This window comes from Carcharhinus amblyrhynchos, chromosome 8, assembly GCF_965287045.1.
Source record: "Carcharhinus amblyrhynchos chromosome 8, sCarAmb.v2.hapA, whole genome shotgun sequence".
Classification (NCBI taxonomy): Eukaryota; Metazoa; Chordata; class Chondrichthyes; order Carcharhiniformes; family Carcharhinidae; genus Carcharhinus; species Carcharhinus amblyrhynchos.
This window is the reverse complement of record NC_137331.1, coordinates 21,675,350-21,819,528: the sequence shown is the minus strand read 5'-3', so window position 1 is coordinate 21,819,528 and position 144,179 is coordinate 21,675,350. Positions and strand designations below refer to the sequence as shown.

The 144,179-nt window shown below is 41.8% G+C and overlaps 2 protein-coding genes across 2 annotated transcripts; one reads left to right on the top strand and one right to left on the bottom strand.

The window, feature by feature from the left end:
- Positions 1-60,014: 60,014 nt before the first annotated feature.
- Positions 60,015-90,450, bottom strand: fbxo15 (F-box protein 15). Its single transcript, XM_080193773.1, has 9 exons — positions 90,348-90,450; positions 84,196-84,300; positions 80,236-80,478; positions 77,131-77,334; positions 69,488-69,617; positions 67,028-67,110; positions 64,533-64,678; positions 62,498-62,622; positions 60,015-60,870 (listed from the first exon to the last, which is right to left on the bottom strand). The coding sequence occupies exons 1-9, from the start codon at positions 90,422-90,424 to the stop codon at positions 60,601-60,603; spliced, it is 1,383 nt and encodes a 460-aa protein (XP_080049899.1). The 5' UTR covers positions 90,425-90,450; the 3' UTR covers positions 60,015-60,600.
- A 14,595-nt stretch (positions 90,451-105,045) lies between these two features.
- On the top strand, positions 105,046-135,341 carry timm21 (translocase of inner mitochondrial membrane 21). Its single transcript, XM_080194836.1, has 6 exons — positions 105,046-105,430; positions 115,946-116,008; positions 124,391-124,488; positions 130,994-131,067; positions 133,264-133,366; positions 134,255-135,341. The coding sequence occupies exons 1-6, from the start codon at positions 105,124-105,126 to the stop codon at positions 134,345-134,347; spliced, it is 738 nt and encodes a 245-aa protein (XP_080050962.1). The 5' UTR covers positions 105,046-105,123; the 3' UTR covers positions 134,348-135,341.
- Positions 135,342-144,179: the final 8,838 nt, after the last annotated feature.

Below are 144,179 nucleotides of genomic sequence, written 5' to 3'. Positions count from 1 at the left end.
GTGCATGTACAGCAGCTAGGCAGCTGGGTCCTGAAATGGCCAGGTTCCTGAACAGCTCAGAGGCTGGCCTGCAGTACTGACCACAGAGAGACAGAAATGGTGGGGAGTTGGTGGTGGGGTCAGTGGTGGAAGAAGCAAAAATAACTAAAGCTTGCTGCATATTTTACAATTCCTCTAAGGAATGCATGTTCTCCTCGGTCAACAATTCTGAAAAATGAATGTGTTATTCTAATGCTAGAAATACGGGGATTTAAAAAAGTGTAAATACTGGAATGGCATACACTCCTCACTTTCATTGTGTACTGATCACATTTCCTGAGGATCCTATTGATGATATTGCCTTTGTTGCATATAGATTTTCATGTTTCAATAAACAACATGGGAAATTTAGGCAAAACGATGCCAATATGTTGGCAAAAGTAGGATCAGAAATATTCAGGGCTTATTACAGCCTCACCCTACACATTTCAACAAGATGAGCCAAAGCTTATTCAAAATCCTGTATCGTGAGCAGAACAAATCCAAGTGACATCTACTCACAATAGCAAGAGAATGAAAGAGAGCAAGTTCAACTGCTGTGGTTTACATCTGGAGTATATCTAGGTATTGCATGTAATATTAACAATAGAGGAATTCTTGCATTGTAGCATCACTTCTACAACTTTCCCCTCACCCTCCAAAATTTGCATAATTTCGACTTTGATCCACACACCTGTCATTCTTCAGGAAGCAAATTAATAGTTATTGGTGATTCCACGTGCTGGTAAAATTTGCAGCCCACTTTATGCTGTATAAAAAATTTATTGTTGCCTTTCACACAATGTATATCTTCAAAAGTGAAAACTAGGGAAAAATTAGCAAGCATTGAAGAAATGGCAATGGTGCACACCAGATAACAACAATGATGGCAAATCATGTTGCAGGGCTCTTTTGAAGGCGTGATCCGTTATCTCCGGAACAGAGAAATGAAGCTGAAATGGTGAGGGAAGCTACCTCTGGCAGTCTCAGGTTGGTCAAGGTCATCTGACTCAAAAATGCCATTGATCTGAGGTGCTTTAACGACACCAACCCAAATAGTGAGAGCTCTTGCACAAACCACAGGATCGAAAGTTTAATCAAGGATTTGCATTCCTTATTTGTGTGAAAAGTACATTAATTCTGATAAAGAGCAGCTTTACTATATATTATCAGAAGTGGAAATAGGCAGTTATTTTAATTCAATCAATTAAAATTACAATTTACTTATTTAACATTGATTTCGTTGAACAGTAATTTTAATTTTTAGTTTAATATTTAAATTGTTACTGGCTGAGAATCTACTGAATGTATTCTTATCACTCATTTGTTGTTTTGTCTCTGAAAAGTTAACATAGCAGTTTGTCAGATGTGTATTTGCATACCCTTGTTAACTACAAAGCTTTACAGTTCCTTTTCTAAAACGCTTGGTTTCAGCAAAGGTAAAGGCAGATTGCTCAGATGCCAAGATGATTTAGTGACTGATGTCTTCTGAGTTTTGAAGCCAATGAGTGCCCTGTCCATTTGCTTTAATCCCTGACTTGTTGGGCAGGCCAACATTTTCTGTGTGTGTTTTTCAGTGCATTCACACTGCTTTGCTTTTGTAAAAATGTTCCTACATGTTGACATGTTCAGATTGGCAACATTGCATAGATCATTAAACAAAAGAAATCCCTCCTTTGCTCCAGGTCAGGGCCATACATCACTCTGTCACCTCCATCCATTCAAGCCCGAGGCTTGCTCTCAAAATAGCCATCTTTGGTTGGAAGGTTTTCTTAAGCAGGGTCACCCGGTTGAATAGGGCCATTCTGTCCTCAGCCAGTTTTCTGCCAACATTCAATTGTACGTTAAGAGCAGCTGACAATGAAAATCCAACACCCTCCCAGCACATCACATCTCCATCTCATGCAGAGTCTGATACCCCTGAGTTGGGACTCCAGAAACAAGCCCAAAAGGTAACTCCAATAGGCAAGCAAATATGAAGGAGTAAAGACACTAATCACAGGGGAGAGGTGGGGGGGATACTTTACATGGTACAGAGGCAGAAAATACAATCAGAAACAATGTCTCCCTTATTTTGTATAACATATCTAGATAATGGCGCACTCCAAAAGATAATGTTACAAGAGATTAGCTTTAGTTTGTGAAGAAACTTGAGCAGGATAAGATGTGGGAAAGTAAATGAAGAAAGTAAGAGAGAGAAAAACAAGTGCAGTTAAATTTAGTGGGATTAACCAGAGTTCAATTAGATCATTGGCACCTAGGCATCAACGATTGATGATACAATGTCAGTCATCAGCATTGGTTAAGGTATCACAGAGGCTACAAGTGTTCTGCATGTAAAATTCCAAAATAATTAAGGTTTCCTTTTAAAATATATAATGCACCTTTTTTTATTCATTCATGGCACATGGGTGTCACTGAATGGCTGGCATTTGTTGCCCATCCCCAGTTGCCCTTGGGAGGACAGTTGGGGATCAACCACATTGCTGTGACACTGGAATCACATATAGGCCAGACCAAGTAATGATGGCAGATTTCCTTCCCTAAAGATCATTGTGACCCAGATGGGTTTTTCCAACAATCAACAATGATTTTGTGGCCATCAGTAGATTCTTAATTCCAGATTTTTTTATTGAATTCAAATTCCAGCATCTGCCATAGTGGGATTTGAACGCGGGCTGTGAGAACATTAGCTGAGTTTTTGAATTAACAGTCCAGCAGTAATACCACTAGGCCATCACCTCTCCATAAAGCTCACCTAGAAGTGCTGACCTTTGTTGAAAATGATTAATTTTAGGAAGCCAGCTAAAAGATTGCCTCACTGAGGCACAACAAGCATTTTCAGCAGAACACAGCATTAACAGCATTTTAGAGGGCACATCATTACAGGTGATACACTGGATATTTTTCACTTTCAAATAAACTAAGGGATTATAATGATGTCCTTGGGGCCAAAAAATGGCCATAAAGTTTAAACAAAATGATGTCAATGCTATTGCCATCAATCTGGGCGACATTCTCCAGTTCGCCCAGCAAGTTTATAATTATATTAAAGAATGTGATGGATACCTGAGAGCGTTGTTTAGATCATCCCATAATTTACTCGCTACTTAACTGAGTTTGGGATATAACTGGCTCTGTAAAGTTGGCATGCACATCAACCAATCTATTCTCCCTTCAGTCCTGCACCCCTGAATCTTAGCACAAGGTGCAAGGGTGATTTTAACTGCTGGAAATCAAGTCAAAATTCTTCACATTTCTAACCCAGTAAGAAACTGCTGACACTGATTTTTTTGCTTGGGTTCCTTCCTTAAGACAGAGGGTCTTTCGATAAATATGCAGATAAGCCAAATAAAGTGGACCCCAAATTGAGATTTTAACTCAAGCCTCAGTCAGAAAAATTCACTTTCAGGCTGCAGCAAGTTACAACCCATCAGGAAGAGGTAAGCTATTCACTTTCCTTTGTGTACGTGGGGTGGGAGGTAGTATGAATTATTCTTTAAGGCCCCCATGGAATGTTGTAGCCTCCCCTGCACACTGGATTTCACCTCTTGCCACATCATCATGCTGCCCACCGCCCCCCCCCCCCCCCATCGTCCCCCACCCCCTACTTCCCCTGAGACTCTAGCAGAAGTTTCTTCCCCACATGCAGCTTTAAATCAAGTCACCCAACTTTCCAGAGCCTAGGAATTCCTTTCCCCCATTTCAACACACACTAGGCAGAGGTAGACCAGAAGCACTTACTGAAGCCTGGAAGATAAAACAGTCTGGACCTGAAATTTTCTCCAGCAAACACTTGGTTCGTGCCACTGCTAAAATATTTCCTGACCATTTACAACGGGATTCCAATGCAGGCCAAGAAGGTATCTATATTTTTCTGCAGCAGAAGACAGTCCTGTTTGTACTGACAAACTGAGTGCAAGGGAGGTGATGGATTAGTGGTATTACCACGAGACCAATAATCCAGAAACTCAGCTAATGGTCCCCAAGTTTCAATCCCACCATGCAGATGGTGGAATTTGAATTCAAAGAAAATATGTGGAATTAAGAATCTACTGAAGACCATGAAACCATTGTCGATTGTCGGAAAAATCCATCCGGCTCACTAATGTCCTTTAGGGAAGGAAATCTGCAGATCTTATCTGGTTTTGCCTGCATGTGACTTCCGAGCCACAGCAATGTGGTTGACTCTCAACTGCCCTCTGAAATGGCCAAGTGAGACATTCAGTTCAAGGACAACACATGCTGACCAGCCAGTGAGCCCATTACCATGAATGAATAAAAAAAACTTTGTCCTCCTGCCTTTTTCAACCTGTACCAGGTGGCAGAAATTCATGGACTTCCTTATCTCCAAAACTGTGACTATCTGCTTGACAGCTTCAGCCTCTCGCTGTGCCACTATTCATGTTCTCTAGTACCCCACCTTCTTCACATCCTCCACAGCATCTCTGAAACCAGAATACTTATTGTCCACCTTATCGTCTCACAAAACCACATAAATCATGAAATAAATACAGTAATTCAAAACCACAGATCAAATGAAATTGAACGTCTCTAAATGTGTCTGTATATAAGTTCCAAATCTGGACAATCTTGGGATTCTGTTCCAATGATGGAATACTGACAGAGTCCAAAATCAAAGGCAAATTCCAGGGCCCAGCCACGGCTGATTGACACCAGTAAAGTGCAGCAGCAGAAACCATTCTGATTGGAGCTGATCCATCTTTGAGGATGTGTGGTGTTGGATGCAAATGGTTCAACAATTTCTATTTTATAATCTGTCTCGCTCTGGTGCCACTCCAGGGAGAGAATTTAATGAATCCACTCTGCATTTGGAATCCTGAGAAATCTTCCAAAGCATTCATCTCAATTCTCAACTGGACTGAGTCCTGATTTGCAAGGACATAGAGAATTTCTCAGAAACCTGGGATCTGCACCAACTCCCCTCCTGGACTGGGAACGGGACAAGCAGTTGTTCCACCCTTGACCCCTCAACCATAACTTTAAAATAATTTAAGAAATTTAATAATTTTAGGTTTTTGGGAGATTAACAGGGTAAATATGCAGGGTTACAGGAATAGGCCCTGGGTGGGCTTGTGGTTGGTGCAGACTCAATGGGCCGAATGGCCTCCTTTGGCACTGAAGGGATTTTATGACCCCAATCAAATGGAACAGAATCTCAGCAATATAGGATACAATTCACGTTCTTGCTATCAAGCCCAACATAAATGCTCAAGAATTTCAGACAACCATGTGAGTTTAGGTGCCAAAGTGACACACATCACTAGTCAGCTTGGCAGCACAGTGGCACTGTGGTTAGGACTGCTACTTCACAGCGCCAGGGACCAGGACTCAATTCCCACATTGGGCCACTGTCTGTGTAGAATCCACACATTCTCCCCATGTCTGTGTGTGTTTCCTCTGGGTACTCTGGTTTCCTCCCACAGTCCAAAAGATGTGCCAGTTAGGAGCACTGGGCATGCTAAATTCTCCCTCAGCGTACCCAAACAGGCAGCAGAGTGTGGCGACAGGGGATTTTCACAATAACTTCGTTGCAGTGTTAACATAAGCCTACTCGTGACACGAATAAAATAAACTTTCATCTCGCTGATTAGACCAACTTGCAGAATACATTGCAAACATCAGCTTACTTGGAGGTTAAAACTGAAATAGTGCCTCACAGCAGCAATGTTTCCATACAGCAAAGATCCAAGGACATTCAGAATAGCCAGAACTTCTCACAAAGCCTGGAGCATCTGTGTGAAACAGTACAAATCGGATTAAAACCTAAACTAAAGCAACAAGCAAAGAGTGAAAGAGTCAAAAGAAAGAAAACCAGGAAGTAATCAGTAGATTTTATTGTTACTTGTTTAATCTTACATGAAGTATCAGGTATACCCATGGTACTAAAATAGAAGATACAATGACATACACTTTAAAAAATAATGGTCCGTAACTTCCTCAGATTGTCACTCTCTCGGGTTGCAAAGCCCATCTCGCCTGACCTTCCTTGGTCAGGCTGGGTGAGACAGGAGCAGCGCAAGGCACCTCCAGCTCTATCAGTGTGGAAAAATGAAGTGCAACACCAGCTGCCATAGGAATGGTTTCAAAAGGCAATTTAAAGGGAGAAAGTAAGTCTGGACTGGGGGGGTTGTGGGAGGTTCAGAGGGAGAAGACCTGGAAGGGGGGTACGGGTAGAGTCAGACAGGGGTGGTGGTGGCTTATGTGGGCATTCAGTCCGAGTTTTTAAATAGTTATATCAGTGCTAAGAAGCGTTTTTATTCCTTGTAACTCTTTCACAGTTAACTCTTCACATTATAAAGGAAGAATCAGTCAAAGTTAATGATTTAAGTTGCTTTGTTGGAAGGCTTGCTGCCTAGTGTAATTGTCCAGGTGAAGTTAGCCCTTTTTGGACAACTGTTGGGTAAACCCTTACATGTTGACTCCTAGAGATGTCCCCCAAATGAGACACTGGGGAACCAGGAACTTATGGCACATTAGTCTTAATTGTTTTAAGAATCCATGAATTTTTAATCATGAGTCGAAAAGCATAACTTCCCACAATGATATTTTTTCCAGGCCAGAGAGGTTGCTCATAAGTAACTGACTATAGTAAAATGCCAAAAACCCAGATACACCTCAGTCAACGTGGTGTAATTTTTTCAAGCGTTTTTACAGCAAAAATAAGAGTGTAAAAAGTGGGAGTTCACGTCAACTGAGTGGTTTCTAATTAGGGTTAAAGGGATCAAGGAATTATGGGGGGGGAGGGGGGATCAGGATATTGTATTCGAGGATCAGCCATGATTAAAATGAAGGCATTAAAGGGCCAAGTGGCCTACTTCTGCTTCTATTTTCTGTGTTGCTATGATTTTCATCTGTGAGAACTTCATTATTTCACCCTGTAGAGGAAAGGGGAATTGCTTACAGCAACCTCTGATTTAACTGCGCAAGCCAGAAGTTACTGGTAGTATCACAAAGTGATGAGAGTGAACACTAACAATTTCATCATCATTGCAACCACAAAATCCAGGCCAACATGACAATAACTTCAAATAAAGCGTACATACATTCAACCTACTTTGGCCCAATTTTAAATGCATTATTGGTATAAACATGTTTTGATGTTTAACATGTGCCAATTAGCAAACTCAGTTAGTGAAAATATTGTTGTGCCTTATTTATCAAAAACCTGAGAATCATTAAAGCTTCCAGGAACAGGCCATCTGTTCCATCATTTCTGTGCTGGTGCCTATGCTGAGAAATGTGAAATTAAACCAACTGTTCAGCTTCTTTCCATAGCCCTTTATCTTCTTCCGCTTCAAATGTTTATTCATTTTTTGCTTAGAAGTGCAATGATCCTCACATCAACTACTCCCCGTGGCAAAGCATTCCATGCTCTAACAATCCTTTGCATAGAGAAATTCCTCCCAACCTCCTTCTGCACTCTCTTAGTGACAATATAACTTGATGGCGCCTCATTACTGACTGTTCAACCAGAGGAATTAGTCCATCCCTGTTCATCTTTTGGAAGTACAGCCATTTTCACATCTGACGTTGTTTGACATGGGCAGAAGCACTTGCATACTTCGATAATGAAATGTGATGCACCACACAGACGAGGTGGCACCATAAAATGTACAATAGGGCTAGTTCGGAAGGGTAAATCAGCAATTTTATCACTGTCCTATCATTATGCTGTAACCAGGTTTTATTTAGTCTAAACTGCTTGAAATTATGTTTGGCTGAGATTTAGAGCAAGTTATTTTAAATCCTAACCAGGTTGCAAAATGGGATCTTTAAGATTATAAATTTTTAAATGGGCCAAGATGGTGGAGCTCAGTAGAGGATGCTGAAGCAGACAAAATGGCAGAGAATTGGGTGGGAGGACTCCAATTCCAGGTAGTGGGAGAACCATTTACTGTGAGGTGGGATGGGGCTTCCATGAACAAAGCAAATTTGCATGGAGCTCATGGGATTCAATGGTGGCTCTCAAATTTTGCATGGGTTCCCTGTGCCCCCAGAAAATTTTCACATGATTTGTATGAGTTTTCCATGGGTATTTCTCAGATACCCTGAGAAATCTGATCAGTGAAACTTCACCATTATCAAAGCATTTGCTGAGTCACAATGAAGTTGGGTCTGAGTTCCCGGAGAGTGAGTTCCAGGGCAGAGGTGAGATCTCTGCTAAAGCCTTTTGAGCAGAATCTTATACTGGCAGCACACATCTGAAGAGCTGAGGGCATCAGACATCTATCTGCCTGTAACCAGAATGGGAATCAACTACCAGTTATGCTGCAGCACTAACTCTGCAAGGGCTGCTCTACGAGGCAGATACCGTGCTGTGGATCTCCCTCCACCCCACCAGCTGCAGACCCACCTCCCTCCTGACCAGCAGTAGCAATAGGAGACAGCACAAGACCAGGCAGCAGGAAAAGTCAGACAGAAGTTCCTAGCTCATCCCAAAGTCTATCAGACAAGGATGAATTGCCTCAGTCGTCAAAGAGGGGATATAGTGGCCACCTGATGCTAGCAACACTTAAAAGTCACCGTAACTCTGAATTTCTGCACCTCAGGACTATTCCAGTGTTCATCCAGTGGCATGAAGCATCTCCCAGACAACCATTCACCACTGCATAAAGGAGGTCACCAGCCCACTCTTTGGGCAGGTAAATGGACAAAGAGACACAGGCTGAGGGGGCCATCGGATTTGCTTCCATGGTTGGGATTCTGCCAGTGCTGGGTGTTAATGACCGCACCCATGTGGCCTCAAAGCACCAACAGACCTGCTGACATCATTCATAAATAGGAAGAACTTTTATTCACTCAGCCTGCAGGTTGTGATCGTAGGAAGCACATTATGCAGGTGAGAGAGCAATTTCCAGGCAGCACAACTCCTACGTCCTTTGTAGCTCACAGGTCTCACACTTACTCATCCCGGGTGGATCTGTAGTGACAGGGAATAAGATGATGTTAAATAGCAGTGGTCAAATCCTCACGAGAGGAGTTTCAACAAATGAAATGAAGGAACAAGAGCCCGTATTCCATCTTCATCAGAGCTGGGGAAATCAGAAAAGATCAGCAAATGACACCAGCAATATCACTACAACCAGCAAGGCAACAAATACAACAGCATTAACAAGCTGTGCAACATCAACACTGTCTGCAGCAAGTGACGCCACTTTGCCAACATCAGGCACAACTCCTACAACGCCAGGAGCATCTCACAAAGCATTGTCTGTTCAGCGTGCCAACTGATTAGTGACAGCGACACATACCAAAGATACAGCATCCTCCTGCCTAAGTAATACTATGAATAGTGATTGAGGAAAGAAAACAAGCTATAATGGACTCCTCAGTTTAATCACAACAGTTGAGTATTAATGCTGTTTAGTTTAAAACAGGTGAATCATTGGAACAGTTACTGATACAGGGACATTATAATTTTTTAAAAAAGAGGGACATTTCCATTGTGATTGCTTCCATTTACTTTTATGAATACAATAGTTATGTGGATATAGATCCAGGGTGCCACATTCACGGTCGTACTGCAGTCATATGCCAAGCAACAATGTAACTGTCCACTAGCCACATGGAGACCTGCAGGAAATGGTCAGTGAAGCTCCAGTATTCTGAAACATAGTCACGCTTTTCAACTGGAAACTGGAAGGCATCAGTAATACTCTTCCGCCAGCTAGGTCTAGACTTTGTTTTTAGTGCATTCTTTGGGATTTAGTACAGATATAGGAGAATTCAGTGATGATGTCACTGTTTTTAGTTATGTACTATCTGGATGGTGGGCTGGTCAAAGAGCTGCAGTAATTCTCTGAATCAATAAGTAAACTGCAAGTAAAAGTCTGTGAAAGACTTGGAATAAAGTTAAGGCAATCCCAAATGTTCTTTCAGCAAACCTCCTGCAAAAATGGCTATTATTAAATGTGGAACATTAGCTTTACAGATCATTTTGAGTATTTTCAAGTTTGGACAATAATGTGAAAGCACTGATATTGGATCAGCTACCTGATGTGCATTTCTCCTAATTTACACCAAATCCAAGCTCAAAAATGCCAACACCCCCCACTGTTTCAGAGTCTACAGCAAGATGTCATGTAATTATATAAAATTACATAGAATCTACAGCATAGAAATCAGTTCAACTATTGTTTACCTTCTCTCACCCCGCTTTACCAAATCCTACCTAACAACTGTAAAGTTGTATTTATATGGTGCCTTCAGTGTAATAGAACCTCTGAAATAGCTAGGCAGGAGCCTTATAAAGAAAAATTTGTCACTGAGCCGCATAAGGCAGTCTGAATGTTTGGTTTAAGAAGTAGGTTTGAAGGAGCATCCTGAATTGTCCACCCTCCCACATTACTACTTTATTTCCCTTGGTATCCAAAAATCCCTGCCTTGTATATATTTCAATAATTGGAACACAAGACCATAAGATATAGGAGCAGAATTAGGCCATTTGGCCCATCGAGTCTGCTCTACCATTCAATCATGGCTGACAAATTTCACCATTCTCCTGCTTTTCCCCTTTGATCCCTTTACCAATCAAGAATCTATCTATCTCAATGACCTGGCCCCCATAGCCTTCTGTGGCAATGAATTTCATAGATTCACAACACTCTGGTTGAAGAAATTCCTTCACAGTTCTAAATGGTTGGCCCTTCATTCTGAGGCTGTGCCCTCAGATCCTAGTCTCGCCTACTTATGGAAATATCTTCCCCACATCCAATCTGTCCAGGCCTTTCAATATTCTGTTAGTTTCAGTGAGATCCCTTCTCATTCTTCTAAACTTTAACGAGTACAGACCCAGAGTCCTCAGGCGCTCCTCATACATCAAGCTTTTCATTCCCAGGATCATTTTTGTAAACCTCCTCTGGACCCTCTCCGAGGCCAGCACATCCTTCCTTAGATATGGGGCCCAAAATCGCTCGCAATATTCCAAATGTGGTCTCACCAGAGCCTTTTAAAGGCTTAGCAGTACACCCCAGTTTTTAAATTCTAGTCCTCTTATCCACCCTCTTTGATTAAAAAAATTCTCCTCAAATCATCCTAAATACTCGACTCCTAGTCTCTGAGACTGTAACCCCCTAGTTCTAAACTCCTTAGCCAGAGGAAGCAGCCACCCAACATCTGCCCTGTATAGCTCTTTAAGAATTTCAATGAGCTCATCTCTCATTCATCTAAGCTCTTGGGAACATAGGCCTAATCTACTCAATCTTAAGTTTTCTTCAAGGCAAAGTGAGACCAAAGACGGACCCAGTACTCTGGGAATGTTTTCACCAAGGCCGATACAAGGCTTCTTCACTTGTTTGGTGTCCTCGTGTACCAGTCGCTGAAAGTAAGCATGCAGGTACAGCAGATGGTAAAGAAAGCAAATGGTACGTTGGCCTTCATAGCAATAGGATTTGAGTATAGGGATAGGGATAGGTATAGGGATAGGGATGTTTTGCTGCAACTTTTTAGGGCATTGGTGAGACCACACACCTGGAGTATTGTGTGCTTATCTGATGCCCTTATCTGAGGAAAGATGTCCTTGCTATAGAGGGACTATAGTGAAGGATTACCAAGCTGATTCCTGGGATGGCAAGTCTGTTGAATGAGGAGAGAGTAAATTGGTTAAGATTATATTCAATGGAATTTAGAAGAGTGAGAGGAGATTGCATAGGAAGTTATACAATTTTAAACAGGGTTAGACAGGATAGATTCAAAAAGAATGGGAGCAATTCTTCCAAAAATGCTGAATTGGTGGGAAAACTGTTCTAGATTAGTGCAGCTTTCGACCTGAATCTCCGCACTCTGTGTACTGCAGAGGTCACAATTGTGATTATCATTAAAAACCAAGGGGGGATGGGGCCTATTTGCACAGAGTCTGACACCTCTGGAGCACTGCGCATGTGCAATGGCTCCGATCTGTCAGTCTCCTCGATCGCTAGCCAACCCAGACCTCCACACTGCTGCCCCTCCAGCCCCCTCCAATGACCTGACTGTGGCCCCCACAACTATTCCCCGGTCAGCCCTGCCCCCCCCACCCCTGCCCCAGAGCGCCCCAATATCTAGCCCACCCCTCCCAAGCAGTGGCGATCCCCCCATTCCCCTCACCCTGGCAGACACCCCCCCTGACCTCTCCCCCCAGGAGGCAGACTATTCCCCCGCCGACAAACCACCCTGCCACCATCCCCAGCCCACCCAATCACTGGCCTCCCTCCAGCCCAGACCGATCCCAATGCAGAGTGGCAGCAGGACCTCTCACCCACACCGACTGTCCCTAGGCCCACCCACAATAGGCTCCACTCCCTTGGCACTGCCCGATGCCGGTAGGGGGTGCCAAGGTATGGGCATGGGCACTTTGCCCCTGGGCCAGTGCCAGAGGGCACAGGCTGGCACTACCGGGGACACAGGCTGGCACTGCCAGAGTGCTCATGCCCAGGTGCACCATCCTGGGGGGTGGGCCTCCATTATCCCCCCCTTCATTCCAGCAGGATCTCCCGTTCATTCCCTGAAGATGGGGAGCTCCTCTAAACCCTGCCAGACTGAAGTACTCCTCGCAGGGTGGGAGATGTTATTGGGCCCAGCAAGGTCCATGCCTGGTTGATAATCGCATGCAAAATATATTCAAACTACTTTTAAAAAAAGATTCAAATGACTTACCTCTCTTCTCGCCAGTTTCTGGCAATGGTCTAGACTCCGCACAGACAGTGACCCAAGCCCGGAATCGGACCCAGGTCCCCGGAGCTGTGAAGCAGCAGTGCTAACCACTGTGCTACCGTGACGCACATTGCCGCAATTTGACATTGCTGTTTTTGTGGCATCATCCATGTCAGATTTTACCCCAAAAGTGCACTAAATGAAAGAAGTTACATAGTGTAGAGAATCAGCACATTTAATAAACAAATCTTCAAAAGTGGAAGTTGATAAATCTGTGAAAAAAAGAAAGCGTGTGAGCACTGAGATTGTGTGGATTGGGGATTCATGTAGAACTAAGATAAATCATCAATGAGTTAAGGGGGACAGTGGCCGGAATTTTATCATCCCACCCACCACGGGAATTAGAGCAGTGAGGGGTGGACAATGGGAAAGTCCGTTGACCTCAGGTGGGATTTTATGATTTTAGGACTAGCAAGGCTGTAAAATCCCATAAAATCACAGTAACTTCAGTGTTAATGTAAGACTACTTGTAACATGAATAATTAAACTTTAAAACGTTAATGTTGTCAAGGTAATTGATTCTACGAAATGGATAGATCAAATTTGGCTGCAAGATAGTGGAAAAGTCAGGACTAACTGTTAGTGCAGGGGAGTGCAGGTTCCGAAATGTGATATGAACGGAGGACTCAGACATAGGAGTCGGCCTGAAGGCCCTTCAAGCCTATTTCACCATTCAATAAGATCATGGTGGTCTAGTTGTGGTCTCAACTCCAATTTCCTGTCTTGCCACCCTACTCCCCCTCCTTGTTTAACAAAAAAATCTGTTGAACTCTGCCTTCAATGATCCATTGAAAAAAAAAACTCCCCATCTCAGTCTTAAAAGGGGGACCTCCTATTCTTAAAACTGTGTCCCCCAGTTCTAATTTCCCCTACAAATGAGAATGTCCTCTCGGTACCTACCCCATCAAGTCTTCTTAGAATCCTCAGTAATGACTCCTTAAAGGGCAGTGTTAATTTATGTAAGTAAGTGTAAGCGCTTTGATTTAACCGATGATGGAATAAAAGGTGATATTTTGAGATGTGGGAGGGCATGTAGCACAAGGGACCAATAAAGAAATCCTGATGAAGCAGTATATTCACATAAGTTCCAAATTATTCTTCGCTGATGAGCCTCTCTGTTGCAGAATGATAAATGGTATGAGGACTTATTACCAAGCTGGAGCCATTATTCTTCTTACAATTTCTACCTTTTCAGCAAATCTTAGTTATCCTGTCTCCCTGCTATCTCATTAAAATGAGAACGATCAAATTATTAACCTTCATTATTACGATTCTCTGATTCACTAGCACAAGGACCAATTTCAACAATGCAGTTTATTCTTGGGACGCTAAAATCTGGTCAATAATTTTGTACACCCTTATGAAAAATGTTTAAGATCCAACAATTTTAAGTCAAACTGGTTTCAATAAGATCAGTTTAATTCTGATACTTGCATCGCAGCAGAGCAGTGAAGGTTAATTGATATCTTCATTTAGCAGAATTGGAATAATATATTATGCTAGCTCTGCATCTGAAATGCATTATTCTTATTCCATACCCATGTAGTTAATCATTAAGTCCCTGAAGGATAAGATGCATAAGAGACAGTAGTTTACACATTGTCAACAGGGATTTGAATGAATGCAATTCAAGCATGGTGACCTTCACACCAGCTGTCACTAACTAACAGGACATGATAGGAGTGCACAAGTTAGTCTTTTTTCATAGTGGGTATTGTAAAACTCACACCCAGGAGGTGCTGATCATTATATTTTCATGCTCTGAAGCCATTTCATTATGCTTGCAATAAAAATAAAGTAAAGGCAACCCAAGCAACAGCATTTTAGCATTGGAGAAGGTGCAAAATTTATAAAGCTTCAACAGACATGTAGCAAATGATGAGAGCCCTCAAACAGACTGCAAATAGAGTGAATTTTCTGTCTGAAGAATCTAAATTGCAGTAATAAAAGAAACTTTGTTGACCTGTTATTTAAGGTTAAAAAAAAGTGTTAGTGCTGGAAATCGAAAATCAAAAAAAACAAGACAGGAAATGCACATTGCTTAACTCAGCATGCTGCTAAAGAATATGGTAACGATTTGCTGCATCGGAAGTCAAGTATGATCAAGGATCACGGCTTTTCCATTGCAGATTTTTTTTTAACTTGACAGATGGGATGTGAGCATTGTTAGTGATCCAGCATCTGTGAGCATTGTTAGTGACTCTAGCATCTGTGAGCATTGTTAGCAAGTCCAGCATCTGTGAGCATTGTTAGCAAGTCCAGCATCTGTGAGCATTGTTAGCAAGTCCAGCATCTGTGAGCATTGTTAGTGATCCAGCATCTGTGAGCATTGTTAGTGATCCAGCATCTGTGAGCATTGTTAGTGATCCAGCATCTGTGAGCATTGTTAGTGATCCAGCATCTGTGAGCATTGTTAGTGATCCAGCATCTGTGAGCATTGTTAGTGATCCAGCATCTGTGAGCATTGTTAGTGATCCAGCATCTGTGAGCATTGTTAGTGACTCCAGCATCTGTGAGCATTGCTAGTGATCCAGCATCTGTGAGCGTTGTTAGCAAGTCCAGCATCTGTGAGCATTGTTAGTGCTCCAGCATCTGTAAGCATTGTTAGCAAGTCCAGCATGTGTGAGCATTGTTAGCAACTCCAGTATCAGTGATCATTGTTAAGAAGTCCAGCATCTCTGAGCATTGTTAGCGAGTCCAGCATCTCTGAGCATTGCGAGCGTGTCCAGCATCTGTGAGCATTGTTAGCAAGTCCAGCATCTGTGAGCATTGTTAGTGACTCCAGCATCTGTGAGCATTGTGACTCCAGCATCTGTGAGCATTGTGACTCCAGCATCTGTGAGCATTGTTAGCGAGTCCAGTATCTGTGAGCATTGTTAGCGAGTCCAGCATCTGTGAGCATTGTTGGCGAGTCCAGCATCTCTGAGCATTGTTAGTGAGTCCAGCATCTCTGAGCATTGCGAGCGTGTCCAGCATCTGTGAGCGTTGTTAGCAAGTCCAGCATCTGTGAGCATTGTTAGTGAGTCCAGCATCTGTGAGCATTGTTAGTGACTCCAGCATCTGTGAGCATTGTGACTCCAGCATCTGTGAGCATTGTTAGCGAGTCCAGTATCTGTGAGCATTGTTAGCAAGTCCAGCATCTGTGAGCATTGTTAGCGAGTCCAGTATCTGTGAGCATTGTTAGCAAGTCCAGCATCTGTGAGCATTGTTAGCGAGTCCAGCATCTGTGAGCATTGTTAGCGAGTCCAGCATCTGTGAGCATTGTTAGCGAGTCCAGTATCTGTGAGCATTGTTAGCAAGTCCAGCATCTGTGAGCATTGTTAGCGAGTCCAGTATCTGTGAGCATTGTTAGCGAGTCCAGCATCTCTGAGCATTGTTAGCGAGTCCAGCATCTCTGAGCATTGTTAGCGAGTCCAGTATCTGTGAGCATTGTTAGCAAGTCCAGCATCTCTGAGCATTGTTAGCGAGTCCAGCATCTCTGAGCATTGTTAGCGAGTCCAGCATCTGTGAGCATTGTTAGCGAGTCCAGCATCTCTGAGCATTGTTAGCGAGTCCAGCATCTGTGAGCATTGTTGGCGAGTCCAGCATCTCTAAGCATTGTTAGCGAGTCCAGCATCTCTGAACAATCTGAGTGAGTCCAGCATCTCTGAGCATTGTTAGCGACTCCAGCATCTGTGAGCATTGTTGGCGAGTCCAGCATCTCTAAGCATTGTTAGCGAGTCCAGCATCTCTGAACAATCTGAGTGAGTCCAGCATCTCTGAGCATTGTTAGCGACTCCAGCATCTGTGAGCATTGTTGGCGAGTCCAGCATCTCTAAGCATTGTTAGCGAGTCCAGCATCTCTGAACAATCTGAGTGAGTCCAGCATCTCTGAGCATTGTTAGCGACTCCAGCATCTGTGAGCATTGTTGGCGAGTCCAGCATCTCTAAGCATTGTTAGCGAGTCCAGCATCTCTGAACAATCTGAGTGAGTCCAGCATCTCTGAGCATTGTTAGCGACTCCAGCATCTGTGAGCATTGTTGGCGAGTCCAGCATCTCTAAGCATTGTTAGCGAGTCCAGCATCTCTGAACAATCTGAGTGAGTCCAGCATCTCTGAGCATTGTTAGTGAGTCCAACATCTCTGAGCGTTGTTAGCGAGTCCAACATCTGTGAGCATTGTTAGCGAGTCCAGCATCTGTGAGCATTTTTAGCAACTGCGGCATCTGTGATCATTGTTAACAAGTCCAGCATCTCTGAGCATTGTGAGCGAGTCCAGCATCCCTGAGCATTGTTAGTGACTCCAGCATCTCTGAACAGTGTGAGCTAGTACAGCATCTGTGAGCATTGTTAGCGAGTCCAACATCTGTGAGCATTGTGACTGAGTCCAGCACCTCTGAACAATGTGAGCTAGTCCAGCATCTCTGAGCATTGTTAGCGAGTCCAACATCTGTGAGCATTGTGAGCAAATCCAGCATCTGTGAGCATTGTTAGTGGCTCTGGCATTTGTGAGCATTATTCACAAGTCCCCCCACCAGAGATCCATCTGCCCCTCCCCACCACAGAGATCCATCTGCCCCCCCCACACCCCAAACCACGCCCCCCCCAACCCGCACCTGAGATACATATTATCAGTCTCCCTCCTCCTGCCACCTCTGGTAATGATCTGGTCTCACTCATCCCCCCCAGAGAATGGTCTGGCCTCACACTCCCCACCCCCAGACAACGATCTGGCCTCACTCATCCCTCCCCAGGGAATGGTCTGGCCTCACTCACCGCCACCACCAACCCCCCCCCCCCCCCCCCCCCCCCCCCAACACCCCCCCCCCCCCCCCCCCCACCCGCCCCAGACAATGATCTGGCCTCACTCATCCCCCCTGCCCAAGAATGGTCTGGCCTCACTCACAACTCCCCTCCCCACGCAACAATCTAGTCTCACTCATCCCCCCCTCCCCAGAGAATGGTCTGGCCTCACTCACCACCCACGCCAGACAACGACCTGGCCTCACTCACCCCCCACCCCCCGAGAGAAACATCTTACCCTTCCCCTCCTCCCTGCCCACCAGACAATGATCTGGCCTCACTACCCTCTCCCCCCTCTCCCCCCACCAGAGAATAATAGGACCTGCCTCCTTCCTCCCCTGCCCCCCTCCCCCTCCACTGATCTGAGTCAGGGAGCCGTGGGAAACACTGAACGCGCTCTTCGGCAGCTGGAGAAGCCGATTCAGACCTTTATTTAGCAGGTCCATTACGGCGCGGTTTTGGATCCATGAACGCGGTGGTAAAGGGGGAAATGTTGATAAAGTTGGGTGGGCAGTTCACTAATTCGATTTAAATGCATGCAGATGCATTTAAATCGCCCTTGCGCCCATTTTGGGTGCAAATTCCACCGCTGCCATTTCTGGGTTTCACTAAAATGGCCATCTGTGCTCACGTGGATCGTGTTAATGGCCTCACATCCAACTTTACCATGTTTTCGTGCCCAAAAATGGACGCGTGTGAATGGTTAAAATAGAGCCCACAGTGCTGTTAGGGAGGGAGCTCCAGGATTTTGACCTGATGACAGGGGAAAGAACGACAATATATTTCCAAGTCGGGACGATGTGTGCTTTGGAAGAGAATTTGCACATGGTGGTAGGCATCCGCTGCTGGGGGAGATTTTGTGACAAATTATTCTACTCTGCCTTTGAGCCAGCAGCTCTGGTTTCAAGGCCTATCCAGGACTTGATCACCAAGTAATGTGCACTGATAATGTGTGTTTCAGTCAGAACAGGAGTGGATGAGTTGCTCCACCTCCTCATTTGACCACAACAGTATTTTTTTTTGCTGAAATGTAGATACATGCCAACTAAACTAATGCTTATCTGTTTACAGGTTTTCTTGAGGTTTAACAAAGGAAAAAGGAAGTATTTATTGTGCTTAACCAGGTCTAAGTAAATAATAAAGTGTACTCTGACTTTTGCATTCACATACATACAAAGTTTGCCAAGTGTGGGGTAGCATAGATCTAGTAAATCTAAAGGGGTATATAGTTTGTGGAGATTGTTGACCTGGCTTTAGTTGATCGTCCTGCTGCTTTCACTCAGTGGTTCTGATGCTGAGGCAATTTAAAGATGCAGATGGATGGTTTACCTGTTCTCCTGGAGACAGTAGTGCTGGGTTGACTTCTTTCAAAATCTCTGTCTGCCGTACTCAGGGAGGTCACAATCAGCTGATAAAGTTGAGAAACTTACAAGTTGAGCAAAGAGAGGAAGGTGCCCACTCTGGTTCTTGTTCCTTCAGCCTCTCACTTGCTTGGCCTGCTCTGCAAAGAAAGCAAGTGTTTAAAACATAACATTCTCCATCAACTGCCCAGAGACCCGGATAAGGTCACAGTCAGTGTATTCCCATTGTAGCTTGGTTAGATCTTGCCTGGACTTCTCCAGGCTGTTTACCTTCCCTTGCACTCAGCCAAATCTCCATTCGCTGCAGTGGGAATGAAGAAATGCAGCTGCAGGTGAGGTTGGAGAATCCAGCCCTATGTCTGGGATTCTTTACCATAGCCAAGTTCCAATTGCCCAAGTGGTTATGTTTAACGTTTTGTCTCCACCCACTTGAGCATCCAGGTGAAATTCTTCCAACACATGCCAATAGCAGATGGTAAAAGCAGGAAAGATTCTTGCTCAGTCATATGATGAAGGAACATTGGAGCCTCAACCGTCACTCACCACAGCTTCGATTACAACCTTCATGTAAAAGTGCATGTTGCTACAGCAACTCAGATTCACCGAGTGATCTGTAGCAGACCACCACACAGTACTAGTCAAAGGGAAATACAAGAGCAGTCCTCGGGATAACCGAGTGCTGCAAAAACATAAAGAGTGGATGAGCTGGAACTTTTAGCTGAACTGTCAGAGAAATCAGAAGAATGGCTGGAAGCAAGGTTGCTGGAGATGTCACCAGTGTTGCAGATGAGCAATATAAAGAAAGAAGCAACAGGTAATGATTTAAGGTGGCTGAGTCTTCGGTCGTCAACTTCCACAGTGGCACTGCTGCCTCACAGCACCAGGGACCTGGGTTCAATTCCATCCAGCCTCGGGTAACTGTCCATGTGGAGTTTGCACATTCTCCTCATGTCTGCGTGGGTTCCCTCCAGGTGTTCAGGTCTCCTCCCAGGTTCCAAAGATGTGCAGGTTAGGTGGATTGGCCATGCTAAATTGTCCCTTAGTGTCCCCAAGATGTGTAGGTTATGGGTCCTAGTGGAGTAAGTACATGGGGATTACAAGGATACAGCAAGGTAGGGGGTCCTGGGTAAGATACAAGAGAATAAGTGTAGACTCAGTGAGTCGAATGGCCTTCTTCTGCACTATAGTGATTTCATGATTTTATGATATTGTTAATAATGAGGGAGAAAAAGATGTGGAGAGGACGTTTCCTCTTGTGGGAGAATCGAGGACTAGTAGGTCACTGTTTAAAAATAAGGGGTCACCCATTTAACTTTGAGATGAGGCAATTTTTTTTCACTCCAGAGAGATATGAGTCATTAAAAAGACAGGGGAAGCACAGTTTTAAATATTTTTAAGGCAGTAAGAGATGGATTTAGTTCTCAGGATCAAGATGTAGAATCAGTTTAGGTAGAGATAAGAAATAGCAAAGGTAACAAGTCACTTGTGGGAGTAGTTTATAGCTCTATATTGTAAATCCCAGCATACAGGAAGCAACAATGGGGTAAGAAGGGTACTGTAATAATATTTATGATTTTAAGCTATATACAGCTTGGATAAACCAAGTTGGGAAAGTAGCCTGAAAGATTTCAGGACAATCTCTTAGAGCAGTATATTCTTGACCCAACCAGGAGCAGCCGGTTCTGGACTTGGTAATGTACAATGATTATTTAAAGACCCCACAGTGAAGGAACCTTTAGGCAGCAGTGACTGTAACGTGATTGAATTTCACATTAAGTATTAGGGTGAGAAATTTGGGTCTAAGACTAGTGTTTTAAACTTATATAAAGGCAATGTTACAGCTGGTGAGGACACACATCAGAACTTGCCTTTTTCTTCATATGCCTTGACTGACCATAATAGAGCGTTGAATGTCTTAATTAAGTATCTGTGTTTAATCACTTATGTGCTGATTGCAAAGAAACCAGCCTGACAGGCTTTCTTGAATTTAAGACCTAAAGGAGATGGTTTTATTGCTTAAAAACACACAGGTAAAGATATACGGGCATTTTTTAAAAAAAAAATCCATGTTCCAACATTCACAAAATATATACACACACTCACACACACACACACACACTATAAAGTGGGAGGTTACTTTTTGGACAAATTGATAAAAGGCAAAAAATAGAGAGTTCATTGCTTATGACTCCTTTGCTGGTATTCGTGGTTGATGCAGAACTTTTCCATGGTAGTCTTGACATTCCAGTGGAGTTGCAGTTGAAATCAACTTCAATTTCTGGAGAAAAGTCTCATTTTTAAATATGTAATCTGTAATTTCCAAAAATCAATGCTTTTTACACCTGATGTTCCTTTTGTTGGACCATTCTCTTTCTCAGTGACAGACTTCGAACTGTAACAGAGCTAGGGTTGTGAACTTGAGAGAGAAAAAGAGAGGTGGTATTAATGCTCCCTTGGCAGATTTCTTTGAGGAATTCTGCCTGTTTTTAGAGTTGTACTAAAAATGATTATTCTGACCACATGATCTCTATCTCTATAGTGATTTCAAAAGGTAATTGATTAGCTCACATCTGGACAGATGTTGGTTACTGTTATGACTTAGATGATTAGTTTCTTTAATGTGCCTCTATTAGCTCCTAGATTCACCTTACATCTTGACGAGATAGGAAGAACACCAAAACACCCATTGTCTTGATAGATTTTCTAAAACGCTGGAAAGGTAGCTTTATAGAAATTCAGAAGGTGAGGTCTAGTACAGTTTCGTTTTTTGACGTACCTCTTGACATCAGCAGGTGTGAAATTCCATAGGAGGTAGATTCAACATGTCTTAATTGTAATTTATGTTGGGAACATCTAGAAATTGGCCAGTTTGTAATACCAAGTAACTTGTCGCAGCCATCTTAAATCAATGTCTTTGCTCGTGTTTTAAAAATCCTACTAAAACAGTAACATGGACAGGATTTTCCACTCACACCAAGAGGGGACAATCTTGCCCGAGATCAACGGATTTTTGCATGGTCTTTCCCCGCCCAATACAATTCGCGGGAGGAGAAAATTCCACCCTATATCTTTAATCTTTAATTTCATTGGCAGATCAATATACTGATGCATATGAAGATAGAAATGACTAAAGTGAATTGGAAAGCTAGCTTAAAGGATAGGACGGTGAACATGCAGGGGCAAACACTAAGTAGATATTTCATAACTCTCAACAAAAATTCATTCAAGTGAAGAAGAATGACTTCATGAGTAGATCACACTATTTGTGGCAAAACAAGAAAGTGAAAGATAGTAACCAAAAAAGAAAATGCTGGAAAATCTCAGCAGGTCTGGCAGCATTTGTAAGGAGAGAAAAGAACTGACGTTTCAAATCCAGGAGACCCTTTGTCAAAACTTTGAGATTTTCCAGTCTTTTCTCTTTTGATTTCAGATTCCAGCTTCCACAGCAATTTGGTTTTATCCAAGTTGAAGATTGTATCAAAATTGAAAGAAAATAAATTTAATTCTGTGAATATTTCTGATAAGTCAGAAGATAAGACAGAATTTAAAAACCAGCAAAGAATGACCAAAAATTAATAAGCAGGGAGAAATTAGAGCATGAGGGAAAGGTAGCTATAAATATAAAAATACATAGTCAGAGTTTCCACATGCATTTAAAAAGAATAACTAAAGCGAGTGTTGGTCCTCTAGCAAGTAAGAAAGGGAGGTTAATGGGAAATAAGGGCATGGCCGAAGCGTTGAACAGATATTTTGTGCCTATCTTCACTGTAGAAGATACAAATAACATCCACAAAATACTTGGAAATCAAGAGGTAAAAGAGAGGGAGAAAATTAGACAATTACAATCACCAGGGAAAAGGTACTAAGAAAACTATTAGAACTAAAGGCCAGCAAGTCTCCAAGACCTTACATTCTATGGTCTTAAAAGAAGTGGCTACTGAGACAGAGGGCCTGATTTTACCATTAAGTTGCATTCATTTTTGGGCGTAAAAACTTGGTAAAGTTGGTCGTGAGGCGAGTAGTATGATCTGCGCCTGCTTTTGCACCCGTTCCTCCTTTACCAATCGTTGAAACTGGCTGCCGTCTGGACTGCACCCGAAATGCATACATTTAAATTAACTTAATGGGCTGGACGCCCAAACTTACTGGCACTTCCCCTTTTACCGTGGCGTTCACCCATCCAGATTCAGTGCAAAACAGACATAGTCTACAAAAGTCTGATTCAGGTGCTCCAGCTTCTGAGGAGGTAAGTTCAGAGCTTCCAGTGGCTCTGTAACTCCGATCGGTGGTGGGCGGTCAGATGCCTCTGGTTGGGAGGGGAAGGGGAGTGGTTCAGATGGCTTTTGGCGGGGGGGCGGGGAGGAAGGAGGGGCGGTCAGAAGACTATCTGGTAGCTGGGGTGGGGGGAGGCAGGTCAGACGGCTGTCTGGTGGGGGGAGGGGGGCGCATGGGAGGGTCGCTGCCACTCTACGTCTGATCAGTGGAGGGGGGGGGGCAACGGGGGCCCACTGCCACTCAGTGGGGGGGAAAGGGGGCAGTGGGCCATTATCAGTCTAGGTAGCAGGGGGCTGGGGTGAGAAGGGGGACAGCTATGTTGTGGGGGTGATTTTTCTGTCAAAATTACATGGGCACAGAGTATTAAAACTATTGCAAGTAAAAGACATCTCTGAGACCAGTTGTGAGTCAAAGTAAAGCAAGTTCATTCAAAAGCTTTTGGGAGATACACCCAGTGCTGAACAGCGGTTCCCCAGGCTTCTCTTTGAACGCAACTTAAGAGGCATCTGAACTGCTTTCCTCCCCCCTCCAACCAGAGAGCCATCTGACCGACCCCCATTCCCCCCCCCCCCGCCCCCATCCCCACCACCACCAACCTGTTGTGGGGGTGGGCAGTGTCTGTGGGAGGCACTAACTGGCTCTGGAACAATGTGGCAGGGAAGCGTTTTTCTAATTTTTTTACTGCGCATGTGCAGTTGAAGGCTGCGATTGGAGCAGCAGTGCTTCAAGCACGATATGCCCTGCCTATAGCACAATTCAGAATCGCTGATATTTTTTCAGGCAGAGTGCGTACTGGGGGCGCTGGAGAACAGGTCTAAAGGTCGGATCTGAAACGCTCCCAGATTCAAGTCTGCCCAACACTTAGAATCAAAATGGTAAAATAGGGTCCAGAGGATGCATTAGTTGTCGCTTTGCAAAGTTCCCTAGATTCTCCCACCAGATTGGAGAAAAGCAAATGTAACTCCTCCATTCAAGAAAAGAGGATGACAGAAAGCAAGAAACTACAAGGCCAGTTAACGTAACATCTGTCACCGGAAAAATGCTGGAACACATTGAAAAGGTTTTAACAGGGCTCTTAGAAAATCTTAATGCGATCAGGCAGAGTCAACGGGTGAAATTTTCCCGTTTTCCTCCCCCCGCCACGAGAATATAGCAGGCGGGACAGGGACCATGCAGCGGGGGACAGGGATCATGTCTGTTGACCTGGGGTGGAATTTTTCAACTTCAGGGCGAGTGCAGCCGGAGAACCCCTGCCCAATATGTTTTTTTAAGGGGAAATCGTATTTGACAAATTTGTTGAGTTCTTTGAAGAAGTAACAGGTAACATAGATAAAAGGGAACCTGTGGATCTGATCTAATTGGATTTCATAAAGGCATTTGATAAGGAGCCACATCAACGGTTGCTACACAGAATAAGAGCTCAGGGTATAGAGCTAAGCGCTTATGGTGTAGAATCTCTACAGTGCAGAAGGAGGACATTTGGCCCATCGAGCCTGCATCCACAACAATCCCACCCAGGCCCTATCCCCATAGCTGTACATATTTACCCTGTTAGTCTCCCTGACACTAAGGATCAATGTAGCATGGCCAAGCCACCTAACTCACATATCTTTGGACTGTGGGAGGAAACCAGAGCACCAGGGGAAAACCCACACAGACACAGGGAGAATGTGCAAACCCCACACGGTCACCTGGGGCCAGAATTGAACTCGGGTTCCTGGTGTTGTGGGGCTGCAGCGCGAACAACTGTGCCACTGTGCTGAGATGTAGTTCACGGAAAGCAGAGAGTTGGGAAATGGGTAATTTTGGTGTTGGAAACTCTTACTAGTGGAATGCCACAGCAATCAGTCTGGGGACTCAACTATGTACAATCTATATCAATATCTTGGAGGAAGGCACTGAATGTATGATGGATAAATTTGCTGATGGCTGAAAGTTAAGCAGGTGAGTAAGTTGTGAAGAACACATAAGGGACAAGATCTTCTGACTGTTTATGGCAGCGGGGGATCCTCCAAACCCACTGACTGTGCACCCCTGTAGCGGGTTTCCCAACAACATGGGATGGATTCATTGGAAATCCCATTGACGGTGGCGGGAGCTGAAGGGCCACCTCCCATTGCCGGGGTTTGGGGGGTGGGGGGGGCCACTCCTGCCCAAAGAGTCTACAAAGGGACTTAGATAGGGTTAAAAGAGTGAGCAAAAATTTGCCAGGTGGAGTATAATGTGGGAAAATGTGGAGTTGTCCACTTTGACAGGAAGGATCCAAAAGCATAGGAAGTGCATGCATGGAGAGATCTACTGGAGTGGTACCAGGGGTGTGGGACTTCAAATATGTCTGCCAGAAAACTGTGTTACTGCTACGGGGCTGTAGTTTGGGCAATTTATCCAACAATGCCATAGTTTCCCCAGGAGACGTATGTCATCTGCAACTGTGGTAGTCGTGCGGGTGCCCTCGGGACTATTCCCTGTTGAGCAGGAATCGCTGGGGTGTATTCAGTCTTTACAGGGGCTGCTGTGATCTGAGTCTCTGGGGCATGAGGTGGAGGGGCATCCCTCTCCCTCCCTAAACCTTTACTGAGCATCTCTACCTCCTCGCTATAGGATGGAGCGCTCAGGGTTTGTTCTGTGACTGCTAGCAACATTGTCCTGTCATAACTGACAGTTGCTGTTTTCTACTGTTAACATAACTTTTTCTGTCAGAATTACATGGGCACGGAGTATTAAAACTGTTGTAGGTAAAAGATACCTCTGAGACCAGTTGTGAGTCAAAGTTTAGCAAGTTCATTCAAAAGCTTTTGGGAGATAGACCCAATACCTAACAGTGGTTCCCCAGGCTTCTCTTTGAACACAAATTAAGACCACATATTTATACCACCCCACCCCCCCCACCCCCCACCCCCAGTTACGTACTCATCTTCTCATTCTCAGCAGGTTCCCAGGCCGTGGCTTAGCCTCCATCGTGGGAACATGACTGCCTCGACATTTCTTCATGGTTATCTCAAGGCCGCAATTGTTCCACATTGGTGGTGTGATTAGCCCTTAGCTAACAAACAGGCCGGCAAAACAAGTTAAAGTTAACGGGGCCGGTATAACAATTTCATAGGTTGTATAGCATATAATATGTTGGTCCATGACACGTAAGCAGTACATAATGAATATATATGAATATATGCTTATGGCATGCAAGCTTCACTATGTTCGCGGGAGAGACTCTCAGAAAAATCACTCAATGCTCAGGGTTAGTCCACGCATTAAATGGTTTATTTTCATCGACTTCTATTAAACTCAGAACAAAAGAAAAACATCCATTCTTATACATTTCTCAAACATCTACACAGCCCATCATGGCTGGACCTTGTCCAGCAATCTATGTTTACAGATGACATACAGTAGTCACATATCCAATAAAAAAGACATTGCGTAAGGTGGGCTTGTGCATGATCAGCTCGTCGTCTCAGAGTCACGTCTCATGGTACCCTCTGTCAATATTATTTTTCTTTCTCCCATCTGGAGTCCTTGAGCGTACAATACTCTTTGTCCAGCGGGCCTCCTTATCATCTCCCATGACTGTCCTCCCTAAACCTCCTGTCTGGTTTTCATCCGTGACCTCAGATCATAGACTGGTACCAGTCACCAGAATCTGTGGTCTATTGTGCATAAGCTTGTGCTTAAGCCAGCTAGTGGTGTTCAGAAATGTGGCTAAAAGCTAACATCCATCTTGTGTTGTTTCACTATCCTGAGCTCCTGTTAACATGGTGGAGTTTTCATGTATGCCATTTCTGATCGTATAACAGTAAATTCATACATATTTATTATATACTATTATTCCCTACTAATATAAATTGCTATACCTTTGAATATAAATTATTTTGCAGGCACCTAGACCAAAGATATTGTTTCCTCTAAACCTATTCTTTTAATCTCCCCTCAATAAGCAGCCATGGGCACAGTGGGCCAAATGGCTTCCTTCTGCATGAAATGATTCCACGATATCTTGTGAGAGACAATCTATTCTTCTGGCGAGATATTTCAGCAGCAGCAGAAATGTGTAACAGAGAAAGATTATTCAGCCCACTGAATCATCTTTTTCTAATGGACTGTGTGGAATTTACATTCTCCTGACTTCTCATTGAGACATTTAATCTCCGGAGGGAAGCAAATAACCATAAGTAAATCTTTGCAGAAGAGTAAACTCTGAGCATTCTCTTTGACACCCACCTAAAGGCAATCAAGTAAAGTCTTCATGGTATCGACCAGATATTCTAATATGTATTAGTCAACACTGACATTTCCACAGTCTCAACAGGCCTGCAATCATAATGTTCCATGGAAAATTTCATCACCATATATATATCCCTGTAACCTTCTATCAGTTCCAGAAGCACACATTCAATCTGTGCATTTTGAAAGGCAAAGTAATTGAAACTGCTCTGCTGAGTTTGAATGAAGTGACCTGTCTAAAATAGTAACATGTCTTTCTCTTTCAAGTGGTCATTGATGTGGTCTGCAATTGCAGTATATCTCATTGTTGTTTTCAACTGTTCTGAAATTGATACAGATGCTCCTTTGGTCAGGTGAAGCCAACACTGAGTGTTGCTCATCACTCTATTCAAATTGGAGAGCTCGTGGTTAACAACACTGCTTCACAGCACCAGGGACCCGAGTTCAAATCTGGCCTCAGGTCACTATCAGTATTGAATCTGCACACTCTTCCCATGTCTGCGTAGGTTTCCTTTGGGTGCTCCGCTTTATTCCCACAGTCCAAAAATGCGCAGGTTAGGTTGATTGGTCCCGCTAAATTGCCCATTGGTGTCAGAGTAGGATAAATACATGAGGTTATGGGGATAGGGCCCGGATAAGAGTCAGTGCAGATTTGATGGGCCAAATGGCCTCCTTCTGCATTGTAGGGATTCTATGATTCTCATCAACTTATTCTAATTTCATTTGTAACAATGTCATAAACTGAAATAGTAAATGTTCAAGGACAAGCTACCTGGAATCCTCACCCCTCTCAAGTAAACAGGGAGGGCTAATCAGATCTCACAACTGCAGGTAGCAAAAGCTTGGCTTGTTCCTGATGGTGAAAGCCACTCTTTCCCCTCTCTCTCTCTCTCTCTCTGTCTCTGTCTCTGTCTCTCTCTCTCCCCAGTGCCCCCACTCCCCCCCACCACCAGTTACACTAGCATCCAAGGGTTGTTCTGCAGGTTCTCAATAGCCAGATGTGTGCAATCAATCTCCAACTTGCACTTTAGGCAATCCATTGGTGGCCCTAAAGCTCCTTACTCTCTTGGCCTGACTGTCCTCAGCAGTGATGAACTTGATGATGTTGTCCACTGTTTTGAGCAATGTATCAGTAACAAGCCCGATGCTATGTTGGGACAGCAGATTGTGATATGCTACACAGATCTCCTGCTGATCTTTGAAAGGATCCGAGGGTAGAAATTAGGTGCAGCCAGCATCTTCAGTGCCTCAGCCATCAGATAGCTATTCACATAATTGGAGCTTATTTTCCCTCCATGGAGATGTGACAGCCTCCCTGGTGGGACACGGCTGTCTAAGACATTGACACTCTGGCAGGTGGAGGTGATTTGATCACTGTTTGTGCAACCTTCCTCCGGCTAAGCTCCTCACCTTGTGCAGATCTGCCCACAGTTCTCTCCACATCATTCTGCAAAACCGTTCTCAGCAAGTGGCCCGCTAGCAGATTGCTAATGCTCCTGGCCAGCTGCTGTCATCTCCCTGCTTTTCCTTCTCACTTGAGGAGCCTTCATCAAAGAGACCCATTCTTGTGTCCAATATTCTCTATGATTCTTTTGTGTTCCCCTTTCCTATCAGGTTTCCTTCATGGCTGCAGCTCCTCTTCAAGTTTCTTCCCGTCCAGATGAAATCCTTCAGTGCCTCCCCTTCAAAACAAAGTGACCTGGGAACATTTCCCTTACCTCTCATGCAATCTCATTTAAAAAAATACTTTACAGGATGTGGGTGTTACTGGTCAGGCCCATGCTGAGTTGCCCTTCAGGTGGTGGTGTTGAGCTTTTTGAGGATTGCTGGAGCTGCATTCATCCAAGCAAGTGGAGAGTATTCTATCATGCTCCTAACTTGTGCATGGTGGATGTGAACAGGCTTTGGGGAATCAGGAAGCGAGTTATTCACCACATGATTCCTAGCCTTTGACCTGCCCTGGTAGCCATAGTATTTATATTGGCTAGTCCAGTTCAATTTCTGGTCAACGATAACTCCCAGGATGTTGATATTGGGAGAATTCAGTGATGGTAATGTAGTTGAATGCCAAGGGGCGATGGTTACATCGTCTATTGCTGGAGATGGTCATTGTCTATCACTTGTGTGGCATGAATGTTATTTGCCACTTGTCAGCCCAAGCCTGGATATTGTCCAGATCTTGCGGCATTTGAACATGGACTGCTTCAGTATATGAGGTGTCACGAATGGTTGAACATTATGCAATCATCAGCAAACATCCCCAGTTCTGACTTTTTATGGAAGTAAGGTGATTGATGAAGCAGCTGAAGATAGTTCGATCTTGGACACTACCCTGAGGAACTCCTGCAGTGGTGTCTTGGAGCTGAGATGATTGACTCCCAACAACCACAACGATTTTCCTTTGTGCCAGGTATACTTGAACCAGCAGAGGGTTTCCCCCATGATTTCCATTAGAACCATAGAACAATAAGCACAGAAACAGGCCTTTTGACCCTTCTTGGCTGTGCTGAACCATTTTTCTGCCTAGTCCCACTGACTGCACCTGGACCATATCCCTCCATACCCCTCTCAACCATGTACTTGTCCAAGTTTTTCTTAAATGTTAAAAGTAAGCCCGCATTTACCACTTCATCTGACAGCTCATTCCACACTCCCACCACTCTCTGTGTGAAGAAGCCTCCCCTAATATTCCCTTTAAATTTTCCCCCCTTCACCCTTAACCCATGTCTTCTAGTTTTTCTCTCCCCTAGCCTCAGTGGAAAAAGCCTGCTTGCATTCATTCTATCTATACCCACCATAATTTTATACACCTTGATCAAATCTCCCCTCATTCTCTATGCTCCAGGGAATAAAGTCCTAACCTATTCAACCTTTCTCTGTAACTCAGTTTCTCAAGTCCTGACAACATCCTTGCGAACCTTCTCTGCACTCTTTCAACCTTATTAATATCCTTCCTGTATTTGGTGACCAAAACTGCACACAACACTCTAAATTCAGCCTCACCAATATCTTATACAACCTCATCATAACATTCCAACTCTTATACTCAATATTTTAATTTATAAAGGCCACTGTACCAAAAGCAGTCTTTACTACCCTATCTACCTGTGATGCCGCTTTTAGGGATTTATGTATCTGTACTCCCAGATCCATCTGTTCTACTGCACTCTTCAGCGTCTCTTCATTTACCTTGTATGTTTTACCTTGGTTTGTTCTTCCAAAGTGCAGTACTTCACATTTATCTGCATTAAACTCCATCTGCTATTTTTCAGCCCATTTTTCTAGCTGGTCCAAATCCCTCTACAAGCTTTGAAAACCTTCCTCACTGTCCACTACATTGACTCCTGTTTTTCTAGTGCTTCTTGATGCCATACTTAGTCAACTACTGCCTTGATGTCAAGGGCAGTCTCCCTCACCTCACTTCTAATATTCAGTTCTTTTGTCCATCTTTGAACGAAGGCTATGATGAGGTTAGGGGCTCAGTGACCCTGACAGAATCCAAACTGAGTATCCATGGCCAGATTATTACTGAGTAAGTGCCACTTGATAGCACTATTGATTATCTCTTCCATCAGTTTGATGATGATCAAGAGTAGACTGATGGGGCAGTAATGGCCAGGTTGGATTTATCCTGTTTCTTGCATACAGGACATACCTTGGCAATTTTCCACATTGCCGGGTAGATGTCAGTGTTGTAGTTGTATTGGAACAGCTTTGCTAGGGGTGTGGCAGGTTCTGGAGTGCAAGCCTTCTGTACTGTTGCCGGAATATTGTGAGGGCACATATTATCTAGTCATCACATGGAGAGAATTGACTTGGCTGAACACTGACATCTGTGGCTCTAGGGACCTCCCAAGAAGGCCAAGATGGATCATCCACTTGAGACTTCTGCCTGAAGGTTGTTGCAAATCCTTTAGCCTTACCTTTTGCACAGGTGTGTTAAGCGTCCCCATTATTAAGGATTCGGGATATTTGTGGAGCCTCCTTCAATAAGTTGTTTAACTGTCCATCATCATTCATGTCTGGATTTGGCCAGACTGCAGAGCTTAGATCTGATCTGTTGGTTATGGGATCACTTAGCTCTGTCTATTACTTGCTGCATATGTTGTTTGGCACATAAGTAACCCAGTGTTGTAGCTTCACCAAGTTGACACCTCAATTTTAGATAGCCTGGAGGTGCTCCTGGCTTGCGCTCTTGCACCTTGCCTTGAACTGGGGCTGACCTCCTGGCTTGGTGGTAATGGTAGAGTGCGGGATATGCTGCCTTATGAGGTTGCAGGTTGAGCTGGAGTACAGTTCTGCTGCTGCTAATGGCCATGACGTGGAGATGCTCTGCTTTCTTGCATCTTTGTAGAAATTTGATGTCTGTGCCAATATGTGCAGTCTTCTTGGCGATCCTCTCCACTTGTAGCCAACAGTTTGCGGTGTCAATGGTAGCTATGAGTTGGAGGTACATGATAGCCCACAGAGCCTCATGGATACCAAGTCTTGAGTTGCTAGATCTGTTCAAAGTCTACCCCATTTAGCACAATATGATGGAGGTTATCTTCTATGTGAAGGCAGGACTTTGTCTCCACCAGGACTGTGTGGTGGTCATTCCTACCAATACTGTCATGTACAGATGCATCCATGGCAGGCAGATTGGTGAGGATGATGTTGTATGTTTTTCCCTCTTATTGGGTCCCTCACTACCTGCTGCAGTTCCAGTATAGCAGTTATGTCCTTTAGGACCTGCCCAGTTCTGTTTGTGATGGTACTATCGAGCCACTCATGGTGAACTCCCCTACCCAGAGTACATTGCCACCCTCAGTGCTTTCTCCAAATGGTGTTCAATATGGAGGAGTACTGATTCATCAGCTGAGGGAGATGGTAGTGATAATCAACAGGAGGTTTCCTTGTCCATGTTTGACCTGGTACTATAATGCTTCATGGAATGCAGAGTCAAAGTTGAAGCCTCCCAGGGCAACTCCCTCTCAACTGTATACCTTTGTGCCGGTGAGACAATAACATACATTAGAATGGTGATTGTGGTGTTTGGAACATTATCTGTAATGTATGACAGGCTGTTGTTTGATTAGTTTGTGAGTCGGCTCTTCCAGTTTTGGCACAAACCCTCAGGTGTTGCTAAGGAGGACTTTGCAGGGTGAGCATGGTTGGGTTTGCCATTTCTGATGCCTAGGTCCATCACTAACAGGTCTACATCAATATAGATATGACGAACTTGCATTAGGATTGCAATTTCTGATGTAATGAAAGGCATGAAACATGGATAAGGCTGAATCACTGACCGAATCCAACAACAAGAGAACGTTCTTGGTAGACGTTGAAACAATCCTGAAAAGCCCTGTCACTGGGCAGACTTTTTTTCTTTGTGCAACACTGAACCTGGAGAAACCGTGCCACCTTTTTTTAGAAAGCAGACACTTTTGTAACTTTTGCTGTTATCTTTATTGCCCATGAGGTTAGCAAACCGAAAACAAAAATGGATGAAGGTGGTCTAACTGGGGTGTGCTACTGAAGGAAGTGTGACACCCACAGCTTGATTAAACCTAATGACAGTCACTCTCTGCAACAAGAAGGGCAGACAGTATCACACACTGACTATCTGTCATTGCATGAATTTTAGATCAGTTATTAAGCATTCTGTACATTGTCATTAGCAAAAATAATAACATTGCTTTCGACAGCAATTAGCAAGTGACAGGGAACTGTGAAAGGCAGATGCTACCCAACTTATTTATTTGAGAAAAGAATATTTATTTGGTGACATCAAAAACAAGTTACATTCCATTCCTTTCTAGCATCCACCATCCTGCAACATTCAGAGAGAGATGAGAAATATTAGGAGGGAATTAATTTTGTGCTTGAAGACATTTTTAGCAGTTTTAAAGGGTGGGAAAGGGTATAAGGGAATAGTTTGCCAGAACATGGTAAGAGATGATGTGGAAATATCAGCTTTGGACTGGGGTGGGAACAGTAAGAAGTCTCTCAATACCCGGTTAAATTCCAACAGGTTTATTTGGAATCATGAGCTTTTGGAGCTCTTCTCCTTCATCAGGTTCACCTAATGAAGGTGAAGCGCTCCGAAAGCTCGTGATTCCAAATAAACCTGTTAGACTTTAACCTGGTGTTGTGAGACCTCTTACTATGATAGGCGAGACACAGCAAGGGGTGGAAACTTACGGTCTGTCAAAAACAGCTGGATCAAGCTATCCTGGGTTGGAATGTTGCAGAATGGTGGATGCTAGAAAGGAGTGGAATGTAACTTCTTCTTGATGTCACCAAATAAATATTCTTTTCTCAATAAATAAGTTGGGTAGCATCTTCCTTTCACAGTTCCCTGTCGGTTGTTAACTGCTATCAAAAGCAATGTTATTATTTTTGCTAATGACAATGTACAGAATGCTTAATAACTGATCTAAAATTCATGCAATGACAGATAGTCAGTGTGTGATACTGTCTGCCCTTCTTGTTGCAGAGAGTGACTGTCATTAGGTTTAATCAAGCTGTGGGTGTCACACTTCCTTCAGTAGCACACCCCAGTTAGACCACCTTCAACCATTTTTGTTTTCAGTTTGCTAACCTCACGGGCAATAACGATAACAGCAAATACAGTTAGAGGAGGTTTTAAAGGTAAAACAACATGAGAGAAATGTAATGTGAATTCAGTGTTTTTATAAACAGTGTGTTATTTTCCTAGGTCGCATAGTTATTTACAGTTCCAGGTGGACGTTGGCAAGCACACCAGTGAGCAAATTTTCATTCCGCATGGTTTCCAGTCTACTTAGAGACTGGGCCTCGCTGAAATAGGGCTGGCAGACTGCAGGCAGAAAAAGGGTGATCCGGGGTGAATGGCCACCATAATGACAGATGGTTTGATCAGCCTGTACATTTGGAAAAGATAGTTCTGGAACAGAAAGGCAGTCCATTCTCAGAAATCAGTCCCCGTGGGGAAGAGTTGTCTTTCTCAGGAACATGTTCTGGTGGGGAAGAGGACTGCATTCTGGCAATCCATTCTCAGAACCTATCTCAGAGGAAAAAGGTGACCCATTCTTGGAACCTTCTCTCTGGGGAATAAGTAGCCCATTCTCGGTTTTCAGTTCCAGAGTTGAAGGACAGTCCACTTTTGGGAGGTAGTTCTGGAGAGAAAAGTTTTTGATGTAGTTTTCAATGGTTGAATAGATCTCTGTTTCATAATGTTAGTCTATTCACTGATTTATGTTCACTGTGCTTGATTGTTTAAACCTGTGTGCAGCTTTGAGAGTTAAGTAAAATGACATCAAGCAGAAACTTGCAGGAAGAACTGAACTCTGCACTAAGGCCGAGTGTGTGCAGAAATGTTGTAACTGTAAAAATAATACAAAAGTACTGCAAATAAACAATTTATGGACTTAGAACCCCCCAAATCCCTCTATCCTTTCAAACTTTTTAGAAGTCTGCCATTAGGTCCATATTGTCTCTCTCATTCCTGTGCCAAAAGGACATCATGGATTGTTTCCAATGGTGAGAAGGATCATCACATTTTATTGATCACCATCCCCCCTCAAACTGAGAAGCCTCCAAGCAATAAGGTGCTGACTTGAAATTTCTTCATTTCTTTGAAATAAATCAAATTTATAAAATATATAGCAAACAGATGAATACCTAACACTCAGGATTGACTCAGTGGGCCGCTGTCCAGGGTGACTTTATGAAACCTAAAGGAACATTCCTCTTGCTCTCAGATCCATAAACATAAATTAATACATAACCTCTGAGCTCCCCTTCACACACAGTGCTGACTAAATTATAACATGTCAATCATAGTCCTCTGTACACCATATCCCCATCTTTGAAGGGCCAACCATTCCAGGTACAAGAGCAAAATATTGCCGATGCTGGAGGCTGCCTCGCTAAATATTTTTAAGACGCGGGTTGATGGGTTTTTGATAGGAGAGGGGATTAAGGGTTATGGGGAGAGGGCGGGAAAGTGGAACTGAGCAGTGACAGATCAGCCATGATCTTATTGAATGGCGGGGCAGGCTCGAGGGGCTGGATGGCCTACTCCTGCTCCTATTTCTTATGTTCTTATGTTCTTATGATGCTTATTATCAGAAATAAAAACACCGGAAGTACTCAAAATACTCAGGGGGTCAGATCGCATTTATAGAGAGAGAAATGGAGTTAATGTTCCAGGTCAAAGACCTTGCATCATCTGCTGTCAAGCTTGCCAAGTATTCTGTTGGCATTTTCTAACTTTATTCACTGAGGAGATGCTCTGACTTCCCATTTGTAGGCCCTGTAGAAGACCACAATGGCTATATTATCTACTGGAATAGAGTTAGTCATTCCCTAATACCTGCAGGATAATATTGCTTTATTTCTGCCAAATGGAGTCCATTTCCAACCCAGCTGTCAGCAGCAGCTTCCTTCCGATCTGTACTGCTCCCTTTTAAGAGAGAGAAACTGACTCTAGGAGCTTAAGCATAACTACAACACCTGTTAGCCTTGCACACTGCTGGGTAAGCTATCAGTCAGCAGCACTTGGCTGAATGCTACAATCAGGCAAATAGTGAAATAGCACAAAAGGGTTATACGCTGCCAGACTCAAAGGGACTGGATGCGAAGAGAGTTCCATATCTGAAAACAAATGCAGATGAATTTTTAGACCTCAACACAAAAACAAAAATAATGTTCTGAACTATTGTAATTGAGTTTCTTGATTAAATTATTCAATCAAGAATTTCTAGCTGAAAGTTAATCTTTAGGGCCTTGGATGTTATTTGAAGCTTTTGTTTTGTTCTTTTGTGGGATCTGAAAGTCACTGGCCAGGCCAACAATTGTTGCCCATCCTTCAGGTGCTGTCTTCTCACTTGTAGATACATCCACAGTGTTATGTGGGAGGGAGTTCCAGGATATTGACTCAGTCACAGTAAAGGAACGGCAATGTAACCACAAAGGGTCATGAACGAAATCTAGTCCATCACGCATACCAGCCTCTCAGCCATTGACTCTGTCTACAGTTCCTGCTGCCTCATAAAAACAGCCAGCATAATCAATGACCCCACACATCCCAGATATATTTTCTTCCACCTTCTTCTGTCGGGAAAAAGATACAAAAGTCTAAGGTCACATACCAACCAACTCAAGAACAGCTTCTTTCCTGCTGCCATCAGACTTTTGAATGGGCCTACCTCGACTAAGTTGATCTTTCTCTACCCCCTAGCTTTGTACATTCTGCATTCTCTCCTTACCTTCTCTATGAACAGTATGCTTTGTCTGTATAGTATAAAAGAAACAAGACTTTTCACTGTATACTAACTAATACATGTGACAATAATAAATCAAATGAAATATAGTTATACATCAAAATGGTATGTGACTTGAAGGGGAAAAGGTTTTGGTGTTCCAATGAGCATGCTACCCTCGTCCTCTTAGGTGGTAGAGATCATGGGTTTGGATGGTACAGTCGAAGGAGCCTTGACAAGTTGCTGAAATGCATCTTGTATATAGTACTGTTGTCACTATGCATTGGTGACAGAGGGAGTGAATATTTAAATTGGTGGATGGGGGTGTAGACTGATGAAGTAGACTGCATTATCCAAAATGGGGTTTGAGCTACTGAGCGTTGTCGCAGCCACACATATCCATGGAAGTGGAGAGTATTCCATCATGCTGCTGACTTGTAGATAATGGACATGCTTTGGAGAATCAGGAGGTGAATATCTCACCACAGAATTCCTGTTCTTATATGCATAATATTTATATAATTGCTTCGGTTAACTTTCTGGATAATGGGAAGCACAAGGACATTACTGATGTGGGATTCTTGATGGAGATGCCTTTGAATATCATGGGGACATGGTGCGGTTCTTTCTTGTTGGAGATAGTCATTGTTTGGCACTTGTGTATCCTGGATTTACTTGTCACTTGTCAGTTCAAGCCCGAATTCCATCCAGGTTTTGCTGCATACAAGCACAAACTACAAATGGTGATGGACATTGTGCAATCATCAGCAAATACCTTGACTTCGGACCTTATGATGGAGAGAAGGTCATTAATGAAGCAGCTGAAGATGCAATGACATCCTGAGCAGAGATGATTGCCTCCAACAATCATAACCAGTTTTCTTTGTGCTGGGTAGGACTTCAACTAATGCAGAGTTTCCCTCCTGATTCCCATTGATAGCTATTTTGGTAGGAGTCTTTGATTCCACAGTCAAATACTGCTTTAATGACAAGGGCACTTCTACCTCACCTCTTGAATTCTGCTCTTTAGTCCATATTTTGACCAAAACTATAATGAGGTCAGGAGCTAAGTGACCCTGAGGAAACCCAAACTGAATGACAGCAAGACAGTTATTGCCATGTAAATTATAATTGATAGTTCTGTTGTTTTGTTTACATATTGGCATCACAAGTAGGCTACATTAACACTGCAATGAAGTTACTGTGAAAACACCCTAGATGCCACACTCCGGTGCCTTTTCGGGTAAACTGAGGGAGAATTTATCATGGCCAATGTACCTAAACCGCGCATCTTTGGACTGTGGGAGGAAACCAAAGCACTCAGAGGGAACCCACACTGATGCGGGGAGAACGTGCAAACTCCACACAGACAAACAGCCAAGCCAGGAATTGAAACCCAGGTCCTTGACATTGTGAGGCAGCAGTGTTAACCACCGTGCCACCATTGTGTTGATAACACCTTCCACCACTTTGTAGAAGATCAAGAGTAGAATGATGGGAACTGGCGGGATTGAATTCGTCCAATTTTTTGAGGATAGGACATACCTGGGCAATTTTTCACACTACTGGGTAGATGCTAGTGTTGTAGCTGTACCTGAACTGGAGTACAGCAAGTTTAGCAACACCAGAACATTGTCAAGTCCTGTAGCCTTTGCAGTATTCAGTGCCTTCAGTTGTTTCTTCATTTCATGTGACATGAATGAAATCTGTGATGTTGGGGACCTCATAGGAGGAGGCTGAGATGGGTCATCTACTCTGTTTTTCCACTGAAGATAGCTGCAATTGTTTCAGCCTTATCTTTTGCATTGATGTGCTGGGCTGCTCACCGTTGGGTCTGAGGATAGTTCTGGAGCTTCCTCCTTTGGTTAGTTGTTTAATTATCCATGACCACTCATAATGAGATGTGGCAGGATTGCAGAACTTAGATCAGATCTGTGGTTGTGGGACTGCTCAACTCTGTCTATTTATGCTGCTTTGCTTTTTGGTGTGCAAGTAGTCCTGCGTTGCAGCTTCAACGGGTTCATCCTCATTTTTAACTATGCTTGGTACTGCTCCTGGCATGCCCTCCTGCACTCTTCATTGAATCAGAGTGGACCATGAGGTTGTTGTTGAGTAAACTTTTGCCACTGCTTGATGCCTCACAGCACATATGGATGTCCAGGTTAAGTTGCTAGCTCTGTTCTATTTAGCACAGTGGTAGTGCTACACAACACAATGGAGGGTATTCTCAATGTGAAGACTATGTAATGGTTGCTCCTGCCAAGCATCATAGACAGATGTATTTGCAACAGGTAGTTTGGGGAGGACGAGGTCTTTTCCCCTCATCTTGGTTCCATCACCACCTGTTGTAAACCCAGCCTGGCAGCTAAGCCATTTAGAACTTGGAGAGTTCGGTCAGCAGTGGTGCTACTGGGAAACACTTGGTGATGGACATTGAAATCCGCCAGTCAGAGTACATTCTGTGCTGTTGCAACACTCAGTGCTTCCTCCAAGTGGTATTCAACATGGAGCTAATTCATCAACTGAGGAAGGGTGGTCGGTTGTAATCAGCAAATTTCCTTGCCTTTGTTTAACATCTCCTGCCCAACAATGTACCGTAGTACTACCACTACCTCTGGAGGGTCTCTCTGCTGATAAGACAGGACATAGCCAGGAATATTGATGGATAAGCCTGGGACATTTGTTGTAAAGTATGATTTGTGGAGTAGCACTGTCAGGCTGTTGCTTAACTATTCTGTGGGACCCCACTCCCAATTTTGTCATAATACCTATAAGCTAGTGAGGAGAACTTTGCAGGGTCAACTGGGCAGGGTGTGTCTTTGTTGTTTCTGGTGCCTAGTCAGTGACAGGTATTCTGTCCAGTTGGTTTTCTTTTTATCTCCATCCATCCTTAAAATTACAAAGTCAATGCTCAGAGTGAACCGGGAAACCCAAATCCATACCTTGCTTGCTCCAAAAACCAAATTCAAATTCCAATGGATTCCAAATCATGATCCTCACAAGGCAGATAAACAAGATCCAAGCTGACAAGATAAGGCGATGTATCCCCATCTTGGGCTCGATCTGACACTTGACCTTAGCCTAAAGGCTGAGGGATCAGCTAATTTTATTTCTTTCTGACCTTCATGCAGTGGCTGTACATAACTGAATGGCTTGTTAGAGGGCAGTTAGGAGTCAACCACATTGCTGTGTGTTTGGAGACCAGGTAAGATTGGCAGAGTTGCTTCCATCAAGGATATAGTGAACCAGATGGGATTTTTAATAACTATCCAATAATTTAATTGTCCACATTATTGAGACTATATTTTAATTCTAATTACACATATTGAATTTAAATTCCACCAGCTGCTGTGATGGGATTTGAACTCATTCCGCTTGTGTATCAGAGACCAGTATCATTACAACACAGTCCCCTTGATACAAAGATGACAGTGCATTTGGACTTTCAAAATGGATTTAAATAATATTCACAGCTAATTAGAATATTACTGACATTGTTGCCGTTGTTATGATGTCTGTAGAGACCGTTAACTTTGAAAAAGAGATATGAATTTCCAGTGACTGATGGAAAATATTGCATAAGGCTTCAAGTTTTAAGATTTTTACTGTAATAAACAAGTTAAAGTCAACATCAACTAGATAACAGAGACACCTATATCAGACTTTTATTTATCGATTACAGCTCAGCCTTCAACACAATTATTCTGACGAAACTCATCTCCAAACTCCATGGCCTGAGGCTCGGCTCCTCCCTCTGTGACTGGATCCTGAAGTTCCTAACCCACAGACTAATCAATAAGGACAGATGACAGCACCACAATCATCCTCAACACCGGTGCCTCACAAGACTGTGTCTTTAGCCCCTTGCTATACTCCTTATACACCTATGACTGTGTGATCAAATTCCCCTCCAACTCAATTTTCAAGTTTGCTGACACACCAACGTAATGCTGCTCCTTCACAGTGCCACGGACCTGGATTCGATTCCTGGCTTGGGTCACTGTCTGTGTGGAGTTTGCATGTTCTCCTTGTGTCTGCGTGGGTTTCCTCAGGTGCTCTGGTTTCCTCTAACATTCTGAAAGACATGGTGGTTAAATATATTGACCAAAACAGGCGTCTGAATAACTGTGGTGACTAGGAGAATTTCCCAGTAACTTCATTGCTGTGTTAATGTAAGCCTTACTTGTGACCACTAAATAAATAAATAAACTTCTAGTGGTTTGGATCTCAAACAATGATGAGATGGAATACAAGAAAGAGTCAGAGAATCCAGTGAACGTGTCCAACGACAATAATCCCTCTCTCAATGTCAACAAAACAGAGGAGCGGCGCGGTAGCACAATGGTTAGCATTGCTGCTTCACAGCTCCAGGGACCTGGGTTCAATTCCTGGCTCGGATCACTGTCTGTGTGGAGTTTGCAGATTCTCCTCATGTCTGTGTGGGTTTCCTCCAAGTGCTCTGGTTTCCTCCCACAGTCCAAAGATGTGCGGATTAGGTTGATTGGCCCCTTAGTGTATTAGATGCTTGGATTAGCGGGGAAAATATATAGGGAAAAGGGATATGTAGGGCCTGGGTAGGACTGTGGTTGGTGCAGACTCAATGGGCCGAAGGGCTTCTTTCTGCACTGTAGGGTTCTATGGTTATGATTCTATGAGGAGATAGTCATCAACTTCAGGAAGCATAGTGGAGGACATGCCCCTGTTAACATCAATGGGGAAGAAGTAGAAATGGTTGAGAGCTTCAAACTTTTAGATGTCCAGATAAGATCCCTTGCATCTTAGGCTAGCTTTTCAACATAATCTTAATGAAAGTGAAGGCATGTTCAATATGAATATTTGCCTAGTTACACAGACTGACGGAACTTCAAGTTTGAAAAGCTAAGGCTAATGATGATCAAGGTATTTGCTGGTGTCCTAATGTCTCGAATGGAAGCTGCACAATATCAATGGGAAAAACGTAGTTCCGATTGAAGTGAAAACCAAAGCAACTAAATCAGTGATTTAAAACAAGAATGATGCATCAGGTTTTGGAGTCAATTATTTTTTTCTTTAAAAACAATTTTTTTAATTGCATTCGTGCAGAATGAAAAAAATGTATCAAATCTCACAGCATGTTATCGCGTAACATCTCATCACTGGAAGAGTATGGGAAGGCTCAGCATTGCAAAGATTGTCTACCCTTTCCCTATGCAATGTTAATGAAAATACCATGCGCTAGATAGCTGTGTGTCCGCCCATTAGTTGATAAGGAAATTGCAGGAGCTTGAGTGGGGTAGGATAGGGTGTGGGTGGAAGGAATCTGTATAGCATGCAAGAAACAATAGTTTCCACTGTATGCTAATACATATGACAATAATAAATCAAAGAGTGTTAGAGGACCAAGTGAAAGATGACACAATCAACAAAAATTACAGTTGAGAAACTGTAGGAGGATAAGTCTAAACAGCAGTAGAGGTCTTTCGGTTGGAGCAGCCCACAAGGCAAACACTCTTGGGTCAAAGCGAGGAAGGATGCTTTCTGAAAGATAAAATTAGCAATGTTCAATCAAAAGGGAGGTTCCTCTTTTATGCTCAAATGAGCTATCCATTTTGTTAGGAAAAGCACACTAGCCAACCAGCCATCTGAGAGAAAGTCTGTTAAATAATCGTTATAGAGATAAACAAGCTGATAATTTATACGAAGTGAAAAGTATGTCAACACAGAAAGAAATGATCATTCCTCCAAAATGTGTTATACTGTGGCAATCAACGATCTTTTCAAAAAAAAATGGGTAATACAACACAAGAAGCCAGGAAAATATAAATTATGCCAGTTCTTCCAAGACCTTTGCAAACAGGGATGAGAGTGTCCCTAATCATGCCTCTCAACTCATATTCCTGGGGCCATATTCAGTTCTTTGGGTCACACAGAAACCTTACCTTCAGGGCTTGTAAGAAAATGTGCAAATTGAGCCCTCTGAAGTTTACTGTCAATTTCAAAATCTTCAAAATCAAAACCTTATGCAAATTTCTTGGGATTAGGGAGCAGGACTGATGTAAGAGGAGAGATTGACTACGTTAGGATTGTTTTCATTGGAGTTCAAACGAATGACGGGGGGGGATCTCATAGAGACTTATAAAATTTTAACAGGACTAGACAGAATAGATGCAGGAGGATGTTCCCAATGATGCGGGAGTCCAGAACCAGGGGTCATATTTGAGGATTCAGGGTAGAATATTTAGTAAAAAGTCCCACAACACCAGGTTAAAGTCCAACCAATTTATTTGATAGTCTATTTATTTGATGACTATCAAATAAATTGGTTGGACTTTAACCTGGTGTTGTGAGACTTCTTACTGTGTTTACCCCAGTCCAATGCCGGCATCTCCACATCATAGAATATTTAGGACGGAGATGAGGAGACATTCCTTCACCCAAAGAGTGGTGAACCGATGAAATTCATTACCACAGGAAGTAATTGATACCAAAACATTGAATGTATTCAAGATGCAGCTAGACATAGCACTTCAGGCAAATGGGATCAAAGCTTATGGGGAAAAAGAAGGATTAAGCCTTAAGTTGGATGGTCAGCCATGATCGTGATGAATGGTGGAGCAGGCGCAAAGCACCAAATGGCCTCCTCCTGCTCCTATCTTCTATGTTTCAATGTTTCTATTTTTGACTAGATATTAAGCTGAATGCACATTTTTAAAAGTTCATTCAAAACGTGTGTTTTTGGATGAATTGATGAGACATTTTTGCTATCCAGCACTCCTTACTGTGACCACGAATCAGCCCTGACATTTTCATTTAACTCCCCACATTAGTTTCTTCCACAGAAGGCACTTTTCCTGGATATTAATATTGCTTGTTTAGCACTTTTTTGTACAGTATTAGTGCAAACTGCTGCATCAACAGCAATGCACAATACACTCCTCCTTCCAACCAATTATATTCACTCATGGCCTACCTCCAGATTAAATATAAACACTCAATGATGATATAGTAAACCTGTTCAGGTTAATGGGAAATCTTTTCAAATCAACTGTTTCTCATTTAAGAAAATGCTCCCTCAGAAATAGGCTATTGCAATAATAAGCATTTATTATTACAGTGAAGTCTGTGCGCTCCTTCCCCAATAGCTCTTATAAATAAATGCTCCACACTTGTTTTCTTTTTGTCTATATTTCAGTTTGAAATGCTTTCTCAAGTGAACACAAATACTTGGTTTTTAGTTAAAATTTTTTTTTTGAAAACCTATTGAACTTCATTGTCCAGTTTGTATTCAAATCATTTTGAAAAGCATACAAGTATTATCACAGATGACTACACAATTGACCTATCTCATAGGTTAAAACAAACACAAAAATAATAGCTGCCAGAGGAGGATAATATCCTTTTACTTTTGAAGTGGATCTTTGATTTTTTTTCTCTCTCTCTGACGCACAAACATTTTAACATTTAAAGTTTATTTGAGCAAATCTTTTAAAATGTCCTGTGTGCAGATTTTTCTCTGCAACAACCACATACGGTCAAAAGTAGAGAAATTCAGGGCGCCATGGTAGCTAAGTGGTAAGGACGGCATGGTAGCACAACGGTTAGCACCGCTGCCTCACAGCGCCAGTGACCCGGGTTTGATTCCTGGTTTGGGTCACTATTTGTGTGGAGTTTGCAGGTTCTCCCTATGTCAGCGTGGGTTTCCTCCAGGTACTCCTATTTCCTCCCACAGTCCGAAAGATGTGCTGGTTAGGTGCATTGCCCGTGCTAAGTTCTCCCTCAGTATACCCAAACGGCCACTGGAGTATGGCGACTAGGAGATTTTCACAGTAACTTCATTGCAGTGTTAATGTAAACCTATTTGTGACACTAATAAATAATCTTCAAAAAGATACAAAAGACTGAGATCACATACCAACCCCAGGTTTCTTCTCTACTGCCATCAGACTTTTGAATGGACTACTATATATTAAGCTGATCTTTCTCTACACTCTAGCTATGACTATAGCACTATATTCTGCATCTTCTTTCCTTCGCCCCTATGTACTCTATGAATGGCATGCTTTTTTCTTTATAGCGCACAAGAAACAAGACTTTTCACTATATCCCAATACACGTGACAATAATAAATCAAACCAAAAAAAGGAAACATTCAGAGGAAACATCCTCACACTCTGTACATACTCAAATTTCACACTCAGCCCAAGTCATGACTCAAAGCAAATATATTTTCAAAAAGACTGCAGTAAAAAAAATGAAGGTGCCTAAAGATACAAAACAAAACTTTTGTTTTAAATTTTGCAATGCATCTGTGAAAGGTGTACATTTGAAATGTTTTTATTGTGCTTAAAACCGTAAACACTGAGCTGACAAAATTGATGGATGACATTTTTTCCATTTGGATTTAGCTCATTCACCTTCCTCTTACATTTTATTAGTAGGTTCTCGACAGGTCATTCATCAATAACAACTTGCATTTATGGGGCAAGTTTCACATAGGAAAACATCCTGAGGACCTTCACACAGGCACTAAAAGACAAAAGTGCCAAACCGGGAGCGGGGCGGTTAGGAGGGTGACCAAAATCTTTGTCACAAAAGTGGGTTTTTGGAGGGTTTGAAAGGAGGAGAGCTGGGAAGATGGGGTGCAGTGACTGGAAAGTTATTCATGAGCAACTGTCCAAAGACCAAAAGTGGGGGCAGGGTGACTGCGACAAGTGTGGAGTGGCAAATCAGTGAGGGTACAGGGCCAGATAGGAAGATGGAGCAGCAAACAGAGAGGAAACACTGAAGGAATGGAGTAATTTGACAGAGTGGTGGAGAGGTGGGGGAAAGAGAGAGAGATCTGTGATAATGAAAGGGGCCTGAAAATCAGGCAGCAACAACAATGGCTGCAACATAATGAAATTAATCTTAGGGATTAAGAAATTAATATTTACTGAATTATTCAACGTACAAGCTCCACTGAAGCAATTAAGTGCCAAAACTGCTTTCCTGACTCAAAGATTTGCTCCATACCGCTACCCAGTGGTTGCAGCTTGCAACCACAGGAGATTGTTTTAAATTCTGTGATGGGAAAACATGACTTTAAATTTGGTTGGGTTGGCAGCAGCAGGTGTGGAGGTAGTTCACAAGGAAAACAGTCACAGCGGATAGTGATGTGGGACTTAAATGGAAAGATGACAGGAAATACTATTTTTAATAACATTTAAATTTAAGTGGTGACTCTTAAATTGGAGGTATTTCTTTCTCTAAGCATAAATGGAGGACTAAAGAGAGATAGGCTGAAAGAATAACTAGATTCTTCTGATCAAGAGTGAATAAAGATATAGGATTTTTCTCCCTCTCCACAGGCTGTTTCATGGCAGCGGGAGATGATGCCCCCCTCGCTGGCAGTGTGATCTCATGGTCCTGCCATTGTCAACAGTTTAAAGTTTATGTATTAGTGTTACAAGTAGGCATACATTAACACTGCAGTGAAATTATTGTAAAAATCCACTAGTCGCCACCCATTCGGGTACACTGAGGGAGAATTTGGCATGGCTAATACACTTAATCAGCCCATCTTTCGGACTGTAGGAGGAAACCGATGCACCCGGAGGAAACGCCACAGTCATAGGGAGAATGGTTTCCCCTTTAGACACAACCTTCGCAACAGGAAAACCTGTGGTGGGAGTGCACTGTCGGCGTGACTGTAAGATCCTGCCTGTGTGAATGGCAGCAAGCTTTTAGTGATAATCTTGGTTTCATAGAATCCCTACAGTGCAGAAGGAAGCCATTTGGCCTATTGAGCCTGCACCAACCAGAATTCCACCCAGGTCCCATCCCCATAACTCCACATATTTACACTCCTAACCCTCTGACACAAAGGGGCAATTTATCATGGCCAATCAATCTAACCTGCATATCTTCGGACTGTGACTGGAAACCAGGGCACCCGGAGGAAACCCATGCCAGCACGGGTAGAACGTGCAAACTCTACACATATAGTGACCCGAGGCCAGAATTGAACCCAGGTCCCTGGTGTTGTGAGGCAGCAGTGCTAACCACTGTGCCATCATGCCACCCTGGCCCAGAATTGTGAGGGAAGGGTGTTTAAATGCAGATTTGTATATTAAGACATCAACAGCAGCACTGGTCTACAAATTGGACCAAGCAATGCCAAACCCGGACAATATCATTCCACCATGAATATTATTGGCAGACTGTAGGCACTAGTTGCAATCCTAGAGACAGTTTGATCATTTGAGACAACAATTCTGTTGATCCAGAGCCTAAGTTGCTTCTGAGAGTGGCAAATTGAAAAAGGGGTTGTGAATGCTGACCAGGCAGTGTGTTGTGTCTGCAACTTGGAGCCTCAGCATCAATATTCAGTAAACATATGCCTACCTTTTGAGTGGCGGCCTCTCAATGTTTCCACAAGGGTTACTGATTTGTCTTCCGTTGAAAAACAACTGACCAAAGAATGGACCGTGTCTCCTCCTGCTATCAATTGCAAATTAATTTCAAGAAGGGGTTTGAATCAAGCATTAGTTGCAATAAGGCAATGTCATGCAAGCATCCTGAACGGCTACAGACCGCCATATCCAAACTTGTCAACTCAAAAGCAGGTGTTGCATGATCGAAATGTCGAGCGTAAATTAGATCAAAACATTTTCTTCAAACACCTGTCAGCAATTGGTCCTCATCTCAATTCCATTACATACGCCTGCATTCTTTTCATCGGGCTATTGTTAACATTTAATAGATCCTGACAGCTATTTTTGCATTCAAAAGTTCACCAGTTCAGCAATTACTTTTCTCAGTCAGAACGAACAACTCTTTAACAAATTCTATATTCCATACAAAAAAGTGGCACCACACTTAATTGCAAGGTTTGTGTCAGGTAGTCTAGAGAATTATTCTGTGAGGAAGGAAAGCTGTTTCAGCAGACAAATGCTTTAATGGAGTTTGTATGTTGTATGAATAGTTACATTTTCTTGTGCTTGCAGCCTACACTTAAAAACTCAGTGCATTTGAGTTGGGCCTAAGTATATCATGCAGTTATTTTAACCTGTGATGGTCAGGTTGCTACCAGATAGTGAAATTAGTTACAGTGTTGCTTCAAAATAGGATAATTGTTGAAGATGAACAGCATAACAGTTCTTCAGTGCTGACACTGTATGACCAGAGCCTCACAATAGGTTCCAATAGCTTGAATTCAGTGTTCCAAGGCAAGCTGATAGATGGACTTATGTACACAAGAAAGTCAGCTAACCCTACATTTACAGCAGTGGTTAGCACTGCAATCTCACATTGCCAGAAACCCAGGTTCAATTCCAGTCTTGAGCGACTGTCTTGTGTGGAATTTGCATATTCTTCCCGTGTCTGCATGGGTTTCTTTTGGGTGCTCTGGTGTCCTCTCGCAGTCAAAAGATGTACAGATTAGGTTGATTGGTCATGTTGAACTGTCCCTTAGTGTCCCAAGACATATCGATTGGGAGAATTAGAGGGCTAAATATGAGGGGTTGCAGGGATGGGACCTGGCTGGGAAATTTTGTCAGAGAATCAGTGTAGACTTGATGGGCCAAATGGCATCCTTCTGCACTGTAGGGATTCTATGATTTACCACCACAATATGATAAGCTTTCACAAAACTTTTTCATTGCTTACCGTGTACAACCATATTCCAGCAGAGCTCAAACTGAGCTGTAATAAGTCTCGGCAATACTGAACAGAAGCCACTTCTCTTGCGACAACACCCAGACGGTACACTAAGGTTAGGTTTTAGAGTGCAAATCTCATGCACCATCAACTAAGGGGAATTACTGACTATACACTCATTACTTTCAGGTTGTTAAATTTGTGTCAACTTTCTCGCAACGCAGATCAGTATTTTCTTCTGCTACTACAGCACAGAACTTTGATCAAAGAATGAGAATGCAAGGTAGTGCAAATAATGTAGAAGTTTTCTATAATGTAGAATAATTGGTGAAAATATATTTGGCCAATGTGAAGATCACTGTGAAGTAGCTGACTCAGTAACTGAAAGTGAAAGGTTAGTCTCAGCATCCCTGCTAGATGATCCTTGTTATCTGCAAAGTTCATGCCACAGAGATATTTCCTCTCCACAGATTCCTGTTTTTCTTCTTTCACCAGATGTGGGCACCACTGGCTCAGGCAACATTTAGTGCCCATCCCTGATTGTTTTTGAGATGGTGATAGTGAACCACTTTCCTAAACTGCTGCAGCCCATGTGGTATAGGTATAGCCACAGTACAGTTAGGAGGAGAGTTTGAGCTAATGACAATGAAGGGATGATGATATAGTTCCAAGCTAGTGCCACAGGCTGTCAGGCTGTTGGCTATTGATATTGCGTTCAGCAATGTTATTGCTATTGAACATAAAGTGGAAGTTGTTAGCTTCTTCTTTGTGCCAGCCATCTCTAACTTGAGTAGTGCAAATGTTACTTGCCACTTAACAGTCCAAGCCTGAACCTTGTTCGGGTCTTGCCGCAAACGGGCTTAATCTGTTTCAGTATCAAAGGAGATACAAATTGCACTGAATATTGGTTATTATACAGTGACCACCCCGACACCCACTTCTGACCTGAAGGTGAGGGATTCTATGATTCGATAATTCTCCAGGCAAATTCGATAGAGGCCCCACCTATTTGTTCAGATGACAGATTATAGATCTGTTTGCAACAGAGAACAAATAGCCCTGCAAAAATTAATTCTCAAGCATTAAGGAAACTAACTGTTTTTTTGTCTTATATCAAAACAACTGTCACTGTACCTCAAAGTAATTCATTTTATGAAGCACTTCAGGATATGATAAGTATATCATAAATGCAAATCTTTGCAATAAAATTCTCAAAATAGGACAGAAATAATTTGAAAATAAATTGCAAATATCAATGTAATGACATTAGTATTTTTCTCATTTAGCCTTCAAAACTCAGTTAAGTGAGGTAACAAAAACAGACCTGACAACCTCAGTATCACAGGAAGGGACAGAGCATACGAACCTCATTGTGTCAGCAGCCAAGGCCAGAGGTCGTGAAAACAATAAAAAGACAGAATTAAAGGCACTCTGAGCACACACAGCCATTTACAATAAGGTAGATTAACTAATGGCACAAGTGGTAGCGCATGTGTATGTGTGTGTGTGTTTGAGGGGTGGGGGCATGGTGGGAAAGAGTGTGACAGGAGGGAAATAACGTATGTGTGGGGAGACAAAAAATAAGTGTATGTTGGGGAGGGAGAAGCAGGGGAGTGAAAGTGTGTGTCCATAAGTCTGACTTACTCCCAGTGTCAAGGTTTCATTCACCCTCACCCACACACCATCATGCATTCTCATCCACTCTCAATAGGTGAATCAGTGAGTGAGCGTTCTGAGACAGGGAGTGATCTGGACTCACACCCTATTGCACCAATAATAATTTATTAATCATTGTCTCTTTTTTTCAACTTGTTTCTTTTCATTCTTTTTTAAAATTCATGTGTAATCCATTGACTCTGTCTACACTTCACGCTGCCTCGGAAAAGCAGCCAGCATATTCAAGGACCCCACACACCCCGGACATTCTGTCTTCCACCATCTTCCATCAGGAAAAAGATACAAAAGTCGTGCCAACCAACTCAAGAACAGCTTCTTCCCTGTTGTCATCAGACTTTTGAATAAACCTACCTCACATTAAGTTGATCTTTCTCTAAACCTTAGCTATGACTGTAACATTGCATTCTGCACTCACTCCTTTCCTTCTCTATGTACGGTATGCTCTGTCTGTATGGCAATGCAAGAAACAATACCTTTCACTGTATACTAATATATGTGACAATAATAAATCAAATCAAAATGATGTGCTGAACTTTATCTTTCTGAGATTTACTCCACCTTCATCTCCTTAAATGAATAAGAATATGAGAATTTGAAATGTGGCCCACCCCTACCAACTGCTCACCCACCCCACTGACCCCACAACCCCAGCCAAAAGATTCGACAGTTTTGAACTAGAGACTTGGCTGTATTAGATTTAGTATTGTGCAATGCAAGGGCTAAGTAATAATCTTGTTTTAAAGGAGCTTCTTGGCAAAAAGTGACGATAATATGATTGGAATTTTCTATTAAGTTGGAATGTGATGCAGTTCAATACAAAACTAGGGTATTAATTCAGACAAAAATAACTATGAAGATGTGAGGGGAAACTTGACTATGGCAGCTCATAAATCTATGCTAAAAACTGTGGTGGTTGAATTAAGTCATGATTTATAACAAATTTAGTCCTTTTGAGGTACAAAAGCCAAGTAGGAAAGGTGATCCAACCATGGCTAACAGGAGAGGTTAAGGATTGAAATAGATCAAAGAAAAAGGCTTACACAGGTTCAAAAAGTAGTAAGCCTAAGAACCAGGAACATATTAGAATTCAGCAAAGAAGTGCCAAGAATCTGATAAAGATAACATAAGACATGAAAGTAAACTAGCGAGAAACCAAATGGAGTGTGGAAGCTTCTATAGGAATTAAAAGATTAACAAAGATAAATGTAGGCACACAATGGCACAATGGGAAATAAGGAAATGGCAGAGACACTAAACAAATACTTTGGGCAAGTTTCTCCCTGTGTTTTTTGGTGGTGGGAAGCGGGATTGCAGGATTCTCTCGTCCCACCGCAGTCAATGGGAATTCCCATTGATGGCACCCCATGCTGCCGGGAAATCTGCGGGTGGAGGTGCACTGTCGGCTGGACAAGAGAATCCCACTGCTGCGAATGGCCGAAAAATTCTGCCCTTTACTGTCTATCTCCGTGGAAAAAATACATAATACCTCTCAGGAATACCAGAAAATTAAGTGACTAGTGAGAATGAGGTACCGAAAGAAATTGGTATTAGTTTAATAAAAGGACTGGAGAAATTAATTGGACTGAAAGTTAATAAATCCGCTGGACCTGATGATATACAGCCCAGAGTGTTGAAAGAGGTAGCTGTAATAAAAGTGGATTTGTTGGTGGTCTCTTGCAAAATCCTATAAGGGGTGATTCTCCACTCCCACTAGCTGAGGGCATGAGGGCCAAAATGGGATTGTCACTGGGCGTCAAACCCTTTGTGAATCTCCCAGACTGCTGCATTAGCCCCGATCAGATTCCCATCCATAACCTTATTACTATGCATGAAACTTCATTTAAATGTAATTACAGGCGGAAGCCCGATGCACCACCACTCCCACCCGCCTCTCCAGCTGGAAGTCACACACGCACCAATTAGTACAGATTTTAAAAAGTGGGGACTAGCTGTCTTGGACTCTGAGGGGGAGCAAAGACGTGGTACCCTTCTAAACTTATCAATAGAAAGGGGTTTTACTCCCTTAACATTCAAACAGTGTGACAACACCAACTTAATGTCATGCATGTCTGTGTACCTTGGGAGTATGTCAGGAGCATGCATGATGTCTACATCCTGTCACACTGGGGGGTTCCCTATGTCTGAGGGTCTCCCCTCAGCTGAAGAGCTGGTTAGAGGGGGATAAGCATTATCTTTTAAGATCATGATTAATGATGCCAATGCAGAGGCCCATGACTGAGGGGTAAATCTGTTGCAATGAGGCCCACTCTGCTAACAAGAACATCTTCGTGAGGTGCACATAGGGCTTCTCGACACGTGGTCACGCTGCCTGGACAACTCTGGCAGGGATCTCCAATACAGCCCCAACAGGTTGTCATGGACAGTGATCACATGTTGTGTCTTGCAAAACCTGGCATAGCAGTGGAGCAACATGATGAAGGAAGAAGTACATATGGCCTCATCAGAGGAGGAGGACTAGGATGGCATTGAGGAACAGTTTGAGGATGTCGGAGGGGATGGAGGACATGTGTCAGGCAGAGTCCAACTGGCCAGAGGACCAAGCAAACCCTCAGAGCCTCCAGATTCACCATGTAGGAGGCTCTTTGCCAGCAGCTCAAATCACCCCAACCCCTTTACCCTTAAACTCTACCCCTGCCCGATCCCTCCATCACCCCCTTATTCCCTTCTTACCAGAGACCAACTAACCACCTTCCCTCAAAACATAGCCACCACTTTCCATCTTCCTTTTCCCCCTTCCCATGACCAGTGTTTCCCCTATCCCTATCCAAGGGTCCACTTTAACATCACAGCAGGATGAGGGGCCTGGAGTGGCAGTGTCAGTGGCTCTCTTCTCAGGGGAGAGGGTGATGACGACTCACTACGAGGGAATCTGTGGTGTTTCCCACAATCCAGCCTTTCTCTTGTCAGCCCACTGACCTACTGACTCATGTCGGACTGTGGGATGGGGGCACTTTCCTCTGGGCCATCATAAGGAAGAGGTGGAATGTTGCAAGGTCTGGGCTCATGGACTGGTGAGGCTAGTATATTAGGATAACTGTGACTGCTGGTCTCATGGGTTCCCACTTGCGGGTGAGGCAGGAAGGTGTGTGGCAGCTTCAAATGTTTGCCTCTTGCAAAGTTACTCACACCCCCTCCTGTAAAGCCTGTCTCTGCATTTGCAACTCTATCTTTTCCAAATGCCTTACATCTAGCTTAGGAGCAGCTGTTTCCTGGAATCCAGCAGCCCTCCAATTGCCTGCTCTCTTGGATATTCCTGCCTCCACCTGATGTGTTTGAGCAGCTATGTGGTGTGACAGTGACTGAGAAGCCTGTCTGCTAATAAGACCCACCGAAGGGATTGTCTCTGTGATGATGGATGGTATTGGCGAAAACAGTGGCAAAAACTTGATGCTGTCCTCTTGGATCCTTTGTGGGGCTGGCCAGGACGGGGAGTAGCGACAAGGGTAAAGGAGCAGTGGACTCTCACTTCACTCTGGCATACCAACCCCGCAGCCTGCTATGCTCGCTTTTGGGCGACCCCCACAAGATCCATTGCCTTCTGGTCATAGGGAGTAAGGACTCTGAACACAAACATTCCCTCGCTTATCTTCTGCCACTTCCTCTTGTTATGGGTTATATTCTCTTGTGGGGACATTCTCTTGTGTGAGACATTTGCATGGTGAATATTGCATGGCAGCGGCAGCAGGGGGGGTGGAATGGAGTTGGTTAAACATCAGATGACACGAGCACCATCACAGAAGTGTTGCTAGGGGGATTACTGGAGGGGAAGGCAGCAATACCAGCTAGATGGTGGTGTATTGAGTGACCATGAGGTGGTACAAAAGGAGATTAATGGAGAGATTTCAGTGGTCAGGACTGGGAGAAATGCCAGAGGCAGTCAGATGGGTTGCTCCTCTGCAGCTGTAAAGAGGTCATTCATTTTCTTACGATACTGTAAGACCGTTCTCCTTGTCAGCTTGCAAGTGCTTACAGTCCCTCCCACTGTGTCCTAGGCTAGAATCAAGACGTGGGAGGGGGTCTTCAGCTCACATGAGGAAAGAGCATAGCCCTCCATCCAGGAAGCTCAGAACTGCCTTCTTTACTATCATTTTCTTGCCTGCAATGACAGGCAGTGCTGCAAGTATTTTTATGGTGGCCCCGATTGCAGCGCCTGGAGAGTTGGTAACAGCGTGATTGACATGGGAGTAGAGACAAAGCAGTGCAGCATGTAACACTCCAGGTTTCCTGCTGGAGGCAACATAAATTTTTATTAAATAGAGAATCATGGCCATAGATTCTGGAATGGTGCCTGTAGATTGGAAAGTAGTAATTTGTCCCCACAGTTTAAAAGGGAGGGAAGAAAGAAAATGAGAAATTACAAATCTATTAACCTGGCATCGGTTATAGGGAAAATATAAAAAAACTATTTTAAAGAATGTGATAACTACATATTTAAAAAAATAATGGCAGGATTGGGCAAAGTCCAATAATCCCTACAGTGCAGAAGGAGGCCATTCAGCCCATCGAGTCTGCATCAACCACAATCCCACCCAGGCCCTATCCTCATAACCCCATGCATTTACCCTAGTTCGTGTCCAGGGGACTAAGAGGCAACTTAGAATGGCCAATTCACATAACTCGCACATCTTTGGAGTCAACATGGGGGAGAAAAAAAAGGGAAAAAAATCACTGACATTTGTTTGAGAAATTTTGAAGACGTAAACTAACAATAGTAAGGGAGGACTAATAGAAGTGATGTTTGGATTTTTAGACATCTGATAAGGTTTCACACAGGAAGTTAGTAATAAAATTAAGCACGTGAGATTGAGGTTAACATATTGAAATAGGTTAACGGACAATAAACAGAGTATGAATAAACAGGTCATGAGACTGTGACTATTGTTATATTTATAACTATCAACAATTTGGATGTGAGGACTAAGTTTAATATTTCCAAGTTTGCTGATGATACAAAACTAGGTGGGAATGTGAGTTGTGAGAAATCAGAGTATATAAGAGGGTCCTTGGACCCATCAATTCTCCATTGACAAAACTACACTAAGGGGGCGATCTTACCAGCTCATCCTACCAGTCTATTGGCAGGGTAGGTTGGTAAATTTGGGTTCACACGTAGTTTATCACCTCCTGTAATCTTACTGGTACAGGGTTTGCTGTGAAATCAGGTTTCATGCCTTAAACATTATCGTCCAGTCTCACTCATCCTTACCTGCTCAGTAGTCGAGGTTCTCACCGGTGAGGATTACATATGGTCCCCACCAACAGGGACCAGATGTGATGGCCTTGCTGGTGGGAATGGAGGCCATTAAAGTACCCCCCCGCCCCCCCCACCCCCGTGTTTGGGGACAGGGCTGAGCAGTGCTCCTTGAATACTGCCAGCTTGCACCCTGGCACTGCCCACTGGAGGAATGAAGATGGGGGGGGGATGTCTAGGGCGGCGATCAGCAGGAATCTGCAGAATTGCACCTCTACAGCTCAGCAACTGGCTTCCCAGTGACATTAGGCTCTGCCCCACCCCAAATTGGCAAGAAATCAATCACATCCTGGCACTTCTCTTTGGCTAAGTGCCATAAGATTGCATTTTCCAACTCAACAAAAAAAAACTGAAGCCCCTATTTTCTTGCTCGTTCAGCATTTTGAATCCGTAAGATCACCCCCTAAATCTATATTAATCCCACTTTCCTGCACATGGTCCATCAGGTGCAAACAGGCTTTAATGGAATTTAGACAGTGAGCAAGAACATGGCAGATGAAATGTGTGGAAAAATATGGAAGAATTCACTTTGATAGAAAAAACAGAAATGCTAATGACTTCTAAAATAGTGAGAAATTGGGAATTGTTTGTCAAAAGGATATCTTTGTTCAGGTGTCACTGAAAGTTAATATATGCAGGTGCAGCAACATTTGTGTTCCTAATTGCTTATGTTGACCTCTATTGCAAGACGATTTGAGTACAGCAGTATTCTTGCTGCAATTATATGGAATCTTGGTGAGACCGCACCTTAAGTATTGTGTACGGTTCTGGTCTCCTAACCCAAGGAAAGACCTATTTACCATGCAGGGAGTGCAAAGTTTAACTGGAATGATTACTGGAATGGCAGCGCTGTCCTATTAGGACCATTTGAGCAGACTGGGCTTACATTCTCTAGTACTTAGAAAAACAAGAAGCAATTTCACTTAAGTATATAAAATTATTGTAGGGCTTGACAGGGCAGCTATAAGACGAGTATTTCCTCTGGTTAAGGAGTCTAGAGTCAACGAACAGTCTCAGAATAAAGAGGTAGGCCATTTAGAACAAGATAAGGAGGAAATTCTTCACTCAATGGTGAATCTTTGAAATTCTTGAACCCAGAGGGCTGCCAAAGCTTTAGTCATCCACAAAAAGATTGATAGATTTTTAGATATTAAAAGGATATGAGGATAGTGCAGGAAAACTGTTATGGTAGAAGTTCAGCCATAATCTAGTTAAATGGCAGATCAGACACAGTGGACTGAGTTCTTATATTCAATTTACAGTAATATTTGTACTATAGAATGAATTTTGATACCTAGCTGTATCATAATGTCAAAATAAAGCTGAACTCCAGTTTTAACTATAGCTTTCAGACATTTTTATTTATGTGCAAAAAATTAAACTCTGTAATTTTCAAGTTACAATCACATATAAACCTCATTTACCTTTCCCAGTATAATCGAATTATAAACAAAATGCAAATTTCTTGCATGATTCAACGTGAAATTTCTACACTACAGATTGATAATGACATTAATTATTCCAATAACTATAGGGTACAAACATAACTAATGTGCATATTGCCTAACAAAGTAATCATTCCATGTAGTTATCCTCAATATTAATGTTGTAAATTAAGCAGACAGGATTGAAAATCCAGTTTCCGGACAACTCTACGGGGGCTCACTGAAGGGCTTTAAATAGGTATGCACCTTAGGTCAAATAATTCTATGCAGCACTTCAAGAGACGGAATCTCCTTGCGCCCCAAACCCAGTGACACGGGAAGGAGCTGGGACAGGGACTCAGGGTTGGAGCTCCCAAATTCCCAGCTACTGTTGTTTGTGGCTTCTTTTGGTAAATTGATTCTCGCCATTAGTATTAGAGTCAGACGTTTACAGCATGGAGACAGACCCTTCAGCCCAACTTGTCCATGCCACCCTTATTTTTTTTTAAACTCCTAAGATAATCCCAATTGCCCACATTTGGCCCATACCCATCATACCTAGGTAACTATCTAAATGCTTTTTAAAAGATAAAATTGAACCCCCTTCTACTACTACCTCTGGCAGCTTGTTCCAGACACTCACCACCCTTTGTGTAAAAAAAATTGCCCCTCTGGACACTTTTGTATCTTTCCCCTCTCACCTTAAACCTATGCCCTCTAGTTTTAGACTCCCCTGCCTTTGGGAAAAGATATTGACTTTCCACCTTGTTTATGCCCCTTATTATTTTATAGACCTCTATAAGGTCACCCCTCAGCCTCCTACACTCCAAAAAGAAGTCCCAGTCCATTCAGCCGCTGCTTATAACTCAATCCATCAAGTCCCGGTAGCATCCTAGTAAATCTTTTCTGCACTCTTTCTAGTTTAATAACATCCTTTTACAATAGGATAACCAGAATTACACACAGTATTCCACGTGTGGCCTTATCAAGGTCTTGTACAACTTCAACAAAATGGTCCCACCTCCTGTATTTAATGTTCTGACTGATGAAACCAAGCATGCCGAATGCCTTCTTTGCCACTGTGCCACCTGTGACTCTACTTTCAAGGAGCTATGAACCTGTACCCTTAGATCTCTTTGTTCTGTAACTCTCCCCAACGCTCTACCATAAACTGAGTATGTCCTGCCCTGGTTCAATCTACCAAAATGCATTACCTGGCATTTGTCTAAATTAAACTCCATCTGCCATTTGTCAGCCCACTAGCCCAACTGATCACGATCCCGCTGCAATTGTCCACCATGTCACCAATCTTGGTGTCATCTGCAAATGTACTAACCATGCCCCCTACATTCTCATCCAAATCATTAATATAAATGACAAGTAATAGCGGGCCCAGCACTGATCCCTGACGCACACCGCTGGTCACTGGCCTCCAGCTTGAAAAACAACTTTCTACAATCACTCTCTGGCTTCTGTTAAGAAGCCAATTTTGCATCCATTTTAGATACCTCATCCTGGATCCCTGCTGGTAGGTGCTGGATCACCTATCATGACAACATCAACTGCACTTCCCTCATCTACCTTCTTGGTTACCCCTTCAGAGAACAATTAAATTTCTGACACATGATTTTCCACTCACAAAGTCATCAGAGGATAGAAACTCTCCTTGAATCCAGAAATTGCCCAGGTGGTTAGTGCCAAAGTTTTGTGTCAGTCTGTTATATCAGGATGACAATTGTGGTGCAGTGCAATCTTTTGTATCAATGACAAACAGTTATCATTTGAAGTTTTTCTTAGGAAAAGAGACACCCCTATTCAAACAAACTTCCTTGACCCTGCATCGAGACCCTTCATGGGCTCTCCATTTCTTCATAACATACGTTTCAATTTGTTGGATGAAACTCCAGTAAGTAAATCGTCAGTGTTAGAAAAACTGCCCACTGTTTACCACAGCTGTTTCCTTTAAATTCTGGAAAGAATGAAGTTAGACAATAACAGACAAGAATATGGTTTCTCCTAGGAAGATTTCATAACTTATTCTGTATAACAGAATTTGTTTTCGTGCCATGTCAAATGACACAAAAATGCAACGTGCTTCCTACAGATTTTCAAACGATCTACAAAGCTGGGATATGATTTGGACACAAGCTGTTATGAGGCATGAGGCCTGAGGCCAAAGTAATTCACAGCCGTTAGTAATTCTTTTTAGCTAAGAGCAGGATCCTATATCAAATCATTAAAAATGAAGTCTAGTAGATTCTGATATGGGAAAATTCAATATGAAAACGTTGTCACATATACTTGTATTTAATCTGGGAAATTGGTGCACCAGCCAAAACATATTCAAAGATTAAGCTATCATTGTATTCATTACCCTAAAAACATTTTTCTTGTTAATCATACCAAATGTTTTGCCATTAAACAAAAGTGGAATTATATTAGGACATGGCTGTCTAACTGGTCTCATTAGTGGGAAGAATATAATTTTCAAATACATTCTCACTGTTCATTTACTCTGGTGAAAAGCTGTACAAGACTGTTTTCATCATAAGGAGTCAATGTGATGCAAGGAGTCAAGATAATAACCATCAGTTTGGTTTCAGAAAAGCAAAGTGAACTGCCCACATTTTCTAACATTAAATTGATGAATGTACAAAATAATTTCACAGATTAGAACATTCTAAATAATGTTTGCCATCTATGCTCTAGTATTGCAGTTAAGAGACACGGGGCAGCAACGTTGCTATAAAAGACAGATCAGGGCAAGGAACACAAATTATAATTTCAAGAAAGGATTTAACAACTCTTTCTCAATTATCCTCTCAATCTCTCACACACATACGGAACTGAAATGAAGCTGATTTTTAAATATTGAACCACTTTGAACAAATAGACTAAGTGATATTTAAAAATGGCAATTATAGCCAGCCAGTTGATTAAATGACTGTGCAATGGTCTCCTGAAATATTACTGCACTCTTTCCACTTAAAACACTATCTTTCTACTGCCAAAGTACTTTGAGAAAGCCTACAGTAATTATTTTTAAAAAACTATAATAATTCAAAGGAACGACGACACAGTTAATCAACTAGTTATAATTATCTTTCTAAACCACTGCATAAAATAGCTGTCAAAAACGTTTGAACAACATTGAGGAAACAGTTGCGTTCCTGGGCTCCAAAAGCCTCACTTCAGCTACTTGAACATTCCCCAAAGCCACCTTAGGCTTTAATTAGAAACAACGCCATTTCCTAACTTTTCAACTACAGGAACTGCTTCAAGTCTCTGGAACCAAAGTAGAAGTGCTTCACGTTTCTTTCAAGTTACATGCATGCAAATTTCAGCTACTGAAAGAACACAGCCCCAACTTAAAGTACAGTAAGCATGACACCACCACACAAGCCAGAAAATAAATGCATACAGATTTAATGTTTCAGGTTTGTTACATTTTTATTATACATAGGTTATCTATTATCAGTTTACAAGTCAATCATTGTTCCATGCCTATGTTTCCTTCAGTTGCCCTTTCTCTGTATCTGTTGCTTTTCATTGGAGATCTTCAAAACGTCCAAAACACATTCACACAGTAGTGTCAGAGTTCTCAAAAGGTAACGGTGTTAAGCAAAGGTGCAAGTAAATATAGCAGCCCAGTCTTAAAACAAGACTTAATACAAGAAGCCTTTCAAATGAGAACCACTTTATAGTGAATACAATAAACGTTGAGTTAACAGCAATCCCTGCACTTGGGCTGACTGTAAACATGATTGTAACCTAGTGTAAGCAAAAAATATTGAAGAACCTCAGCAAACATAAAGCAAAATATTTTAAAATAGAAGAAGCATTATCAGAAAGGCTGTAATCCAACTCCTGGATCATGACCAAATCAGATCTTTTTTTGAAACAATCAATTTTGAATATTTGAAGTCCTCAAAGTATTCAGCCTCATGACTCAACTGAGATTGGCATCTCAACTGATGTATGCTTGCTAAAGTCAGCTACATAAGGGTTAGACAATTAGTAATTTGTTGCAAACCAGGCATTTATTTTTTTAACACTGAAATAAAGGACAAGGTTGACAATATAATATTGCTTTTCTTCTTCCAACCATATTAGTTCCATATGAACTTTTCCATCAGGATCTTTATAATCAATTGCCAGCCTCTTGCCCAGGTAGCTATATCTTATGTCAGGTGTACAGTCAGAATGCATAGCTACAGGTGAGCTTACACACCAAAATAGTTTTTCCGCTTCATCCAGAACAGTCACATCAATTAAGCAACAGTGCTGAAATGGAATGAAATTTAAATTCAAAAAAATGCTTTGAAAGTAAATAAGATAACATAATGCCACAACTTAAATCCAACTGCTAAGGACAACAATTTAGTAATGTTTTCCAAAATTATACTGTAAAAATACCAGCTTGTATTTTACAGTACATTGATAAAGCTACATTCTGACACATTTCACAGTTCAGGATAACTCGTAGCTTCAAGTAGACTTGCTAATCTAAAATCTGTAAATAACTCCCCAGGCCATTTTTCCTTCTCTGTCCCATAATTGGACAAAGCCAATGCTGGAATTTAATTTCAGCCATCAGGTAATCATCCAGGTGCCACTCCTCAGGTTGGGGACCAGCAGACTTTTCTATGATAGCAATACCTGATTAGCTGTTACTGAATCAGAAGATCATGAACTCCAGTTTCCATTCAAAGACTTGAGCACATAATCTATGCCATGGATAGGCCACCAGTGCATGATCAAAACAGTAAAGCACTGTCATTCGACTGAAGCTCAGCTTGCTTTCTTGGATGGATTCCACAGTATTATTTGAAGATGATCAAGTGAATTGTCCTAGTGTCTGGCTAATAGCTCTCTCTCAACCTCATGAAAGATTATCTGGGCATGTTGTGTCCTAATGTGCTGTATTTCCCTACAATACCACAGTAATTGTATTTTGTTAATTATTCCACTAGTTGTAAAGTGTTTTGGCAGATCCTGAAGTCATGAAAAAAGCTTTATAAATGCGGGTTCTCTATTTTCCTTTTCCTGTCTTCATCTAAAGTCCATACAAAAAAAAATCACCGAAAGTAGTCAATGATAGGAGCTCAGACTTTATCTTTATGCCCATTACTTTAACTTTTCTCAAATTAACCAATGTCCTGTTTGTCTGCCATAAGTGATTGGCTATTCAACTTCAGGATAATTTGCCTGAAGGTTGGTGCAAAAAATCCCTCACTTTAATGAGATGAACCTCAATCATGTAACACCTCCAACTGGAAGTAGCAATTGATCTTTTAGCCTTTATATTTGTTAGAGTGGCTCTGGTAAGGGAAAGTATTAACATGAACAATACCTCAATCAATTCTTAGATCGTGACACGGTGTGGAACAATGAACCATCTAAACTGGGTACCATACAGTGAAAGAATACAATTCAAGAGTCTCCTGATTTTTCTGCCTCAGCCAAGCTCACTGGAAAGATACTGGGTGGGATTTTCTGCACAATTCAACGCGTGTTCCATAGCAGTGGAGGTGGCCTGTCAATGTCTGGTGGTGGGATCTTCTGGTTCTGCCATTGTCAACAGAGTTTCCCGTTGAATGTACCCTCACCACCAGAAAACAAGTGGCAGGGGTGCACCACTGGCGTAAACTACCGGAAAATTCCAGTCATTGAGCGGAAGCCAAACACTTCCATTTTATGGTGAAAAGAGAAAAAGATACTCCAGACTACTGTCTCACATGATTAAGTTGCTAAACAGAAATTACATGGATGGATGTACATCTCCTCCCATTTATATCATGGGTGTGTGGTCCAATCACAGATAAAGTAGGGGAGAAGAGTTTGAAATCAAAGGATTTTCAAACCACAAACAAAAAAGCCAATTTCAGGACAAAAATACTAATTCTCGTACCTGTATATTTCCTTTTAGGCACTCTGTATTCCAAGGGAAGGAGAGATTTCCACTGATGGTGCTGTGTTGTGATTCTTTCTTTGAACTGATGACCATTATTCGCAAGAAGCCATTCTGAATATTTTCTGAAATTGGGAAAAAGAGCTTTTAAGTTTAAAACACCAGAATTGAGTGATCAAGTAGTTAAAACTAAAATGCAAATGCAAAGATTGATAACAGGCTGCCTATGTGGATGAGGGGGAAGTGTGCAGTTGTGGATGAGCAAACTGATCATAACATATTGCCATTCAAGTGGGAGAGCGAAAAGGAATATAGCAGTAATAGGAGACTGTAGGTACTGTTCACTGCAGATACAACTCAGAGTTCCGAAGTTTTACTGCCTGTCCTGTGCTAGGGTTAAGACATTTCTCAGATGGAGAATAATTTGGAGTGGGAGAGTGAGGAACCAATTGTGCCATCCACATAGGAACCAACGGGATAGGTATGACTAGGAACTATTCTCTGTGGAAAGTGAGTTTGAGGACTTAGTCTCTAAATTACAATGGGAAACCTCACAAGTAACAATCCAAATTCGAATCAGGACAACAGATTAGAGGATTGAGTGTGTAGCTGAAGGAGAGTTGCAGAAGACAGAGGATTTGCTTCATGGGTCCCTGGCACTAATACTGGGAAAAGAGGGAGCTGTGCCAATGAGACAAGATGCACTTAAACTAAGTTGAGATCACTCTCTTGCAAATTGAAAATTTGGATGAGTGGTAGATTTTTCAAACTAATGTCCTTTAGGGAAGGAAATCTGCCATCCTTACCCAGACTGGCCTACATGTGATTCCAGAGCCACAGCGATGTGGTTGACTCTCAACTGCCTTCCAGGGGCAGCAAGGGATAGGCAATAAATGCTACTCAGCCAGCAATGCCCATGTCCCACAAATTAATTTAAAAAAAAAAGTGGGTATGAGCATTCAGTAAACGAAAAAGAGCAATGTCAAAGCTATAAAGCAGAGCAGCAAAATAACAGAAGGTTAGGAAGAAGCAAAAAGCTTAAAGGAAATATAGCATTATTGACTAAGGTGACGTTGGGGAAAAATAAAGTTAAAGCAAAAGGCATTATATCTGAATGCATGGGAGTACCATCATGACAACTGAAATTAATAGCACAGGTATTCTAATAGTCCTTTCAGAGATGTGGTGGCAGAGTAACAAAGGTTGGCAATTAAACATTTCAAGATATTTAATATTTAGAAGATACAGGGAAAATGGAATGTAGATAATGACGCTTACATGCCAAGAATTTGTTAACATGCTGAGGATTTCTGCCATTGCCATCCTTTTAAGCAGTAAGTTCCAGTTCCCCATCACCCTCAAACCTTCTGAGGAAGGTAAGAATTGTCCCTTCGACTTGGCATGGTGGCAGAGTGGTTAAGACTACTGCCTCACAGTACCAGGGACCTAGGTTAGATTTTGGCCTTGGGTGACTTGTGTGGAGTTTGTACATATTCCCAGTGTCTGCACATATTTCCCCTGGGTGCTCTGGTTTCCTCCCTCAGTCTAAAGATGTGTAGGTTAGGTGAATTCACATGATAAATGTGCATCGTTACGGGGGTAAAGCAGAGGGAAGTACCTGGGTAAGATGCTCTTTTGGAGAGTCATTGTAGACTTGATGGGCAAGATGGCCTCTTTCTGCACAGCAGAGATTCTACAGTTCTTATTTATGGCAAGGGAACGGATGGCCTGGCAGATTTTGTTCAGATATCAAGATTTGTAATAAAGCCTGGATGATGAATGCAAAGATGTACGTTTTAATTTCTAGTCTTCCAGTTGGTTCTGCATAAATTGTTTGGCAATAATCATAATTCCAATACTATGGATCCATTGTGCTGACACAGCTGTGGATTCCATGGTTCAGAGTAAAAGCAGAGAGCAAGGAAATCTTCTCTGCTTTGTGCTAGGGAAAGCAAACAAGGTACAACCACCAGTACTGACAATATCTTCCATACCAATAAATCAATATTTCAAATTAAAATGGAAGCCTTCTTACCTTTTCTACAGAACAGGTTATGAAAACTACCAGACATGTAGGAGCTTTCTCCATTATGCAAGGTAATATGGCAATGGTAGCCATGTAGTCCATATTCTGGATCAATGTCATCCAATATTGGCTCATGAGGTGGCGGCAAATATTGGCTTTATTTTCCAAAATAACAAACAGAGAAGGAAAATAAATTAGACAAATCATCATGTCTGAAGGTCATAAAACTCTCAATACATATTTTCTAACACAATAATAATATATTAATGAAGGGGACATTATGTACTTGAAAAAGGATGGGCATTAAAGATGTCCAACCCACTTGCTGAATTATCATCTGTGATATAGAAATGTAAAAAGATTTATGGCAGAGGAAGAGGTTTGGTCCATACTGTCTTTGCTGGCTGAAAAAGAGCTGTAAGAAGTCTCACAACACCAGGTTAAAGTCCATCAGATTTATTTGGTAGTAAATGTTTATTTATAATGATGCTTTTCACAATTATTGGAGTCTCAAAGTGATTTTACACCCAACGCAATACTTCAGAAGTTTAGTCACTGTTATAATGTAGGAAACATGGCAACCAATTTGCACAAGGCAAGCTTCCACAAACAGCAATCGAATAAAGACCTGATAATCTGCTTTATGATGTTGATTGAAGTCTGGAAGATATCGAAAATAATTTGCCTGCTCTTTTTCAAACTGTCAAAGGATCTTTTCCAAGCACCCTGTGCAGATGAGGGGTGGAATTTTATGGCCTCTCTTGTCCTGAAATTGGTAAGTCCCACCGAGTCAACGGATTCCCGTGGCGGGCAGGGCGGTAAAATTCTAGCCGTGGCCTCAATTCAACATCCCATCTAAAAGACAGCACCTCTGACAATGTAACACTTCCTCATTACAGGTTTGGAGATTGTTATAATTCCTGTGCTCAAATCCTGGAGTGAGACTTGAAACACAAACCTTATGACACAGAGACAAGAGTGCTACCAACTGAGCCAAGGCTAACACATACCACTGCAACAATCCATCCTATCCAATCTTTCCATATGGCTATAATTCCCTTTCTTGGCAGTATCTTCAGCGATCTCTTCTATACTGTCTCACGGAATGATATCCTTCCTTTAATAAGGTGACAAAGAACCGTACAGTACAGGAACAGGCCCTTCGGCCCAGCAAGTCTGTGCCAGCACAGATGCCTCTCTGATATTTTCTTGCCTCTCCATGGTCCTATTCACGTATCTATCCAGATGTCTCGAACGTTGTTATAGAATCTGCTTCCCCCTCCTCCTTTGGCAGCATGTTCCAAGCATTCATCACCCTCCGTGTGGAAAAAACTTGCCCCTTTCATCTCTTTTAAACTTTACCCTTTCACTTTCAACCTGTGCTCTTGAGTAATTGATCCTTTGGCCCTGGGGAAAAGACTCTGAGTATCCACTCTATTTAAGCCTGTCATAATCTTGTAAACCTCTATCAGGTCCCCCTCATCTTCCGACACTCCAAGGAAAACAATCCAAATTTGTTCATAGTCCATATCCTCCAAACCAAGCAACTTCCTGGTAACTTGCTTCTGCATCTTTTGTGATACATCAACATCCTTCAGGTAGCGTGGCAACCAGAACTGTACACAATACTCCAAATGCGGCCTAACCAAAGTCTTATACAGCTACGACATGACTTTCCAATTCCTACACTCAACGCCCCAATCAATGAAGGCCATACAACTTCTTGACCACTTTGTCACCCGAGTTGCCACCTTCAGGGAGCTGTGGATCTGCACATCTAAATCCCTCTATATGCTAATATTTCTAAAGGTTCTACAATTTACTGTATACTTGCCTTCTGCAATAGACTTTCCAAATCACATCACCTCACATTTGTCCAGGTTAAATTCCATCTGCCATCTTTCAGCCCAGCTCTGCAGCCAATTTATACCCTGCTGTATTCTCTGATAATCCTCCTCACCAGCTGCTTCTCTCCCAATTTTTGTATCATCTGCAAATTTATTAACCAGACACCTACATTTGCCTCCAAATCATTTATATATATTACAAACAGAGGCCCCAGCACTAGTCCTTGTGGAACACTGCATGTCACAGTCCTCCAGTTAAAGAAAGTACTCTTCCATGCTACTCTCTGCTTTCTATGCTCAAACCAGTTTTATATCCATCTTACCAGCTCACTTCGAATCCCATATGACTTCACCTTCTGTATCAGGCTGCCATGAGGAACTTTATCAAAGGCTTTACTAAAGTCCACATATTCAACATCCACTGCCCTGCCCTAGTCAATTTTTCTTGTCACTAGCTCAAAGAAATTGCTCAAGTTTGTGGGACACAACCTCCCATTCAAAAAGCAAAGCTGCCTATTACTAACAAGTAAGTTTGGGCAGGATTTCCAGAATTAGAGCTCTAGTGTATTTAGGCTAAGGCGTAGAGCCCTTTCAGCCCAAGTGTTTAAACATCAAATTCTATGATTCTACAGCCTGTTTTGCAGCAATTCTGCTTACCTGGTGTTTGATCCTAAAGTGCTCTTTTCAATAAGCTGATGAAAATGAAGATTTGCAATGATGACAGCCAGCTCTCCATCTTCCTAAACATTTTAAAAGAAGTGTTGGTGGTGAAGGAAAACACAATGTTTCATCTTTAGACTCAGTATTCGTAGAGAAAATAATTTTGGTGCTGCTGTCTATGGGTACATGCAAACGTAAAACAAAAAACACACAACCACTTTGCTACTTGACAGATACTATAAAGCTAATGCGTGAGGTTACTACTTCATGCTATCTGTCAGAACAGACGATGATCGGCATATCTACTTCCTGCTGATAGCGTTTCAATCACATTTCCAATATTAAAATATTGAGGAATGTGAATAAATTCCAGTACAGGGCATTTTTGGTTTCTGTGGTCTAAAATATGTCAAAGATTGATAAGTTGAAATGCAGGCATTAGGCAAGTATTTTTTGTACCTAGCAGCCTAGCTTGCTTTGTCAGTGATATAAACACGGGAGAACTGAAAATATTGGAAAGATCTTATGAATGCAATAAACAAAAAAGTTACACATTTAAAAAAAACTAATTTTTCATGTTACAATTTAATTTAGCACATGAAACATAATTGAATTGAGAAGCATTTTCTGACTCATAGCATGCAGAAATTAACTAATTTAAGAAGTATCTGAATCCCCATTATACTCAAATTCAAACAATCTGCAAACTGACAATTATTCTCTAAATTCATCTTCGAAGATTTTACGACAGCACCTGTGAAGAGAACAGAAACAACATTGAGTCTGGAATACTCTTCTTCAGGTTCTGTTCTCTCTCCACAGATGCTGTCAAATTGGTTGATATTTTCCATATTCTGTTTTTATTTCAGATTCCGGCATATGCAGTAATTTGCTTTCATTCAAATGTTTTATGTTGTGTTATTTTTAGATCATACTTTCTTAAATCTAATATTACTATTTTTATTACTTCACATGTTTATTAGTCTAGATTCATGTCAATAGGTATCACAACCAGGGATATAGTAATATTTGAATCACTACATGCTCCATCAACGTAGCCCCGCTTCAACTATTTGGCATCTCTTATATTAATTCCTAATGTTTTCCATTGCAATTTTCAAATGGCCTCCTACACTGCACATTTCCTATGCGATTTATATTTGATATCAATATTAAATAGCATTTCTTCTCATATTGCAATATATTCTGCCCATTTTATTGATTTGTAAGTCATCATTTTACTGCTTTGTACCAAAATGACAATATGCAATTCTCCAGGCAATTGTTACAATTATGAGGTTGATAGGATTGTCATATTCTTGGTAGTTTTAAGGTTTATTTATTAGTGTCACAAGTAGGCTTACATTAACACTGCATTGAAGTTACTGTGAAAATCCCCCAGTCGCTGCACTCTGGCACCTGTTCAGGTACACAGCAGGAGAATTTAGTGTCAGCAAATGCACATAATCAGACTGTGGGGGGAAACCAGAGGACCTGGAGGAAACCCACACAGACACGGCAGAACGTACAAACTCCACACAGGCAATGACCCAAGCCAGAATGGAACCCGCGTCCCTGGAACTGTGAGGCAGCAGTGGCTAACCACTGCGCCACTGTACTGTCTTTTCAAGGTAAAATGAATGGGTCGTGTAACCTTTGCTGAAGTCTTCGCGACAGTCAACCTAGCTAGTTATGATGTTAGAGATAAAAGGGGCCTGACTGTTTTACTGGGAAGAAGGTGTGAGGTGTTTATACTTGGAGACAATGTTAATACTCTTCGGCTAATAGCGGATAGGCTGAGGGTCTCCAAAGTTCAAGTAAAGGTCTAGGAATGTACAGCTGTAAACAGTTGTGCTACAAGATGGAAGATAATTGGGATCTCAAGAACAGCTAATCAGCATTCCTACCTGGGTACCAGGCCTACATGATTCATGGTGCTACAGAGATAAGCTTCAAGAGGGCATGAGTTCCAACTTACCCCTGAAAACTCAGAATGGCATTCTGCCAGGAGATGGAGAGCAGATACAGGCAGCAATGCAACATGGCTCACAGCACATGAATGCAATTGGGTGCTCATGCTCAGATTGGAAAGAGCAAATTAATGAGGAGTCTTAACATAGCTGAAAGACTTTCTTAGCTTTAGCTCTAGAGAGAAGTCGTCACCAGGAAAGCTTACAGTGCAAAAAACAGTTCTGGAGTTACAAGTTACACAGGGAAACCCTTGGACACAGAACAGTGTTAGGGCCAAATCTCATCATGGGAAGTTGTGAAAGAGTCTAATTTCTTTTTGTGGGATCTTGTTATGTCAATTAATTTTTGTGTTTCCTATATTACAACAGTAGTTATATTTCAACACTTTGGGAAGTTGCAAGACTGTCGAAGACACTCAAATAAATGCTAATTCTTTCCTTTGTTAAACAAGAATGCAAAGCAAGTTAAAACCAGTTGTTAACTCACTTGCCAGCATCCCAGCAATATGCCAGGGTATAAGCACTGTAGCTTGACAAGTTTGTCACCACCAATATACGTACTCGATTCTTCCAGATTTGTTAAATTATACTCTGCAAGTAGAGATCGCCTGCGAGGTCTAAAAATAAAATTTGAAATTAGTCACAAGACATGCACCAGTTTGCGGGATTGCTCAGATTTACAGAATTTGAAAGGTTATTTCAAGTTTAAATAGCAAATTCACATGGTACCACAGAAAACTAAAAATTTCAAGTTCAAGTGATAGTGATAAACGTGGGAGAATTTTCCCACATTTAAAGTTGAATACTGATATCAGATAATTAGAAAAAATGAGAGGGGAAAAAAGGCTTGCTCCAAATTTTCCCCTAGTACCAAAGCACAACTACTCAAAACATGAATGTAGTATTGTAATTATGGTGGAATTATTTCCACCCCGCACCTCCCCACCACCAAACAAAAAAAAAGGCTGCATGGCAGAGGCATAAAATCGAAAGGTACGGCAGGATCACTTGCCTGTATCCACAGTAATGTTACCACCAACAAGGAGGCGATAAGCCTGTCCTTGAGCCAACTGAGGCCTTTAAGTATTGCAGTGATGGGGGAGGTGGGCACTTCCCTCCTGTTCAGGCACCCTGTGCTTAACAGGGGGCTCTCCACAGAACTGCCCACCCATCCCTTCACTTGGCCGTGGCAAAGCGTCCCCATTCACCTTCTAATCTAGCTCCAACATTGATTTTCACTGGGCACTACTGCAGTCCCAGAAGCAGCCACCTTTCCCGGTGGTACTGCTGGAATTAGAGAAAGGAATTAGTCATAGTCCGACAAAGGACCATAGACATTACGTTAAAGAGAGCTAACTGATTATCTATAGCTTGACATGCACTAGTGTGGGACAAGGAAAGGAGGAAGGCCTCATACAACTACTACAACCACTGACAAGGATTGTGTTAATGTAGTTTCCACCCGAATCCAATCTAACAAGACTGCTTAAGGACACTCATAATACCTTGAAGAATTCTTCCACTCAACCCAGGAGAGGTTAAATGCCAAACACATCAAAGGTACAGAGACTCTGACAGATCTGGAAACTTTCTACAGTATTTGCCAGCCAGCCTGTTACAGATCATTACTGATGTTGCATTCTATAAAACATAATACCTTATGAAGTCTTAAATGACTCATCAAATGGGGAGAAAAATAAAAACAGGAATCTGGATGCTTGACCATCAGAACATGCATGATGCAACTGATGCTTTAATAGTAACTAAGTTCAGGTTAGTTATTCTTGACCCACCAACTAGATCTACCTCATGCAAACAGTCTTGTGATCCTCAGTATACATTAATGTTGAGGAGCTTTTTCTGCCTTATATGAAGCACTGAAAATTACGCCTTATCGTCAAGTAGCAGAAACAGCTGCAACAACTTATTCTCAACTTCTAGACCTGGACCATGTTCTTCATCTTGCTAGTACTGCACCAGTGGGCTCCAACTATTACAGCCCAGCTTGGATCAATCAAGTCCTTTTATATCTTTTAAACAGGTTCAATTTGCAGTTTTTGTTTCCAAACCTTTTTGTTTTAGTATCCTTAGAAACAGGAGGCTCAGATTCCTTTATGTTTACCAGTTTTGGTTAGCATCTGCCTCAAAAAAACACAAAGCAAAGAGATTTCCTCACAATATCCCTCGAGTTCGAGCAATCATTCTCTGACATTCCTAAATGGTGGGTGGATGGAAGAGAGCGGCACAGGGAAAAGCGCAGATACAGACTTATATTATTCTTATTGGCAATCGATTCAATATTGACAGACTGTTCAGATAAGTTTCTGGCTCATTATCCTACAACCCTATACCTACATGAGTGCAATCCATTGTGTCCAGGACATTAGGAAAGGAAGCCATATTTGTAAATCTCAGAGTTCTCTTATTATGAAGGGTGATTTGCTATTTGCTCAGGCAGGGAAGGTATCAGTCATATCTCTTTGAAAGGAACCCACATCCAAAAGATTAGGGGTTGTTGAACTTGACAGCCACTGGCAATGGGTGGACCCTGGCTTCAGCAGATAACAGGTCCTATTGAAATGGGCTGCATAAGTCAGCAACAGCTTGCATAAGAAAGTTTAGGACGAAATTTGGCAAAGCGTCAGTTTTTCTGAGAAAACCCGTGCCAACAGCAGGAAATCTCACAGAATATTGAGCCTCTTTCACACATTTTTTCCCCCCACATGAATCACACCACATTCACAGTGGCATCCTGCTGATTGAGCAAATTTAATTTCTGCAATTAGTGGAGCACTCTACACAAATGCCTCCCCAGCACTCGTTCCAGATCCAGTCTTGGGGATGGCTGCCAGCAAGCAGCACCGCAATTCTCACAGACAGCCCTGACCAAACTTCTACAGCAGTGGTGGGGTGTCCTCTATCCACAGTCATGCAGATTTCCTTCCAACAAGGAGACAGTGGGAGCCTTAATCAGTGCCAACTTGCTACATAAGAGGACTGGGCAGCAGTGCCACAAGATGATGAATGACCTTCTCCAAACTCATCTCAAAACTCCGTGGCATAGGGCTTGGCTCCTCTCTCTGTGACTGCATCTGAGATTTCACTGCAATTAGGTAATGACACTCCCTCCCACAATTAACATCAACACCAGTTCCCGCAAGGCTGTGTTGTCCTCAGCCCCTTACCACACTCCTTATACGCTTATGACTGAGTGACCAAATTCCATTCCTACTCCTTTTTTAAGTTTGCTGATGATACCACTATAGTGGCCTGATATCAAACAATGACAGGATGGAGTACAGGAAGGAGATGCAATGACAACTCATCTCCCGGAAGTCCACATCTGTGCGAAGTGTGTGGAGCTGCAGCTTCTGAGTGACCGGGTCAGGGAGTTAGAGCTGCGGCTTGAAGATCTAATTTTAATAAGGGAGAACGAAAGAATAATAGATAGAAGTTATAGTCAGGTGGTGACACCAGGGCCTCAGGAGGAGGACACGTGGGTAACAGTCAGGAAGGGCAAAAATCAGAAGGGTGATGTCCCTGAGAGGACCCCAGTGACAGTCTCCTGAAATATCAAGGGAGGGGCGACAAATGAGGGAGGTGAAGGGAGCGATAAGTTAGTGGAGGAATCTCCTGTGGGTATCCCCCTTCAAAATAGGTATATTGTTTTAGATTCTGCGGAGGGAGACGATCTTCCAGAAGTAAGACATGAGGACCAGATCACCTCCGTGGGAAAGAAGGGGACTAGAAGAGAAATAGTGGTGGGGGATGTGATGGTTAGAGGAATAGATAGGCGGTTTTGTGGACAAAAGCGAGACTCCAGGATGGTAGTCTGCTTCCCTGGTGCAGGGGTACAGGATGTCTCAGAGAGGGTAGGAGGTATATTAAAGGGCGAAGGGAATCAAACGGACGTGATCGTGCATATAGGTGAGAAGACGTAGGAAGGAAGAGCAGGGGGAAATACGCAAGCAATTTAGAGGGATAGGTGCTAGACTAAAGAGTAAAGCCTCTAGGGTGGCAATCTCTGGGCTGCTACCGGTGCCCAGTGCTAGTGGGGCTAGGAGCAGGGAGATCCTTCAACTGAATGCATGGCTGAAAGATTGGTGCAAGAAGGAGGGTTTTATATTTGTTGATCATTGGGAAGTTTTCATGAGAGAATGGCACCTGTATAGGAAGGATGGGGTACACTCAAATGGGAAGGGTACAAATATCTTAGGTGGGAGTTAAGCTGGAGTGATTCGGCAGGGTTTAAAGTAATGTGGAGGGGGGGGGGGTGGGGATGAAACCAATAGCTCAGTAGGCACTGAGATTGGGGGCAAGTTGGTTGCCAGGGTGAGGTTAGATGAGATGAGGATTATCCTGGAGGAGGAGGACCTGAGTAGGCCTGGAGGTCTGGAGTACGTCTGCTTCAATGCAAGGAGCGTAACAGGTAAGACGGACGAACTAGGGCCTTAATGCTTACATGGAATTTGGACATTGCTTCGAGAGTTGCCTATTGCTTCACGTTGTTAGTGTACAGTTAAACTGGACCAACTGACGGGCAACACAACAGCTCAGTGACCATCGCTGTTTGCTGTGCAGTTACAGGGACCCGGGTCAGATCTCCGACTTGGGTTGGTATCTGTGGGAGTTTGCACATTCTCCCCATGCTTGCGTGGGTTTTCTCCAAGAGCCCCAGCTTCCTCCCACACCCCAAAACCGTGTTTTTAGGCTGATTGGTGTTAATAAATTGTCCCCAAATTGGATCTCCCTTAATCTGGCGTACGTATAATTCTCTAAAGTTGTACCCCTTTATTGTGGAGTCCCTGAGATGTAGACAAAAGTTGTAGGTAGGAGGAGGATTGGAATGAGGCACTCACTAAGTGTCAAAATGGGCGGCGCGGACTTGTAGGACCGAAGGGCTTGTTTCCTGTGCTCTGTTGTTCTTTGACAGTAAAATGAAGAAGATAATCATTGATTTCAGGAAACGTAGTGGAGAACTTTCCCCAGTCTACATCAGTGACGATGAAGTGAAAATGGTCGACAGCCTCATGTTTCTAGATGCCCAGATCACCAACCTGTTCTGATACCCCGACACTATAGTTAAAAAAGTCCATCAATATCTCTACTTCCTCAGAAGGCTAAGGAAATTCAGCATGCCCACTACAACTCTCAGCATTTTTTTAACAGATGCTTCATAGAAAGCATCCTTTCCGGATGTATCACAGCTTGGAAAGGCTCTTGCTCTGACAAAGACCTCAAGAAGCTAGAGTTCTGAACGTACCCAGTCCATCACAAAAACCAGCCCTGCATCCATCGATTCCACCTACACATCTTGCTGCCTTGGGAAAGCAGGCAGCATAATCAAGGATCCCAGGCACTCCACATATATTCCCTCCCACCGTTTTTTCCATCAGGAGAAAGAAACAAAAGTCTGAAAACATGTACCAACCATCTCAAGAACAGCTTTTTCTCTGCTGCCATCAAACTTTTGAATGGTTCTATCACATATTAAACTGATCTTTCTCCTGCACTGATCAGTTACCAAACATTATATCCTGCACGCTATCTTCTCCCTATGTACTCTATGAACATTGTGCTCTGTCTGTATAGCTGGCAAGAAACAATACTTTTCACTGTATCCCAATACGTGATAATAAAAAATCAACTCAATCAATAACTTCAGAAGATGAACTCTCTCCTCCATTCCCATTGTTTAATTTGTCCACTTTTTAAAAATGTCACTTTCTATCTTTCTCCCCTCCCTCCCCAAGGGCATCCTTTACATGTTTCAGGTTGTCTCTTGACACTTTGCTTATCTTTGTTCTGCTATTTACACATTGCTCTCTTAATGGCCACTATCAGGATCTTTCTTAGCCATAATCATCACTGTTTACGTTTCTTTGACTTTTTGTCTTTAATATCTTTGTCAATCCCTCACCAGTATCCCATATTCTATTATCTTCAGCTCTGATGAAGGGTCATCCAGATTTGAAACGTTGGCTCTGTTCTCTCCCCACAGGTGCCGTCAGACCAGTTGACATTTTCCAGCATTTTCTATTTTCAAATACTAATTCTCTTGTTTCTTCAGGTTGATGTTGTTGCTCCTCTTCTTTACACTCAAAAACGAGTGAAGCAAAAACAAATCTCACGACAAACTGTGAGCTTTTAAAGAAGCTAGGTAAAAATCAAGACAACAGTCAAAATTGAGTAGTGCATTTCCAAGGCAATGACAGCGAGATCATAACGACCTCAGTGACTGTACATGAAATGAGAAGCGGCATTTAAAAGTGTTGTGAAAACAATGCTACTAAGGTTTTATTCACTAGCATGCTCATTGGGTGGAACCTCGATCCATCCAATTAAAACCAACATCCGTTTGACAATACTTAATTTACACCTGACACAACTGACTCTTTTTGGCAGGTGTATTTCCATCAGTCACAAAAATAAAAAAAAGATATTCAGTGAGCTTCAAGTGGCAATTATAAATAATTTACCACAGGGGTGGGTTGGGGTAAATTGGGTTCACTCATACTGGATAGGGAGCATCCGGCATACTGCAATATAGAATGTCTGGACAGATTCATTTCCGTGACATTCTTCTGGGGAGGAGCAAGAGTTGATCTTATAAAATTAATCGCATATATCTCACACAAAATAGATCCAAAAAGCAAGCAAAAATGAACAGGCACTAAATAAGTGTATGTATTTAATGGTTAGATAAGTATGGATGAAGAAGGGATTAAATTTAAAGTGATTTTATTTTCTTTTCAGTTGAAAACAGTCTAACATGGCACTGCTGGTTTAAGTAAAATGAATGACATGTACGTACCTACGAGGGACAAAACTGTTGGAGTTAACATCTCCCCACTTTCTCCCCTCAACCTAATCAATTTGATAAAATGCAGGAAATAAAAAGGTGCTGTACTGAAAACAACATATTTTTAAATGGTTGTATGAACCAGAGAAATGCACTCTCATTAATTTTATGTTCTTACCAAATCTAAAAATGACTGGATATTACAAAGAGAAAACCTTATATAACCCTGAGTTTCAAATTTCCCGGCTGACAGAGAAGCATGTGACTGCTCAATCTGGCACAGAATGTTAAAATATAAACTCTTAATTAGTCCCAAGTGTTAAGTCAATACACAGTTGGATTAAGCACTGTGTTGATTTTTTTTATTGCAGATGGCATGGAACAGGTTTCTGTTCAGGGAGGGGAGGAGGGAAAGGTACACCTAATCTGTAGTAATGAATCAGTTGTTAGTGACTGAGAGACCAAAGTAAACAATTTCACAGGGCTTGTGGAAGTTTCCTCCCATCTAGCCCAAATATATCACAGTTGCCAGAGAGCATTTGGGGGTCACAGTATCAAACATTGCACTATCAACAATAGCATGATGCAACAAGGTTAAAAGCAGCAACATTTTTTTTCTTACACAATTATTTTGGGAGCTTTAGCAACCTAACTCCCAGGATAGGTAACAATACAGTAGGAATGGATCTGTAGTACCATTATCTTCTAGAAAACAGTTTGCTCTCAACTGCACCTGGTGCTATGCAAGATAAGCACAGTTTACAGTAGGTTTCCACGGGGTCTGTGCCCAGGAGGTCCAAGTAAATAGGAGGGCTGGTTGAAACTCAACATAAATCAGAACAACTGAATGATAGCCACATCAGTTTCATTTAAATATATGATAGTATGACAGTCAGCTTTATCATGAACGCCTTGTGTAAAAATTCTACAGATCGCTCCATTTCTTAATACATATTAATGGATGATGCTGGCTATTCCACAACGGAGGATTTCTCAATGTTCTTGTTACCCTGGGCCACAAGACTTAAAATAAATTGGAGTGCAGAGATCACAAATTTACTTGCACAAAATTTACTTTGATTCATCTATTTCAGTGCCCGTTAGAAGTCATGGAACAATTACAGTGCTACTTAGAATCAAAATTGGAGCAACAGGATCAAAACCCATTTTTCCTGTTTCATAGTTTCAAGTTTCATTGTTTGAGTGCAGGAAAGAAGTAATTCACCCTACCATCTGATTCACCATCTGCATTTAACCATGAAGTACAGGTAAACATCACAAGCAGTAAACGTGGTTACATTCTACCATAAGTTCTCTTGTAAGCTCACCCATTTGTTGCAGTTTTACTTGGGCAGAACAATGGTGTGACTCCATATATACAAAGTACTTTCAGGCTAGAGAGAGGTGGCCAAACTGCACTGTTCCAATGCAAAGTAGCAGATGTATCACTGAAGTGGGCTTTGCTCTGCTCCTTAACATGTTCTTTCCCATTTCTTTCTCGAAGAACAACCATCCAAGTAACTCCCAGAGCTCTGTACAAATAAAATGTTTTAAAGGAAGTTAATTGTAACTTATCATGGAGGTTGATTTAATTACAACCTTTAGAATCAGACAAATCTGAAAAGTTTGATTAAGTTTAAGGTCAATCTTCTTCAATGCACTGTTACAGAATACAGCATCTATTAACTTATTTATTTGGGTACTACTAATTCTTCATCTGTCCTTTAGATTATGGCTAATGGTTGCAACAGCCTTTGATTATTTTAGGTCAGATGACAGAAAATAAATTTTAATTCATTCTTTACTTACGAGACATGAGCGTTTCTGGCTATGCTAACATTTATTGCTGACCTTGTTTTCTTGCTTGCTCCAAGCCACCTAACCAGCATGTCTTTTGGAATGTGGGAGAAACTGGAGCACCCGGAGGAAATCCATGCAGATATGGGAGAACGTGCAGACTCCCACACAGACAGTGATCTGGGCTGAGAACTGAACCCGGGGCCCTGAAGCTGTGAGGTAGCAGTGCTAACCACTGTGCCACAGAGGGATTTTAGACATCTTTCTAAACTGGTAATGTAATGACCGTAAGTGCTGCAAGAGGTTTAGAGTCTGGATATCTAGTCCAGAATCACTTCTTCAGTTCCAAATCACATTTTGAAAAGAAAAGCAGAAAATCCACCCACTGAGAGACAGCAGCTGGTTTGGCATCTGGTATTAACGTTTAAATGTCCCAGCTCAGCAAAATCTGGCCACACAGAGCAGCAAACCGCAATAGCAAATCACTAACACAGTTAAGATTAGAATAACAGTGCATTGCGTCTGTTCTTAGCCTGGGATGGAGGGGGCATTTTTACAACCCATTGAGTTGTAATAAGCTAATAATGATCAGGCATGATTACATTTGGTCCAAGAAAAGATGATGCATGATGCTTCTCAGAACATGACATAACATTTGTACTTAACTGTCCTCATCAACCAGTACTATTCATCCACAAAACTTCATTCCCTTTAAACAGGCTTTTCAAGGGAAATTAGGGATGGAGAATAAGTGCTCGATCAAGAAGAAACTGCTTTAATTATTAACACAGTCTGTTATTAATGTTTGCGTATTTGCCACCAGAGGAAAATTGGTTGCCTTCATGAACCCTATTTTGTGGATCAGAAGTAAAGCCATCTTCTCAACACCTAGGAAAGCAGAGCAAAAAAAGGTGGAATATTGCAGGTGCTGAAACACAAACAAAAATGCTGGAATTATTCAGCAGGCTAGGCAGCATCTATGGCATGAGTATTTCTAGAATTTTCTGTTTAGATTTACAAATGTAAAGACATAGCCCTCAATTCTTCTAGAGCTGTCAGAAAGTTAAAGGTTCCTGGACACAGAAGTTGGTTTTTGATTAGCTGGGCCAGATGCAGTGTGTGAAGGCTGTTAACAAGTCAGAAAAAGGGATAGTAGAATAGCAAAGTCCTCAGCTATACAGGTTTAACTACTGGATCGATAATCCCAGCTAATCTACCAGGGTAAGAAAACTAACAAGACGCTTTAATAAAAAGTTGGAATTAAGGCTGTGCTATGCATTACCATTAGCTCATGAATGAGAATGTGTTGAAGGCAACAGTAAATAAATGTCAGGCTGCTTAATTGTCTACAAACCAAAACCGGAACAATACCATTTTGCATCTACAAGCAAACATTTTTTGATCTGTCCAAATTTCAAACAAATTATATATATTGGTTATTCTATCCATACTATCCAGTAGTTACAAAAGTTCAAATGCAGCAGTTAAGTGAGGATAGCTCCAGTGTGAAATTAAGCAGTACAAAAACGTTGGCAAGCTGATACAAATTCTTTGGCCCACAGTTTGTGAGGAAGACACAAGGGAGGTAGAAACAAATGGATGAAGAACATGGGAAAACCATGAAATAGATGTTTGAATTTAACAGCAGGACCAAAATCATTTTTGTCTTCTGTTTTCTGCCAAGCAGCTGACCAGCTCATCACATTGTGAATCGTTTAAGGACAGTCTCTGGCAACTAGGCAAGGAGAGATGTGCGATGTGGAGGATGAAAGGACATGATGTAACTGGGGTTGAGGGAACAGTATTCCCGATCTCACTACCACCTTCTCAAGGACAGTTAGTGATTGGCAATAACCAGCAACACCCACATCCCACGAGTGAATAATAAAAAAACCTTGGGAACCCGAGTATTGTCTCCTGTAAAAATGTCAGCAAGCATTTATGCAGCATACTGGACATGTTACTTGTATTTGTGTTAAGTACTTTTGTAATGTAGGTAAAGTAGCAGTCAGTTGGGGCACAGTAAGGTGCCACAAACAGCCCTGAGATAACCAGACATCTGTTCTTTTTAGTAATGCTGGCTGAAAGATAAATATTTCTCAGGATGCCAGGTGTACACTCCTGATACTTTGCTTTGTGAAATTTAAATAAATTGGAACTTGTATGAAGTTATATACACATTATGCAGCTAGCCATGGGGACAGGACAGAGAGAATTGGCTAAAAAGGATGAAAAGAGAAAAGAACACAAATTTAAAATTACATCGCAACAGAAACAAACCCCAGCTGGATTCTGGTAACAGAAAATGTAGTGAACTAATACATCACAACATGGTTCTTGTTTGGAGAGTTTCTAGGGTAAGGACGGCAATAGTGAATTCAAATTCTATTCCACATACAGAAAAACAACAGTGTGTCTGGGGGCCCATGTATTGGGAAATATTTCTTTAATGATTGTGATATTTAGGAGATCAACACAGAGCCAAATTACATCACATTTGTGCCACAATAACATTATGTTCAAAGTAATCTATAAATGTCCACATTTTCAACATCAAATAATTTTGAATTATTACAATTCTCCCTATTGCATCTACCATTCTCCTCATACAAGATTGTACTCAAGTTCATTCTTACTTCACAGCTTCTTTGAGTTTTGATGGCAATCCTGTGTAACGGTTAATGGGTTTCAACAACTGTCCGATTCCTCTTGTGCTCAGGCCTGCACATTTGTGGATGTACTCTCTTTTCCAAAATCCTGCTGGGCTGTCCTGTATTGAAATTTTACTCAGCTTCTCAGTAGCTATGTCTGCAGCCTTGGGCTTCCAGGCCTTCCTTTTACAAGAGAAATACCTGCAGTAGATCCGGTGCCAAATTAAACTAGGAAAGATACAGAAAATGTTATGTAATTTTAAAAATTGCATTATAACTGTTTAAAAGGCAGATTTTTGTACACCAACATCATAAATTTTTATTTGATTATTCTGTTATTTGGAACTAACAATGGCAAACAAAATGTAGTGGCCTCAAAATTACACTGGGGGGGCAGGGTCAGGTGATGTAATTGCAACCGCTCTGCGCTTACATGGGCTCTGGTGCTACTCATCTTTTAATCAGATTTTTTTTATCCTGACGCACAACCCATAATTATCCGATCCCAATGTGTTTAAGCTGTGCTATGATCCTGGAAGATCCTGACTAAATTTTGGCAAATGGGAGCAGAGTTAAATCAAGAAACTCCTGGTCAGATCAAGGTGATCAGAAACAGAGATCAAGGAGATCAGAGTGGGGTTCAGTTCACAGTGAAAGTTTTGCTGGGGGATCAGGCCTGTGGTATGCTGTTGGTGTTGAAGTTATGGCCATGAGTGAAGGTGTAGATGACAGTCTCAGGGAAATGGGGCCAGAGGAGTACTTATCCCTATGCCCGGTCTCCTGAGGGTGTTGGGGATAAATTTCCAGCTGAATCTTAGAATTGGCCGCTATCCTTTCACAATCTCAATTGGAGGGACTGGACATCTCGAGTTCAATGAAGCACATTATATCCAGTCTTCCAGGCTTGGGGTTGGCTAAAAACTCTGACCATTGGTCTTACGTTATCTTGTCCTCAGTGTTTGTTGAAAAAGGATGGAGGTGGTTGGGTACGTTGGGCCCTTGCCACCTGCTGGGCCTGGGCATTTCTTCGCTCGGGATGACGACATGAAAGTGCAGAGGTTTCAGTGAAACTTGGATGAATCCTGGATGTTGCACAATGATCCCGTCACAGCTTTGGCTTTTTAAAGCACCATGGATTATCCTGAACTTTGTTCCCTCTAAATTATAATACTGATTTTGTGATTCTTTCTCTTACCTTTGGAGGTGGAAATGCCAATGTTGGACTGGGGTGGGCAGAATAAGAAGTCTCACAACACCAGGTTAAAGTCCAACAGGTTCATTTGGAATCACGAGCTTTCAGAGTGCTGCTTTCATCAGGAGTGTCTTTTGTCCTGACAAGGATGTATGACATATGATCACAGAGGCGTTGTCACCTGTAATCCTGCGAAAATCAGGATTGTTTATTTTATGGTATTTATCCACTGGCATGCTCTGATGGTGGAATGAGGGAGGACATAGTTTAATTGTTTATGGGTCTCCTTTCCATGAAGGAAGTGTACAGAGTTAGTTGTATGACACAAAGGCTGTGCAGTATTTAACTGGTTTGTTTTTCTTTTATATACTGCAATCCTTTCATTTACTTGCCAGTGTACAACTTTTAGTATCCTTTGCTTTATTTTTTTTAGATGGATAGTGCCATAACAGGATTGGCAGGCAGGTGGTTTGGTGCAGAAATAGTTGGTATGGTCTTACAAGTTCTTGTTGTGGGTGAGAATAATCCTCTGTTAGAACTACTGGGTCATTTTTTTTTTGGGGATTAAGGAATCCATGCTTGTTTCCTGAGTAGGTAGACACATCACATATCCTAGAAAAGATTGAGCTTTTTTTGTTGTTGGTGTCTCTGGCATTGTTTGGGTGGGGGAATTATATTCTGGTATATGTTTGGCATAGCTGACAATTCGTTGCGTAGTCATGATGTGGAGATGCTGGCGTTGGACTGGGGTAAACACAATAAGTCGTCTCACAACACCAGGTTAAAGTCCAACAGGTTTATTTCATTGTAAACGCCACAAGCTTTCAGAACGTTGTTCCTTCGTCAGGTGACTGCAGCGTTCTGATCAGAAACAGGGCATATAAAGGCGCACACACTTTACAGAATACTGATTAGAATGCGAGTCTTTACAACTAATCTGCTATTCAATTCGTTGCGTATCCAGCCTTGTTAGTTTAATCTTCTGTTTTGATTTAGCTGCACAGATAGTGGCAATGGTTGTTTGATTGCTTGGCTCATTAAATGGATGGTGGACATATCTGGTTGTTAGGATTTTGATGATGAGGGCAAGTGGCTTGAATCCCATTGATAGCAGGACCTAAGTGGTGCTTTTGGGTACCTAGAGAAATTAGTAATTTGCTTTTCGATATGTAGGAGTGATGAGTATTCTTGGCTTGTTGGCCCTTATGTTAAGATGTCTTTGAGCAGGTTAGGGCAGTAGTGGCTGTGTTTATCCAGGTCAGGTGGAGGTTATGTTGGACAGGAATGTAGGTTGCCCTCCTCCAAAGATATTCTCTTTTGGGAGCTTTTGGACTGCTCCCCTTCCTGATACTTGGTTCTCTGAGGATGTAGTGTACTGTTGATTGAGGGGCAAATCTGGGATATAGGTTTAACTTTCTGGAGTCTTTCTTCTGTAGGAAATTAGGCTGGTTGGTGTAGTAGGTCACCTCCTCCATATGGTTTTACATGGAGACTTCCAATCTGTCCATCTTCTAGGTTTGGGCTCTCCTGAGAGCAGTTGCCTATTCTTTATGAGGTTATGCTCTTTTGTTCCTGGCATCCTTCTGCAAAAGTGCATACAGAGAAACTACATCTGACATCTACTGGATGATCCTCACGTTCCTCTCTCTCTGGGGTTCCTTTCTTTATCCAGGTAGGTGGGGTGTTGATAATAGACTCTAATTTGTTATAGTTAACCCTAGAGGGTTTCCTTTCTCTTGTCAGGAGAATGGTCATATCTCTTCCCAAGGTAACCTGTTGATGCATGTCTTGACAATTCTTCTTCTTCTTGTTAGTAGGTTTCCTTAGTGGAAAATGATTTCAATTTTCCAGAGTTGGGGAGCCTGATTGGTGTCAGTCTGATATGACTGAAGAGGAGGGAAGTTTGTGATTTTGCCAGCCTGGCGAGTGTACAAATCATTGGCTCACTGGTTCTTGTACATGAGAGCATACGTTGCCACACCACATCCTCTACCAATGGTGGTATCCTGAAGTTCCATTTTTTCTGGGTTATCCTTTTATTGCTTGAAGATCCTGGGATCCTGACTTAGGCCCCAGTTGATTATACAAGATCCCTTGTGGGATAATATACATTGGGTAGTCCTATCTTTATTATCCTGTGGAGGAGGGTGTGCATCATGGGCCCGTGTGCTCTTGATTGTATCTCATCATCCTGAAATCCCCCACTCTTCTTTGTATGCTTTCTTTATGCATACTAGAGGAGGTAATGACTACAACAATTGCAATGATTGATTACTGGAATCATTTGTCTGAGTATTTGCTGGGCTTTTCTCCATTTACGTAGGATAATGGTTACTCAGTACTCAACTAGTTTTTGGGGATTTGTTGCGTTTTGTGGCAAATGCAAAACTTTCAATAAATACCTTCTTAAAAAAATACACCACATTCTCTGCCCCTGTATCCAGTTGTTCCTCCACCCACTAACCTTGCTTGATATGAAGACAGTACACTTGATTTTGCCTACACAATTCACAATATCAGAAGTGATCAACGTGCAAGGATGGCTCTTGATTTCTCCTTGAGCAACTTAATGATAACTATGCTAATCAAAACAAATGGTTACTTGAAGCAAATTCCAGGACTTCAGTACTTCACAGCCTGGTTAAAACGTGCCTTGTGCAATTTGGGATTTAAGTTACAGGATGATTGCTTTGCATGCAAAGATTGCTTTAATGAGTTTAAACAGTACCACGGCAGCAAATATGTTCACTTACTTGTCATTAGACACCTGGTAGAAGGACTTGCTGACACAGCCAGCACACAACAAGGATGGTACATCTAAATAGGAAAAGATTTGATGTAGAACCTCCCATGGTAAGCTAGAAATAATTTTCAGATGGTTATGTTGTAGTATGAAATATAAGATTCATCATCATCCAACACATTCTCATTTTGGTAACCTGAAAATATATTCGATCATTTTACTCAATTACTTTAATAGTAAAGAGACACCCATCATTAAGAGAGATTTAGGAAATGGACAAAAATGACAGATGTTCACAATGAATTACTTAGCAAACTGGAGATAACCTTTAAAGCATTTTATGGTTTTCATTAAACAAAAGATAGTCAATGTAATTCACATCTGTAAGACGCTCCATTTAACAAGGTTCTGGCAACACGGGTTCTGACATTCATAAGATACTGGCTAAAATTCTGCATCAGCTCCCACTTTCTGACTGAACTCATATCTCATGATAACTTTAGTGCCCAAATCTATCGCAGTCATGAATGTATCTGAAGGTTCACAACCCTCTCAAATGACAACACTTTTCCTCATCCCTAAAAAGGGATCAGGCAGAAAAGTGGAGCTGAGGTTAACAAAAAAAATTAGAATGATCTGACTAAATAACAACAGCAGGCATGAAGGACCACATATAACATAGGACACATGGCTTACTTCTGCTCCTATTTCCTATATTCTTAAATGCCTGACCCTATATCCTTAGTTTAAGGCTCTTCAGCCAGGGAAAAAAGTCTCTCTTATCAAATAACCCAAGACCCCTATATGTTTCAATGAGATCACCATTCATTCTTGTAAACTCCAGAGAATAAAAGCCCATTCTATTCAACAGTCCTTAAAGTATAGCCGTTCCAATCCAAAAATCAATCATTATTGCAGCCCCTATAAAGGCAAGTATATTCTTCCTTAGTTAAGGAGATGAAATTGCTGCACATTCCAGGTGATCTCACCAAATCCTTACATAATTGGAACAAGATTTCCTTACTCTAAACACTAACCTCCTTGGAATAAGGATAGATATGCCATTTACCTTAATTTCTTGCTGTACCTGAATTGAGAAATTACATTTGCTAACTCCCAATCCACACGGATTGGTCGAGAAGCTTAAATTTTCGAAGATCAAACAAATGTCTCCACATCCGCGCAACCACCTTTTTAAAACAGAGGATATGGGTCATCAGGTCCATGGATGTCAGCTTTTAGGTCTTTTCATCAATGTTAGTTACTTGAAATTTCTTGCTCTCACACAAGAATGCCTGCTCTGACCACGATGCTTGACTTAACTAAAACACCCTACCCTTCCGGGGACCTTTTCCCTCTATTCCCATCCTATTCATGTACTTGTCAAGACACCCCTTAAAAGTCACTACTGTATCTGCTTCCACTACCTTCCCTGGCAATAAGTTCCAGACACCCACTACTCTGTAAAAAATCTGCCTCGTACATCTGTTTTAAACCTTGCCCCTCGCACCTTAAACCTGTGCCCCCTAGTAATTGACTCTTCCACTCTGGGAAAAAGCTTCTGAGTATCCACTCTGTCCATGCCACTCATAATCTTGTGGACTTCTATCAGGTTGCCCCTCAACCAGTGTGAACAAACCAAGTTTCTCCAACCCCTCATCATAGCTAATGCCCTCCATCCAGGCAACATCCTGGAAATCTTTTCTGTACCCTCTCCAAAGCTTCCACATCCTTCTGGTGGTGAAGTGAGGGAAATTGGGTATGGTAAGAAAACAAAATCACAAAACGGTTTCATCACAGGAGACTATTCAGCCCAATCCTTCCATGCAATTTAGAAAGAGTAATCTAGCTAGTCCCATTAACTGGTTACTTCCCTGTTGCCATGCAATTTTTTCCTCCTTCTGTTAGTTATCCAACTTCCCCCACAAAAACCACAATTTTGAATCTTCCTCCAGCACCCTTCTCTCCATGTCTGCATCTGTTTCCTCCGGGTGCTCCAGTATCCTCCCACAGTCCAAAGATGTGCAGATTAGGTTGATTGGCCATGCTAAATCTTCCCTTAGCATCAACAGGACTGGCAGGGTAAATAAATGGGGTTACAGGATAGGGCCTGGGTGCGATTGTGGTTGGTGCAATGCGTCAAATAACCTCTTTCTGCCATGTGGGGATTCTGTGATTCTCTGTATCCTGTTACTCAGCAAACTTTGTATTTAACTTTAATATGCCTTTTATTCCAGAGGCTTCGACTTTCTTGACAAGCTCATTATGTCAAGTTTATTGAACATCTTTTGGAAGCTTAAATAGACCAAATCAGCCACATTACCCTCATCAAGTCTGTTGTCTCATCAAAAATTTCAATAAAATTAACTGAAACATAATTTGTCTTTTAAAAGGATCTGTGCTGGCTTTCCTCAGAGTTCCTTAGAATATAGGAATGAGATAGAGAATCAGGTGAACTCGTGCGACAACAATAATCTCTCCCTCAATGTCAACAAAACAAAGGAGATTGCCATCGACTTCAGGAAGCACGAAGGAGAACATGCTCCTGTCTACTTCAACGGGGATGAAGAGCTTCAAGTTTTTAGGTGTCCAGATCACCAATAACCTGTCCTCAATCCCCGATGCCGACACTACAGTTAAGAAAGCCCACCGACACCTCCACTTTCTCAGAAGACTAAGGAAATTTAGCACATCAGCTATGACTCTCACCAACTTTTACAACTGCACCACAGAAAGCATTCTTTCTGGTTGTATCACAGCTTGGTATGGCTCCTGCTGTGCCCAAGACTGCAAGAAACTACAAAAGGTCATGAATGTAGTCCAATCCATCACGCAAACCAGCCTCCCATCCATTGACTCCATCTACACTTCCCACTGCCTCGGCAAAGCAGCCAGCATAACTAAGCACCCCACGCACATACCCAGACATTCTCTCTTCCACCTTCTTCCTTCAGGAAAAAGATACAAAAGTCTAAAGTCACGTACCAACCGACTCAAGAACAGCTTCTTCCCTGCTACTGTCAGACTTTTGAATGGACTTACCTTGCATTTAAACTGATCTTTCTCTACACCTTAGCTATGACTGTAACACTACATTCTGCACGCTCTTGTTTCTTTTTCTATTAACGGTATGTTTTGTCTGTATAGCACACAAGAAACAATACTTTTCACTGTATGTTAATACATGTGACAATAATAAATCAAATCAATTGATCCACACATGTCCAAGTGACTAAATTTTGTCTCCAATTATTATCTGTAGAAGCTTTCATGTGGGACTGATAGCAGCTAGGTTTATCTTTTACACCCTTTTCTGAACAAATAATGTAATATTATATCCAAATGTCCAGTCCTCTGGCACCACCCCCTTTTTCAACAAGGAGTAGAAAATTGTACCTTTGCAGTGCCCAGCTTGATGTCCCTCAGCTTTTACATATGCATCCCATTTAGTTCTGGTTATTTATCAACTTTTAAGTATAGCCAGATTTTCTGGGATTTCTGCTTTTTAAACCTACTATCTCAACTAACTCCTCTTTCACCATTGATAGAAAGAGTCCTGGCAAAGCAAGCAGAAATATCTTAGTCAAAGATCACTCCCAAGTCATCTCAAAATTGACCACCCAAGAGATAACTAATGATTTAACTGAAATTATTTTAAGATTTGCTGTATGCAATAATTTAGTATGGTAGATCAAGATCAAAGAACAAAAAATTACAGCACAGAAACAGGCCCTTCGGCCCTCCAAGCCGGCACCAACCATGCTGCTCGACTGAACCACCAGGGATCATATCCCTCTACTCCTATCCTATTCATGTATTTGTCAAGATGCCCCTTAAAAGTCACTACCGTATCCGCTTCCACCTCCCCTAGTAACGAGTTCCAAGCACCCATCACCCTCTGTGTAAAAAATCTGCTTTGTACATCTCCTTTAAACATTGCCCCTCTGACCTATGCCCCCTAATAATTGACTATTCCACCCTGGGTAAAAGCTTCTGACTATCCACTCTGTCCATGCCTCTCATAATCTTAGAGACTTTTATCAGGTCGCCCCTCAACCTCCATCATTCCAGTGAGAACAAACCAAGTTTCTCCAACCTCTCCTCATAGCTAATGCCCTCCAACGTCCTGATAAATCTTTTCTGTACCCTCTCCAAAGCCTCCACATCCTTCTGGTAGTGTGGCGACCAGAATTGAACACTATATTCCAAGGTTGTGTAAAGCTGCAACATGACTTGCCAATTTTTAAACTCAATGACCTGGCCGATGAAGGCAACCATGCCAAATGCCTTCTTGACTACCTTCTCCACCTGCATTGCCTTGACCTGTGCACCCAGATCCCTTTGCCTATTAATACTCTTAAGGGTTCTGCCATTTACTGTATATTTCCTATCTGTATTAGACCTTCCAAAATGTATTACCTCACATTTGTCTGGATTAAACCCCATCTGCCATCTCTCCTCAAAAAAATCCTTAACCAAAAATAATTGTATCAATATGATAAGCGGTCTGCTACAAAGCTTCCATTCAGAACTCAAGAAGTGCAGCTAGTTTTACTAAGTGACTGACACGGAAGAAAACCAATGCACGTTGGTCCTCTTAACATACTAGAGGGAAAAGAGAAACTTGCAAGGAATATATAAATTTCACTAGTTTTCATCTCTTTTATCTCTCAATGGTGATCAGATTTGCAAATCCCATTTTATCACCTTTTGCTTCAAGTGACTGGAAGGATCTTGAAGGCAAAATTGGATTCCATTTTGGTCCAAAACTGAAACATTACATCATTGAATAACTGAACAAAACGTGAAGTACAATTGTTTCCTAATATAAAAAAGTTGTCATTATAGTTTGAGCATGCAACATCTAAATAACTACAATCAAGGAATATACATATTATTTAACCTACTTGACATAATCTTTAAAAGTTTCTAGTGCTATTAAAATAAAGCAAAAATAGGATTAAACTTTATTAGTATCACAAGTAGGCTTACATTAACACTGCAATGAAGTTACTGTGAACATCCCCCCGTCACCACACTCCGGTGCCTGTTCGGGTATAGAGGAAAAATTTAGTATGGCCAACACATCTTTCAGACTGTGGGAGGAAACCCATGCAGACATGGGGAGAGTGTGCAGGCTCAGCACAAATAGTGACCCCAAGACAGGAACTGAACCCGGGTCTCTGGCGCTTTGAGACAGCAGTGCTGAGCACTGTGCTACCTTGCCGCCCATAGTATCATCGCACCACAACTAGTTACTGTTTTTTAAAAAACACTTATGTAAATAGCTGAGGAGCTAAATCATTTTGGGTTGATTGCAAGTGATCACAGCTTGAAAATTCAAGAAGAGAAGGAACCACTGCAAATGCAGAAAATCCAAATCAATAGCAAATAGCAGAAATGTAGCCTCTGAAAGGTGGAAAGGGAGGTTAACAACCTGTAATGGTGGCAGGTGGTTTAACCCTCATTTTTCCCCTCTCTTGCCAATATAGCAAATAATATTCAATGGGTAATGTTACAGCCAACAGTGCAAAACTCAGCAAGTGGTACATTTAAGGTTTCTACACATAAAAGGAGGCAGGGCAGAGCTGGCTAGGCTGACCTATCTAAGCCATTGGTTCAGCAACATATGCTGGACAGGAAAGGGCTGTGCTGGGCTATCTGAGCCATTGAGTGTACAGTATGTGCTGTCAAGATGTGGAGGTGCCAGTGTTGGACAGGGGTAAATACAGTAAGAAGCCTCATAACTTCATGTTAAAATCCAACAGGTTTATTTGGTAGCAAAATCCACTAGCCTTCAGAGCACTGCCCCTTCATCAGATGGCCACTCACCTTACGAAGGGGCAGCACTCTAAAAGCTAGTGGATTTTGCTCCCAAATAAACCCGTTGGGCTTTAACCTGGTGTTGTGAGATGTCTTACAATATGTGCTGAGCAGTGTTGGCCTGGATTATCTGAGCCCTTGACTGAGCAGCATGTGCTGGACGGGGCTGGACTAACTGAGCCCCAAGACCGTGCAGCGCATTCAGGGCAGGGCTGAGCCGAGCTACCTGAGCCCCTGGCTGTGCATGCAACATGTGCTAGGCAGGACTCAGTCATTGACTTCGTAAGTACGTGTTGGGCAGGACCCCTGTCACTAACTTCCCCCTTCCCGGACCCTTACCTCGCGACCCCGAGTTGTCCGCGCCGGCCGCTTTGCACCCTCTTACCCGACGCCACCCAACCGACACCCGTTGCCATGGAAACCAGCCAGGCGCGCGGAAGGGGTGGGGGGGGGGGGGAGTTTAAACGGCCTGGCAGTTAGCTCACGGGGTTTTCTCTGGGAGCAGTGGAAATATCCACCTGCCCGCACTTTACACAAACTGTGGAGAATGCGGAAGGACGCTGCTTCCCAACCGTCACCAACTACCACCCAACAATGGAAGGCGGGGTCAAACGTGACTGACGGCTGTAATCCACCAATGGAAATTCCATATTGACGCCAGGACAAATCAGAATCAAGGGGCGGGGCTCGTGCCGGAGTGACGTGTGAGGCAGAGCCAGGCGCTTGTTAGTAAACAAAAGAGCGGCACGTGGCAGCAATCATTGGGGAAAGAACTCTGTTCAGTTGGTGAAGATTTGTAAGCTCGCACTACCTATTTGAAACAAAAACAAAATGGTGGAAAAGCTCAACAGGTCTGTGGTAGCATCTGTGGAGAGAGAAACAGAATTCGTGCTTCGAGTCCATATGATTTCAGAGCCAGTTGAATCTGCACCTACTGTGCTTGGAGGCATTTCACATGATGCTCCTATGTGGCCCCTGAATTTCCACACTGGGTTAATGAATGCAAAACACTGTGGCTGCTGAAAGTGTAGGTTCCCTTGCAATTGAGTTCCTTGTTGCTGTTTCCAGGTCAGTAGCTGCATTACTAACTAGTACAAGGAGTACTTGGGCTTATTTATCACTAAAATTGAGATGATCCGTTCAGCTGTGCGTACTGCTTCTCTCCATTCCCTTAGCCCATCAGACCAGCCTTCCCCAAACTTGTGTTTTTCTCTGATTTCTTTCATTTCTCTTCCACGCTTTTCAAGCTCATGTTGGCCTTGGGTCCTATCTCCTTAAATTCTTGTCACATCGCTCACCACTGAACTTCCCTTCCTGACCCAATATTTACATAAAACAGTACAGCACAATACAGGCCCTTTGGCCCTCAATGTTGTGCTGAGCTATGTCTGAACCCAAGATCAAGCTATCCCATTCCCTATCATTCTGGTGTGCTCCATGTGCCTTTCCAATAACTGCTTGAAAGTTCCTAAAGTGTCCTACTCCATTATCACAGCAGGCAGTGCATTCCACAGCTGAATCACTCTGAGTAAAGAATCTACTTCAGACATCCCTCCTATATCTCTCACCGTGAACCTTAAAGTAAAGGAACACCTAGTAACAACTACATCTACCCGAGGAAATAGTCTCTGCATGTCCACTCTATCTATCTCCCTCATCATCTTATAAACCTCTAAGTTGCCTCTCATCCTCCTCAGCTCTAAAGAGAAAAGCCCCAGTTCCCTCAACATTTCCTCATAATATCTACTCACCAAATCAGGTAGCATCCTGGTAAATCTCCTCTGCACTCTCTCCAATGCTTCCACATCCTTCTTATAGTGAGGTGACTAGAACTGTACACAATATTCCAAATGTGGTCTCACCAAGGTCCTGTATAGTTGCAGCATAATCCCAAGGCTCTTAAACTCAAACCCCCCTGTTAATAAACACTAACACACTATAAGCCTTCTTCATGGCCCTTTCCACTTGAGTGTCAGCCTTCAGAGATCTATGGATATGAACCCCAAGATCTCTCTGTTCCTCCACATTCTTCACAACCCTGCCGTTGACCCTGTAATCCGCATTCAAGTTTGTCCTACCAAAATGAATCAACTCGCACTTATCAGGATTAAATTCCATCTGTCACTTTTCGGCCCAGCTCTGCATCCTATCGATGTCTCTTTGTAGCCTATAAGAGCTCTCCACCTCATCCACTACTCCACCAATCTTGGTGTCGTCAGCAAATTTACTAACCCACCCTTCAGCCCCCTCTTCCAAGTCATTGATAAAAATCACAAATAGCAGAGGACCCAGCACTGATCCATGTGGTACACCACTGGTAACTGGCCTCCAGTCTGAAAATTTTCCCTCCACCACCACCCTCTGTCTTCTACTTATCCAATCAGCCAAATTTCCTTCTATCCCACACCTCCTTACTTTCTTCATGAGCCTACCATGGGGAACCTTATCAAACACCTTACTAAAATTGAGTGGAGTTCTGGCAGGAGGGGATTTCCACCCACCCCTGCAAATCCTCTCCTCCCCCAATCTATTTCCCTGAGTGGGGGTAATTTATAACATATAATCGCCACCTAGAAGGATTTCTATCATCAAATGGGAGTCCCCCAATATGACAGCACAAACCAATAGTGCTGCTACCAAGGAGATGCTAAAGCATCAGAAGAGGTGCAAAGACCATAGAGGCACAAATCTCCTAAAGTAGGAATCAGGTGTCCTACTGAAGTCCATGACCAACATCATGGTATTGTTAATGGTTCCCTTTCCTCTGGTATTGTTCCTCATTCCCTTCAAACTTGCCACCATCACCCCACTCAAACTTCGCACTCTTGACGCCTTTACAACCCTTTACCCTTACAACCTGTTGCCCCATCCCCCAACTCGTTTTATTCTCTTTGGGTGTGCTATTACCTCTCAAATCCATGCAGATCTTTCCCAGAACTCCTTGTTTGAATCCCTCCAAATAGGTCTTTGGCCCTGCCACAGTAGCAAAATACCCTCTATCAAAGTTGACTATACGATTGTAACAAAGGTAAAATATCCTCCTTGAACTTCTCCATCTGCTTGCAGCCTTGGATACGGTTGGCCACACCAACATCCCCCCTTCCTTTCCCAGTCCAGTTTGGTGGGATTACACTAATCTATTCAGACATAGCCAGAGAATCACCTGCAATAGCTTCTTTTCCCACTTCTAGATCATTACTCCTGGAACCCCCAAGAATGTATGGGTAACCCTATCCTTTTTCACATATATATGTTTCTCCTGCAGTTGGACTCTTAAGAGAATTAAAGGGCATGGGGATCAAGCAGAAAAGTGGAGTTAAGGCTGAGTGTTAGATATAATATTAAATGGAACAGTAAAATCAAGCTTAAACCTATACCTGTTTATATTTTTATATCCAAAAACACAAGCTCCACATGCTAATGACATTCTACTGTATCTTAGTAACACCTCTCTCAACCCCCCCACCACTGTCTCCAATTTATCATATTGTTCATCTGGCATTCAGTAAAGAGCAGAAAGTTGCTCCAACTTGCCTTGATTTATTATTGTCATATATATTAGTACACAATGAAAAGTGCTATACAGACAAATTATACTGTACAGAGAAGGAAAAGAGTGCAGAATGTAGTATTACAGTCATAAGGTATAGAGAAAAATCAACTCACTATGAGGTAGGTCCATGAAGCTCGTAACCATTTCCACTTCGTCCCTGTTGACGTAGACAGGGGCATGTCCCTCACTATGCTTCCTGAAGTCAATGACTATCTCTATCTTAAGTTCTAAGAAACAAGACTTAGAAATGGCTTGTCAGAAAAGCCAAAAACTAAAAAAAATTAAAAACATTTCTAATGAGTACTATTATTATTAATACAGCAACATCCTTTTTGCTATTGCAGGGTGCATTATTTTAACTTCCCCAAATAAATTAATATTCAATTTATATTGTAGAACAGAGGCTTTGTAAATGTTAATCTGGCAAATATGGCCAGATAAAAAGTTTGCAACTTAAAAAGACGCCATTAGGAATGACAATGCTATTCAATTTAATATATCTATTTTGAGCAGGGGAACAGTGCCTCTGTTACATAAATCTGAGCTAAAAAGAGCAAAATAAAATCTCTTAACCTTTTGAACCTGTGAATTGGATGTTGCTGAGAACCCTAATGATTTATGATAGGTGTACAAAACAATCACATACGCCAGTGGAAACGCACTGTTCTGTGGATCTCTCTTGGCGCTGGTCCCTTAAGAATAAAAATTCAATTATCTGATTTCCAGTTTCCATTGAAATCTAAAACAGTTTCAATTCCAGCTGTTTTAACTATTCTCCCCCAAAGGATACCTGCATAATCTGAGAGCCCAAGAAATCATTGCTGCATTGCCTATCATCCATTTCCATACAGACATTTCCATATTAACCTTTGTGCATCTCTATTATGCCATAGCCTATGAGATTATAGATAGTGGCTTTATTCCAACCTTTCTTCTGGTTCTCTCTCCTCACCCCAATGCCCTATTCCTTGGCATTACAATTAATAAAGCACATCCTCCTTCTCTAAACCTGTTTTACCCATGGGTTGAATGCATAAATCCAATATAATAGATTTTCAAAAATAAAATCATCTATATTCACTGATAAATAACTGAAGAATACTGGAGGTCAGTCGGTGCACATGTAGAAGTAAGACCTGCCATTGGAGAAGCAGCTCTGTCTTTCCTATGAATGCTGCTTCTTCAATCACTGCTGTACTCTGTTTGACCTTTAGGCAGCTTAGTGGTTGACTTGTTTTAAAGTAAAATGGAACCATGAAGGTCAGAAGCAGTAGCTTTTTATAAAAAGCCAGTCTTTCAGTTCTGAAGTCTGAAGGCTGCACAGTTTAGAACATAGAACACTACAGCACAAACAGGCCCTTCGGCCCACAAGTTGCGCCGATCATATCCATACCTACCAGGCCTATCTATAATTCTCAATCCCATTAAATCCCATGTACTCATCCAGAAGTCTCTTAAAAGACCCCAACGAGTTCGCCTCTACCACCACCGATTACACTCACTCACCACCCTCTGAGTGAAAAACTTACCCCTGACGTCTCCTCTGTACCTGCTCCCCAGCACCTTAAACCTGTGTCCTCTCGTAGCAACCATTTCAGCCCTGGGAAATAGCCTCCAAGAATCCACCCTATCTATACCTCTCAACATCTTATAAACCTCTATCAGGTCGCCTCTCAACCTTCGCCTCCCCAGGGAGAAAAGATCTAGCTCCCTCAATTTATCCTCATAAGGCATGCCACCCAATCCAGGCAACATCCTTGTAAATCTCCTCTGCACCCTTTCAATAGCTTCCACATCCTTCTTGTAGTGAGGCGACAAGAACTGCACACAGTATTCCAAGTGGGGTCTGACAAGGGTCTTATAAAGTTGTAGCATTACCTCCCGACTCCTAAACTCAATCCCTCAATTAATGAAGGCTAGCACACCATATGCCTTCTTGACCACATCCTCCACCTGCGAGGCCGATTTAAGAGTCCTATGGACCCGGACCCCAAGGTACTTCTGCTCCTCAATACTGCTAAGAGTCCTACCCTTGATATTGTACTCCTTCATCCCATTGGACCTGTCAAAGTGGACCACTACACATTTATCCGCGTTGTTCTCTGCCCAGTCTTGCATCTTATCTATGTCTCGCTGCAACTTCTGACATCAGATGACAAGAACTTCCATTTACAACACCCAGGCACTGATGCTGTGTACTGGGTGCACCCCTTCTCCTAGGCTATAGAACCATGGAAAAGTCATGGCACAGAAAGAGGCCAACCAGCCCATCACGTCTGTACTGGCCAAAAAAATGAAAAAATAGCTGTAATTTCTCATCCTACGTTCCAGCACCTGGTTTGTAGCCCTGCGGGTTACAACACTTCAGGTGCAGGCCAAGGTTCTAGGTTGGGGATTTCTGCCTCCACCACCAAACCAGGCAGCAAATTCCAGACATCCACCACTCTCTGCATGAAGAGTCCTTCCTCAAGTCCCCTCTAATCCTATCAATCATGTTAAATCTGCATCCCCTATTAATTGATCTCTCCATGAGGGGAAAATTCCCTGTCCACTCTATCCAGGCCTTGTAATCTCAATTCAGTCATCTCTCAAGCTACTCTGTTCTAAGGAAAATAACCCTAGCCTTTCCAATCTTTCCTCATAGCTGCAAATTTCTAGCCCAGGGAATATTTTGTAAATCTTTCTCCAGAGCAGTTATGCCCATGAAATGTGACCAGAACTGTACAAAAAATTGCAGCTGTTTTATATAGTTCCAGCATTACATCCCTGATTTTGTATTCTGTGTCTCATTCAATAAAGGAAAACTTTCTATAAACTTTCTTTATCACTCATCTGCCTGTCTTGCCACCTTCAGGGACCTGTGAACATACACTCCAAGGTCTCTCACTTTCTCCACCCCTCTCAATATCCCCCCCATCCCTCTCCCTATTTATTGTGTATTCCCTTACTTTGTCTGCATTATCTTACATTTCTCCAAATTAAGTTCACCAATTTTCGTGTCAGCTTCAAATTTTCTGGTTGTGCTTCCCATATTTAAGTCCAAATCATGAAGATATCCAATATATACAGCATGGTAGCACAGTAGTTAGCACTGCTGCTTCACAGTGCCAAGGGTCTGGATTCGATTCTCAGCTTGGGTCACTGTCTGTGTACAGTTTGCACGTTCTCCCCGTGGCTGTGTGGGTTTCCTCTGGGTGCTCCGGTTTCCTCTCACTTTCTGAAAGACGTGCTCATTAGGAGCATTGACCCGAACAGACGCCGGACTGTGGCAACTAAGCGAATTTCACAGTAACTTCATTGCAGTGTTAATGTAAGCCTTGCTTATGACTAATAAATAATCTTCAAAAAGAAAAGCAAGGGCTCCAACACTGAGCCTGCTGACTCCCAGTGTTAAGAGGCCTCATCTCTCTCCCACAACAACACCACATTAATGGACTGTGTATGCTGGAAATCTGAAATAATGACATAAAGTGGTAGAAATACTTAACAGGTGAAGCAGCATTTGTGGAGCGCATGAGAAGGAAAATTAACATTTCAGGTTTTTTGTCAGAATTCTCTTCCCCTATCTTTCTAGACTACTTGGGCTCCAATTCAATGTGAAGTTTCATTTTGGAGATTTCTTGAGTTATTTTGAAATCAAAAGTGATGCACTCAATTCCAGTGTGATTCTAGCAAGTACAATTGAACTTTTCATGGGCAGCATCATAGGAACAGAGATAGACCATTCAGCTCCTTGAGCATGTTCCACCATTCAATTAGACTATTTATGGCTGATCTAGATCTTAAATCTATTTACCCATTTTTGTTCTGTAACCCTTAATATTCTTTCTTAACAAAAAATCTATCAATTCTCAGTTTTGATATTTTGAATTTACTTAGGCTCAACAATTTCTTTGAAGAAAATAAGTTTAGATTTATCCTGCCTTCACTCGATGAAGGAGCAGCGCTCCGAAAGCTTGTGATTTCAAATAAACCTGTTGGACTATAACCTGGTGTCATGTGACCGCATCAGATTTATCCTGAGAGGTATTGTTTGTCACATTTTACTAATTTGAGTACATCACCAAGAGTGGCACAGTGGTTAGCACTGCTGCCCCCCAGTGCCAGGGACTTGGATTCAATTCCAGCCTTGGGTGACTGACTGTGTGGAGTTTGTACATTTTCCCTGTGTCTGCGTGGGTTTTGTCCAGGTGCTCCAGTTTCCTCCCACAATCCAAAGATGTGTAGGTTAGATAGACTTACCATTTTAAATCTGCCCTGAGTGTCCCAAGATATGTAGTTTAGGAAGATTGTGGCCTAAATACGTGTGGTTATGTGGTAAGCCTTGTAAGAGCCAGTGCAGACTCGATAGACTGAATGGCCTCCTGCATCGTAAGGATTCTATAAAACCCATATCCCTGCTCTCTCTCTCATTGAAGTATATTACCTCCAATTCAATGTGATCTCGTTTTTAGTAAATCTCTTATATGGAGTCTTACCACAGTGCCTCGTGGAAGTCCATATAAATAATATCCATAGACACACCTTTAATCTACCATGTTTGTTTATCAACATTCAATTAGCCGAGTTTATGCCAGATGTGCTCATAATTTAACTCTTGGCTGCGGTATTTTGATTAATCTGAGCTGCATCCCTTCCGAGGCCAGTATATTCTGTGGTGCAGTAGCCAAAACTGAATGCAGTAATCCAGCTGGCATCCAACCAGAGCTTACTACAGCTGTAACATACCTTTCACTCCTTTGTATTCCAGTCCACATGAAAGAGACTAATATTCCATTAGAATATTAAATTATACTTTAAATGATTTCTGGATTTGGAACCTCAAAGCTCTCTGCTCATGCACAAATCCTAACTTCTTACCATTCAAAAAAAACTATCTTTCTAAAGCCCAAAGTGGATGACCTCTCACTTTTCCATGTTGAACTCCATCTGCCAATTTTGCTCACTCACTGAAACAGTCAATAGCCCTTCACAACTTTCTGTACCCGTCTACACTATTTACTAGGGACTTACAAAGGGTCGTGGGTGTCCTAGTGCACCAGTCACTGAAAACAAAATGCTTTGATTTGATTATTGTCACGTGTATTAACATTCAGTGAAAAGTATTGTTTCTTGTGCACTATACAGATAAGACATACCGTTCATAGAGGAGGAAACGAGAGAGTGCAGAATGTAGTGTTAAGAGTCATAGCTAGGATGTATAGAAGATCAAGGTAGAATAATGCAAGGTAGGTCCATTCAAAAGTCTGATAGCAGCAGGGAAGAAGCTGTTCTTGAGTCGGTTGGTACGTGACCTCAGACTTTTGTATCTTTTTCTCGAAGTAAGAAGGTGGAAGAGAGAATGTCTGGGGTGCGTGGGGTCCTTCATTATGCTGGCTGCTTTGCCAAGGTAGCGGGAAGTGTAGACAGAGTCAATGGATGGGAGATTGGTTTGAGTGATGAATTGGACTACATTCACGACCTTTTGCAGTTTCCTGCAGTTTTGGGCAGAACAGGAGCCATACCAAGCTGTGATATAACTAGAAATAATGCTTTCTATGGTGCATCCCTAAAAGTTGGTGAGATTCGTAGCTGACATGCCAAATTTCCTTAGTCTTCTGAGAAAGTACAGCAGGTACAGCAGACAGTTGGAAAGGCAAATGTTGGCCTTCATTACAAGAAGACTTGCAGTACAAGAACAAGAATATCTTACTCCAACTGTAGAGGGCCTTGGTGAGACCACATCTGGAATACTGAAAGAAACAGGTACAGCAAACAGTTGGAAAGGTAAATGTTGGTCTTCATTGCAAGAAGACTTGCAATACAAGAACAAGAATGTCTTACTGTAGCTATACAGGACCTTGGTGAGATCACATCTGGAGTACTGTGCAGTTTTAGGTGGCACAGTGGTTAGCACTGCTGCCTCACAGCATCAGGGACCCAGGTTCGATTCCCAACTTAGGTCATCGTCTGTGCGGAGTTTGTATATTCTCTCAGCATCTGCGTGGACTTCCTCCTGGTGTTCCAATTTCCTCCCACAGTCTGAAATACGTGCTGGTTAAGTGCATTGGCTATGCTAAATTCTCTGTGTACCCGAACAAGCATCGGAGTGTGGCAATTAGGGGAATTTCACAGTAACTTCATCGCAGTGTTAAAGTAAGCCTACTTGTGATACTAATAATTAAACTTGAAAGTTTAGATTTGGTCTTCTTATCCAAGTAAGGATATACTTGCCGTAGAGGGAGTGTAACAAAGGTTTACCAGACTGATTCCTGGGATGGCAGAATTGAGGAGAGAGTAGATCGACTGGGCCTATTTTCACTAATTTATAAGAATGAGAGAATCTAATTGAAGCTTATAGAATTGGTACAATGCTGAACAGACTGCATGTAGAGATGTTGGACGATGATTTTCCAGCCATGCTCACCCAAAACCAGAATTAAAATCATCCTTCCTTCATTTGTGTGCTGGGAAATTTCTATCACTAGATTTAAATTATGTTGCATCTTGCTGGTCACCTAACGTGGTGGGGTCCCCGGTTGAAGGCTGAAAATGGGGAATCCTTTTAGCCTATTCATGAATTCTGCTTTGACTTATTCTTGGATTGAACACTATTGGCGAGGGAAGTATTTACTGCCCATCTAAAACTGCCCTTCAAGGAGCGTACTTAAATCATTACAGTCTATGTCATGAAGGTGAATCCACAATGCTATCAGGGAAGAAGTTTCAGATATTTGATCCAGCGGCAGTGAAGGAAGGACAAAATGGTTCCAAGTCAAAGTATATGTGGCTTGGAGGAGAACTGTCAGATGTTTGAGTTCCCATGAGTCTTCTGCTCATGTTCTTCCAGTTAGCAGGAATCCAGCATCAGGAATCCAGGTTCAGTTCTGACCTTGGGTGACTGTGTGGAGTTTAAGTTTATTCATTTATTTATTAGTGTCACAAGTAGGCTTACTGTGAAAATCCTCTAGTCACCACATTCCGGTGCCTGTTTAGGTATTAAGGGAGAATTTAGCATGGGCAATGCACCCAGAAAGCACATCTTTCGGACTGTGGGAGGAAACTGGAGTACCCAGAGGAAACACACGCAGACAAGGGGAAAACATGCAGATCCCACACACACAGTGTCCCAAGTTGGGAATTAAACTCAGGTCCCTGGCGCTGTGAGGCAGCAATGTTAACCACTGTGCCATCCTCCCTGCATCTGGTGAGTTTCCTCCAGGTGCTTCCTCCCATAGTTCAAAGATGTGCAGGTTAGGTAAATTGGCTGTGCTAAATTGTCCCTTCATGTCCAAAGATTGTAGGTTAGGCGAATTAGCAGGATAGATGTGTGGGGTTATAGGGATAGGGTAGGGGGTGGGCTTGGGTAAGATGCTCTGTCAGAGTCGGTGCAGACTAAACGGTCTCCTACACTGTCAGGATTTTATGGTTCTAGTAGAGTTCATGCATTTGGAAGGCTCTTTTGAAGGGCCGTGGCAAGTTGCTGCAGTGCATCTTGCATCTTGTACACACTGCAGCCTCTCTACTCTGATGTTGGAGAAATTAATGTTTAAATGAATTGTGGTAGGGTGCCGATCAAACAGGTTGCTTTGCCTTAAATGGCATCAGCTTTTTGAGTGTGACGAGAGCTGTACTCAGCCAGGCAAAAGGAGAGTATTCCATCACACTCCTGACTTGTACCTTGTAAATGGTCCATGGGTTTTCTGGAGGCAAGAGATTACTTTCAAACATGGAGCTGCTCTTGTATCCACAGAATTTTTATATGGCTGGCCCAATCCAATTTCTGATCGATGGTAATCCCCAGAATGTTGGTGGGAATCAGAAATGGTAACATATGGCAGATTGCCACTTCTTACTTTATATTGGAAGGTTATTGATGATACAGCTGAAGATGGACACTACCTATGATGTCTTGGGTCTAAGATGATTAACCACCAGCAACTACTACCATCTTCCTTGTGTTCAGTGTGGGTGGAATCAATAGAATGTTTTCCTTCTGATTCCCATTGATTTCAATGTTGAGAGATCCTTGATGCCACATTCAGTCAAATGCTACCTTTATCAAAGAAAGTCACTCTCGCCTATAATTCAGTTCTTTTGTCCATGATTGGATCAAAGCTGTAATGGGATCTGGAGATGCGAGGTTCTTCTGGAACCAAAACTGAACATCAGTGATCAAGTTATTTGTGAATATGCTGCTTGATAGTACTGTCAACAACACTTTCCATCATTTTGCTGATGATTAAAAGTAGATGAGATGGTAATTTGCTGGACTGGATTTGTCCTTTTATACATGGACAATTTTCTACATTGCTGGGTAGATGCCAGTTTTGTAACTCTACATGAACAGCTTGGCTAAGCTCTGGTATTCAAGCCTTCATTACTATAGCCAGGGAGTTGTCAGGGACCACAACCTTTGCTGTATTCAGTGCTTTGAGCTGTTCCTTGATATCATGGAATCAATTTTTCTGAAAACTGACATTTGTGATGCTGGGAACCTAAGCAGGGGTCTAAGATGGCTCATCCACTCTGGACTTCAGGCTAAAGATCATTGCAAATGGTTTAGCCTAGTCTATTTCACTGACATGCTGTTTCCTGGAGCGTCTCCCTCCAGTAAGTCATTTAATTGTCTACCAACTTTCACAAGACTGCAGACCTTTGATCTGATTCATTGGCTATGGGATTGCTTAGTTCTGTCTGCAGCACGCTGCTTCTGCTCTTTAGCATGCATGTAGTCCTATATTGTAGCTTCCCTAGGTTGGCACTTCATTTTTAGCTATGCCTGGTGCTGCATGGTGCTTGTGCAACACAACATGATGGAGTGTGACCTCAATGTAAGGAAGGGACTGTTGTGCCTTGTCATATCGTGTGTCTTTAACCTTTATATGGTGGACAAAGAACTGCAAGTCGACTTCTTATTAATATAATAACATTTATTCATTCATCTAATTAATACTAGCTATGGTAGTTACTTTTATAGAACAATCAAGATTCAAACTGAACGCTGGACTTTGACTTAACTTTGAGTGATTGACAAGTACCCAAGCAGGTATGGGCCTGTATCCACATGTTAGTCTCTGCAGTCTCCTCAGTATGGTTTGGCTATTCCTCCTCTTCTAGGTCCGGTCTGTTCTTCCTTCTTTGGATGGTCCAGGGCCATCCTCCATGGTGGTTGGTCTTTAGAGTTGCCACTGCTGGTAGTGTGTTATATAGCACCTTTTATCCTTTGATTATTTTGCACCCTTTAGGCTGGGCCCTCGATCACTACCAGTTGATTAGGATTCGATCACCCAGTCCAATCAGGTGCTGCCACATCGATTTCAGGATGTGTACCAAGCAGCCATGCCTGTGGGTGCTGGAAGCACATAGGTCACATACCGCCCTCTCAAATAAGGGTTAAGGTCCCCTTTGTCTGGTAAGCAAGTATGTTCTCTAAATTTGCACACCTTTATTGTGGAGTCCAAGAGGTGTAGGCAAAAGTCATAGGTGGAAGAAGGATTAGAATGAGGCACTCACTGAATGTTACAATGGTGGCGCGGGCTTGTTGGCCAAAGGGGCCTGTTTCCTGTGCTGTGTTGTTCTTTGTTCTTTGTTTGACCAGAGAGAGTCCATTGTCTTTGGGATAGCCTATTTCCAGTGTATTACCGATGCCCACTTATCTCAATCCAGTATTCACGTTGGGCTGCAGCCTGTTTGTCTCGGTCTTGTCTTTACACATACTTGGCCATCCTATCCCATCATGCTTTGTAATCACCATCTTTGGTCGTCTGTTTGGGCACAGCACTTGATCTCCAAAGGAACAGTCTAGTGATCATTCTTACCATTACCGCCATAGACATATACACCTCCAACATGTAGACGGGTGAGAGGCCAAGGTTTTTTCTTCCCTTATTTGCCTCATCACCCACTGCAGGCCTAGTCTGGCAGATATGTCCTTCAGAACTCAGCTTAGTCAGCAATCATGCTGTCAACACACTCCTAGTGATGGACATTGGAGTTCCTCAAGCAAAGGACATTCTGTAACTTTGCTACTCTCAGTACTTCTTCCAAGTGGTGTTCAGCTTGGAGAAGCAACTTTAAGCAAGTTGCTAAGTAGTAATTAGCAGGGGTTTTTTGCCCATGTTTAATCTAATGAATGCAATTTCACAGATCCTGAGTCAATGTTGAGGACTCACAGCACCACTCTTGCCTGGCTGGATACCACAGTATCATCATCACTGGTGGATCTGTCCTGGCAATGGGATACAACCTACCCAGGGATGTTGACAGAGGAGTCTGTGACATTGGATCATACCCTACAACCAATGAATATGACTGTTGTCAGATTGTTGCTAGTTTGATTCAGCTCTCTCAATTTTAGTCCAAGTCCTCAAGATGTTAGGAAGGTTTCTTTGTCTGAACGTAATTTGAGTTTGTTCACTTGGTTTGTCTGGAAAATACCCTCCGCTTCCTCTACTCATCATTAAATATTAAGATGTTGGTAAGGAAGACTTTTCAGGGTTGATTGATCATGGTGTGCTTTTCTCATATTCAGTAACTGAGTTGACGCCAGTTTCATTCTCCTTCCACTTTTATGTAGCAGTTTGAAATAACTGAGTGACTTACTTGGCCATTTCAGAGGGAGTTAAGAGTCAACCGCATTGCTATAGGTCTTGAGTCACATGTAGGCCAGATCAAGGAAGGCAGATTCCAACTGCCCTACCCCTGCAATTTTTTTGCAAGCTAAATTAGATCACATTTCACCTATGTATTTTGAGTGTGAGGTTGAGGTTCCTCTTCTATTTAAAGGGCCTGCACTCCAATTTATGACTACACTTCTGGGGCACACTCCTTCTCTTTGGCCACTGGATTTGGAGGAAGAAGAGCAAGTCAGAGAACCATCCCATGGAACTGTTCCTGAGCCCAATCTATGTGGTCACCAAAGGTCCAGGCCGCACTCTGCAACACAGGAAAGTCATTAGGTTCAAATGCCTGCTTCATTTGAGGCAAACGAACAGCCATGGTCATATTGGCTATAGGAACAAGCTCAAGGGATCATATGGTCTACATCTACTCCTATTATCTTGTGTTGTTCCTTTGCAGCCAAGTCTGCACCTGGTGTCCCTGCGGAAGGTTCATGTTGTATCCACTAGTATATTTGAGGTACTCCACAACATCAGAGGGTGAGGAGTGTCAACATCTAGAATTACGTTGATGTTTCTTTTCTGTTTTACTTACGATTTAGAATGTTCTTCTAAAATTTCAAATAATGACACCTAATTGACATCATATGAATTAGGATTGTCTTGTGCTAGTTATTGGTACCAACTCTTATGATTTAAAACAACTGTAGACATGAAATTTATGTACTCTTACCGTTTGAGCAGCGAACGCATCACATGTACTACAGCTGCAACCAATTCAGAATGAAGGCTGGAATGCACCATGGGTTTTGTAGTTTTCTGTCTAATCGCATTCTTGCAACTAGCAAGCAGACCGAACTACATTTCCCATTGATCTATTCAAACTCTGATTCAGTTGAAGAATGGCAGCGAGGTAGTAATATATTCGGAAAATATAATTTTTCGTTTTTGCAAAAATAAAATGGCTAATGTTTATTTTTTGCGACCGATGTACACACACGGAGTGAAGCTTTTGTACCAGTACAAAATGCAATCCCGGCTGCAGTACTCGGCAGTGTCTGGAATCAGTAACTTGTATTTTGTAAGGCCCGGAACTGCAGGAGTCAGCGCTAGTCTGCCGCAAAAATTGGACTCATTTTACTGTGGTTCAGCTCCTAGTCGCTACATTTTTACAGAGACCAGACTGAGAAATCCAGCTCCAGAGACGAAACAGGACAACAAAGTATCCTTAAAAAGGAGTGTACCGCCTGTATCAGCAACTCAGAAAGGTAATCCCCCCCAACTAACATTTGAACAAAGTGGGTGCAAAACTTATCAGCTATTACGATTCCTTCCATCTTTAGCCCAAAATGCAAATTTGCAAGTGAATGAAAAATGGAAGAGAGTAGAGAGTAATGCTCAGTGTGATTATGTAGTCTAACGTAGATTAAAAACTCAAGAAGAACTTTCATTTCAGCTTATCAGACAATTGGACATATCCTGAAATGATCCACATATTTGGCTAGAAGTAGAAAATTGCCCATCCAAGATATAGGAACAGGAGTGGACTCATATTGGGTATTGACCCTGCTCAGCCTTTCAATACATTCATGGCTAATCTTGAACTTAAACTCAACTTTCTTACCAGCTGCCTGTATCCCTTGATTTCCTGACAGACTTAAAATCTGTCTATCCCAGCCTTAAACGTATTCAATGATGAAGCATTTGCAACTCTCGGATAGAAATTTCTGAAGGTTCACAACCTTTGAATGAAGACACTTATTCTGTTCTCAAATCTAAGTGATCGACCTCTTATCCTGACACTGTGTCCCCGAATCTGAGGCTCCTCATCCCATGGAAACAATCTCCCAGCGTCCATCTTCATCGAGCCCCTTTCAAATTTTGTATGTTTCAAATAGATCATATCTCATTTTTGTAAACCCTGAGAATATAGACTATAAGACATAGGAGCAGAATTAGGCCACACGGCCCATCGAGTCTGCCATTCAATCATGGCTGATATTTGTCTCATCCCCATTCTCCTGCCTTTTCCCCATAACCCCTGATTCCCTTATTAATCAAGAACCTACCTATCTCTGTCTTAAAGACACTCAATGACCTGGCCTCTACAGTCTTCTGCAGCAAAGTGTTCCACAGATTTATTATTCTCTGGCTGAAGAAATTTCTCCTCGACTCTGTTTTAAAGGATCGTCCCTTTAGTCTGAGGTTGTACCCTCTGGTTCTAGTTTTTCCTACAAATGGAAACATCCTCTCCACATCCACTCTATCCAGGCCTCAGTATCCTGTAAGTTTCAATAAGATCCCAGCTCATCCTTCTAAACTCCAGTGAGTGCAGACCCAGAGTCCTCAACAGTTCCTTACACAACAAGCTCTTCATTCCAGGGATCATTCTCCTTGTCTAGACCCTTTCCCAAGGCCAACACATCCATCCTTAGTTGCTCAACTGCTCACAGTATTCCAAATTGGACTTGACTAGAACCTTATACAGCCTCAGAAGCATATCCCTGCTCTTGTATTCTAGCGCTGTCGACGTGCAAGCTAACAATGCATTTGCCTTCCTAACTGCTGACTGAACCTGCACATTAACCTTGAGACAATCTTGGACAATGACTCCCAAGTCCCTTTGTGTTTCTGATTTCCTAAGCATTTTCCCATTTAGAAAGTATCTCCATTCCTCCTTTCAAAGTGCACACTTTGCCCATTCACCTAAACTCTCCAAGTCCTTCTGCAGCCCCCACCCCCACTTCCTCAATATTACCTGTCCCTCTACATATCTTTGTATCATCTGCAAACTTAGCAATAGTGCCTTCAGTTCCTTCCTCCAAATTGTTAATGTATATAATGTAAACAAAGTTTAGTCAGCTTCTCACCATCTCAGGGATCAATTTAATGACCCCCTCCAATGCAAGTTATCCTTTCTGCATGGACAATCAGAAGGTTTTTCCCAGGGTGGAAGAGTCAATTACTAGGGGACATAGATTTAAGGTGCGAGGGGCAAGGTTTAAAAGAGATGTACGAGGTAGAATTTTTACAGAGAGAGTGGTGGGTGCCTGGAACTCATTGCTGGGGAAGGTAGTGGAAGGTAATACAGTAGTGACCTTTTAGGTGGTGTCTTGGCAAGTACGTGAATGAGATGGGAATGGAGGGATATGGTCCCCGGAAGGGTAGGGGGTTTTAGTTAAGTCGGACAGCATGGTCGGTGCAGGCTTGGAGAGCCGAAGGGCCTGTTCCTGTGCTGTAATTTTCTTTGTTCTTAACTGGAGACCAAAACTGCAAATAGTACTCCAGATGTGGCCTCGCTAAAACTCTACACAACTGAAGAAAAATTTCTTTATTCTTGTACTTCAATCTTCGTGCCATTGTCCTTCCTAATTCCTTGCAGCAGCTACATGCTAACTTTCTGCATTCTTTGTATGGCAGAGTGGCTAACACTACTGCCTCGCAGTGCCGAGTACCTGGGTTCGATTCCCAACTTGGCTCAATGCAGGGTCTGCACATTCTCCCTGTGTCCGCATGTGTTTCCTTTCACGTTCCAAAAGACATGCTAGTTAAGTACATTGGCCCTGTTCAGTTCTCCCTCAGTGTCCCCAGCCCGATTCTGGAGTGTGACAACTAAGGGATTTTCACAGTAATTTCATTGTAATGTAAATATAAGCTTACTTGTAACACTAAAATAAACTTTAAACTGATAAGCACACCCAAGTCTCTTCAATCATCAATACTTCACAAAAGCTTCACACCTCTTGAAGAGTATTCTGCTTTACTTTTTTTATCAACATTTTAGTGGCCCTTTGCTCATTTTTAAAATGCTCCCAATCCTCAGATTTGTTACTGTTTTTTGCAACATTATAAATTACTCTTAATGTCATACGATTCCTAACTTCCTGAGTGAGCCACAGATGGGTCTTTCTCGCTGAGTTTTTGTTTTCCAATGAAATGTATTTTTTTTTTGCTGAACATTTTGAATTGTTTAAATGTTGTGCATTGTTCTTTTACCTCCTCTCCTTTTACTCTATTTTCCCAATTAACCTGAGCCAGTTCTCCCCTTGTAACAATGTAATTAGCTTTGTTTAAAATTCTTGTTTGTGATTGAAATATATCATTTTCAAATTGAACCTGGAATTCAACGGTATTATGATCACTTTCCCAATGGTTCTTTTACTATAACATTACTAATTAGCCTTGCTTCGTTACACAATACTTTACTCCTATTTTGTTCTAAATTGGTTCCACGATGTTATTGCTCCAGGAAACTGTCACAAAATATTCTACAAATTAATCTTCTAGACCACTCCTGCCAATTTGATCGGTCCAGTCTGTGAATGAAGGTTAAAGTCCCCACGATTATTGCATTGCTTTTATTAGCTCCAATAATTGTTTAGTATTTTGTCCAATGGCACAACTGCTGTCGTGTGTGTATGTGTGCGCGCACGTCTGTTATAAACTATTTCCACCAGTGTTTTCTGACCCTTGCTATTCCCAATTTCCACCTACTGATTCAACGTTATAGTCTTCTGAGAACAGATCCTTTCTCAGTAACATCCTTGGGTCGTCCTTTACTCTCAGGGCTGCTCCTCTCTTGCCATTCTGCCAATCTTTTTGAAATATTGTGTACCTTGGAATATTTATTTGTTCCATTGTACACCTCTACAAGAAGAAGGGCAATCGGCAAGTATGCAATAACCACCGAGGAATCTTGCTGCTCTCCATCACAGGAAAAACCCTTGCAAGAGTCCTGCTAAATTGTCTGGTCACCCATCTGGAGCTGGGCCCGCTACCAGAGTCACAGTGTGGCTTCCGCAAAGGTCGTGGGACTATTGACATGATATTTACCGCGCGCCAACTTCAGGAGAAGTGTCAGGAGCAGAATCGCAAGCTCTACACAACCTTTGTTGACCACACAAAAGCCTTTAACACTGTCAGCAGACAATGCCTGTGGAGGATCATGTCAAAGTTCAGCTGTCCCCCCAAATTCATTCCAGTTCCATGATGGCCAAAATACTGGATGGCGGAGAATCCTCTAAGGTATTCCCGGTCACCAGTGGCATCAAACAGGGCGGTGTTGCTGGAATCAGCCTCAAGTACAGAGTGGATGGGAAGCTCTTCAACCTGAGGAGACTCCAAGCTATTACCAAAGTGAAGGAGACTGTTCTGAGAGACTTTCTTTTTGCCAATGACTGTGCCCTATATACTGGCTGAGATGTGGAGATGCTGGCATTGGACTGGAGAAAACAAAGTAAGAAGTCTCGTGACACCAGGCTAAAGTCCAACAGGTTTATTTGGGAGTAAAAGCCACTAGCTTTTGGGGTTTGCCCCTTTGTCAGGTGAGTGGGAGTTCTGATCACAAACAGTACATAAATATATATATGCGTTGTTTGTGATCAGAACTCCCAGTCACCTCAAGAAGGGCCAAACCCCAAAAGCTAGTGGCTTTTACTCCCAAATAAACCTATTGGACTTTAACCTGGTGTTGTGAGACTTCTTATTCTGTTTACTGGCTCAGAGCCAGAGATGCAAGTCAGTGTGGACAAATTTTCCACAGCTTGTGACAACTTTGGACTCACCATCAACATTAAAAAGACCAAAGTCATGCACCAGCCTGCTCCTCATGCACAGTACACAGAACCCATAATCGCAATCAAAGGGCAGAAAGTGCAGGCAGTGGACCAGTTCATCCTCTCCCAAGCAGTGACTATCGATACATAAGTTAACTGCAGAATAGCAAAGGCAAGTTCTGTTTTCAGTAGACTGTGCTGCACTGTATGGGAATGTCAAGGAATCAGCCCAGCAATATAACTTAAGGTCTACAGTGCTGTGGTACTCACTACCTTCCTGTATGCCTGTGAAACGAACTGTGTATCAAAGGCATGCAAGACAGCTCAATCATTTCCACATGACTTGTCTTCGCAGAATATTACACATCAAATGGCAAGATAAAGTACCAGACACTGAAGTTCTCTCTAGAGCAAGTCTACCATCAGTTCACACACTGCTGATGAGGGCACAGACCCGGTGGGCAGGTCATGTCATCCGTATGCCAGACGAGCGCATACCCAAGCAGCTCCATTTTGGGGAACTCTCTGCTGGAAGGTGCTGGCATGGAGGGCAAAAGAAACATTACAAAGACACAGTCAAGGCCTCCCTGAAATCACTTGACATAGACACGACCACCTGGGAAATGCTGGCCCAAAACCACCCTACCTATCACTGCCTCATCCACAAGGGCTGTCAAGCTTACGAAGCGAGGTGCATTGCTGAAGCACAACTTAAGCGTGAGCTGCCCAAGTCCACAGCCACCAGCACAACTACAGTGCCTACACAAGTCTGTGCAAAATATGCCAGGATATTCTGTGCCAGAATTGACCTGATCAGTCATCTTCGGAAACACCGCATTCAGCCTCAAAATGACTAATGGTGTCGAAGTCCTCATCAATGACGATGGACAAACAACAACTATCAAGGCTGCTCCTCTCTTGCCAATCTTTTTGAAATATTGTGTACTTTGGAGTATTTATTTCTCAACCTTGATCACCTTGCAACTTGTAGTAACAATTAGATCTAAATCATCAACTGCTTTGTCACTTTTTCATCCATCTTATTACTCACGCTTTGTTTATTCAGATTTTTAAAAAACTTTAATTTCATTTTTTTAACATCTAATCCCTGCAATAACCTTACTTGCTGATATAGAATTTGCGGTAAATCTGTTCCACTATACTTGTCTAGACCCACATTGCTATATTGAGAAACATCAAGGTAGCGGAAAAATCTCCCTTCACCTGAATGCTGTTTTCATTGAGCACTGTCTGTCACCTTAATTGGCCAAGGCACGGTTCCAACTGGTTTAAATGGAGCCTATAATAATGGACTAGATCCCTCTTCCCTGAGTACTGATACCAGTGCCCGTGAATCAAAATTTCTTTCTCACACCACTCTTCGAGCTATGTATTTGATCATCAAATCTACTTAACTCTTTGCCAACTGATTCCAGTAACAATCCAGAAATGATTACCTTTTTGATGTTATGTGTTTTAATTTGGACTCTTAACTCCTCAAATTCTTTTTGAGGAACATCTTTTCCTAGTTCTACCTATGTTGGCTCCCACATGGACCACAACAACTTGATTCTTCCCCGTCCTGCTCCAGATTCCACTCCAGCCATGCAGAGATATCCTTAAGGAACGTAGTAGTGATTGGGGATAGTGGGGTGAAGGGTATTGACACTGTCCTTTGTCACAATGACAAAGTGCACAGAAGGGTGTGTTGTCTGCCTGGTGCTCGGGTCCGGGATGTCGCATCTGGGCTGCAGAGGAACCTGGAGTGGGAGGGTGAGAATCCGGTCGTTGTGGTACATGTGGGTGCCGGCGACGTAAGCAAAATGCAGACCGAGGATCTGGGGAGGGAGTATGAAAAGCTGGGAATGGAATTAAAAAGTAGAACCGACAAGGTGGTTATCTCTGGGCTACTGCCTGAACCGAGTGCAGACGGGCGTAGGGTTGACAGGATTAAGGAAGTGAATGGGTGGCTCAGGGATTGGTGTGGGAGGAATGGGTTTGAATTTATGGGGCATTGGCACCAGTATTGGGGTAGGTGGGACCTGTTCGGGCGGGATGGGGTTGGTCTGAACCGTGCTGGGACCAGAGTGCTGGCAAATCGGGTAAAGAGGACTGTAGACAGGGCTTTAAACTAATTGGGGGGGGGAGGGTGCGAGGGTAGGTGATGTTACAAGGTCTAAAGTTAAGGAGAGTGTACATGTAAGGGAAGAGGCCGAGGATGTCCCAATAATAGAGGGAGTAGGGGGCGTGAGTATAGTTGGTGGCGTTACGGCAAATAGGGTCCAGGTGAAGGCTGGGATGAAAGCGCTTTATCTGAATGCACGAAGCATTCGGAATAAAGTGGATGAGCTGGTGGCGCAGATCGACACAAATGGATACGATCTGGTGGCCATTACAGAGACGTGGCTGCAGGGTGACAGGGACTGGGAGCTGAATGTACAGGGCTATCAAGTGTTTAGGAAGGATAGGCAGGAGGGAAAAGGGGGGGGCGTAGCTCTGCTGATTAAGGATAGCATCACGGTGGTAGCAAGGGATGATATTGGAGCCAAGGAGCAGAGGGTGGAATCGTTGTGGGTGGAGATTAGGAACAGCAAAGGGAGGAAGACGCTGGTGGGTGTCGTCTATAGGCCCCCGAATAATGATCTGGAGGTGAGGTGGGGCGGGCTGTTAACGCGCAAATAAGTGCGGCGTGCAGGAATGGGACGGCCGTAGTTATGGGGGATTTCAATCTGCATATTGATTGGTCGACCCATGTTGGACGCGGGGGGCTCGAGGAAGAGTTCTTGGAATGCTGCCGGGATAGTTTCCTCGAACAGTGTGTGTTGGAGCCGACGAGGGAGCGAGCTATCTTGGATCTGGTGCTATGTAATGAGGCGGGTAGAATTAGGGACCTTGTGGTGAAGGATCCTCTTGGGGAGAGTGATCATTGTATGGTGGAGTTTCTGGTGCAGATGGAGGAGGAGAAAGTGGGTTCCCGGACACGCGTCCTTTGTTTGAATAGAGGGGAGTACGGTAGGATGAGAGAAGAATTGGCGAATGTGGACTGGGGGAGCGCGTTGGAGGGAGGGTCTGTTGAGGAGCAGTGGAGGATTTTTAAGGAGATCTTTCTTGGTGCTCAGCAGAAATTTATTCCGATGGTCAAAAAGGATAGTAGGAGGAGAGGTAATAAGCCGTGGATAACGAAGGAGGTGAAGGAAAGTGTTAAACTAAAAGCGGAGGAATTTAGAGTAGCTAAGAGTAGTGGGCGAGAAGAGGATTGGGAGAGGTTTAAATGTCAACAAAGATTGACAAAGAAATTGATAAAGAAGGGTAGGAGAAACTATGAAGCTGGGCTAGCGCTTAATATAAAAAAGGATAGCAAGAGTTTTTATAAATATATAAAAAGGAAGAGGCTGGCTAGGGTGAATGTTGGTCTTTTAGAGGATGAGAAAGGGGACCTAGTGGTAGGGGATGGGGATATGGCTAAGGTATTGAATAACTTTTTTGTTTCTGTCTTCACGGAGGAGGATGTGAATAATTTGCCGGGTGTTAGCGATGGAAAGGTGGTAGGACTGGAGGATCTTAATGACATTACTGTTACTAGAGAGGCGGTGCTCGACAGACTGGAGGGGCTGATTGTGGACAAGTCCCCAGGACCGGATGGAATGCATCCGAGGGTTCTGAAAGAAATGGCGGAGGTGATAGTGGATGCCTTGGTGGTTATTTTCCAGACGTCGCTGGATTCCGGGGAAGTGCCGGATGATTGGAAAACGGCTAATGTTACGCCGTTGTTTAAGAAGGGTGCCAGGCAAAAGGCGGGGAATTATAGGCCGGTTAGTTTAACGTCTGTGGTAGGTAAAATGTTAGAATCTGTCATTAAGGAGGAAATTGCGAGGCATCTTGAAGGGAATTGCTTGATAGAGCAGACGCAGCACGGTTTCGTTAAAGGGAAGTCGTGTCTGACAAATTTACTGGAGTTCTACGAGGATGTGTCTAGGGCGGTGGATAGAGGAGAGCCGGTGGATGTGGTCTTTCTAGATTTTCAGAAGGCGTTTGACAAAGTACCTCACAAGAGGTTATTGCAGAAGGTCGAGGGACATGGAGTTGGGGGTAGGGTGTTAGCGTGGATAGAGGATTGGTTGTCAAATAGGAGGCAGAGAGTGGGGGTCAACGGGTGCTATTCGGATTGGCGGATGGTGACTAGTGGAGTGCCCCAGGGGTCGGTGCTGGGGCCTCAGCTTTTTACCATTTATATAGATGATCTGGAGGAGGGAACCGAGTGTAGGGTGTCGAAATTTGCTGATGACACCAAGATTGGGGGAACGGCAAATTGTGCGGAGGGTGTGGAGAGCCTGCAGAAGGATCTAGATAGGCTGGGCGAATGGGCCAGGAAATGGCAAATGGAATTTAATGTTGGCAAGTGTGAGGTGGTCCACTTTGGTAGGAAGAATGGTAGGAAGGACTATTACTTGCGTGGCGAAAAACTGCAGCAGGCGACGGTGCAGAGGGACCTCGGGGTCCTTGTGCATGAGTCGCAAAAACCCAGCTTGCAGGTGCAGCAGGTGGTCAGGAAGGCGAATGGGATGCTGGCCTTCATAGCGAGGGGGATTGAATATAAAAGTAGGGAGGTCTTGCTGCAGCTGTATAGGGCATTGGTGAGGCCGCAGCTGGAGAACTGTGTGCAGTTTTGGGCGCTGCACCTGCGCAAAGATATTTTGGCCTTGGAGGGAGTGCAGAGGAGGTTTACTAGGCTGATACCGGAGTTGAGGGGGTTGAGCTATGAGGAGAGGCTGAATAAACTGGGCTTGTACTCGTTAGAGTTTAGAAGAATGAGGGGAGATCTCATTGAGACGTATAAGATGATGAATGGGATAGATAGGATAGAGGTGGAGAGACTCTTCCCGCTCAAAAAAGACAGTAGGACTAGGGGGCACAGCCTCAAGATAAAAGGGGGGCGGTTTAGAACGGAGTTGAGGAGGAACTTCTTCACTCAAAGGGTGGTGAATCTCTGGAATTCTCTGCCCGTTGAAGTGGTGGAGGCTGCCTCGCTAAATATTTTTAAGACGCGGGTTGATGGGTTTTTGATAAGAGAGGGGATTAAGGGTTATGGGGAGAGGGCGGGAAAGTGGAACTGAGCAGCGACAGATCAGCCATGATCTTATTGAATGGCGGGGCAGGCTCGAAGGGCTAGATGGCCTACTCCTGCTCCTATTTCTTATGTTCTTAACCCTGCTGCCTGACAGGCAACATGAGCTCCCAGTTGCAGCTTCAGAAAGCAGTATCTAATCCCCAGACTATTGTATCTCTTTATAACTACCGCATTCCTGGTCAGTGCCCCTAATTGATTGGCATCCTTTACCATGGTACCATGACAAGTTTGCTTATCTGCCTTACAGAACTGATATCTGCACCAACTGTACCTGAGTGCGTGTGTGCTGCAATTCCTCTTCAGTTATGGTGTATTGCACTGGTGGTCTTGTAGAATGCCCACCATACTCTCCTACCTAATCTGACAAATTAGCACTGCTGCATTGGCAATGTATTGCTACATTAGCAAAAGTAATATCCCAGTCAAGTAAGAGATTTATGGATAAAATCTGTTCAGGAATGTTAATGATATGTATTTCATGTATTCATGTATCTCATTGCACAATGAGATTTATCAATGAAAGGGTTGTAGATGTTATAGAAACTCATGGAGCTCAACTATCATTTAGGATCTGAAGCAAGCTAAAGATTGCAAAGCCCATAGTTGTGCAAATTCTAGTTCACTAAGCCAAATTCCATCACCCAAGGTCAGAGTTGCAATTGAATGATACATTAATAAGCAGCTCTCTTCCCCCCGCTCCCCCGCCCCACCATGAATTTAATACTGCACATTTTGACCCTCCCTTGTATGGTTATTGGATTAATCAATGTAGTTTATTTCCACTTAGTCAGGTCTCTAGTTTGAATTTCAATAAGGAAATGCCACATCTATTCATTGCCTAGGAAACATTTTGGATCATTCTTAAGGATATGAAAGGCCCTATGTAAATGCAAGTTATTTATTTGGTATAAAAATGTTCTTTAAGACAGATTAATTACATTAAGGATAGGTTATAAAGTCTTTTATCATTGAATAATTCAATAATTTAGAACTATGAGTGGACATCTAATCAATAAAATCATTTTAACCAATAATTTATACCTTTTTAAATTGCAAAATTTGTTGTTCAAAACTTTATTTCAAATTTTTGTATTCTTCAGTAAAAGAAGCTGGAAAAGACCTTACCTATCTTCTAGTGGTCTTGATTGGGATTGGCATAACAGGTAAGAGGTCTTTTGTGTGTATATTTGCATGCTTACCCCACTGATGAAGATTGGTATCATTGAATGCCTTGCACAATTCCACAGTTGCTAAATCACTGCACCCATTATTTTCCGAATGCAAGGAGTAACAAGTTGGAAATGGACACTGTTCATATACTCATCTGTGAATTGGCAATGAATAGTTCATATGTTCATCCATGAATTAATTGCAAGTTCTCATATGAAACACAAAATCTTAGCATGCAGGTACAGCAAGTAATTAGGAAGGCAAATGAAATGCTTGTCTTTATCGCAAGGGCGATGATGTATAAAAGTGGGGAAGTCTTGCCGTGACTACAGAGCATTGACGTGACCAGACCTGGAGTAATGCATACAGCTTTTGTCTTGCTATTTATGGAACTGTACCTGCCTTAGGCGAGGTCTGAGAAGGTTCACTGAATTGATTCCTAGGATGAAGCAGTTGTTTTAAGACGTATGAGGAAAGATTGAGCAGGTTAAGCTTGTACTGATTGAAGTTTAGAAAAATAAGAGGTGATCGTATTGAAACATATAGGGCTGGATTTTTGTCTTTGGTTTAGGCAATGCAAGTCAGGGCAATTCCTGACATCGCCAGCCTGATCTTGCTTTTCCCTCCCATAACCTGCCATAGTTTTGTCTCCTAGAAACCTGGACAGTCAAGCTACAAGTCTGCTGCTTCCCTATGCAGGCCTAGTGCAGGGTCAGAAGAGCATGGGTGCTGAAGTAAGCTGATTAGAAGGCTAGACTTGATTCTCAGGGACATTGGCCCAGCTCTCCATCATTCATATACCCCATCAATTACTTTCCCCAACCCCTCAATTTTGGTGCAATCTATTTTTTTGTTAACTCCACAGCAAACTGAAGATTGGGTAAAATCAAAAGTTGGTTTATTTTGTACACATTCAAAATAGTGGAAGGAGATTCAAATCACTTCCCCCGCACCCACCCTCCCGGCCTAGTTTTTGCATTAATACAGTGAAAGAGGAATAAGAAAAAGATACAGAGCAAGGACCACAGAGGGATGAGAATTATCATTTCACATGAGTCCAGAATCAAAAATCCAATGGTGTATTCCTTCACTGAGTTTGCAGGTTGAAGACTGGTACTGGATAATTTTTTCCAGTAGTGATGACTTCCAAAATGTGATGGATACATGGAGATGAATTAGTCATGTGGACGGTGGTACAGGGGTTCCAGTAGAAACAGTGTCAGTAGAAGCCAGGCACTCGCCTGGTCAGACCCCTTGTTCTGAGCTGCTGCTTGAGTAATGTAAAATGGAAGTCTGCTTTGCAGCTCCACAAGGAAGCAGGAGGGGGGTGTAGTCACGTAACATGTCTTGCACTTCTCCACTTTGGTTTGGACAGAGGATATATATTCATTTATAATGCTAAAATACTGTGGATACTGAAACAAAAACTATTCACCTGTTAGTCTTATTTTTGTTTTTCCACTTCTGAAATCTCATTCTCCATATTGTCTCCAATCCACCCCCGCCCCCCCACCCACCAAACCTCCTCTCAGTGAACTGCCACATTCTTCAGGTAGTCTCCTAACAATTTGTACCTTTCCTCTGACATTCACACATCCCAATCACTTATTGGACACTTTTGGTACCTTTCTCAGCCTTTATCGTACCATTTACATTCCCTTTGTTGAATTACAGCACCTCCTCTTCCACCTTCATAGTATAAACCTTGTCCAAATTTTCCTTTTTTTCAGCTCTGACGAAGGGTCATCCAGGATCAAAACGTTGGCTCTATTCTCTCTCCACAGCTGTTGTCAGACCTAAGATTTTCCAGCATTTTCCGTTTTTTGTTGTGATGTATATTACTTTGGTTGGATTCTTGAGATGGATTATGTTTTGACCATTAATAATTTCAAAAGAAGTTTTGGGACGCTATGTCTTATCAGACTGTCCAGCTCCATTGGCTAGGCCTTTACGTTTAAAAATGTAAATGGTCTTTGTAAAATTCCCTTATTTGACCTCTGCAGTCATAGAGGTCATTATCATCAACAAAGTGGCAACTGTTCTGAATGCCAAGAGGTTCCTTTTGTTTGAGTTATAGACAATCATGATTCCAGTCACTTTAAAGTCTTCGTCCAGTTTTGTAAAATATCTATATATAAATTAGCCATAATGTGTGTATATATAGTTTATAAAAATATGGAGTGAGTTCGTTGATCCGAGACAATAGCCACTCATCCAGTATCCAGGAATATTCATGGACAGACCTCTGGAACCAAGTAATAGCAATGGGATGATGTCTTTGAAATGAACGTTAAAAGATTAAACCTCTAGCAATCTAATAGAGCTGGCACTCACACACACTGTCTTTCATATTACATAAAAAGAAACTTCAGACCCATTGAATAAAGGATAAATCCCCTCAAATGGCTGTTGAATTGTAAAAGCAAACAAATATTTATTCAGAAACCATATCAAAGACAGAAAAAAAGCTTTAATTATATCCTAAAACTGTCACACAGTGCATATTAACACCTGCTAGGTTAAATGTTTTATCTGATTTTGAAAGCTAACCAAGCATTCAGTTGTAAAAAAGAAGTATTACAGCTCCACACAATAGCACTTTTTGAAACTGAAAGAACAAATAGCTAGGATTTTTTTCTAAGCTGCTATACCAGGTGGGCTGTCATTCAAAGAATTCCAGGAGCAGGTGGCTGTTTTTTAATTAAAGCAAAAGGCCAATTCTTTTCAAAGTTAAAGCACGGTGGATATTTAAATCGCTTCAGAGCATCACATGAGATTCCCAGTACTGTTTTCTTCAGTTTTGAATGCATAATTAGTGATGGAAAGGGATAGGCATGAACCTCGGGTCAGTAGTTTTAGCTGGGGGAAGGGTAATTATGAGGCTATTAGGAGAGAATTGGGAAGCATAGGTTGGACTAGGAGATTACAGGGACTGGGAACGTCCGAAATGTGGAATTTTTTCAAGGAGCAGCTACTGCGGGTCTGTGATAGGTATGTCCCTGTCAGGCAAGGAGGATTTGGTAGGGCTAGGGAACCGTGGTGTACTAAAAAAGTTGATTCGTTGGTTAGGAAGAAAAAGGAGGCTTATGTTCGGATGAGGCTTGAGGGCTCAGGTAGTGCATTAGAAAGCTTTAGATTGGCTAGGAGGGAGTTGAAGAGGGAGTTAAGAAGGGCTAAAAGAGGACATGAGATGACTTTGGCTGATAGGATTAAGGAGAATCCTAAGGCGTTCTATAGGTATGTCAAGAACAGAAGGTTGGTTAGGGCAAGATTAGGGCCAGTTACAGACAGTAGAGGGAAGTTGTGTGTGAATCGGAAGAGATTGGAGAGGCATTGAACCAATATTTCTCTTCGGTGTTCACGCAGGGGGACATGAATGTAGCTGAGGAGGACACTGGGGTGCAGGGGTGTAAAATAGAAAGTATTGCAGTTGATACCGGGGATGTGCTGGATATTCTAGAGGGCTTGAAAATAGATAAGTCCCCTGGTCCGGACGGGATTTACCCTAGGATTCTCTGGGAGGCTAGAGAGGTGATTGCAGAGCCTCTGGCTCTGATCTTCAGGTCATCGTTGGTCTCTGGTATAGTACCGGAAGATTGGAGGACAGCGAATGTTGTCCCATTGTTTAAGAAGGGGAACAGAGACTTCCCTGGGAATTATAGACCGGTGAGTCTTACTTCTGTTGTGGGCAAGGTTTTAGAAAGAATTATTAGGGATAGGATTTATAGTTATTTGGAGAGTAATGAATTGATTAGAGACAGTCAGCATGGTTTTGTAGCAAGTAGGTCGTGCCTTACTAACCTTATTGAGTTCTTTGAGAAAGTGACCAAAGAGGTGGATAGGGGTAAGGCAGTTGACGTGGTATATATGGATTTTAGTAAGGCGTTTGATAAGGTTCACCATGGTAGGCTTCTGCAGAAAATGCAGATGTATGGGATTGGGGGTAATCTAGGTACTTGGATCAGGAATTGGCTAGCAGATAGGAGACAGAGGGTGGTGGTTGATGGTGAATATTCGTCATGGAGTTCGGTTACGAGTGGTGTGCCTCAGGGATCTGTTTTGGGGCCACTGCTGTTTGTAATTTTTATTAATGATCTGGATGAGGGTATAGTTGGGTGGATTAGTAAGTTTGCTGATGACACCAAAGTCGGAGGTGTGGTAGATTGTGAGGAAGGGTGTCATAGTTTGCAGGGTGACTTAGACAGGTTGCAGAGCTGGGCCGCGAGGTGGCGGATGGAGTTTAATGCAGAGAAGTGTGAGGTAATTCATTTCGGTAGGAGTAACAGATGTGTTGAGTATAGGGCTAACGGGAGGACTTTGAATAGTGTGGAGGAGCAGAGGGATCTAGGTGTATGTGTACATAGATCCCTGAAAGTTGGGAATCAAGTAGATAAGGTTGTTAAGAAGGCATACGGTGTCTTGGCGTTTATCGGTAGGGGGATTGAATTTAGGAGTCGCAGCGTCATGTTGCAACTGTACACAACTCTGGTGCGGCCGCACTTGGAGTACTGTGTGCAGTTCTGGTCCCCACATTACAGGAAGGACGTGGAGGCTTTGGAGAGGGTGCAGAGGAGGTTTACCAGGATGTTGCCTGGTATGGAGGGGAGGTCCTATGAGGAGAGACTGAGGGATTTGGGGTTGTTTTCGCTGGAAAGAAGGAGGCTAAGAGGGGATCTTATTGAAACATATAAGATGATTAGAGGTTTAGATAGGGTGGATAGTGATAGCCTTTTTCCTTGGATGGAGAAAGCTAGCACGAGGGGGCATGGCTTTAAATTAAGGGGGGGTAGTTATAGGACGGATGTCAGGGGTAGGTTCTTTACCCAGAGGGTGGTGAGGGATTGGAATGCCCTGCCTGCTGCGGTTGTAAATGCGCCTAGTTTGGGGGCGTTTAAGAGTTCTGTGGATAGGTTTATGGACGAAAAGGGATTGGTTTAGATTAGTGGGTCAGTGTTTTTTTTTTAAAAAACTGGTCGGCGCAACATCGTGGGCCGAAGGGCCTGTTCTGCGCTGTAATGTTCTGTGTTCTAATTGCACTTTTTCCAATGGAAATGTTGTCGAATGCATCTCAACACTTGTACAGTGCTAGTCAACATAATAGTCAACTTACTGTTTTAGGACAGAGCCATAATGTTGTAATAAAAGCCCATCTACCTTATAAGACACTATCTAATAATGATATTAAAGTTATCAAAACATTTGACACTCACCTGTCAGGATGTCCTGACTCCTCAGCAGGCTTTCCCCATGGTTCATGAAAACACTCACCCAGTAAGTTTTCCAAGACCCACCCAACTTGGATGAAAAACACCATGGGACATAAAATACAAATTTCCCCTTGGCCTGTCAATGGATGCCTTAGCACTTACCTAGGTGGAAATATAGAAAGTGCATGTGGGGTTCTTTTTGAGAGGGAAATTTAAATTTCCAGTCGTATGGACTTAGTTTGATGATTCTCACACCAATTCCTGACTTCGCTGGCACACAAATCTGGCCCACAAGATTCTGAGGGAGCTTGACATAGTAGATGCTGAGAGCATGTTTCACCTCATGGAGAAATCTAGAATGAGGAGAACGCAATTTCAGAATAAGGAAACTCCCATTTAAGACAGTGATGGGGAGGAATTTCTCCTCTCGTCAATTGTTAGAGTTCTGTTCCCCAGAGAGCAGTAGAGGCTGAGCAATTAAATATATTCAAGGCTAAGATAGACACATTTTTGATCTATGAGGGAGTTGAGGGTTATGAGGGGCAGAAAGGTAAATGAAGCTGAGGCCACAATCCAATCGGTCATGATCCAAGACCGTTTTTAGCAGTTAACAAACGTGCAACTCCCAAAAGACATTTGGGATGGGCCATGCTCAGCCCAAGACCGAAAATTCCCACCCGAAGTCAGTGGACCTTAGTATGACCCGGTCCCACCCACTACAATTCTCATGGCGGACAGGATGGGAAAATTCCATCCACGGTGTTCAAAGATTCATCTGCTGTGTTTCATTTCAGTGATGCCAATGCCAAAGTGCTTGCTGGATATACTTTGAATAATGGAACAGGCTCAGGGGGCTGAATGGCCTAGTCTTGCTATTTCTTATGTTCCCAGAAACAGCTAACAGTATTTTTTTTAATTGCTCTTTTGGGAAGTTTGGGAAAACAAAGGAACTTTTTTTTTTAATTATCTCCATCTTCCTAAACCATGTACAGTTTTTGATTGGCAGTGGATTTTCTTTGAGCATTTATTTCTTGAACTAGGCTCTCAGCTAATTCTAGAAGGTTTTTGACTGTGTCCTGGGATTTTTCTAATTTTCTGTTAATTAAACTGATAGCAGTGCTCTTTTGCTGGGAAGCATTGTGAAACTTTGTTCAATAAGCTAGAGATGTTGATAGCCAGCCAGTGCGTGAAATTAATCGTTTATTCATCTGAAATTGACCAAATTATGAAGATGATAACAATGATTTTCAAATTATGTGGTGGGGGTAGTACTTGCAAATACCATCAAAATTCCGTCCTTTAGCTTTGAAAAGATATGGTGAAATGTGGTTTAGAATGTAAATGTGTAAGAATAAGATTTACATTTTATTTACTGGTAAAATGTCATGTAAATCTAACATAAATATCATACATATGTTTACTCATTAACTATTTAACAGCCATACAATTGGAGCCTACCTATGTGTTTATTTTGACTTGGAGTTCAACAGAGTTATACCTATGATGAAGTTCCTTTTTTTAACAAATGGCAAAACTTCAAAAGTGAAGGCATATTTAATTTAACTTTGTCACCTGAAGCCTACAGTATTGCACTGCATGTGTGATTGGAAGTTGAGAAGGTGGAATTTATAAAGGCTTTCTTTTTTAAATCCTTCATGAGATGTGGGTGTCATTGGCTAGACCAGCATTTGTTGCTCTTTTCTCATTGCAGTTGAGAAAGTGGTGAGCCACCTTTCAAAACATTGCAGTTCATATGTGATGAAGGTTGCACCCACAATGCTATATATAAGGAAGGGCGTTCTAGGATTTTGACCAACAACATTGAAGGAATAATAACATAGTTATGTGCATCTGGAGACTTCTTATTTGAGAAATGAAGTATTCACTTGAACCATGGAGATAACAATGTTGTAAACAGTTGTCTATCCCACTGCAGACATATGACCCTAAGGTATATGCAGGTCCATTCATCCCATCAAGTCTACTCCGCTATTCAATGAGAACATAACTGATCTGATATGATGATTCTCAACTCCACTTTCCCACCTTATCTGTATAACTCTTGATTCCCTTACTAATTACAATTCTGACTATCTCAGCCTTGAACATATTTGGTGACCCAGTCTCTACAGCTGCTGAGGTAAAGAATTCCCCAGATTCATTACCCTCTGAGAGAAGAAATTCATCTTCATCTCAGTCTTAAACAATCCCTTATTCTGAGATTATAGACTCTAGTCATAGACTCTCTCATAAGGGGAAATAACTTCTCAGCATCTACCGTGCCAAGCCCCTGAGAATCCTATATTTCTCAATAAGGTTGCCTTTCATTCTGCTGAACTCCAATAACTCAGATTGCAGCAGACTCAATCTATTCAACCTCATCTTGTAAGAAAATCCCTCCATACTTGGGATGAACCTTATCTGGACTGCTCCAATGCCAATTTATCTTTGGACAAGAAGACTAAAACTGTTCTTACTATTCCAGGTGTGATGTTACTAGTGCCTTGCAGAGTTTTAACAAGACTTCCCAATTTTTATACTCTTATCATTGGAATAGGGAAATGTTCCATTTCCCTCCTGGCTTTCTGCAGTCTTTCTGCATTTAAATAATATTCAACTCTGTCAGTCTTCCTTCCTACCAAAATCAATAGTTCACATTTTCCTACATTATATTTTATGTCAAGTTTTTGCCACTCATTTCATCTTTACCACTTGCTTTTTGTGTCATCCACAAACTTGGCAAGAGTACATTCATTTCCCTTGTCAAAGTTATGAATTAATAGATTGTAAGTGATTATGGCCCCAGCATGAGCCCTGTGACATCCACTAGTTACAGGTTGCCATCCTTAAAATGCTGCCCTTATCCCAGCTCTCTGTCTTCTGTTGGTTTGCCAATCCTCTATACATGCTAATATACTACTCAACTAGATATGCTGTCATTTTACCTTGAATGCATTTCCAGAAGTTCTCTTAAGTGAATATTAAGTCTAGATGTCTTCCATATTCCCCAGTATTGGAGGGAAGACAAGCTCTACCAAATGCAAATCAATTTTTTTAAATTAATAGAAAATTCCTTTTAAGGTCTTTTTGTAGCAAAAGCATTTCATTTACTTCATTCTGAAATATTATAGCATCTTTCTCCTTTAAAATGCAGTTCTGTCATTTCAGGTGGACTATTCTATGTAATATTTAAAGAGCTGTTTTCCTCCTCAAGTCCCAGCAAAATATTTGGAGACGCTCTGAAGAAATGTAGAGCCCATCCTGAGGTATTCCACTGTCTTTATTTTAAAGAAATCTATATTTCTCATCGTGGATGCTTGTGTGGAAGTTATTTATTGACTTAGCTTCTAAAGTGAGATGCACAAAAATAAAACTATCATCCCTCTAGTTTAATACTTTATAGAGTTATAAGTAATATAAAACAGATCAAGGGCTTTGGTTATTTGGAGATAGTAGGCTGTGATTGTTCTCCTTAGAGTACAGTTGGATAAGTGGAAATTTAAGAGATGTGAAAAATTATGAGAGGTTTTGATGCAAGGAGAAATAGTTTCTGCTCCTGGGCTGAATGGCGTTCCTCTCTGCTATAATATGCTAAAACTAGGAAGAATAGTTGTTGTGGGGTTTAATCATGTCAAATAATCTTTGCTGTAAGGGAACTGTTGTTGGGCTAATGTTTATTTTACATGGTTTATTTTGGGTTTTAAAAATAAATTAGTTGATTTTGCATAGTGGTGCATATGCCGGTTTTCAAGTGCAGCATTTAGGTCAAGGTGAGGTTGGGACAATTGGATCAGGACAGTGGAAGATGAAAAGACCTTCTGGTAATGCAATTTGTCTCGCTCAATTGTGATGCCTTGTGTACCATTATATAACATATATATTTTATATGACACATACTCTGTCTATCCTACCTGAAATTGTGTGGTATTGTGACAGAAATTAAAAATCCTGGATAATTTGCAAAATCTGGGAAACCCTCTCCCGTCGCCTTGGTCCACACCATCTCTGGCGACTTAGAACTGATGTGGGTATGCCGGCGTTGGACTGGCGTAAACACAGTGAAAAGTCTGACAACACCAGGTTTTAGTCCAACCTATTTATTTGATAATATACTCACAAGCTTTAATCAGTAATCTCTAAACTGTCTGTGCTTTATATGCTCTGTCTGAGGCCAGAACTCTCCATTCACCTGACGAAGGGGCTAACCCCGAAAGCTTGTGAGTATATTGTCAAATAAATAGGTTGGACTAAAACCTGGTGTTGTCAGACTTTTCACTGGACTTAGAACTGGTCAGAGATCAATTTGGCACTGATAGTTCTATGCAGTAACTACCTATTTTTTGTCTGTGGTTTGACACAGGTCCAACTGTTCTGAAGGAATTCACCACACTAGTTGACAGTCTTTTTTTTTCAGAAGTCCACTACTCTGAGAAAAGTACCACCTATCCCAGATCTGGACTTGTAGAGTATAAATTCTGACCCCTGATCAGTCCTAGCCTATTTAATTGGAACAAACAGTTTAGTCAAACTCCTTTTAACTGTTGTTTAAACACCATCAAATCAAGGTGTAAAGTCCAGGCTGATTTAGTCTATCTTGGTAATAAAAATGCTTCAAACTGCAAATTGACTTAGTGACCTAGTGGGCATCCTGCGCTCTTTCAAAGGCTTCAATATTACTCATCATCTGAGAGTCTACACAAGATCATATTAGTACTGAGGTCTGACCAAGATCTTGTATGAGGACAAAATCTCATGCCTTAGCATATGCAGCCCAACACCGCAGCTTATCGTTTCATGGTATTCAACCCTCGAAGTTTCATAGAATACCCTCGAATGTCCAAATCCTATTTTTCCCCCACCTCCTTTATGCTTTTCCTGAAAGGTTCAGCATTCACTCTACCTACATGCATAACACTGCAGTTTCAAATATTATTTCACAATCATGAACCCAGTCTTCTAATACCTCAAGGTTTGCCTGAACTCTTGCCCCATGCTTATTATCATCTGCAAATTCACAGATCATGTCCCAATACTTCTATCAGTAATAATATCACAAAGATTGGCAGTCCCAATAGCAATCTCTTTGGGTCACCACTAGTGACCAAGCCGATCCAAGTCCATCCACAAGTATTTACTGCCTTTCTGCCTGTTCATAACCCAGCTCAATAATTAATGATACCAGAATCTTGTAGATTAAGGTTTCCATTAAATACCCTTGCCACGGGAAATGATGGTGACCTCTTCAACAAATACATTCAAATTTGTGAGACAGTGCGACATTTTATTTTGAAGCCATGTTTATTCTCCCTAATATTTATCTCTGTATTCAATCATACAATCCAAACTAATAGGCATGTACTTTGGGCCATTTTATCTCTTTTTTTTAAAGAAGGGACTATGTTAACTTAGGGAACCAACCCTGGATACAGTGAACTTTAAGATATGGAAAGGGGATCACAAAGTTCTTAATATTTCCATCATACTCCACGAGTCCTTCATAACCTGCCCTTAAGCATCTATCAATGGTCCAATAGAGTTGATAGTTCTTGGGCTCTTAAGATAACTGAAACTATTGTCTGTGATCCTCTTTTCCATTATCCTTTTAACTGATTTAATAGTGGAAGGGACCAAGAGGAAGAGAAAATAGGGAGAGTTGTGATGTGTGGGAGAACAGAATGAAGCCAGCTAGCTATGCATAAACATGAAAATCAGAAAAAAAGAGGGATTGACTAGCTGTCCATTCTTGATTGCATATAGCATTGATGTTGATACCTTCAGGTTGGTGAGACTGTGATACCTACTCTCAGCTCCGCTAAGTTCTGATTTTTAACGATCAGTGCTGGGTCATTGTCAATTTTACTGTTGCAGCTGGAGATAAGATGCTAGTCCAGCCAATGTTGTGGCCAATCTGAAGCTAGTTTTTGTTTTGGCTGTGAACTTAAACTGGGAATTTTCCATTTAAATATGTAATCTGAGGGCCATGCATGTTGTGTGGAATTTGATGGCCCATCAGTTTTAATATACTGTTTCACAAAAGCTCTGTTGCTCTTTCAAAGAACTTATTTTGCAAGTGTTCTTAACTGTTAAAATGCTTGATGGGAAACATTTTCCATTTCAGGAAAACACTGTTGGTCAGTAATAACTTCCTCTTTGCTGCCTGGGCTACCTACCGCAGGCCCAATCTCCCTGTACGGACTTCTCTACATTGGAGAAACCAAGTGCAGTTTAGATGACCACTTCTGTATTCTGTGCAAGTGTGACCATCTCTATCATTGACTACGTATATCATTCCAAAATGTTTGACACTGGCTTCAAAAAGAGTATTTTTTCTTTTTCTTAGCTTCCTTATCACTTTCTAATCTGGGTGTTCGCTTTAGTAATTTCAGAATTTAGGTATATCCATATTTTTAAACCTGTTCTAATTTCATCCCCAATCCTGCACCCAGGACAGTCACTCATTCCTCAACTCTTGTGATGTTTCCCTAAGCCCCTCAGTTTCTGAAATAAAAAAAAGTGCAGATGCTGAAAATCTTAAATTACAAACAGAAAATGCTGGAATCTCATCCAGTTAGTACACATCTGTGACAAGCTAATATTTCCGATTTCAAATTCTTCATCAGAATACACATTCTGTCCCTTTATATTAATGCTACTATTACGTGACCTGCTCATAATTTTGTGATTCTTCTCGAGGATTCCCTGTCCTGATTGTATCAGTGTACCTCTTGTATACAGTAAAAAGTCTCACAACAGCAGGTTAAAGTCCAACAAATTTATTTGTTAGCACAAGCCACAAGCTTTCAGAGCGTTACTCCTTTATCAGGTGAGATCCTTCACTCACTGATGAAGGAGCAGCGCTCTGAAAGCTTGTGGCTTGTGCTACCAAACAAACCTGTTGGACTTTAACCTGCTGTTGTGAGACTTTTTACTTTTCTTACCCCAGTCCAACACTAGTATCTCCACATCATGATTATCTCTTGTGTAGCAGTTCTGAAGGTCCACACCTGAAAGAATAACTTAGCTGCCCTCTCTGGGATGCTGGCCAGCTGAGTGTTTCCGGCATTTTCTGTTTTGTTTCCCAGTTCCAGAGTCTGCAGAATTGTGCTTTTTAATCTTTACTTTGAAAATGCTTAAGCCCTTGTTTCTTTAAGGTTTGATTTCTAACTCTTAAATGAGAAGTTTCTGAACAGATGGTTGCAGCACCAAGGTTTAAACTAAGTGAAATGCCAAGTCTATCAGATGAAGTAAATGACACCCCGCCACAGGGCCCTTTGCTCATCACAGTGTATCGCAGAGCTCTAATTTATCATGCTTTTTCTCACTTAGCGGTGTCCCTGCCAAATGGAAGTATGAATTATGCATCGAAAGAAAACATGCGGATTATGCCAAGTATTTTGCATTAAACAATCCATATCAAATGTCCATTGCCACATATTTGAGCAGATCTTGTTGGCCTTTTGCCACCAGAATCAGTGGTAATTCGGGGCAAGATGTAAGAATCAGCCTTTTGGTGCAGGACAGCAAAAAATGAAATTGGTCTTGGTCAGTAGCTCCATTCCTGATTCAACCTTATTCACATGCTGCCTGATTTTCTTTTCAACAAAACATCAGCAAATATGTGAATAAATATTCTGCCTGATAATAGTGACTGCAATTCTGGCTAGAAAGAGCTTCATAGAAGGTCCTAGGGTGAAATAAAGCTATATATTTTTTCCTTGCTGATTTGTTTGGACTTCTATCTAAAATCACTTTCGTTGTCAAGACCAATTTCACTGTTGCTTCACGATTAATAATGTACAGAAATAATTTGTCACTGATATAACATGCTCTTTTATGGTACAATTTCTTTAATCTAGGAAAGATCAGTAGCATAAGAATACTTTCATGATGGTGAAATAGTTAAAAGTTTTTAAACTATTCTGCTCCCATTCTATTTCAATATTTTCCAAAACTCAGGTTAAAACACTGTAACCTTTTGAACTAATTGCATTATACTACCGTAATACAAAACACACAAACACAATTTAAGGTTTTAATTTCCCTCTTTCACGACAAGCCTCCATTCTGGTGTTGACTGGGTTCCAAATTTTAATGTACTTCATCTGATTTCAGCTGGCTGTATTAGGAAGGGAAAAATAAAACAGATGGAGCTGTAAGTGAGCTTGTATTTTCCCTGTAAGTAGCGTCCTTGCCTGCCCAAACTGGTGATTGATAGTTGTTTGATTATCAAATATCTATTCTGCCATTATAAAATACACTTTTAAAAAAGTTCCTCAAAGACTAGAGCTGGGCCAGGCTTAATGTTTGAAACTTAATGTATCATTTTAACAATAGGAATAACAATTTTTAAATTTCCATTTAACCTGTCTTATAGAAAGTGTCTTGCCATGAGCAAAATTACTGCCACATAAACAAGTTGTAGTCTGTTTCAAATTAACAGACAGGACTATCTTCCAGCTAAGAGAATTTTCAAAAACTGTGTGCAAGATCAGTTCAACACCTATCCCCACCTCCCCTGACAACCAAGAAAGGAAGTAAGTGTGACAGTTGTCACACAGGTTTTCTACATACATTTTTAACCAACTAAATGTTTAAAACTGTACTTTTTTCTGTTTTTCTTTCTCGTAACCTTCAAATTTTGCACTTTCCCTATCATTTTTGTTTACATCAATTTGTTAATCCTTTACACAAGTCATTGATTTTAAGCTCTTAAATATAACAAGGTACTTGTTTTTCCTTCTTGCTGCATCTTTAATGCATTATTAAGTGCATCAGGTTTCTGATTCTGGCTCATTTTTGTCAGGCCTTCAATATGAGGGAAGATAAAGAGAACAAAAAAAATTAGGGTTACATGTTTAATAATCAACCAGTCTCCCAATAGAATAGAATGAACTAAACTAATTAAAATGGCTTTATTGAATACAATATCACACCTTCCCACGGGTTTTGAACACTCAATCTCTTGAGTTTTTATCCCAATATCATAAGCACTAGATCACTTTTAATTAAAGTAGTACCTCGTCTAGTCTTATTTTTAATAAAGAAAACTTGTGTCACTTATGTCAGACACATTCCACCATAAGTACACAGCATGTTTGAGAGCCCTGAAATTATCCCCTGCAGCACTGGAACACAAACATGGAACACATTTGTTCAAAAAAATTCTCTGCTATTTTAGTTGTGATGCTAACTCAATTAAAATAAGTGAGTTAATGCCTCCACTGTTTTGTGGAGAGAGAAGTTTTAGTAGAGAATGCATTGTATTTTGTATAGTTGTCTAACTTCAAGTCATAAGTAAATTTTTACTGTTGTCTCCAAGGTGGTACAGAGCTTCCACAGCCACATACAGATATGCAGTAAATCTGTTTGGATTTGTGATCTCATGTTTGCTGAAGAACTAATATTTGCTTAAGACGAAGACAAACTGTGTTGCTGGTCGAGGAGCTGGCATTTGTTTTTCTGCTCTGCTTCTGAAATATTACCAATACACCCCTGTAATTATTTCATGTGCCTGCTTAGTGTGTTTCTCCTCCGCCTATATGATGTACGTGTATCAGTAAGCAATTTAGATAAAAACAAATTTCCCATACAATGCATGTTGCAGTGTTTTGCGTGTTTAGTTCCTCTCGTACTCAGGGATGCATAGTATATAAAAATCAGGTAGAATGCACTTTTTTTTGTACTGAATATGGAAGAGGTTGTAATTAATATTACAAGATTTTACAGTGATATAGATATAATTTGAATGTCCAGATTTATTTGTGTTCACAGATAATTGGAGCACTGGGAGAACCTATAAAAGGTTATGGAGAGACAACTCGACGTGGTAGAAGACGACATGTCAGGTAAAACAAAGAGTCAGTATAGTAACATTGTTATGTGCCTCAAGTAGGTTTATTGTATAAGGGAATGTCAATAAAGACAGTAATTTTAAAGAATACCTTTCCTGGCTGCTGCTGTTTTTTTTCCACCTTCCATCCCAACAACAACTTGAATTTGTATAGAACCATAGTAGAATGTTCCAAGGTAGTTCACAAAATATTGCAAAATAAAATTTGACCATGGGCCACATAGGAACCAGATAACCAAGTCATGGAGAAATAAATAAGTCTCAAGGGATATCTTAAAGGAATCAGCAACCATTCTGCATCCCCCCCCCCCAAACTTAATGGAATTGAGAAAGGTGTAAAACAGTCGGCAAATGGAATGTTGCCCAGCTTATAATATCACAAGAAGTTAAAATTACCCCTCTAAGTTTCCCTCCAATTCTTACGTCTTAAGTACCCATTTTCCGTTCGTAATCGTGCAATCAGCTGTCTAGGCCAAAGCCTCTAGAATTTCCTCTGTATGTTTTTCTGTTTTTCTACTCCTCAGTCTGTCTTTAAGACATGCCTTAAAATCACCTTTTAAACAAGCTTTTGGCCACCTTCCTTAACATCTCCTTACTAGCAGAGACCCGCAATATATTTGCAGTCAAATTTGTATTTTTATTGCAATAGTGCTTCTATATATACAGAATTTTTCACAAAAAGACTTTTAATAGAATCAAATCTACTCACTCCAAAAAAGCTACTTAAACTGTCCATCAGAAAAAACAGGCCTAGGAGTACAAATACATTTCTTTTTCCAAGTGACTTATCCTATGACTATAATCATAGAATATGAAAGTCTAATTGGGACTGTTTCTCCAGAGTTGAAAAGGCAAGTTTACATATGATGGGCTCAATATTATTCAAGAATTAAATACTACATTTTCTTGAAATGTGCTTATAATGATAGCAGTATTTCTCATTGAAGAAAACGGCTTCCTAATCACCAGTCTTGGTCCACGACAGAGTTGTCCTTAGGATTCCAGTTTCGTAGCAAAATTACAGCTCCTCCTTCCTTAAGTCTAAGTTTGCACAGTGGCATGCCCATTGGTGTTAGACAGTGTAGAAACTCTGGAGAGTATAGACAGTTACTACAATCATCTATAGTATGCTGATGTATGCATTAAATTCATCTGACAGCTTTAGTAAAACTTTTTCATTCAAATCCAATGTATCTTGATTTTTAGCACGAAGAATAGATTTTAAATAAGATGTGTAAAATAGTTGTCCCTGCCATTTTGCCACACTTAATCAGTTCCAGCATCTCATCCAGCCATGCAATCACTCTCATACCATCCCATTCCATACATCCCTCCAATCCCATCTCCATCTTGCTCGGGTCATCCCATCAATATCCCTCTTGGAAATGATCACTCCAGCCAAAGTAATTTTTTTTTGTGTTGACTTTCCTTTTTTCTGTTATCTTTTATTCTCCATCGACCACCAACTCTTGATGACCACAAATGTGTATCACACGCTGCAGTCCTCCACCACATGGCCTGTCTGACTCCATGTGCACCAGGCACCATCCACCAACTAAACCCATACCCTTTAAACAGTCCAGACAGAAGGAAATGTGTATTACTATTATTGTAGCTCAGTGACATATTTTATGATAAATGCTCCTGTGAATACCTTTTAAGATTTTACTCTAATGGGTGCTATACAATTGCAAGTTGTCATTGAATATGTCACAAGTCTCTTGATTCAAGCTGTTATTTGAAGTGAGGAGATGTAATCGAAATTCAAAGGCCTTAAACCTCAGAACAAATGGCATTTTACAATGGTTTTGTCAACTTTTATTTATATAAGTACTTTCTAATGTAATAAAACACCCCAAACTACATCATTGGAGCATTACGAAACAACATTTGACATTGTTTGGGTGTCCTCCTGATATTCTAACCAATGTTTATCCCTCCCTACTAACATCAACAAAAAAACTCCGGTCATTCAACTCATCGCTTTATATGGCGTCTTGCCACAAGCAAATAAGCCCATTCAATTGCCACCAAAACAACGATGACTAAAAGTATTTTGTTGGCCTTAAAGCATTTTGAAACATCCTGGAACAATTGAAACATCCTAAAGAACAATTAATCTAATTGTACATTTATTTCTTCCTCCTTTCTTAAATCTAGTAAGATGTAAGATTGCTTTTCTGTCTTTCAGCCATGTGGAATACGTGAAGGATGGTGTGAAGCATATTCAACTGAAATTTTACATTGAGGGCTCGGAGCCCATAAAAGGAATAGTGCACTTGGATGCAAAAGAGGTTAATCATTTAGTTTACTCTGTTGTTCTGTACACCTTGCCCTGCTGCACATGTGTGAGACATGCACACACATTCACACACACAGCCTTCCTAACGAAACGTTTATATCAGAACTGGTAACTGTGTGATGTCAAGTGTTGAAATCTGCTGTCCTCTGCTCTACAAATTTCATCAGCTAGGGTACCCAAAGCCAAGATATAAGAAGAGGGCAGTGCCAGCTGGAAGTTGCACCCTGTCCTTGGTAGGTGGGGGAGTAGGGAATATTGGATGGGTAATTCGGGCTTGAACGATAGCTGGTCACTTGCAGTCCTCTGGGAGATGATTGGCAGCAGAAATATGAATGAAAGATTGGGAGTTTAGAATATCTTTCTAAATATTACTGTTGTGGTTAGTAAAATGTGTTGTCCATTTCCCTCTGTCAGAATTCCAGCTGCAAACTGGTTGTGGACAATGAACTTTTAATTTTTGAGTGGTGAAACTAAAATTTAAAATATTGATTTGGAATAAAATGCCAATGGAATTTTGATTTTTCACAGAAAGGTAAAACTTACAAATCTCTGCTTGAGAACGTAGTAATGCTGTTTGGAACACTGAGCAGTTTGAATGTTCATCTTAAGGTTTTTATCTGCCATTTACCAAAACAAGCCAACAAATGTATTTCAACTACATACTGAGTTTCTGATGAACAGAACATTTTGCTTTTAAAGTGAACTTTTAGAATTGTTCACCTTAATTTCCACATTGACAGAAAAAAATCAAATCAATTCCAAACAGACATCAAATACATACTACAGGGCCAATTGTTTTCTGCCCGTTATTGATATAGGTGAGAGAAGAAAAATGCGGGCTGATTATCAAACAAAGCTATCTCTTTTCTCTTTATTGCAGAATCCTGAAAGTGGAAAGTACGACTTTCGTTATATATTTGTGGATTTTGACACTTATCCTAAAAGGACCATTATTGTTGAAGACAACCGATAAAGGAGCTGATACTAAACCAGAGATTTCTTTTGGCTTTTGTAGATCGAATAAATCATGTGAATGAGAAATGATTTGGATAATTAATCATCCTTTTCAGCTGCTGTCCCCAATTTAGTCTTGTAGAGGGTCAGACTCTGGTCTAAGATACAGTTTCTGTAAATGATGCTGGCTTTTTATACAGTGTACTGATTAATGTGCTTTCTCTGTTTTAAATCATTGAGTTCAATCAGTTGTGTTGTAAAGCTTAAAAACTAATTTGCTTTTTCTTTGAACAAGCAAAATTCAATTATGACATTTAAACAAATGATGTTATAAATAAAACGGTTATTGTAAATTATTTTGTCTTTGTCTTCAATAGGCCTGCATAGGACATGCAACATATACTGAGTGCATATACTTTTATGCGTCTTTTAGGATGCTTAAACTGTTTCTGTTGGAATAATTTTATTTCTTCCATTGTTCCTTCCTTTCTACCAAATTTTACGTTCTTACCCCAGCTTATACCTCCTCTCCAGGAGGAGAAGCAACTGATATCTTCATAGCGTCCCTATTTAAACTTGTTTAAAATTGGAAACATTGGGCAAAATCCTACATCCTATTATTTAGTGAAACTACTTACATGTTGATACTCCAGTGCCCATACTAATTTAAACATGTGCTTTGGGTTTAACAAGACTTTGGGAATTCTGAAATCCCAAAGGTATCAAGTTCTTGCCTAGTGATTTCCATTGAGCACCAGACTTTAACTGGTGAGAATAGATAAAGTTTTTGGCATTGAGCCCAGTTTTGACCTGACAGCTTAGGCATTTTAAAGACTCAATCTCCTTGAAAGGATGGCTGACCTCAGGATAAGGTTAGCTGCCCTGATACATTCATACTGATGCCAGTGGTCTGCGGATGTTATGAAGATATACTTTCCCCAGAAATTAGTAAGGGATCTACAGTTTGGTCTGAGGTTGTCGGGAAGGTTTTTTCTGCAATTCAATATCAGCAAACGAGATGTTAGATTTTTTAAGATCTTAATTTGTCTTTTTTTTATTAAAAACAGAAATATATGGCCTACCATCAACAGCTGCTGTCAGTTTTATTAATTTCTGCTGTAGAAACCTCTATCAATTTGATAGAAGAGTGTACTTATAATGTTGGTGAGAAAATAGACATTGAAGGATGTGGGAATAGAGCCAACATTTCGAGTCTAGATGACCCTTTGTCAGAGGTCTATTCTCTCTCCACAGATGCTGTCAGACCTGTTGAGAGTTTCCTGCATGTAGATTTCAGTATCCACAGGATTTCGCTTTTATGTTACTGAAGAATGTGGATTGGCGATCATTTTAAGCCCATACATTCACTAGTCAAAAGTAAAATGCTCACCAACTAAGCTCTCTCTGAACAAGAGATGAAAGAAATGGCAAAAGGTGTCCTTCATGACCTCAGGATGTCTCCGACAATAACGTAATGTTGTAAGTTCAGAAACACAGCAGCCGGTTTGCACACAGCACAAACCCTCGAACAGCAAAAAGATACACAACCACTTTATCTATTTCGGTGATGTTGGTTGAAGGTTAAAATAGTGGTTAGGACATTAGAAGAATTTCCCTTTGGCTCTTTTATATATATATATATATATACCTGAGGAGGCAAGGCCTTAGTTTAATGCTTTTTCCAAAAGAGTACCTGCAATACCACTGCACGAGTTCACTAAAATAGCAACTTAGATCATATGATCAAATGTGTAGGTGGGACTTAGAAACCATAACATTCAACTTCGAACAGCATTCCCTCAGCATTGCACTGAACTGTTGGCCAGATTAACTGCTCGAGTCACTCATCTGGAAGTTGAATTTGCAATCTTCAAACTCTGTCATGAGTGCTCCATTGTCAACTTTAATTATAGAAGGAACTACAGAACAAAATTTTAACGGACAAACCACAGGGGATCTGCGAGTATGAGGCAGTCTTAGGATTCCAAAACCACTATGTGAGTAAATAATGTTATGAATGTAATGTTATGTGACTAATTGAAGAGAGTGGATGAGAGCCTGCTGCATGATAACCCCAACAAAAAGTTCATGTTCATGAGTTCCAGTCTTGGAAATAAAAAAAATGCACTTGTAATTATCCCAAAACCACTAAGTGAAGTGGAAAATTTTGCAAATCAGCATGCAAAATTACATGACTGGTGAAGAGGCAGGACAAGTCAGTAAACACATGATGTACTCCCCTCCAGTAATACTGCTAAATTATGCTAAACTGCCCTTGCCCCTGAGTGGTTCGAAACATCCGCTCTCTCCACAAAAGGAATTCAAGATGACCGGCTGTTTGAGTGATGCTATGGACTGAACTGTTAAGGAGCCTCAGGTAGCAATCTGCTGATGCTGCCAGCTCAATTATAGTGTCAACAGCTCAGAGACCTCAACAACGTCAATGCAAGAAATGGGGGCTGGTGAGGTATCTCAGCTACTCAGCACTTCCAGGTGTGTGAATAAAAATTAAAAACCTTAGCTGAAAATCAGAGGGGAACCCACTCCATGGCAATCTTTGAGATTGTGGGGACTGCGTGCCTAGTCCACAGACCTATTGTGTGGCATGGAACCTCTGGCCCCGATGGAGACCCTGGCTGCTACGGGGAGGCTGCCTCCATTAAGCTGGTGATCTTCCAAGGAAGGCAGAGGGTTTTCCTGCTATCAGTAAAATGCTGACAATCCCATAAAATAACCTTTAGATATACAAACCTTGGGAGTGAACCACCAATCCACCTCACAGTCCACTATTGGGAAAATTCCCCAGTAGTGGAGCTGCATTGGAAAACTGACTGATCCAGTTCCTGCTATTTTACTAACCTGAGCAGCAATAAAATCTGTAGGGCTTCTATGATTCTATGATAATGCGTGATAAATCCTGTATTGTATGGCATATCATTCCATTGTTTAATGGCAGTGGGCTGATTTTAATTTTGGCACAAAATGCACTCACTGACCTTATCTATTTACCTCCCAGACAGTGGCAACTAGCCAGTGGGCGGGCGAGGAAGTTCAGTCAGCTAGAGATTGGCAACTAGTACCAAAGGAAGACACCAAAGAAAGCTGGTAAGTTGTGGCAGATGGTTTCAGGAGGGTCATGCTGAAAAGAAGGGTGAGTTTCCAGGTGAGGTGGTGGTTTTCCTTCAGGGTGTTGGAAGGAGACTTGTGGTTCTTTCTGCCCCACAAATGAAAGATATTTCACTGATCTGAGAAGGTCTCTTTATCCTTCCTGCCAACTCTAGCCTGCTCTCAAATGGCAACAATGCCTTAGCTGTACCTGAGTGAAATAGGATGTCAATTTCCATAAATTCACTGACCTATTGCTTCTGGCAAGTGCAGCAGCCCCTTAAGTGGACTGAACCATTAAAATGGTGACCAGCATGATTGCGGTAGAGGTTGAGGGGGTAGAGATAAGTCACAGCGTTCTATTTTAAAAGTTTCCCCTGCCCCATACAATCAGACAGAGTGGGTTAAAGTTGACCGCAATACATCCTCCAAATCAGCAAGCAGTGCCACAGATATCACTTGTCATATAAGAACATAATCTATAATATCTCCATAAAACATTTTGCCAAATAGTGGTGAATTACTTTTCCCATCAGTTCCAAGGTTGGAGCAAATAGTGTTGGGCATTAAATGCCAGCTTTGCTAACAATGTCCACATGTAAGAATAAATAAAAGGAATAGTAAAAACAGATCAAGTAGATGAAATAGACCCATTGTAACTTACAGTTAGCTATGTTCAATGTGAGTACTGTAGACTTCACACAGTCTTGTAAAGGTTGAATTCAGTCTGTTTCCTGTTGATGCTTGCGTTATACATCAAAAGGGCCAGACTGGGGCTAAATAATTTATATAATAGTCTTCCCAATTTGCACTCCACACTAAAGGATGAATTAAGAAGCAGAGTGTAATGACACCCACAACTACATAGTGAATTTCCTTCAGGGTGTTTAAAGGAGATTTGTGGTTCTTCCTGCCCACAGATGAAAGGTATTTCACCGATCTGAGAAGGTCTCTTTATCCACTTTCTTCCATTCAAATGGATGGTTAAGAATTTGCTTAGATCCCAAAGTTTCTGCTGAAGCAATCCTATCACTTCCTGGAGGTTACCATTGACCAGAAACTGGACTAGCCATATAAATACTGTGGGGAAAAGAGGTTTGGAATTTTGAAGCAAGTAACTCTCTTCCTGACTCCTCAAAGTCTGTCCACCATCTACAATGCAGAATTCAGTTGTGGAATGGAATACTCTCCCTTTGCCTAGATGCATGCTGGTCCAACACCATCCAAAACAAAGAAGGCCACTTGATTGGCACCTCATTTGCAAACAATCCCTCATTCCACCACTGACACACAGTGGCAGCTATCTACAAGATGCACTGTAGCAACTCACCAAGGCTACTTAGATAGTACCTTCCAAAACCATGACCACCACCATCAGGAGCAACCTACGGTCCAGGGTCCACATGCGGCTCATCAGGGTCCTGAATGTGGCCCACGAGACATTTTGTTGAACATTGCCCATGTGCAGTTATACCACATTTTGCCAGTTTACGTCCGCATAGCTTTTTTCCTACCATGTGATTGAACTGACACACATGAAAGACAATGGTATGTGAAATGTGTGCTGAGTGCACACAATATTGATTGTGAGAATCGTGCACTCCTTCTGCATCCAATCAAACATAAATATTTTGTTTTTAACCACTTGAGGTTGATAGTTCAATTAATATATGAATGATTAAGCATTTTCTATAACTTGTATAAAATATATTCAATCTTATTCAACAGTTATAGTTAATTTCTGGTAATTATAGGCCAGTTAGTCTTACTTCGGTGGTCGGTAAGTTAATGGAAAAGGTCCTGAGGGATAGGATTTATGACCATTTGGAAAGATGCAGCTTAATCTGGGATAGTTAGCACGGTTTCGTGAGGGGTAAGTCTTACCTCACAAATTTGATTGAATTCTTTGAGGAGGTAACTAAGTGTGTGGACGAAGGTAGAGCAGTTGATGTCAAATACATGGATTTTAGTAAGGCGTTTGATAAGGTTCCCCATGGTAGGCTCATGAAGAAAGTAAAGAGGTCTGGGATAGAAGGAAATTTGGGTGATTGGAAAGGAACTGGCTGTCTCATAGAAGATAGAGGGTGATGGTGGAGGGAAAATTTTCAGACTGGAGGCCAGTTACCAGCTGTGTACCACAGGGATCAGTGCTGTGTCCGCTACTATTTGTAGGGGGCTAAAGGGTGGGTTAGTAAATTTGCTGATGACACCAAGATTGGTGGAGTAGTGGATGAAGTGGGGGGCTCTTGTAGGCTACCTCTTTCACTCATTCTCTCTTTGTCTTTCCGGGGTGCCATAGTTATGATCAGGAGACTGAAACCTTTGCTTTCCCATTCTTCATCTTCTTTAGATGCAAAATGCAGTTCCTTTAAGCAGCAAAGTTACACATGCTACTATACATCTTGACATCCTTGCTGAGCTGAAGTGACATTTCACAACACCGATGATCTGTTCAATAATGATGTGTAACACCTGAGGCTTAATTGAGTCTGTTTTCAACATTTTTCTTCAGATGATAGAATAGCATTTTTGGTTGTTGAAGAACAAATGAATCTTAGTAGCTTCCCCAGTGGCAGGCATTCACACACAGAATGATGTGGGGACTAAGGAAGACATTGGCATAGTGGTAATATCACTGGAATAGTAACACAGAGGCACAGACTAATACACTGGGGGACCTAGATTTAATTCCCACCATGGAAGTTGGTAGAATTTATATTCAATTAATAACATCTGGAATTAAAAGATAATTTCATTAACAGTGACCATGAAACCGTTGTTCGTTGCCATAGAAAAGCAATCTGGTTCACTCATGTCCTTTAAGAAAGGAAATCAGCCATCCTCACGTAGTGTGGTCTATATGTGACTCCAGATCTACAGCAATGTGGTTGACTCTTAAATACCCTCTGAAAAGGCCTAGAAAGCCATTCAGTTCAAGGTCATTTACGGATGGGCAAGAAATGCTGGCCTTCACAGCAATACCCATGTCCTGCGAACGAATAAATGTTTTAAAAATGTGGGATAGGTAGAATAACTAGTTCCAGCAGGGAAACTTCAAAGCAGAATTCTTCTGTGTTTACTAAGACCTCCTGTAAGCATGAGATTGGCTAAACTTTGAAGGCATAGAATAAACCCCCATTTGAAACTTTTTATCCTATTTATCTTGGGGTTTCTCTGTTGTCAAAATTAAATGAGAGATCCAGAGAACCATGCTGAAATTCTAGTTGCTTTGGAGGGGGTTAGAATTTCAATCCAAGCCTTTGCGATATTTGAGCTTCCGAAGCATTATTAGAAAAGGTATGACATTTCGAGACATCATTGTAATAGGACTTGATGCTGGGACTTTTGGGACTGGAGATTCTTGTGTTGAGTGAAATACAGTGTTCACTGGATCAAAGTCCTTTGAATCGTCAGTGGAACAGGAAAATGGTTAATAATTCACTAGTGTTATGCTTTACAGTTTGGTTCTTCAGTCTACTTCAGACTTTCATTTTACTAAGTACTTTCAATTAAGTTAGGTGATGCAAATTGTAATTCTGTACATATTTTTATTAACTTCACCCTTTATCCTGAAGCTGTCTGGTTCCAAATACATTCCTTAAGTCAAAGGAAGACAGTGGGGGGGCAAAGTCCTTTCTAGTTTCTTCTCCTAATATGAGATTGCATTCAAATAATACATTATGAGGAGAGGAAGGGTATACGAAAATCTTGCCTTTCTCCCTGCACAGATGGAAGAGTCTGACAGAATATTTTAATAACATGGACAGTGCCATTCTTTATGTACAATTCTGCACTTTTTAAAATGTCAGTTTTCTCCACCTTCATCCAGAGTGCAGGTATTCACAAGCCTTTCATAACTTGCCTAGGTGACCATTCATTACACATCGACCGAATAGTGGATGCTGACAAGCTATTAAATAATAACGGTCAGTACAATACATCTTGATCCTCTCCTCCATCTGAAATCATGTATATGTATTTCCAGCAAGGAGGTTAATAAATAGCCTTTTGAAGCTGGATCTTTCTCTCCTCCTCAGCATAGCTACATATTGGATAAGTATAGCATTCTCGCCAGTGCCTTGAATGGGATTAACTATTGCAGCTGGACCACATCATGTATATCTCTGGGGCATTGGAGGGCGCAGGAGATGGGGTACATAATGAAGATCATAATAATTCACATCTGGCAAATACATTTTTATTCAGCATTGACTGTGTACTTTAGCCTTCTGTTGTTGCCAAACTCTGAGACTAAATCAAATCTGGAATCTATTCAGGATAATAATGGGGCTTTCAAATGGCAGGAGCTATGTTCTCGGCAGATCCTGTCAGCATATGACTTCTTGCCAATAAATGGCAACTTCTGTTACCTGTTCTGACATATGAAACATGAGTTAGCAGCAAGGCTGAAACCCAAGAGCTGCAGGGTATGAATAGATGAGAATTCAATATAGACCGAAATTTAACAATTGTTTATTTTTTGCTTTTTTGTCCTTGATTAATATGAATGGGGAACTGTGCCACTGCAATAACTGAAAGGGTGTGGAGAAAGTACTTTCAGTGTTTCTAACCAATCATCTATTTATGCAGTTCCCTTATTTGGTATTTTCTGTGCTTTGATCTATTAGTGTGAAATGAAAGATGAAAAGAGGACCTGAACTATTCAGTTCATAGTTTAATTCACTGTAAAAAAAAGCTAAGTGTGTTTGATTATCTGGAACTTACAGTGGTTGCACTGCTAAGAGACTAATCTTTAACTATTGTCCATGTTTGTCGAGTACAGATGTCTGTTTCCCAGTTTTGGAAGCTACACAATTTTATTTGAAGATCGACAATATGTTCAAATACCTGCATACAAGTGTTTGCCTTGGCTCAGTGGTAGCAATTTTTCTTTAACTCTGAATATTGTGGGTAGTTCAGGTGTCTTTCCAGAGGCCGTCACTGAGTGCTGCATTGTCACAGGTTCTATGAATGTCAAAGCTGAGTCTCCAACTATCTACTCAGGGCATGTGAAAGATTCCATGGCACTATTTGATGTGGTGTTGTTGTGGTGTTATCCTTCAAACAAAATTACTTAAACAGATCTGGTCATTTATCCTGTTGCTGTCAATGGAACCTTGCTTTACACAACCTAGCTGTTCTTTTTGGCTACATTACCTCAGTCACTACACAATTCCATTTTCTGTGACACATTTTCCAACATTGTGAGGTCACGAAAGATGCTACATAAGCAAAAATCCTTCTTCTTTCTCCCGTACAAAAAATTGTCCTGCTGATTTGTGATGATTAAAATAACCTTTAAAAAAAGATTTTTGAAGCAGTGTCACAAGAAAATTACATTGTAAAATTCTGTCATTTAGAGTGCCATAGAAACTGAAGTAAAATTAAAGTATTTGTGGGTGGTACAAATCAAATTGCCCAAAGACATGCTTCTCTCCAAAGGCTTCATTTTGTGAAACCAGTTGCTGGGACCTGACTGGCTTACCAGATATTCAATCTAAAAATGCAAATGTATATCTAAAGCACAATTCCACGTCACGTAGACACTTGGTGCAAGGTATTAGCAATGTTAGCAGTTTAATTTGTGCAAAATACTGCTGTCATTAAAGGTGTTGGGGGCTAAATTGGATAGTCCCTGAAATGGGAAAGGATTTATAATATGTACATGCTCAACATAATGCAAGCCACAAGCCATCTTCATGTTGTCTTTTCATTATCAACTTACTATGTGCAACCAGTGCAAATTGTGCTGTTCATTGGAAGCATACATCAACACAAGCCCCAATATCATGATTTGCTAGCATTACCTCAAGCAAGATTGCACTGATTAAATCTAACCACTTATAGTTTGTGGAAGTGCTATCATTTGAAATAGTACTGTACAATGGAGAACAATGGCTGGCTGTGGGAGAGAGTCTGCACCAAGGTTTTTCACCCCAGAGAGTTAAAAAAACAGTAAAATCAGGGAAATAAGAATAATGGTGCAAATTGTGTTTTTCTTCCTATTGGGAATGCTGCACTGGAATTCTTGGTGGAGGATGCAGAAAAGAGGGAGAAGGCAGAGGAAACAGATGTATATCCAAAAATTTAGCTCTTAAGGACCTGGTTGCAGGGCTGCATGAACATAAGAAGGAAATAGAAGCAGGAGTAGCTCATATGGCCTCTGGCGTCAATGCCTCCATTTAGTACAATCCTAGCTGCCTGAACTCCTGCCTCCCACTTTCAATATTCCATAATTTGCTGAGATCAAAATTTAGCCATCTCAGTCTTAAATATACTCAACAGTGGAGCATCCAAAACCTTATTAATGACATTACAAGAGAATTCCAGAGGAATTCTCATGCCATATCCTACCAACTCTACCACCAATCTCAGCTGCTGATCTATTCATCACTCACTTATCAGCAATCTCTATTTGTAAGGACTCATATCTAACATTGATATGCTTCATCTCATACTGACTATGTGAAGTGATTCAATTTGGTAGGAAGCATGCAGAGGATTGGCGGATGGTGACTAGTGGAGTGCCCCAGGGGTCGGTGCTGGGGCCTCAGCTTTTTACCATTTATATAGATGATCTGGAGGAGGGAACTGAGTGTAGGGTGTCGAAATTTGCTGATGACACCAAGATTGGGGGAACGGCAAATTGTGCGGAGGGTGTGGAGAGTCTGCAGAAGGATCTAGATAGGCTGGGCGAATAGGCCAGGAAATGGCAAATGGAATTTAATGTTGGCAAGTGTGAGGTG

Coding starts and splice junctions, on each gene's coding strand:
- fbxo15 (XM_080193773.1), bottom strand. CDS start 90,424: ATGGCAACGGGTGTCGGTTGGGTGGCGTCGGGTAAGAGGGTGCAAAGC. Junction 84,301..90,347: donor GGACAACTCGGGGTCGCGAG/GTAAGGGTCCGG, acceptor AATTATTTCTAG/CTTACCATGGGAGGTTCTAC. Junction 62,623..64,532: donor TAACCTGTTCTGTAGAAAAG/GTAAGAAGGCTT, acceptor TCCCAATTTCAG/AAAATATTCAGAATGGCTTC.
- timm21 (XM_080194836.1), top strand. CDS start 105,124: ATGGCTAATGTTTATTTTTTGCGACCGATGTACACACACGGAGTGAAG. Junction 124,489..130,993: donor AATGTAGAGCCCATCCTGAG/GTATTCCACTGT, acceptor TTGTGTTCACAG/ATAATTGGAGCACTGGGAGA. Junction 131,068..133,263: donor GGTAGAAGACGACATGTCAG/GTAAAACAAAGA, acceptor TCTGTCTTTCAG/CCATGTGGAATACGTGAAGG.